This window comes from Clinocottus analis, unplaced genomic scaffold (assembly GCF_023055335.1).
Source record: "Clinocottus analis isolate CAN_PGR_092001 unplaced genomic scaffold, fCliAna1.0.p SCAF_14, whole genome shotgun sequence".
Taxonomy (NCBI): Eukaryota; Metazoa; Chordata; class Actinopteri; order Perciformes; family Cottidae; genus Clinocottus; species Clinocottus analis.
This window is the reverse complement of record NW_027175865.1, coordinates 15,521,960-15,656,959: the sequence shown is the minus strand read 5'-3', so window position 1 is coordinate 15,656,959 and position 135,000 is coordinate 15,521,960. Positions and strand designations below refer to the sequence as shown.

Sequence of the window (135,000 nt, the reverse complement as noted above, 5' to 3'; positions counted from 1 at the left end):
CCAATCTAGAAATATCTTATCTTCAGCAGAAATGAGGCACCATGCCTCCGTAATGCATTCACTTCCTCGGCAGCAGCAACTGTTAGTAATAGAGCCCTTTTCATCCTGTATGTTCCTGGTTTCAAGTCATTTAAATATTTATGACTGCACACATGTCATACAGCTTTTTTCCTGCTTTGAAACCACTTCATTTGTTTGCGCTCAGCGCTAAAAGGGAAGCCCAGACTTGTGTTTATTGCCCGCCCGATCATAAATCTGATATCTCCTCGTGGATTACGGAAATACTTGCTTGACCTTTTTAAAAGCCTGAGGATTCACACGCGATCCAGTCGCTGTTCTGAAATGAGATTCCCTCTTTTTGCGGAAGCTTATTAAAGACGGTTTCTGGAAGAGATGGAGGAGGGTGGAGGGCGGTGGGGGGGGGGCGTTGACACTCGATCCGGCCGGCAGAGCAAACACAGACACTCAGAGAGCAGAGCCCAGTGAGACGGATGAATAAATCCATTAAAAGCATGGGCGTGCCGAGGGACAGGCCCGGCTCTCCACTTGAAGTCGGCGTGTTTGTGAATCACAGCCAGTCCAACTCGTCTTGTGACGGGAACAGAGGCGGGGCGGCCGCCTCCCTCCTTGTTTGGTTTACATGCCTCTCTTGAGCTGCGACGGAGGTCAGAGTCCCAATGACCCGCTGAGACGGATAATTGTGTGCTTTTAATTTGATCCTCCGCTCTTCTGCCTCCATCAGGAGGGAGTGGAGGAAGCACTCAGCCGGGGAAGCCGACAAGATAAACATGCTGGTGGTCAGACGCGAGGAAAGGGCCAGTGTCATTTCAAAATGACAAGCGCAGGATGACAGAGGAGGTGTGAAACATACTGGTTACCATGTGAGAACCAATGAGCTCCTCCAGGATTTGGACAGGAGCACATTTATGTGTCTTGGCTTCAGACTCGTATTATTTTGGATGTGGAATGACAGCATGTGGTTAGAGGGTGGATTTTTGAATTTCTCCGCTGCGACTCTCAGAGCGTCGACAGGCGCTTTAATGTCCCCCGCAAATACCCCGAAATGGTATTAAGGAAAACACTTTGCATGAGGACTCAAGGTGGATTGATGTCGTGAAGCGGATAATGGGTCCGGGCAGAGAAACAGAAAATATGCTGCAACAATATGAAACTAAATGGAGAAGCTGTTTTACTGGATATAATGATATTCAGCAAAGTACTGTCGCCTCTATAACCTATCCAAATGTTTTTTGGCACTCTCAAATGGGCGAATATAAAACATTTTTTCTTTCTTTTACATTTCTGGTCCAATTCGGCTTCAAATCGCCTCAAAGAGAAGCTGACAATCTGTGCTCTGAACCTCACGGTCATTTTATCGCCTCACACTTCCGAATAGGAATATATGGGCTTGTTCGCGGCCGGGCCAGAGACGGATGGAGCACTAGCTCCCTATTGTTCATTTTAATGTTGGCTGTGGACGGCAGCCAACAGAGACTTTCTCATGTGACTCTGCTTTTCCTCCTCAGCCAGCCGGCTGTGTAACTAAACCAAAACGTCTGCACTGTAGCGACACTTCATCCGAGCCGGAGGCGGAGACAAACAAGCCTCGATTACTACTGCGGTCACCCACGCACGCAATAACATTGTGGTGGAAATGATTGTGATTTTGCTTCTTTTTTTTAATGGCTTTTCGAGCAGCTTTTTGCAGAGAAATCACGAGAAATCTCTTCTGTAGTCATTGGCATGCAGTTTGAATACATTATTTTTTTTAAATATCTGAGAGCCAGATGCACAGCAGCATGCTAATAAGTTTCGAGTTGAGATTCTGGCACGTTGACGCAGCTTTAGCGCGTTAGCATGCCGATGACGGCCCTGCATGAAAACTCAGGGGGATCAAGAGCGTCGGGAGTTATTTCCTCCTCTGGATGTCCATGAAGGTATGAAGCACAGTGAAGGTCATGGTGGTTACCAAGGTCAGTTGGACTCATCCTCTGGGGAGCGTGCATGTTTGCACAAAGTACAAAGTAAAGCTGCTGCAGGCTCCCCGCTCGCTGGGGACTCGATGTCCCGGTCAAATACAACTTTTTTAATGTTGTGTTTCTTATTAGATTATGTGCGTTTATGGACATTTTAGAAGTCATGGACCGCATGTCGTCATGCTTTCTCACCATACATTATTAAAGTGAGTAAAGCTAACATGGCGACACACTCACACTGTGGAGGTTTTGGTTTTTCAAAGTCCTTTTTGGAGACTTCACATTCGGTGAAGGCCGGGGGACTCGAACCAGCGACGCCTGTCAGGAGGGCGGCGCGCCGCTGGGATCAACCAGCTGTCAGTGGGAAGGCACTCCATGGTTTTACTCCTCCACCGCAGCGCCGCAGCGCCGCAGCGCCGCACACATAAATCGGTCGGCATGGATCCATACCACTTCTGATGAATCCATATGGCGGTTAATTGCCGCTGCTGCTGTGTGAAAAATTGCAGCTCCAGCTGTGCCAATCAGTGACATACATGGTCCTTAATGGGTTTAGTGGTTTTTTTTAGCTCTCTCGGGCAAAAAGAAAAAGTATATACTGAAAAAAGCACGCGGCTCCATCGGCGAGGGGACTTGTTGGAACGACATGTCAGCGACGCTGTAGACTGAGCAATAAGGGACTCGTCTCGCTTATACGTCCACGCCTGCACACCTGCACACCTGGAGGTAGACTTTACAGCCAAAGTGTGTGTGTGTGTGTGTGTGTGTGTGTGTGTGTGTGTGTGTGTGTGTCCCTGTTGGCTTCCCTAATGTCATCACAGGTTCCTCAAGATGTCTTCAGAGATATTTATCAGGATGACACGGCCTCTCAAAGAGGGAAGGAGTTGAAGAGCGTGTGTTTTTCTGTGAAGTTTCTCATGTACTAGTTAATCCACACTTAATTAACTGATGCAAATAAAGCAAAGCATATTCTTTTGTAATTAATAACACTTAATTAAATGCATGAAAAATCAAAAGCACACACTTCCCCCCCCCAGTGTCCTCCAGGGGTGACTTTGACTTAATAACCAAGTAATCTCTTATAATTATATTTTTAAAATATTTATGAATCCTATTTCAGCAGTCTTGAAAAAAAAAAAGGTAATCATTAAAAGAGGGAATATTTCAGCTGTGGTAGCTTTGAGTCGCCACGTTGACGGCGAGACGGTTCATCACTCATCTGCAGCTTCCACCTCTCCATCAGCGGGTTGGCCGCGTGCGTCAGTGGGCTTCACCGAACCAATCACAGCCTTTTGTTTCACGCTTCGCCAATCCTTCAGCGCCTCTTTTCTTCCGCGTTTAGTTCAAGCGTCACCTCCGTGTTCGTCAGGTCAGGCGCATCGGCCTCCTGAACGACAAACAGCGAGCCTTTGAAACAGATCCCTCACCGCCGACTTCACGCACCTCGTCTGAAGCGCTGTTGTTTGTCTCGCGCGCTTTCGCGACGCACCGCAACCCTTTAATTGATGTCTGTCTTTAAGCGCTTTCCTCGTTCCTCTCTCCGCAGGGCGAGTGCTCCCAGAGGTGCTACAACATCTTCGTGCTGGAGACGGTGTGCGTGGCCTGGTTCTCGCTGGAGTTCACGCTGCGCTTCATCCAGACGCAGAGCAAGTGGACCTTCCTGCGGACGCCGCTCAACGTCATCGACGTGGTGGCCATCCTCCCCTACTACATCACCCTCATCGTGGACTCCCTGTCGGTGGGGGGGAAGTCCGCCGGCTCGGGGAACAACTACCTGGAGAAGGTGGGCTTGGTCCTGCGGGTCCTGCGAGCCCTGCGCATCTTCTACGTGATGCGGCTGGCGCGGCACTCCCTGGGCCTGCAGACGCTCGGCCTGACGGTGCGGCGCTGCACGCGGGAGTTCGGCCTGCTGCTGCTGTTCCTCTGCGTGGCCATGGCGCTCTTCTCCCCGCTGGTGTTCCTCGCCGAGAGCGAGCTGGGCGCCAAGCAGGAGTTCACCAGCATCCCCGGGAGCTACTGGTGGGCCGTCATCTCCATGACCACGGTGGGCTACGGCGACATGGTGCCCCGCAGCATCCCCGGCCAGGTGGTGGCGCTCAGCAGCATCCTGAGCGGCATCCTCCTCATGGCCTTCCCCGTCACGTCCATCTTTCACACCTTCTCGCGCTCGTACCTGGAGCTGAAGGAGGAGCAGATCCGGGCGCTGAGGCAGAAGTCGGACTCGCAGGACAGCACCAAGTCGCAGAACAGCGAGGACTCGCAGGAGACGGACAGCTACCACGGCATCACGGAGGCCGCGGTCACGTCCATGCGGAGGAAGTCCATGGCCGCTCGCAGGGCCGCCGAGATTAAAGCGGCCATGAAATCTTAGCCGCTCCGCCGCGGGGACGTCCACGTCGACGAGCTGCGGGACTGCGAGCGCGGAGGAGAGGTCCTTCCTCTGGAGACTTGAGCGCTCTGCTATTAGCGTGTGAAGCGCCTCGTGCGCCAGAGCGTATCTGGGTTTCTTAACTTTTACAGAGGAAGCTGCAGAGGTCTCTTTTTTCTTCTTTTCCCTCCACCTAGAATTTAGATCCAAGCACATTAAAGAAGCAGTCGAATGAGGAAGAGGAGGAGGAGGGGTAAACGTGACAGACGCTTCAGACTCAGATGAGTCTGAGCAAACAGCAAAAGTTGTTTTTCAGACCTCAGACTGATGAATAATGTTTCCTCATGTAGCCGCATTCGAGAGGATTGTCTGAAATAAAGGTATTTGCTGAGACATGAGACAAGTATATTATTACTGACGTGCAATCTCATCTCCATATTGCCAACCAAATGACTTAGCTTTGTTATGTGAGGCGCACGCATGCACATGATGATGTCAGCACAGTTCATTTGCAATGAAGCGGGAGGTTATTAATCCACAACATGACACAAAACTAATTAATTTGTCAAAGGGCTATATGCACACACGCTCGCGTCTCCGTTTGATATCTGGCCCCCGTGCCGGCGCTTTGAAGGAATAGTTTTCAGGAAGGCTTTGCTTGTTTTGATCAACTTTTAGTTTAGTTGCCTTGTTAAAAGTGAGTTACGTGCATCTGTTCGTCCATCACTTGGGTTCAGCAGCAACTAACTGCACATTGCTGTGAAATCTGGTACGGCAATACTTCCAAATTAGTATCTCCTATTGATCGAGGTCTCCTCCTAAACGTGCAAATTGTTCGCCGACATAATTTTAAACTGTGCACAGAAGATGACGTCATGATTTTTGCTGGCTGCTTATAATTCATCGTCTCAAAAATTGTAGCTGGAGTACTTTTGTTTTGTTGCTTGATCCTCGACACTAATCTAGAAGGTTGGTACATGTTTCTTTATAGTTGAAACTCGTCAAGGGGGATTTGATCAGTGATTACTGAGCATCCTTCATACCGACAGCACGAGAGCTCCCGTGTCATTTAGAGAGACGGATGCTGCTGCCACGTTTCGGGGGAAAGTGACCAGTGGACACAATATTGATATACATTCTTAAATATATAAATATCCAGTGAGAGAAGCACACTTACGAATGTGTGTAATCCCAGTTGGATTTTGCTCAAACGGCTGACTGACGGTGCTGCATCCACCTGCAGGCGGTGAAAACTAAAGTCCCCAAAAGCTTATGTCTAAAAATATTTTATATAATGAATCATTTTAATAATAATGTTCACAGTCTTGACATGATTTCTTCATAATTGAAAATAAAGCACTTTGTTTTTTTGGACTTGAGTGCCTTGTACTTTTGAAGCGACACATTAAAAAAATCATTTCTCTAAATTATTGTCAGGTTGGAAGCTTTCAGAGCGGAGTAATGTGCTCCAGAGGGCAGATTATTGTGAGATATTTTTGTGTTACAGGTTGTGAGGATGTATCGCAATCTTATGATACTAGCAGTATGGAAATATTACTGTCTTAAAACTATTATATATATATAATATTAAGGTTTTTAAGGAATGAAAATATTGCTTTGATGGTGATAGACGGACACATCGTTTGAATAGAAAGCATCTGGATTTGTTCTTTGCTTTACGAATCCAAAGCCTCATAAACAACATATTCAATTATTTTTTATGAAGATCATATTGAATACAGTCCAACGCTTTGATTTAACTTTTTATTTTACAAAAGGATGCTCCTGAGAGTAAGGGCTTTAGTTCTTTTGAAAACTCCTAAATTGGTTTATATGCGTTTTTTATAGATAATAAATTAATTCTGTTAATTAACATTATGATTTTTTATGACATCTATACTATAACTTTTCATAAAATCTTCATGGAATACGACACAATGAGTTTTTATGAATTTTAATGATATTATATACTATTTCATTACCTGCTATACGACATAACATTTTAATGACATACATTTTAATTGTTTTATGTAAATTTTTGACATTTTATACTATGGCATTTTAAATGACATTTAAATGACTTTTCATTTAATGATTTTTTAATGTAGATTTTTGACACTATACTGACATTTAAATAACGTCATATGACATAAAATATAACCTATTATTATATATTATCTTAGCTTTTGTTTGGCAAATTAATAGAATAACATCTTGCATAAATAAAATAATAAAAAAGTCAAACCGATGCACGCTACTTGAACCAAATCTGCATTAAAAGAGACGGTCTCTGGTTAATGGCAGTCGAAGATTTAAAAAGCACACTTTATAAACCTCAATTAATGATTCCTCTTCACTCGGCAGGACGTCTGTGCGGCGTCTCGTCCACCACTGGAAGCCGCATTGCGAGGGCAATTTATGTGCTTACTGTTTGGATGGCGTCGGCCCAAAGACGGCCCTCGGCCGGCGGCTTAATCTTTCCCTGACAAGTGACGTGAGCCAGAGCTTCTTTGACGCTGGACGTCTGCAGGCAAACAAAACACGACTCGTGTCTCTCTCCACGTCCTCTTTATTGTGCGTCAATGTCACGTTGATGGATTTCAGGACAACTGGCAGTTCAAAGGGGAAAAAAAAATCCAACATAAACCAACAATGTAACAGTAAAAAAATGGCATTTAAAAACTGAACATACTGGGAATGATATTTTTTGGTACATCAACAAAACTAGTTGTGGTTTTCACAGACAAGACGATGCACAGGATGGCAGCTTATGTGAGGAAATACCTGTGATGTGAAAGTAAATGGACGAAATGATAGAAAATACAAAGTAAAAAAACATTAATCAGACACATGTAAGGAAAGAGTAAATAAAGTGAAACGGAGGTCATTTTGAACCTCATACACACATTATCTTACACTGCTTTTAATGATTCATAATTTAAAAAAGGACAAGATAATAAATAGGGTGACTAAATGTATAAGACACAAAAATGTGCACACCCTCGACTCAGAAACCCAGCGGCCGCCAGATGTTTTTTCTATATTTAAAAGCCAAGGAAGGAGATATTTTTTGGCACCTCCTGCCACGTCCTCCTGGAGTCCAGAGGACAGACTCAGGTCTGGGACACGGTTCACTGGAGGGCTGACAGGCCTGACACCTCCTCCCTCTTTTGGCATCCCTCCCGTCCCCGGGGAAAGATTACAAAAACAACAATAACACACAAATGTATCCCCACTGTGTTATTTATGTGGCTGCTTTCCTCTTTCGCGAACAGGAAATTGATTTTGACGACGGGTCCGACCTGCCCGTAGCGGCGATGCGGAGGATATCGGGGGATGTTTTTTGGGGGGATTCTCAATATGAATAATACACTTCAGACATGATGGGAAGTGAAGATACGATTGTGAACATATTCAGAAATACCACATCTGTGAAAAAGACTGTAATTTCTGTTGGCAATAATAACCGTAATTCATTTCTTTCTGAGCCGTTCTGACCTTAGAGATGTCGCTGCCTCTCCAGATCTCAGTAACTTTGTGCGTATAATGTCATTCTTACAGATCGGAGTGATGGACGCCTCCATCCTGGTATCCACTGGCCTTAAACTCGCCTTGTGTTTAGTCTAAATGAACTCCTTTGGCATTTTCTTCTTCTTCTTTTCTTTGAGATTGTGAAATGAAAATGATCAGACATACAAATGTTATCAACAGCTTCAGTATAAAAAGAAAATCTTGGCGTTGGCCTTTCAACCTTCTTGTACGCAGCCTGAAAACGAGTCGTGATGTTTCATAATGTTTGTTCCCTGAACCCTGAACACCTTCAACACCGGCTCCATGCAGAACACGACCCTCACAAAGCTTCGATTATCTCATCGCTCCGTCACCACCAAGGCCGCTTAATGTGTACCGTCTTACACAATGCATCCCTCCGAGCCTCCGGGATTCTTCATCGTTCGGATTGTAAGAAACTAGAGGCGATTTGATTCCTCTGTTAACACACAACACTGTGTGTCACAGCACATGACAACCGACCATCTGTCCAACAAGCGGTAGACTGACCAGCATTCCTCCACCGTGTCGGGAAAACAACACAAATAACAAAACACCATTTTGTACATTCAGTAACGTTGTCTGTTAAGATCAGAGCGAGTCAAACGTGTATGTTGCCGGCAACGCAGCAATCCATGTGTGACTGTGTGTGTGTGTGGGGGGGGGGGGGGTTTAAGGCAGAGGGCTCCATGCAACAATCATCCGGCGATGTGGATGACAAAAGCTGGTCCTTGAAGCACAGATTCCAGCGCATACGGATGCAGTTGTTGACTTTATGTATTCATTCATGTGCATAATATTCTCCGCATGCACAGGTTGACTCAAGGTTATAATCTTTCAGAAGTCTGCAGTCCAAAAATCACAGGCGTACACGTCGCCTTGAGAATAAGCCTGTGGGAGAAATAAACGGGGGAAAAAGTGTCCTCCGGGTTTCGCCGCAGCAGACGCCGACACCGCCGAGTGTCTGTCCGTGCCTCAAGTGTGTGTGTGCATGCCTTATTCAAGTGTGTGTGTGTGTGTGTGTGTTAATGTATACTAGGGTGGGAGCAGCCTGCATCATCTCAAGGTGCTTTCGGTCCTCACGTATGTTTTGACACATGTCCGCAACTCCTCTCCCAAACGCTTCCTCGCTGGTGTTTTTGAGCGTTGGCGTCCGCAAAGAGCCGGCGGCGGCTTTCAGAGGGCTTTGGCGCTAGTGGTGTGGGAGGCGGTGTGGGACACTGGCTTCTGTGGGTAGCGGCTGTAGTAGTAAACCTGGAACAGGATGGTGAAGTCCACTAGGACCTGCAGCAGGCCGCAGATCCAGAACTGCACGGGAGCCTGGGTGAGCAGGAAGTAGCCCGTTTTAAAGGTGTCGCCGCTGGTCCACATCAGCACCATCTTGATGCTGCGAGGAAAGAGAGGGAGAAAAGAAGTGATGATGTTCTTGTTCAGTTGATGAAAACCTATTAAAAGGCACTCAACCTCATTATTGTGACATGTTATGTTCCCAGTCCATCATGTCCCCAATGAACTTCACAATGCTTTTTTCAAAAGCCTCCTTTTCAAACATAATTCAAATTTATTGACTTTGGCATTGTTGTGGCATTTTTAATTCATGACAGATTGTCAGTTTTTCCTCGCCGGTGGAGTCATAGCTAGCTTGGACGATCACCAAAGCCTCTAGCGAGCTCAACAATGGCTGCCACATTTAGCCACCCAGCTCCTGTTAGCTTGGACTACAACAATGTCAGAGTTAAGATACGTTGTTGGCTGCAGCGACCACAGAGAAGGAGAAAGACTCTTTTGGCTCTTCACGGAGCTGCGTACTTTTCTCTCAAGAGCATTTATAGAGCTCTGATTGATCCAGCTAACGCTAGCTGCTGCCGGTAACGCGGAAACTTCTCAAGCTAAAAGCTCAGCCTTGCTAGTTAGCCGGCTCGGTAGATAGCATGCAGGGCCTTGTTGAGCTAAATAAAACAACTGGTCAGCTGCTGTGTGAACTGTATAAATAACCCTTTAGTTTGTTGAGAATGGGATTGCTGTGGCTTTAGCTAACAGGAGCTAACTGGCTACGACTTCTGTAAAGCTATATTTTCAAACTAAAGTATCTTTCAATGGATGAAAATAAATAATAAATAAATTAACTTAACAATAAAGCTCAACTAACATAATTCTGACAATAAGAATAATTCTGTATTTTTTTGGTAAGTTTCCAATAATTGTAGTTATTTCACAAATGATTGCTTAATAATCGATGTATTTCACAGACATGATTCATGCGGTTCCAAAGCATCCTGAATAGTCATAAAAGACATATTTGTGCTGTCAAAACTAAATGTGCTTACCCAGAGCACATGTTCATGAGCACAGGAAATGAGGACAGCACTGATGGTTCAGCCAAGGAGGGAATAGCTGATGTGACTCAGTAACAACCACAGGAAGAAAAACAAATAATCTTCTCAGGCAGCGAGCTTCTCATCAACTCACGTTCCTAAATACACAACGTACACAAGTACACAACGAGCCGGCGGTTCGTAGTGGGCTCGTGAATCCACGGAGTGAGTTAAATGAGGAAGATGTGATTCGAGAAGGCAGAGAGAGTTCCCTTTGAGCGTAAGTCCTCTCGCTGGCACTGAGAAACAATGTGAACTCAACTAATGAGGTTAAAGGAAGTCTAACGAGGGGGAGAAGGAACATGGGAGGAGAGCCGGGCCCCTCCAGGGTCCTAACACAACACTTTCTACATGTCATACTGCACAAAAATAGACTGAGGGGACTGAGGGGAAATGCGGGTACATCGGCTCTAAAAGTCCCGAAAGGGTTAAGGGTGTTCTTCCACAGCGGTTTATAACAGCGTCCACACACACACACACACACACACACACACTCACACACACGCACACACACGCACACACACATCTCCACTTCTGCAGAGCTCTGCGTTTTTTTTCTTTTCTTTTCGTAAACTTTTTGTTCTGCGCTTGAAGCAGTGATACGTGTAGGCAAGGCTGGCAAAGAAAAAGCACTGAGCAAGCACTGTGTCTACAACGCACCCCTGTGCACACACACACACACACACACACACACACACACACACACACAGGAGTCTTCAGATGTGCCGCCTGAAGCAACCTGCCTGCAACAATACCAACACAATACCAACACAAGCCGTCCTGTAAAAGCTTTCACCCGAGCGCGTCGGGCCGGCTGGTCAGCACTATTCTGAATAAGCTTTGTGGGAGTTTAAATGCCTGATGCCCGCAGGTGTGCATGTGAGCGTGAATGGTCGTCTGTCTCCATGTCTGCCCTGTGATGGACTGGAGACTTGTCCAGGTGAGCCCTGCCTTCACCCATTGACAGCTGGGCTCGGCTCCAGCGCCCCGCGAGCACAAAGAGGATAAGTGGTTAAAGGATTTTAAATGCTCCTTCAGTGTCTACAGCAGTGCGTGTTCATCCCCGGTGTTACTCTCCATGCAAGATAATCCAGGTAGTGAACACTTAGCGCCACGTTACTCGACTACCTCCTTCCACATAATACCTGTGATAACTGTGCGGGCGAGACTTGTTGTTAAGAGGTTTTTCACGTAGTCTTTAAAAAGCCGTGTGCTCGAAAATCAAATAAAATCAATCTGTATTGTACAAGGGGGCGGAGCTTGAACTCCGAGAATAGTGACACGGACAACCCTGTCCTCCTACTTTTGGTCTGGGGCTGTTATTATTTCTTTTTAGGAAACCATAATGCTGCAACACACAATTATGATTCTAGACAATAGGTTGCTTACAATTCTGTGGCAAACCTCACATTAACAAGCATCCGTAGCGCACGCTGTGTCTTACCCAACGCTGACGACATTTTAACTCTCGGCGACCAATGAAAGAGCCAAAGGTGCGGCGCTCAGCGCAGAACAAGACGCTGGTGTGTCTCGTCACGGCGGTTTGTAGCTCGTGGAAATATGTTGACCCTCATGCTCATGACTTGAGATATTCTATTATTATCTATTGTAATTGTTCGTTCAGTAATTTGAGTCAAAGCCTTAAAGCACGATCATTTACAGATGAATGAAAAGGTAATGAAAAGACCCATCTAGTCTGTTTAATGTGCGTTCTTCTGCACAGCCGTGTCCTTGTTCAGGACATTTTTCACATCATGATTTGTATTCATTGTATTGTTCCGCTGATGTAACAGAGATCAATCCCCAGCTCTTTCCTCATAATAGGGTCATAACGACTGCTCCACGGCGGCGTTGAGCACATCGTCCTGGAATTCATCACTGAGTTTTGCCTCTCGTCCCGACCCCTGTGGATCCTCTGCTGTAACGTACTGAAATAAAACAAGTGGCACAACAAAGCTTCGTTCCACCTGGCGGTTCGACAACAGAGGAAAACAGTCTCTGCGTTTGCAGAGTCCTCGCCTTTCTGTAAGCCTCTTAACAGATGTAAAAACAAAAGATGGATGAGGTGTAATCTAGTGTCTCTTTCTCCCCCCCAGCAGAGCCGAGCGTAACCCCAAATGTCTTTCTGTCTTTCAGCCGTCGTCGGGGCAAAAGCTTTGCAGCCAAATCTCCTCGTGCATTATTCATGCCGCCAGCTTCACCTTAGCCCTTTTTCATTTGGGAGGCCAATTTCGTGCAAACCTTGCTGTTTTCCTCGTGCTTCTTTCTTACTTTGTTTGCCCGCTCTTTCCCTGCAGCATCTCTGAATGTTCCCTCGAGCTTCCATTTTCACACTTCGCACTTCTCTCTTTCTCCTCGTCCATTCATCTTCCCACCAGCTCCTTCGCCTCTCTATACCTGTTTGCGTTTGCCTACTGTCCTCACACTCTTCTTCCTCAGTAAGGATCTTGTTAGCTCTGTGGAAAGAGACCCTTTCTCCCCCTTCCTCCTCCTCCTCCTTCTCCTCCTCCCCCTCACCTCCTCAGCAGCTGCTGTCTTGAGTTGCGACGATGTATTTCTGCAGGTAATGATGCAAGAGGCCAGGTTTGTGTTTGATCAATGCCTCCGCTAGTTCCCTAACAAGAAGTAACGCAGGGAGAGCCAGGGGGGGGAAACATGTCTGGCTACTAATTTATCACCTTTTCCAAGTCAAATATCAAAAGGGAGGAGGAGAGAAAGCGCGCCGAGCTCTGGACTGACATGAAGTGGAGCTGCGCAGGACCAGACATCTGCTCCGGGGACGAAAAAGATGCACAAACACAGAGGCGCATGGGAGGTTAAAGCACACAGAATGTTTACGTTTGGGCTAATTTGGGACAAGGTGAATGCATTGGCAAAGAACTACAGCTATGTTGGATCGGTTTCAGGGTAAAACATATAAATAAAAAAAGACAGACTTTGTAATATTGACACAGGAGATGTAGCGCTGTAGTGGGCAACACAATTCCTCCAGTACGAGTGCTGCAGAGGTCCTGTTGCTCAAGTTCCTGGTCAGTACAGACTGTGAACACTGTCCATCACATGTTACAGTCCTGCAGTTAACCGCTATGAAATTATTGTTCAACTTTTTATATCAGTTACGAGCGACTATTAATCATTTCCAAGGCTTTTCTTCTTTGTCTTTATTTACTTATTTTTTTCTTCATTTAACTCCAAAATGTAAAGTTACCTTCAATATCCCATTAGTCATCACCTTGTCATTGTTGTTTGCTGCTTTTCATAGAAAGAAAACTGCTTTCGAGGAACAATAATATTTAACTTAACCGCCAATGCTTTGTTTATAAGCGTCTGCAGGACAAATGTGTATTTTTGGAGGGGATTTAGTATCAGATTATGCTAACCTAGCTAACAGCATTTAGAAACAGCTTTGCTGCAACCGCTACACCTGGTTACTGGGTGTTAACATGTAATAACTACTTAGTAACTAAGAAGATGAACATATTTAAATACTTATGTTATATACTGTAAACCTCAGCTGTTTTGCAAGAAAAGCTAAAAGCTTTTTTAAACCAAAACTTACGTCAGATGTCATAATATATCGTTTTTTATGAAGAGTATTTTTTCACATCTTACTAAACAGACTTCAGGACGTCTGCAGTCCAGGCTTCACAAAGTCTTATCGTCTCTCTGCAGCTTTCAGTGCATCTCTTAGGACTCAGCTGTTATTCCACCAGTTTCTAAACTAGGAGGCCACAGCAGAGAGCAACGCGGTGGAGGTGCAGGTGGAGGTGGAGGTGGAGGAGAGTCCGGCACTGAATCATAAAGCACTCGCTAATATACTTAAAAACTGGGATCAATTGCCGGGAGAATTACGATGGAGTTCAGAGAGAAATTATGAGGGAAGAACAAAGCCGCATGTCCACACATGAAAGATGCCCCTGCTTTAATACAGAAGGAGTCTGTTTGCTGAGCCAATGCAGAGCAATAGAAACACAACAACAACAACAACAACATGTTGTTCTGAAAAGACAGACATGCTGGAAGTTCACCACCACATTTGTCTACCTCAGATTTCTGACACCTATTGACTTCCTCCGAGCTTCAGGAAGCAGACTGTGGACTCTTGTCCCTGATTCCTCTGAGACATTTACGTAAACGATGATCTATCTCTGTCCACGCTCCCAAGTTTGGAAACAATTCCAGCAAAATATAAGGAGCAAAACGCCACAGCACCTCCGTTATGGGGAAACGAGGAGACGGCTCATCAAGATCCAACAGTTTATGGCACCAAATCCCCAGTCAGGTGATGTCAGAGCATTGTGTCAAAATGGTGAAATTAAAAGAGTGTGAACGGACAAAAAACAATAAATAAGATCAATATTTAATGTCTGGTTTGTTTTAAGTATTAATTTGAGAAACGTTACATCTTCTTGGTTCCTCAAACGGATATTTTAGGGCGGTTCAGTCATACGCTTCACGTGTGTCATGATTTATTGTCTAAGAGTGCAAATACTTTACTGCAATTTTTTCCCACAATCGTCCACAAAATGTGCACAATTAAAATGCAAATAAAACCGATTAATGGAAAGACACTTGGTGAATATTACATGTAAAATAAACAGTGGTTATAAGGCCGGTGGAAGTAACGTGACCTTCTAAAGACAAGGTGGGGAAACTGTACGGGGAAGGTGGATGTTGTATCATCTCACCCAGCGCTGGGCTACTGAATGAAAACTATTCATCACTTGTGAAATATTTGCTGAGGTCGGCGGTTTGATGCTCGCTGAGCACTGCGGTCCGGCTGTGTGAGGATTCTCATTTTGCGGATGAAGCACTTTAGATTCACTTGCATGGAGTTTCCTGGAACGAGTACATGTATTTTAGATGGAGGTGGACGCCGCGTTAAAGATCACGGCTTTGCGGCGCTCGCCGACATCGTCTCTATCGTCTCTATCGTCTTTCGCCCTGAGTGAATTATGTCCAATTAGTTTCGTGAGACCAACGCAACCCGTAATACTTCACCCCCAGCGCCAAATTTCACAAACAAATTGATTCAGTTTCATATCCTGAGAGCAAAGGAGGCAGCCCTCTGGGTGATGCGAGCAGACGGGTGGAGGGGTGGGGGTGTGTGGAGGAGGGGATGTGGGGGTGTGAGGGCGAGGCGGGGGATCCAAAGGTTCTCCAGCTGCATTGATCTGCAGCGGAGCCGCTCTGTTCCACGGCCCTGCTGCACAAAGCAGCGCCACAGGGGTGATGGCCCAGCAGCATCGGTAGTCAATACAGATCTACCCCAGCACGTGTGTGTGTGTGTGTGTGTGTGTGTGTGTGTGTGTGTGGACAGCAGCCCGCAGGCTAAATAAGGCTCTGGCACTCTTATCTAGCATACTGGGATGCAGCTCAACACCACATGCCTTTTAAGGCTGCAGTTGGCGCTCCACATGTCCCATCGCCGTGCTTTATGTTTGTCTGCGAGTGTTTTTTTGTTGTTGTTGTTTTGATTTATGGCATGCTGTCCGGTATCAGCATCAACCTCTGGCTCTCCAATCCGGGGACGGTCTAATAATAGTTGCCGGCCTGACAGCCATTAACACAAAACCATGTCTTCCCCCCAACGCACTGCACACTGAACACCTTGAGTATGGCCTATATCTGTCTGCGAGTATTTAGGTTGCACTGGCAGAGATAGTTTCACTTGGTTCCACTTGGTAAAGTATGTCGATTTACACTGGAAACACTGGAAACTAGCACAGCCAGCTTCAGGGACACTTAATTTGGTTAACGTTTTCTGTTTTTAGATCACTTTTTGCGCTATCAATTCAATGGATCGTGACCCTTGACCTCTTTAAAGTTCCACTGGGCCTCTTCTTCCACGTCTCAAGGGTTTAAAACGAGCGGTCTGAGAGGCCAACGAGTGTTATTGAGACGTTTAAGCTTGATAACGGCACCAGAGTGCAGAGTGATAACCAGCTTGTACAGGAAGGATCGAGCCCTCCGGGCCGGTGGGCAACACTCTAACAGCTGCATCGCTTTTTAATGGCACACAGAAGCACGAGGGCGCTGCTTCTCACTGCAAATATGGGACATTTATGAAGGACAAAAAAAAAGAAAGAGTCTAAAATAGATTATTTGGAACCAAAGCGAAAACACACACACACACACACACACACACACACACACACACAGAGTGCAGTTACTAACTGCAGTATTGTAAACAAGCATTGCTTCGCTAAACTAACAGCAGCTAACCAGATTATTTTGTGGGGTTAAAGGTCATATTAGGAAAACAATAATAATTTAGGACGAACACATGCACTGGGTAATATTCTCCGCCGTGTGTGGGCAACCTCGGTTACTGTTACCTGAGATGACATTCAGTTATTAACTTGTCAGTAAGTTGTTATCCTCAAAAGTTTCTCCTGTAAAAACAAATTACAGTTCCAGCAATAAAGAACATCTCTAACTTCTGTTGCTTGTCCAAGACGATAGAAAGCTGCGTCTATAAATAGAGGTTCTGATTTATTGATACAACAGAGTCACACTGACAACACCGTCACGCAGAGTCGCTCTGGTGCCAGAAACAATGTCAAGCTGGCTGGTGGTTGGTTCGCGGTGACCGGGCCTGCTTTCGTCTCGTTGTTTTAAAGATTGCTGAGACTTCAGAGGAGTAAATCTGCCCCTGTTGTTATCGTAAACTGCAGAAGTTGAGAGGTAGTAAAAAGGACACCGCGGGTCGTAAAAAAAAGAAAGATTATAGTAAACAGAATAAAGAGTGTAACAGGATGGAGAATAACGCCGCAGTCATCACATTAACGCAAACCTCAGAGGGCCCGTTATGGTGACGGGGGCTGCGTATTTACCAACCATTCATGAGAAATGTGACGGGAAGTGGATTTAGTTTGCTCTGGCGCATGAGGCGAACACGCCCATGAGACTAACGCGCTCGCGTACGAGACGAGCGCGCTGGTTGAGTACGAGACGAGCGCGCTGGTGCATTCATTGCGGCTTTTCGGACTGTCCGACCGCAGCCTGCAAGGAAGACGATTCAAATTATTTTAAGGGGTTGAATAAAGTAATGAACTGAGCAGTCAGCAGGACGCAGACTGACTCATTTGTTGTTTTTTCATTTCTTTGCTCCACTCACTTACAGGAAAGAGACTCCTGCTTTACTTCTCCGGTGTGTGTTTTTTATTTTTACAAAATGCTCGTGTGCTGACTCGTTCTCACACACACACAATCATCAAATCCCTAATCCTCACATCTGCGTGTCTACTTCCCTCACCACGAACACAAACATGATCCTCAGCCCACTCCTATATGTTAAGAAAAACTTTTTTTCCTTTTGAAAAATTGCACTTCAGAAACAAAAACATCCACACTTTAGAAGATCTTGTTCATTCTCCTCCTGCACACACGCACACGCACACACACACACACACACACACACACACACACACACACACACACACACACAGAAACCTTGAACGGAGTGCGGAGGTAAAGTAACCTAGCAACAGCCTGCCAGACGCAACAGGTTGTGAAGAGAGGGACGAGACGACACAAACAATGAACAGAGCTGGGAATGACAGCGTCCTCCTCGGCCTCTCACTGCAGCGGCAGAACGGGTGGCAGGTTGAGGGAGAAGAACAGAAATGGTTTGACGCTCCATGTTTCCACGTCACAAGTTTGAATTAGCAAACTACGAAACAATATATTCCTTTTGTTTGGCCATAAAACCTCCCATGGAGCGAAACATGAAAACGTCTACATTATTTATTCTACAGCTGCTGTTCCTGTAATTAAGTTGTTGCATTTGGGATTTAAAGGAATGGAAATTATGTAAAATAAGAATTATTTCATTTTCCTTCTGTCACATTGAGATGTCTTGTTCTCTTTGTTATATGTATTTACATCCTGTTATTGCCTCTCCACATGACAATTTCTATTGGTTGAGGGGGAGTCGCCTTTCCCGTGCTGGATTCAGATCGCCTCGCTAAGATTCAGAGGAACTGATGCATGCGTGTCATCAAGCCCACGTTCATCTCCCTCACTTCTCTCTCACCGCTTGCTCTCTTTACATCGTATCCGTTGTGTTCGGGGAACCCGAACATCCTGCTTCATGTCAAGAGGTTTTCTACAGCCACATTTCATGAGTATACCTTCTTTTTTTTAAAAATTGAATCTCATGTTTGTTTGTTTTTTACTTCAAAAGCTTCTGTTGAGGTTTTCAAATGAGGCTGTGAATGTCTGTCATCATATTTGATGATGTCATCACCCTTTGTTGTGGTTGTGTAAATGTTATTTATGTGGCCGTTTGTTGCCTGTTTTGAGTCTCGGGGAAATTATTCCAACTATTGTTTTTTCAATTAATCCTAACTTTTGGTCTTATTGGAAATGTTTGGATTAATTTAACTAGAATTTGAACGTCAATGTTAGGAATGAATTGTGAAGCTCTACCACACTTTTTGCAAACGTAAAATATTTCCAAGAGAGTAAAAAAACGAGAAGGACCAACTTCTGCGAGTCCTGCTTCGTGTGGAAAACGACTAAATTATTATTGACGGACCGTTTGCTCTTCTGTTGTGCTTCTGAAAAAAATGGCCGCGAAAGTGTTCGCTGAGTTTCTCATTGTGAAACTTTGCTGTGAAAACTGAGTAAACAAAAAGTTTAAAAAACACCAAAATAATGCGAATGACAGAAATCCGCTATTGGCCTATTCTTCTGTATTTCTGCAGCCTTTGTAGTGCTCGGTGACTCAGTTTATCCCCATAGATTCCTGGTGAAATATAGACCACAGGATACTTCTTACTCTTGGGTTTGGCAGCTGAAAAAAAAAAATGTTGGGGCTCTTTCTAAAACATCAATAGCAATTATTAGGTTTTGTTGTCAGGACTTCAGAAATAAAAAAGCTTTTTCTCCAAGCTTGAACAATCAGATGGGAAGAAATCAATTAAAGGAAGTGGCCTTCACACTAACGTATGCTTCTGCAGCCGCTGAATAGCCCAGAATGCACTGCAACCACAACAAAAAGGTGTGTTTTGAGCATAGGGTGTACGTATTATATATCGTAAAGTTGAAATGCATTCTGGGAGCAAGGAAAACAACTGCCTGATAACCTCACACACGAAGAGTCAGATCCACTAATCACAAAATACATCGGACTTACAAGAGTGACCAAGGGTGCATTCCTCCCGTAAGCCCTGACTGGAGACGGGGTTCGGGGTGGGCAGGAAGAACAAAGAAATGGAAGATAAATAAGGCATTGGGACAGAGAGGGTAGGGGAAACACAGCGTGGGAGCTGTCATGGCCGGTTAAGTGGACAGGCAGCTCTGCTGGAGCTCCGTTATCTATCTGCTGCAGAGCGTCAACGGGCAGAGAGAGGGAGGGAGGGCACAGCCAGAGAGCTTTTCATCAGGACCGCGTGTGGAGTATCTCAAACTCACATGACATTATCAGTTTCATCTCTTCAAATACTTTTTGTACAACTTCAACATTCGTCTTCATGATATTTCTTTGACCCCGTATCTGATTTGGATTACGTGGCGCTGTCGGGTCTTTGTCAATCCATTTGTCTCTCGTTGCTTTTGCATTGAGCGCTCTACACTTACAATTGCGTACACTCTTTTTTTTTATTTAAAAAAAGCACTTTTGCAGAGCTTGCCTGCATCACAGAACAGATTTTTTAAACTGTATATGATGGAGAAAATCTATTTTACGTCATCACCTCTAATTACAGCCTGAGATTTGATGCAAATCGTCCTTAATGAGATAAAATGATACACCAGCAGCAAGATCCAGCGAGGCAGAACACCTCATTATCATTTTGATTTTCAGAAGGTTAATTGTCATGTCGGCATAATAAATGGCTGTCAGGAGCCCCGTCCTTACTTCTTGTTCGACAGGTGCCAGAAATACTTAATAAGCATGTGTCGGTGGGTAATAATCACATGAGAGACAGTATAATCTGGAGCCATTACTCACGAGCGTGTGCTCCAGTGCAACGAAGCCGCTATGGGAGTGCCCGCGAAGGTGCCAGCGATGGAAGTGGCACTCGTAAATAAAACAGTACTCTTCAGGACAAAGAGACATCGTCATTAATCACGGACGCGACACGCTTTGTTTTGATTTGAATCCTGACGTTTAAATTACACTCACAGCCCCAAACAGTTGAAGGAAAAGAAGCGTTTAGTGCGTTTAGGCTTGTGATGAGATTTTCGCGCTCCGGGGGGGGAAGAGTTGACAATCGTGGGAGAAAAAAACCAGGCGAGAAACTTCGCGAAAAAGAGGCGGTCCCGGATCACACGGTGAGACACTGACGACTTCAGAATAGGACGTGAACCTACGCCGCCCTCGACAAATTCACGTTTCACGCGCTTGTGTGCATGTTCTCAATGCACGGATGTGAGAAATATAACATTCCACCTCGCTGCCCAGTCAGTGTCGGTTCAGCTTCAGAGAGCCTCCCCCGTACTGCATCCGTACCTCATGCCCTCCGTGGACTTGTTCTGATAGTTGCAGTAGAGCTGCGGCGTGCCCAGCATTGCTTCAGTGAAGACGGCCAGGAAGCCCAGGGTCTCCACGAACAGCGCCGAGTCCAGGAAGAGGTAGGTGACGTAGGCCGCCGTCAGCGTGAAGGCCAGCACGCACTGCATGTAGTCCAGGAAGCGACTCCACAACCAGAAGTGGCTCCAGTCGAAGTCTAAAAGAAGTGCACAACATGGAAACCACAAATGAGACCAAGTCCATGGAGTGCAGCTCTCAACCAGCTGGCCAACAGCAGAACAACAGAGACAGTGATTGATGTGCACAGATCCTGTAAAAATAAAGAAGAGCCGTTATGAAAACAAAAAAAGAGACATGAAACAGTAATGTTGTTCCTGGTTGAGACGAAAATCACAGTTGAAGAGTTTCATTCCCATGGGGCTTTTGCGGAAACACAATCTAAAAGTTAAAAGTGTTTGTGGCCCCGAGAGGATGCAATATTTATTACATCCAAAAATACAAAAGTGCCGGTGTTCCAAAAAATAAGCAACACTGCAATGATGAGTAAATATAATAGGCTGTATGGAAGCAATAAACGCCGTCACGTTTGTGGATTGCTGTTTTGAAGCCTCGAGTTTGACCTTTTGTTCGTCGCCATCTTGTTTTGTTTTTTTGCCACAATGAACTTTAATAAACTTAAGACACAAAGTCAATGGGTTAAAGTTCTGGTGGCGGTGATAAATCAAGTGAGAAGCAGGGTCATCGTCTCATGAACTTAAATACAATCAAGAACTAGTTTTGCGAGTAGAGAAGTCGCCCCCTGGTGGCCATTAGAAAGAATGCTCGCTTCCCTTTGCAGACCCGGAGGTGGCCGCCTGGTGAATACGAGTTGTGTAACATAGTCTGTGGCTCTGGAAGGAGCTTTAAAATAACCCTGATGATGTAATGTGGGCTTTCTCAGTTTAGGTTTGCAAACTACACTTTTAAAATACAAAGCCAGCATTACAAACTAGCTGTGTAGAGTTTGAAAGACAACCAAGCACGGAGGGTCAATAGTATGTGTTTGGCAGCATCATGAAATGTTTTGGAGCGTGACCCTCTTTTCATTTTTATAGTATAAATCAATATTGAAAATTCCTATAAGCCATTCTGTAGAAAAAGGTTCAGTGAGTAAAAGTGAAGTAACATGTATTAATATAGTCACATGAGTCACAACATGCTTTAAAATAGCCTTTCAGTAATGAATAGTGTACCACCATATTGTGGTTTAAATGTCTGGTTGGTTTATTAACTTGCTTGACAAGTAATCACGTTTTTCTTTTCCCCAGCACCAGAAGAATTCATTATTAATCCTGTCTGTTCTTCTGTTTTTAATCTTCATTTTTGCTGTATCCACTTAACAAAAGGAAGCAAAAACTCTATTATTGTGAACATTTTTAACTAACTTCACACTTGAGTTGTGAAGTTTCACACACCTCCCACAAACCCCTTCGTGTATTCAGAAAAAAAAACTATGTCACAGCCACAAATAGGCCCTCTGAACTGCACACATTTGGACTCCATTCAGCTTCTCGCAGCAGCAGGTCTTGAAGGGTTATTATAATTAATGCGGAAATGTGAATCTGGACACTGATGAATGATTAAAAACTCTGTTTTTTGCCCCAACACCTCTCGTGTGCATTCGTTCTCCAAAAGGAAAACGAGCACAACAGCTCCGGCTAATCATACTAATAAAACCACAAGAACTTCCAGAGGCCGCAAAGCGCCGATCACCTCTAGCTACAATACGTTAACGACAGCCGATGAGGCAACAAGTACAACAAGACATCTCGACGTCTAATTTCTCCTCTGCAACAAACCCAGTCAACGTATCCTTGTGGTTTGAATCATGCGAGCGCCCAAGTAGCTGCTGGTTTAATGTGCGAGCGGAGGACTCCGAAAAGAGTTTATCGTGATGATCTAATCATGGCTGAGAGCGAAAGATGTTTCCTCACTGCTGCAACGTAAATGAGATTTCCCCCAATCCTCAAATGCAATAGAGCCGATTTGTTTAATCACGTTTAAATGAGACTCTCTTTATCTAAGAGGCTCATCTAAGCGCTCCAAGGAGATGTATACTGTATGTAGGCCTCCAGAGAAGGACCTATGCAGGCGATCAAGCCGAGAGAAATAAATAAATAAAGTATCGGAGCATCGTTTGGAATAACTTCACCACTAAATACCACGACTAAGTAAACAAACCGTTATCAAGTGAGAGTTACAATCCTGTGTGACATTTCAGTTTCTGATTTAATTACATATTGTTTCATTAGAGTGTTAACTGACCGATTCTGACATTTGGATGGTATTTCTACCCAAACACGCACGGCACTTGACAATATCGAGCAAATCCCATTCTTCCTTCTGCATCGAGTGAACCTCAAAGAGCAATTCAGATCAGGTCCTCGGTCTCCCAAACCGACACAGTCCTCACACACCAAGAGCCACAACGCTGAGCCTTAAACTGTGCGCACAACGCAGCAGCGTTGAACACAATCAAGCAAACAGCTCTCACGAGCTACAACAGAGCGTGTATTTTTGTTCGGAGCATAATCAACACGAATGTCCTCTGAGCGCTGTTGTGCGAGCTGTATAGCTGTTTATTCTGGAGGTGTTCTGGAGCCCTGCTGGCAGCAGAGGACTGTGAATCTGGGCCAACTAGCACCAGGCTGGTGCCGCATGATAACAGCCAAACACAGAGGGAAGATATCGGGGGCAATAGAGCAGCAGCGTTCAACACACACCAGGCTGCTAAAGGCACACACAGCTTAAACGTGTGAGATATTTAATGTATGGCTCCGAGTGATGATACGACGGGGCCCCGGTTTGGATGGCATAGCGGGGAAAAAAAAACAAAAAAAAACAAAAACACTGTGGTAGTAGTTGGCAGCAGCAGAGGAAACATTTACAGTGTTTTTCTTTGCTGCTGGCTAGTTAGCGAGCTAACAGTGTGCTCCAATTAAGCAGACTTTTGGAGTAGAGACCAAGGCTACACGCAAAACAGTGTCACGCATGTCTTGAATCAGCTTTAACACATTTACACAGTGTAAAAGCTAATAGAAAGCCCCCGAAAAGGGAGCTAAAAGAAGAGGAAGATTAACTTTCCTAATTTTTAAAAGACAGCACTGAATGAATGCTAACGTGTAAATAAGCTAGGTTTGTTATCACGTTAGCAAAAACAACCCCGCTGTGTTTCCGTTAGCTAGTTTCTTCTGGCTAAACTAGAATAACCGCCTCGCGGTTGTGTGCCTCCGCCAAACTGGTCAAGTTTGTCCAAAATGTATTGTGTAGTCTTTTTATACATGTGTGTACAGTTGTAGTTAGCATATGAATTCTTGATTTAAACACTTGGTTTGTGAGGTCACAGTGATCTTGGACGGGTTCATCCCTGAGGACAAGTGAAAGTTTGTACCACATTTTTTGAAAGGATGACAGACAACACATGTAACACAGTTATTGCTAAAGTTAGCAACATCCGTTATTATAGCTATACTTCGAACAATGAGGTCTTGTCACTATAAGATAAGATCAAATAAGATAATCCTTTATTAGTCTCGCTGTGGGTACTTTTACAGGATTACGAGCAGAAAAAGGGGTAAAGTGATATTTAGATATTGTTAGCTTGTTTAAAGTTTGTGTTATAGTTTTGAGTTTATATGTTATGATATAAATAAAGTACATTTTCCCTTATGGATGCAGTCAAATGTAGCCTCTCCAGTCAGCCAGTTCCTTAAAATATTACCACTAACACATTATGAAAAAACACACCACGTCCGACTCCTTAAGAACTTTTAGTTGTTCTCAAATGACTTAATGTGATGTCAATGATGCTAATGATTGGGGACGCCATTGCACGGATGCGCACCGCTTCATCTAAAAGGTTTCCTTTTCTTTTTTTAAACTTTCCTCCCCAGTCATCGCTGTCAGTGCGTGTGGAGTGGAGGATGACGAGGAGGAGGAGAGATAATGCAACTTAATTTGGTGGCCAGGGATTCTGCAATGAACAGAACACTTCTGTTTTTCTGATTAGCAAAGAGGAAAAACAAAAAAGCCAACATTGTGATTATGACATGCTTTTCAATTATTTGTGTAGTCCTCGTCTCCTGGCTCATGTTTTAGTGATTGTGCTCCTTTGTGCCACGCTGTGCCGTCACCATCTCTTAATCCTACGTGTGCACACTGTAAAGATGGTCACAAAGCTGCCTCTCACCCTGAGAAGTGGCAGAAATCTTGTCGGCAGGTCAGTGTGTTGTACTATTGCTCACACTGACCACTACCCACAGCCATACCCTGCCATACACCCTCTCTCGCTGTGCCACTTGTTTTCCCTCGGGCATCATCCTCCTCCTCCTCTTCCTTCTACTCCTCCTCGTCTTAAATCCCAGCGCTGTGTGGGAACAGGCCGGCGCTGCATACAATAGACTCCCCGTGGTGGCCAAACGTCTTGAGCACAGCTCGGTTTGAAGTCCCACAGAGCTGCGGTACGCGTGTAGGAAGACGCGAGGTCAGACTCGGAGATTTCAATCGCTTGTTTACCAACTGTTTCCTGCCAGCTTCAGTGAAGGCCCTGAAAAGCAAAAAAGAAGTCTATGGGGGTAGTTGAAATAATGGCTCGCTGTCACTCAAAAGCACCCGTCGGAGCCGCGGGAACATTATTATGAAAGACGGATTTAACAGCCCGGGAAATTGAACCTCGCATTTTGACGAGCTTCGTTTTCAGAAATTTAGACAGGGAGCTTTTTTTCCCGCCACAATGACTAATGGGCTTCCACTGCCGAGTCAAAGCACTGCAACTTCTCCGCACCGCCACCGAGACTAAACACAAGGTCTCCACTGTGAAAAGGGATGGAGGCTAAATGTTGGGCCTCCGACTGTCCTCAGGGAGGAGAGGACTGCACCTACAGGATGAAGTGATTCATTCTAAGCTGACAGATCGCCGTGGGACCAGAGTGAGCAACGAGCCAGAACCGAACCAGAGAAAGAAATGGAAATCTCTTGTATCGCCATGTTCCTCTGGAACACTGTTCGGCAAATGTCTCTGTGGCTGGAGACCAATCAATCATTGTGACATCATCATTGTGACAACATCCATTCCAATAAATCAGCTGTTATTTGCTTTGCTGGTTTGTAACTTAACTTGTTTACAACTGCACCGTCTGAAATGAAAAACTGTGACATCACGGTTTTACATGCTGAAGTTACGGCTTACAGCCCAGCAGAACAATACGACCTCGTGTTCGAATACATTTCTATGCGCCGCTTTTATGGACGTGTCTGCATTATGGTGGTTATTTATGTGTAATAAGTACATAATCTAAGTATTAAAATGCGTAATCATGCAAAAACGCATATCTTTTACTTTTCCTGCTGATAAAAACCCAAATTCCAACGCGACCCTCGCCAGGCGACCCAGATGTGCCGACGGCAATGAAATCAATAGATTTTCCACTGACAGAGAAGATGATGAATCAAAAGCCGGCTGAACGAGGAGGAGGACGTGGTGTTGACAGAAAGAGCTGCTGCCTCGTAACACAAGCAGGCGAGCTACCCGGGAGTCTGAAAACCAGACGCCCCAAAACTTTGCACCCAGGACTTTGAATCGTGGAGCAGAGCCCCGTTTGATGGCCAGCTTGCTGACACAAATTCATTCCCATGCAAATTTATTCATATGCTTCTAAACAAATTCAATCAGCTCTTCAAAATAACTAAAAAAGTCGAGTTTGACTCTGGGACACATTAGACATGAGTCTTCTTCTACGAATAGCTTACTTTTCCCCTTTCCAAGCCTTTTACCTCCACCTGAGCGATCACCAGCATTTCTGGTCCCGTCACAGACAAATGATCTGATCTTTTAATCTCCTTAAAAAGGATTCCAGCAGGCAGTCTTCCATATAAATCACTCTGAGCTGCTATTACACCGGGATTTCTCCCGTCTGACAGAAAACAACAACCGCACAACACAGACGAGGCCAGTGGTGTGGTTGAGGCACCACGGATGTTCTTTAAGAACCGCCGCACCTTACCGAACCATCAGCAGACCAAATGACTCACTATGATGGAGAACGCCTCAATGTTACATGTTCACAGACAGCCATATCTATAGGAACACAGACATATATCTATAGGAACACAGACATATATCTATAGGAACACAGACATATATCTATAGGAATACAGACATATATCTATAGGAATACAGCGATATATCTATAGGAATACAGCGATATATCTATAGGAATACAGACATATATCTATAGGAATACAGACATATCTATATATATAGGAATACAGCCATGTCTATAGGAATACAGCCATATCTATAGGAATACAGCCATATCTATAGGAATACAGCCATGTCTATAGGAATACAGCCATATCTATAGGAATACAGCCATATATATAGGAATACAGCCATATATATATATATATATATATATATATATATATATATATATATATATATATATATATATATATATATATATAATACAGCCATGTCTATAGGAATACAGCCATATATTTATAGTAATACAGCCATATTCGGGTCACACAGGAAGTTCCATTACAAGACATCTACACTGTGCGACATAGTCCAGCCGTTTGATGGAAGTAATTGGCGTGATGACGATGTCGTGCTGCTATGACGATGATGATGATGATGAAAGCTACGAGAACCTAAAAGGGAACTAATGGACCAATAAGAAAAACACACAGGTTGAGGATGCGGCCTGCTGACACAACCACCACGTTTGCTGCTCTGTGTTGTACCGTTAGCGCTCGATGATTTCCTTCCTCTGATCCTTTATCCGCCTTCAAGCACTGTGGACGAACGCAGCTGCGCCGGCCTTCTAAGTGATGCTGTGTGTCTAACTAATCCACGGCTCTATACCTCACTTCTTCATTTCTTTCTTCCTCGCTCTCTGTCGCGCTCTCTCTCTCTCTCTCTGCATTGGGGGTTTTCACGCCTCCATCAATAGTAAACCACAACATCCTCACCAGCCCCTCCCCATGATATTCCTACGAGCAGCGTGAAGATCAAACAACACAGCGTTCTGTCAATTCTAGTGACGCCTGGCAGAGTTGGCGGATCGATGGTCGTTCATGGAGGCGCTGCAGAGACGGGCTAAGCGGAGCCGGCGGCACAACTTCCGTCCGGGCAGCGAGGGATTCATCCCGCTGCTCCTCTGATGCCAGGAACAAGCAAACACACTGGAAGCCACAATGTTGGTGAGAATTAACTTAACTCTCCCCCCCCACATTTCAACAAAACAGCCAACAAAAGGGTACAAAACAGCACTTCAATAACAAACCATCTATTGTGCCCAATCAGTCCCAAGAGTTTCTTATTCATTATAACCTGCTGAGCCAAGTGTACTCTGTCATCTCCCTATCATTCACACACACTGTATTATACTGCCATCTAGTGTCCACACTATGAACAACGGCCCATCCTTCACCATTACTGTGTCATTAAAGTGCATTATATACTACTACAATAGGCACCAGATACACTGATCGTTACTGTTACAGAAATCAATCTACTTTACATGTTTGTGCAAACAGAAATACTTTCTAAAGACATTCTCACTGTTGTAATTTAGAATGCAAATGAGTATGTAAATTAAACTTTTAAAAACGTTTAATGTTTTATTATGGTTGCAGCTGTGCCTTTGACCTTTGTCGTTATTTCTTTTGGAGGGGAGGGGGGTCCGATTTTGGTCATCCATAACTATCTAGCACTCGTACAACTTCTTTAATGAGTGGCAAAATATTTCAAAATTACACAGCAGACATGTTGATAATACAGAGCAGGAAAGCAGGAAAGGTTTCATTTTCAAACTAAATGTGTTGCTGTTAAAGGTTACGTTCGCTGTGACACTTTCACATTTGATTTGTTGGCAATAAGAAAAAAGCAGAATATCACCAGTCTGATCTTTACATGAGGCACCAGTATATTGTGTGTTTGAACCTCATTATCCTCTCACAAAGCTTGATAATGCAAGACGCCTATGGGGCAAAAAAAAACAAAAACACAATCAAGCAGCTATTGGCGGAAAACACACACACACACACACACACACACACACACACACACACACACACACACACACACACACACACACACACACACACACACACACACACACACACACACACACACACACACACACGATGACTGATGTCAATGTGTGTGTGTTCAGCAGACACCAGCAGCTTTTCACCCCACCCAACCGATTCATTGACTTCTCCATAATAATAAAAAAAGGGGCCTTGTGTAGTTCAAGGAAACAAGTTTAAAAGCCTGTTAGAAGACATCACTTTGCATAAATCAGCCATTAAAAAGATGCTTTACTGTCACATTTAAGTCACAAATAAGCATGCATTGATTTTACGGGCCGTTAAACACACAACAAACACAATAGTTTTAATAGTATCAAGCAATCATTTCCAACTGCAAAAACAGAAGAGTTAGAACAACTAGAAGGAAAAGGTTCAGCAGGTTAGTCTTCTGTAAATCACTGTTAGCTAATGTGAGAGTACAGGAGCTTTAGATTTAAACCTAAATTGTTATTTCATATAAATGATTCAAGCACAAAAAAATACATGCAACAAACTAAAAAATCCCATTGACAATCACACAGGGTTTCAATGAAAGCTGATCCTTCATTCGTACCGAGGGTGAGAGGCGTCACATGCATGGAAAGCATCACAGCTCCGTGAATCAAACATGCGGGTGGAAGGGACTCAAGCTTTATCCAGACATGTGTTCATGGTGCAAGTCATCGGTTAGTGTTGGGTGAGAGAGGGAGGAGAGGGGAGGGGGGGGTCATGGGGTCATCATGCACAAGACACAGAGATGGAGAGGCGGATGAACTACAACTGATGTTTCATGGCAGACACGGTAAGTTCTGTACATACCCAGAAAGAGCCTCTTAAGGATTCTGACCTCCTCGTCCTTATTGTCTGTCGCTACAGGCGAACAAATTATAAATAAAACAGGGAAAGAAAAGGAGGGGAAGAAAAAAAAAAACAGGGACAGAAAGGGGAGGAAAAAAAGCTTGTTTTCTTAATTTTTCCCAGTAAAAACCAGAAGTGAATTATAAGGTGTCAGACATTGCAATACTGTGTGACGGTAGGTCAGACATTTCAGGTCACAGTGAGTAATTACTGATACCGCTAGCGGATTAGCTATGTTGCTGATTATAACAGTGATATAACTGATCCAGCATCTGGTGCAGAAGACCCTCCACCCCTCCACCCTGCAGTTTGTATCCGTGGCATCTCTGCACCTTAAAAGCTGCTGAAAACATTTTATTTATTGGCTTCTTACTACAAGTGTCGAGGTCCTCCACGAAGACACGGGCGTCTGCCACAGTTCTGTTTGAGAGATTTATGTATTTGTGGTTTTGTCAGAGCTTGTTTTAATAGTTTGAAGTCAAAAAAGTAAAGATCTTTGCTTTTGTTGGCAACTGTCAGCTAACCAAACCACACACACACACACACACACACACACACACACACACACGCACACAAACACACGCACACGCACACAGTGGATTAGCCTAAATTTTCTATTAAAATCTTAATTATGTTGTTGCTCATAAAGTCGTAGCTCGTCTTACAATTAGGTTATTGGCAGGAAACTAGCGATACAATATGTATCATACCACAGAGGTTACAACTGAACACTTTGGGATGTATTTCTATACGCAATATACTGCGATCTAAAACCGAAATTTAGAGCTAAGAGCATACAAATTAGCATAAAATCTGAGTCATCTAAAGATCTAAGGCGACGACTCTTTGCTGCATGTAAACTCTGGATTACAGAGAGTTTGACAATCGGTACAGAGTCCAGGAATACAATATCTCGACGCTCGAGTGGATCGATCGTGTTTTACCTTCAGAATTACTTCAAGAAGTTACTGCGGAAGAAATAGTCCCGCACATAACCACCTGTTAATGTACATGTTTTAACTTATATTTTGTCTGTAATAAACAAACAATGAATAGAACATGGTAAATAATCAACTTTGTCGGTTTCGGTTGGCAGATTTATTTTTACCGTCTCATCTAATTTACGGCAATAAAGCAGTTACTCGCAGCCTATTTTTGAAAGTGACAAAGTATTCGTGGACCTTTCACAGCTCACAATGTGTTCCATCATGACTGGTTTGCACGGCATGCACACAACACATACATAAAGAAAACAAAGAAAAAAAATCAGCAGACTGTAAAAGTCTCTCTGGACATTTCTTTCTGACTCGCGTTGGTTTCCAAGATGGCTGACCGGACAAACAGCTTTTTTTATGGAGACTAATACTGCTTTGTGTGCTTTGTGTACTGGATTCATGTCACGTTTATTTTGTCATCTGACACTGAGCCTACAGACTTTAGCGCTCAATATCCAAGTGAGTGTGTGAGTGTGTGAGTGTGTGTCCATATTGTCAGACTGCCACAGGAACAGGAACCACAGCTAAAACACCCATCACTGCACACGCCACGTGATACAGGCTTAAACCCCAAAGGGCTGCCACGTGTCCATGTGTGAGCTAAAGGAATGCCCATGATAATAGAAAAACAGGCTCCAAAGTGTCAACATGGGGTCTTGAATAACTTTATGAGTATAACAGCAGAAAGACACACTGGAGGTTTGACTTCTGGAACAGAAACGTCCCATTTTAACTTCACTTTATTGATCACGGCAGTGGGCTTTGAACTGGGGACACTTTGGTATATTTCTCTCTCTCACACCGGAACATAGTGGTCAGATAAATTTGGTCAATTATTATTTTTAACCTATTTGTATCTTTGTATTAGTATCAACAGAAAAGGTGCCCTTGTAAATCCAGATTTTCACCTACTAAACAAACAAAAAATATATAATATTATGCAATGAATAGACTTTTTTCTAATTGAAAATTGTAAATAGCAACAAAAACAAATCTATAATTTGAGATTCCGATGGATATGATCATTTTAAAAAGAGAAGTAAATGTTAATTTACAAGTATTAGGATTCAGTCTGAAGTCTGTTTATTGTCCTTGAGAGAGCTGGCTTTGAGGAATTTGTTTTCTCATCATCTCTTAAGAAATACATTCTACTTGCGGCAATGTTCCCTTGTCGTCTACAATGAGGTTGGAGCAGGTTCAACTGCATTTTTTTGAACACCATTGTAAGGAGCGGCCCTGTGGTCGCTCACAGTGGGACGCAAGCAGACCTGGAAACACCTTGCTCAAACACACAGTCATTCACACGTATTTACCGTTCTTACAAACACTTACACAACCTGCCTACGCACATTCGCTCTAGGATATGTTTATACTCTCCCACACAATTGCATTTCTATCACGCATCCTCTCCCACACACACTCTTTCACAAAGTAAACATAGATACCCGAGCTCCGTGTGCGGTGTAACGAGGCCCCGCAGAGGGTTTCTGACCTATGAAGGAGCGTCTCTTGGTGTTGAGTTCAGCGGCCATGCGGACGTTGGTGCACAGGTTCAGCATGATGAGCATGGTGGCGATCATGATGATGCTCTGCCACAGCAGCAGAGTCTCGAAGTAGCGGCCGAATCTTTTGGAGAAACAAAATCAAAAGGGAGGGAGAGAGAAATGTGTGAACTTATTAACATGCATGGAATGTAGTAAAAGCTTTTCCACGTGGGGAAAACCACAACACATGCTTGATTTTTTTTGTTTTCTCCGGTGCTGTGGCAAAGACAGACTCAATAAAAACTTGCATTGACCTCCAGGAAGATATCATACAGGAAGTTAATTTGTTTTTACCCCACGCAAAAATGATCCAGGGAGGGTTTTCTCTGTCTTAGATACACACCACGTACCTGGCACATTAGATTAGTTGGTCAGCAACAGTTTAGTTTAAAGTGCTCAGTAGTTTGATGTTTTTGTTTTGTCAGGGACAAAACAACTTATGAGCCTACCTGGTATGTACTCCAGTTTATCTAATTCAAGAAAATGCACCCATCAATTCAAGATGATTACAACCCATAATATAAATCAGCATGCACGATTTATGGTGACTTTCTGTGATCAGTTCTATCAGAATATCTATCCCTTAAACCACTTGTCATATATGATTATATGAGACATTTTGGCTTAAAGCAAGTACTAAATTCGCAGAAGTGTGTTTTTATTTTCTCTATAATGGTCTGTCATCACACAGGAGCTGGTCTCGTGTGAGTGGGACCCAGACAGGGGCCCTTGGTCTGTTTACCTGAAGAGGATCCGCAGGATGTTGGCCACCAGGAGGACCAGACACACGTAGGTGGAGAAGCCCTCTGCGTTCTGGGTCCGGCGGATGTCCCTGTACTGGGGCACGTAGGGCACCAGCCCACCAAACACCATGGCCCCGGCCGCGACCCACGCCACCAGGTGGTGAAACACGGACACAATCTGGTCAAACGCCTCATCGTCCATGTTCAGCTGCGGTTCAATGGAGGCTGTCACACGGGGTCGATGCTCCCCTTGGCTCCTTGTGTTTGAAAAAAATAAAAAAAAACGATAATCCGCTCGTTACGTCACGTTTCTCGACACTTCTGCTGATGCGAGCTGTGTTTTTTTTTTTTAAATGGGGGGAGAATTAAACTCGGAAGAAGAAGAAACTCCTAAGATTCCCGATATTGTATTAAATTCCATCGGACTAGGCAATAAACTTGTCACAAATGGTATTCATTTCCCCTGACTGGCTCTTCTGTGTGTATGTTTCTTCTTCGCTGGTGTTTATTGACGGTTGGCAATGGCAAACCAGCTTGATGGGGAATTAGCGCCATCTGCTGGACTGGGGTTTGAAGTTAAATACCTTTTTTTCAGATTTCTTCTGCTTATGTGATTTGTTAACTTGTGGATTTTAATTTGATCGACACCGTGTTGCTTATTGGATTTGGAGAAAAATGCAAAAAAAAGCAACATGCATTGTTTTTTTTCAGCAAAATTTCACATAGCAAATGAGGAGTGGTTTAACAACCCATCATTTGTAAATATATGTTTAAGGTACAGTACTGATTGATGGATTGTGGAACATAAATTAAAAGTTCTGTAATTAATATATTGATGATCTGCATTTATGGGTGAAACATTTTGCGTGCACCATGTGTGAGCCATGAGGTTTGTTCAGCCTGGCAAGATACAGCCTCACTCATAAGTATAGGTCTGTGCACTTGCCCTTCTCACTTCATAGATCACCATTTAATTTGTATAGTGCTGATATCAGAGGGCTGCCTTTGTGTGCTAACTGTCAGAACATGTATTTTTTTTTTCTTGTAGGTACTCAATTTAGTTGCTGTTAAGACATTTCAGACAACTTTTTCTCTTGTTTTCTATACTTGAAAATAGATTACCTAAAAATAAATGTTGCTCCCTAGAATTGTTGTAAAAGGTATTGTAAAAAGCTTCAAAAACAGAAAACAAAACACATATTATATATATATGTGTGTGTGTGTGTGTGTGTGTGTGTGTGTGTGTGTGTGTGTGTGTGTTTTCCATTTTTATTTAGTAGTGATATCTCTTGACAGGGCAAGTGACATCCTGTTCCACACTCGATACCAGTTGGTGGCGGTAATGCACAAAACAGTTGTTTGTCAACCGACAATCAAGCGTAAAGAAGAAGAAACAGAAGAAGACGTGGGAGCCGTGAAGGCAGCATTCTAACGGCCTCCTGCTGCCACCTGCTGGTGAACACGAGCGCATCCAACGCCGGCGCGCTATGCCTTGTGGGAGGAAGTTCCCCCCTCGCACCCCTCCCCGCCGCTTCACACAGAGCGCGCGAACGCACCCACGTCTCTACACGGTTGTGCTGCTCCGCTAGACGTTAGCTCAGTGTCGTTCACTGTGTGCCTTTTAAACAGCACCGGGGCTCCGCTGGCGCACGAGAGCGAGAAAAGAGGATCGGAGATAAGGTCTCAAAAATCATCCTCGATTCTCCGCGGACTATCGGCGAATTATGTCTGCAATGGCGGACAAGGAAGGTAATACGACGCTTTTTAAATTATTAAAACCAACGGTTATCCTGACATATCTTGTGCTAGCGTTAGCTACCTGGCTAGCTTGGGGTTAGCAGCTAACGTTAGCTTCCGTCACAACAAAAGCCGGGTGCAGTTTTTCAGCGTGTGACAAATCTCGATTTTAGCTCGCGGTTCTTGTTGTCTCAGCTGTCGGTGTTGTCTCTTCCAGGACATCAGTTATCCCTCTGACTGCGAGCGAGGCTGCGGCTCGAGCCGGTTAACCGTTATAATGTGTAACGTGCGTTAACGCGAGCCAGAGGGTCATCAAGGTTAGCTTTTAGTAAGCTAGCAGTGGTGTGTTTTCTGAAGGAAAAAAAAAACGTACACATTGAACGTTAGGCTTTGAGTCGTGTTTGACCACCGGAAACTGCTGTTAAAAAATATGGTAAACAAACAAACAGACGTCAAGACAATTATAATTTATTATAAAATAAAAGTGACAAGTGTATTTTGATTAAAAAAAAAGATGTGCAAAGGGTAATTAAGTAAATTGTTCTTGTGATGTCAGTTTTAATGGGGGTCTAATATCAATCACCCCCTCCCCCCAATGAAAGCTTTAATCTACACCAGTCAACAATTTCAGTCTTCATTTATTTCAGCCGGCATCCTCTCTTCAGTAGGGGCATTTGACGATGCGGTCGAGGAGAGGGTGATAAACGAGGAGTACAAGATCTGGAAGAAAAACACTCCCTTCCTGTACGACTTGGTTATGACCCACGCTTTGGAGTGGCCAAGCCTCACTGCTCAGTGGCTGCCCGACGTCTCCAGGTACACACTTTTTTTTTTTTACACATGCCAACTGTCAAGTGTGAATGACATTAATGATGAAGCTAATTTTTTTCTTTTTCTTCTCCTTACCAGGCCAGAGGGAAAGGACTATAGTGTGCACCGACTGGTGTTGGGCACCCACACGTCCGATGAGCAGAATCACCTGGTCATTGCTAGCGTTCAGCTGCCCAACGATGACGCCCAGTTTGAAGCCTCACACTATGACAGCGAAAAAGGAGGTGGGACTCATGTGCCGTATATATTTACAGTAAGCCCATGTGCTTTAATGAAACGGATAACATGCAGATGGACCAATTTTGCAAGCAGATTTATTTGGTAATATAATACTGAATTAAGTGATTAATTCAATTATGAAACCTTTTAGTGTAAAAGGGTTATACCGTCTTTTTTTGGGTATTACACGGCCACATCTCACCACTGGATATTACATTTCAATGCATGGGTGAATTGCGACTATGGCTCAGTGGTTAGCATTCTCAGTGGTTAGCTCCGTGAGTTCACGCCGTTGTGTCCTTGAGCAAGACACTTAAGCCCTCATTGCTCCCTCTGCTGTGTCTTCGGTGTATAGAGCAAAATGTAAGTCGCTTTGGGTAAAAGCGTCAGCTAAATGAAATCAAATGTAATCTTTAGATGTACTCTTCCGAAATAAGTTGCCCCTGGCCACTAAAGTGTGTTTTTGTCTCCTTAGTGTCTCAGTAAATATATTTCCTTGTATTTCCCGGCAGAGTTTGGAGGCTTCGGCTCAGTGAGTGGCAAGATCGAGATAGAAATCAAGATCAACCATGAAGGAGAGGTGAACCGTGCTCGCTACATGCCCCAGAACCCCTGCATCATCGCCACCAAGACCCCCACCTCAGAAGTGCTGGTGTTTGACTACACCAAGCACCCCTCAAAGCCAGGTACAGCGATCAAGAGTCCAAAACAAGACACTGCTTGATGCATGTGCTTTGGAAAGTCAAGGAAGCTAGTTGGTAGTTTTTCTTCGTTCACTGCATAACATCTTTTGGCAATATTCTCTTTCTCAGTTGACGCTTCGGGAGAGTGTCACCCTGACCTGCGTCTCAGAGGCCATCAGAAAGAAGGCTATGGTCTCTCCTGGAATCCAAATCTGTCTGGCTCTCTCCTCAGTGCGTCAGATGACCATGTAAGTGAAATGTCAGATTTCATTGCTGTATTCAAACTAACAATACCATTGTGTTGCATATAATTCAATTATGAAGTGCTCAAATATGATTTCTGAAATATATATATTTTTTAAATCGCTTATCTTTTCTAATCCGCAGACAATCTGTCTGTGGGACATAAGTGCTGTGCCAAAGGAGGGGAAGATCGTAGAGGCAAAGACGATCTTCACTGGTCACACCGCTGTGGTGGAAGACGTCTCCTGGCACCTGCTTCACGAGTCGCTCTTTGGATCCGTAGCCGATGACCAGAAGCTTATGATGTAAGAAACTCGATTATGCGATGAGTAAAATCTGATGAAATGGTTCGATGGGAAAAAAGGTTTTATCATCTTGCGTTTTCACAGTCCATGAACATTTGGTCATTCTCCCCCCCCCCCCCCCCCTCCCGCCTCAGTTGGGACACTCGTTCAAACAACACCTCCAAACCCAGCCACGCAGTCGACGCCCACACGGCAGAGGTCAACTGTTTGTCATTCAACCCGTACAGCGAGTTCATCCTTGCATCCGGCTCTGCGGACAAGGTAACAAATATTCCTCCACATCTTAAATCATCATTTTACTTTGACTAAATGAACACTGATTCTATTGTTACTGTTTTATAAGAACATCTGGCATGTATGTGTCGCTCACAGACTGTGGCTCTTTGGGACTTAAGAAACTTGAAACTGAAGCTGCATTCCTTCGAGTCGCACAAGGATGAGATCTTCCAGGTATTCTAATCATCACTCATGACATTTTATTGAAATAAGGACAGCAGGACCTCTTGTGTGCAAATCTGCGTATTCAGTTTAAAGGCAGTTTTAAAGTTAACTTCTCGGGGGGTGAGGAACGGTTTCCTGATGCTTGGAAGAAATTCTGATGCAGAAGTAAAAAAGAATTATTAATACTCACCAAGCAAACGCTACACTGAGATGCATGTTGCTGGAAAACTCTGCACGGATAGTTTCAGTGTTCAAGGTGTCCTAATCTTGCTTCTCGGTCTGTCCCAGGTTCAGTGGTCACCTCATAATGAGACCATACTGGCATCCAGTGGAACAGACCGCCGCCTCAACGTCTGGGACCTCAGGTAAACAACTTCACATCTTACTCCCAGCGTTCTCTGAATCTTACCTGTGTTGCGTTCAGGCCGCATCGTGGTCGCTAGAGATAATCCTCTCTGAATTCTAGCTGGTATCGACATGTTTATGAACATTAGTACCATGTTTGAACTCTTCTGTCTGTTTGTTTTTTTCTAGTAAAATCGGGGAGGAGCAGTCACCAGAAGATGCGGAGGACGGCCCCCCCGAGCTTCTGGTGGGTCTCATTGAATCCGCCGGAACTTTGGAAGTGGAGATTCTCTGTTATTGGCGACATCATATTATATCATAGAAATTAAGAATGGTGTCTTTTCTTCTGTCCACTAGTTTATCCACGGAGGCCACACTGCTAAGATCTCTGACTTCTCCTGGAATCCCAACGAGCCCTGGGTCATCTGCTCGGTGTCTGAAGACAACATTATGCAAGTCTGGCAGATGGTAAGACGGCCGAGGCGGCAATTAATTTGTGCATGTTAGCAACGGACGGGCAGGAAATGTGATTTCCCTTTTGGAGGAAAGTATTTTACCTCAAAGTGTTGGAGAAGATAATGAATCACAGACAGCAGGCGACTCTACTTTCAAGACTAAACGTGGATCAGAGCAGGCGTCCCTGAATTTGCAGCTAAAGACTGCAAAAAAGGAAATCTCAGTCGAGATCGATTTGATGTATCATTTGCAGCGATTCAGTCAGGGCAGAGTGAGGAAGACAGACAGGGTGAATGGTAAGTGTACTAACTCAGTTGTGTGCTTTCACCACTTTGTAATACTTTTTTAAAATGCTACTAAAACATCTGTAACATTTTACTGTGATAGATGTCAGACAACCTCATAGTTGAGCACACAGTAGTCTTATTTTTGTAATATTTAGCTCTTTAAAATCTCTTTCTTGTTGTCCTGGAATCCAAAAACACCTGACTTATAATTACATTTAAACCTGATGGTGTGTGGCTTAATGACTGATGCCGTTTCTTCTCTTTTTTAAATTATTTTTTTAGGCTGAGAACATCTACAACGATGAAGACCCCGAGGGTTCGACAGACCCAGAGGCCACGGCGTAACACTCTCCCGCTGTGCGTCTTAACCGACGACCTCATCACAACCTCCTGTACATCCATGCAGCTACTTCTCCCCATCTTCCTTTCTCTACTTCACCATGGGACACTGTATGCTGTAAATCACTGTAAATACAAGACAGAGAAAAATCATGGACGCCGTTTTTGAATACTCACAGTGAAGAGCTTTCTTTTGACTGAGTAACTTATTTCCCTGAAGAATCTCACTCATGTTTTTTTCGCACTGCGTATAAAATATATATTTTTGTAATCAAATTGGCTCTCCCTTGTACACGGACATATTTTAGCGAATGCCTTTTTTTTTTCAATAATAAATTAATTGTTTTTTTTTAAATTTTAATTTAACCTAAGATGGTGATAAGTACACAACAAGTAGGAGCTCACAATGACGTGCTTTTAAAGAGTGTAAACTGCCGCCTTTGCACATGTTGGAAATGTTGCAGGGAAGGGAAAACAACAATCATGTTTTAAGTAAAATGCAGTCCAGCTTTTTGACGAGATGCACAGCATAGTGACGATTACTCTGACTTTGTTTGCAGGCCAGTTTATGGTCCTAAAAACGTCTAATTATTTCCCTTCTTCAGTCGGGTTGTCGCCTAATTGTTCGGATTCTCACACCACCTGCTCCTGAATGACATTTAAATAAATAATTGAAGAAGGAAAAAATGTTTTAAATGTCCATTCGTGGTCCCGCCGTCCCTCATCTTAGTGCTACATTAATCATTTGTTGTGATATAGAGTAGTGGTTGAACTTTTTTAATGTTCAATATTTTGTAATTGTACAGTGAGTGCATTCTTAATAAAAATGTGTTTCATTGGGCTTCGCTTGTTAAACCCTTTACTCAATATGAATGCGTTACTTGCATATTTCACTAATAGGCTCAGTGCCTTTACTTGGCGTTGGAGTATTTTTAAACTGCCCTAAAAAAATAATCCTCTTACTGAAAGAGTCTGTTGTACCTCGTGACACTTTGCTCGGACTGTTTTCATGTGTCTGGTGTGTGATGACTTCTCGCCTCAAACTTACTCTCACTCTATTACTCTGTGTCCCACTGCTGAGCCCGTCCGCCGCGTTGCCCCTATAAGTACACGGACTCCTGCGGGCCCTTCATGCGGAGTCATTAACTCGTCAGTCGCACTCGGATGTCGGGGCATACACACAAAGCCCTTTATTCATAACAAAAACCTTTCTGTGAGCTGCAGCCACCGCTCTTAAAAAAAAGAGAACAGCATGTCTCAATGTGTGTAAAGTGCATTAACTCAAAGGTGGAGTTCACTATATTGCAGATTAAAAAAAAAAAAAAGATCACATGGTTTTTCAAAATCAAAGGCTTTTTGTTGTTTTTAAATCAAGAACATTCAATCATGTGTTCTCCTCGTCATCAGGCTTGTTATGCTCCTCAATGGCAGCCCTGTGAGGAAAAAACGTTTGAATTAGAGTTTTTTCCTTGAAGGATTTCTTTAGTGTGAAACAGAATAGGTGAACACATGTTACCTGTAAAGGAGCAGTTGTTTGTTCAGGCTGTCTCTCAGCTCCTCTATCTCTTTGGTTTGTCTCTTCTGGATCCTTAACTCTGTCTTCAGCTCTCTGCTTCTGTCCTCCAGTAAGGACACGGTCTCCTGCAAGGACGGCACAGCTTTAGTGCTTTGTGTGTCATGCAGCCCCCTCACCCTCTGTCTGTTACTGATGCACAGATGAAGAACCCCACCTCCTCGCTCCGCATCATTCTACATCTTTCTTGTCCATTTTACGCCATCGGCCTTGCTCACCTTATACTGCCCCATATCTTCTCTCCGTTGATAGTGAATTAGTTGGAGTTTCTCCTCCAGACAAGCCCTCTGGAGAGTCAGCCTTTGGATCTCCTCCTTCAGGGGTCTCAGCTGGGCCCTCAGCTCTCGGGCGTGCTCTTTGGCTTTCAGCAGTGCTGCGGCTGTTGCCTCCCTTCTCTTCAGCAATGTGAGCAAGATGGGTTCATACCTGGTCAAGACAAACATTTACAGTTTAATGAGAAACATTCATTTAATCAGATTAAAATGTTCCTTTTCTTTTTTTATTTGCAAAAAAAAAATGGTCTAACTTATCAAACGTGTAGATCATGGTACAATTCCCCGGGATAATGAAGTGATTGGTCCCTCGTTTTTGACTATCATGCTTTTTTTTTGTTTCTTCTTCTAAATAAGGTCCTGCTTTGAAAAGGGGAGGGACTTTGCCGATCTAAACCTCAGCTTACAGAAGTTGAAGACACCGTGATTTTAAAGTGTATACTAAACAAAAAGGGATGAGATTAATTATCAGGACCACATAAAATATTTTTACAACAACTTTAAAAAGGTGACAGCACCTGTCCTCCAGCGCCTTCAGCCCACCCTGCAGATACTGCTGGATGTCTCCACAGGACTGCCTCCTGCACTCGGTCAGCTCGTCCTGGGTGTTGGAGGTCAGACTGGTGGTTTGGGCTTGAAGAGCCGCTTGGAGTTCTAAGATCTGCTGCTGTTGAGCCGCTCGCAGCTGGGCGCCCTCCTCCGTCAGCTGGAGCACCAGCGACTGCAGCTTCTCCTGGAGGAAACAGATATCCGTGATCGAGGTTCCCCTCTGAAATGTGACGAGCGACCTAAAGGTTTTTCCTAAAGGCGTGTCTTACCTCTTCCCTCCTCAGCAGCTCTACCTCGCGGTGCTGGGTGTTCAGGGCGGCCTGGTTGTGAGCGCAGTCCCGAGCCACGACGAACAGCCTCCTCTTCAGCCTTCTTAGCTCCTCGTGCAGCCCCTGTCTCTCCAGGTTCACCTTCCACAGCATCTTCTCCTCCTCCGCTCTCTCCTCCCTTAAGCTCTGAATCTCTTTCTTCCTCTCCGCTCTTCTCTCCTCTTCCTCCCTCTTAAATGCATTGATCAGCTCGAACACTTTGCCGTCAATAGATTCCTCTGTCTCCTCTTCTTCATTGCTCCCCATAGCCTCCCCTCTGTCTTTAGCCCCTCTTAACTCCAGCACCTCCGTCAGCAGCTCCTTCCTCCTCCTCTCTAACCGCTGTACCTCTTCTATGCACTCCTCCATCTGACGCCCCAGCGCTCCTAGATCATTCATGCCCGCTTCCAGATCAATGATGTCCATCTTGAGCTCTTCAGCGTTGTCTACTTCAATCCCAGATACGTCTCCCGTCATGTACGCGCCTTCGCCAGGGGACATATGTCCCGTCTTTGTCGCCTCGCAGCACATTGGATCGTTTTCTGTGCTATCTACTGGCATCGATGTTCCTGAAAACTGGAACTGAGGATTAAGAACCCCATGGTCTTGCCAATCCGGTGTTTTCATTGAGAAGCCACCCATGCTCTCACAGCTAAACACATGACTCTGCTGGCCCCCATTTGCCGCTGAACCCATTGCTGCCTCATTGCTGCTCTCCCCGGATGCGTCATCTCCCGCTGCATGTTGACCAGCCCAGGACTCCAAGTGCATTGCCTGGGTCTCCAACGTCATCGAGCTCCTTTGCTCAACGGATGCCAGCGTTGTACCCGTGTGAAGACGAGGATTCTCGCCGATGTGTACGTATTCCTGGCTTGCATCCGGAGCGCAGCCTTGGGGCTCAAAGTCCATCCCGGACTCTTCCATGGAGCTCTCCAGCATGGCCAGCATTCCCAGGAGCTGGCCCTCGTACTCCACCATGGTTTCACTCAGTTTGTTTCCCGCCGAAGTAAGAGGCATCTCCCTTCGGCGAGAAGCTACCGAGGTTACCCCACACCTGTTCCCGACGGCGGCCAAGATTTGCTCCGTCTGTTGCGCCGGCTGGTCGTCTAGTCCCGCCCCGTCCATGTGCGTGTCCATGTAGCTTGTGGAAAGATACGCTTGGCGAGAACCGCTCGTTTCTCCATAGCTCTCCGACGTGTCTTCATCTGTGCTGTGCCGATGAGTTGATTCAGTCAATCGCGTTTCGCTGTGACTTGCTGAGAAGTGAGAGCCAAACGGGACCCCAATGAGCTCCTCGCAGCTTTTCAGTAACTCATCCATCTCCTGTAAGTACGGCTTGATTAAAGCCGGTTGTTTCAGCTGCGTTCCCTTGAAGGCGAGTCCAGATTGTGCGTACTCTCTTTGTTCCAAGAGGGTTCTGTCCGCACCAGCATCCTCTTCTTTGATGAAGAGAGGCTTGAACCCAGATGAAATGGTTTCGTCCTCCATTGGTTTGTCCTAACTCTTGCAGCCCACCGTTGTAGAAGTCTCCTTTCACAGGCGTCTCATCTCTAAACCAAAGCACATGAATATGTTAGATAGACTATTCAACATAATAGCAGTTAGCGTTGGCCGTTTGTGTTGCACAGAAAAACTAACCCTGGTCTGCACTGATGACACGTTGACAGAGGATCTGGGTTAATATTTTGGTCCAGACGCCTGTGTAAGGTATGCAGAGGCCATTAGCACATGGAGAGGGGGCAGAGGGTACGCTCCAAGCAGCTGTCCCGCAAAGGCTGGATGCCACAGTGACCAAAAGATCGGACCACACCTCGAACAAGCCCACTCATGTGTATTGACGTACAAAAGGCTTTCGTCTGGAGCGCCAACAAGTGGCATTACACAGATTAGAGCAGCTTATCCTAACATGTCATTGTGCGGATGGATGGCCATTGGCACTCTCTCCATGCTGAATAATGTAGCTGTAATTTCACCCCTTGAGGTGTTTGCCAAGACTGTCCAGAGCGTCGCAGAGAGTAAATTGATCAAATTGACCCTGATACTGTCGTCGGAAGAGTATTGGTAATGTAGAAAGGGCATTGGAGGAGTGTGACATTCATTCCATAGCGGGCCGTTTCCTCGCCCAGCTCCAAGCTCAAGCTCCGCCGTTTGCGTTGAAATAGGTCAGATCATGAAAAAGTAATGTTGAGTGCTAGAAGCTAGTGTGGTACGATATGCATGGCTGAGTAAAGCTCTGTGCAAGACATGAGGCTCATCAGCTGTCTTGCTGGAGGCCCGACTCGGGCACTAGTCACATTCCTTTGGACATCCACCACACAAAGACAGTCCTAAAAACGACTTTCTTTTCAGCTTCCTAATTCGTCTTTATGTATTTATTTAAATTGCCAAGTTAGTTAGCAAGTCAGTTATTTGGAAGTTGACTCTCGGAAGCGGCATGAACGGTTGGCTTTTGGATTTTCTTCACCGGTTTCTGTTCCAATTGAATCGACTCCACAAACCATGCCAACGTGAAATATTAATTTGCACTTACTTATACGTGAATGCGCTCGTTTCCGTCCGCCCCCTTATGCGTTATCCTCAGGATGAAGCCGCCAGAAATGACTCAAGGTTCCAGCAACAAAGCAAAGACTGAGCGGGAGAAGTGTGTGCAGATGAACTTAAGACAGTTGAGCCAGCCTTCTCTCTCTCTCTCTCTCTCTCTCTCTCTCTCTCTCTCTCTCTCTCTCTCTCTCTCTCTCTCTCTCTCTCTCAGTGTGCTGATATGTGTGACCATGACTACCTCAATTCTGTTTAGGTGTATTAATAAACACTGGGCTGGCAGAAAGATTAGCCACCGCCGGCTGTTTCAACCCGAGAGATATAAAGGATTTGCCAAAATGATCCTCTAAGAATTATACTGAACACCTGGTTGCCATTTGTAGTTTATGATCCGTTTGTCTAAGTTTATTTTTGTTAAAAGAAACAAAAGGACTTCCCAACAACTTTGCTGGAAATTGTTTTTATTGTCAGAGAACTTTGATTTTCCTTAATCACTTGGTTTCTCTCTTTACAATGCCAGATCCAGTGTTTATTGTGGCTGTTGACAGGTGTGTGTAAAAGGCTTTATGGTGTGCGTCTGTATGTATGCGTGTGTGTGTGTATGATGTAAGAGAACATGGCTCCAGATTCCACCCGTGCCTCCTCATTATCGGGGCGTCTTTAAATAGCACCCCTCACTTTTATGGCCTCTTCCCACGGGAGGATTGGCTTTCTCCTAAACTTGTGACCTCGACAATGGAGCACAGGTGGTTCTTCTTCTGTGGTGTGAGGAGAAGGACATGGGAAGATTTGGGAGATGCAGAAGTGTCGAGAAAAACAGAGCAGTGAAAGTTTTATCATGCAACCTGTCAGTTGAGCTGCAAATACGCACGTTTTTCAGCCTTTTTACTCCCAAAACAGATTTTGTGGGAGTAAAAAAGTCCTATAAAGTTCCTACCTTTTTGTTACACAGTGTTTTTGAATATCTTTCAAGTTATAAGAACACATGTAACCGTTAGACACCACTAGATGGCCTCACAGTGTAATTTTGACTCGTCTTGGGTTAACATAAAAAGGAAATGTTGCATTTGAACAAGCAGTGAAGAAACATTTTCCACCTCTCAATCAAGTCTTTCTACAGTCTTTACATTACAGACATTACACATTGTTACTTGACCTTTCACACGCTTTCTTTCTCCGTTTGTTATTGGAGGCTAATCTCTGCTTTCCAAAAGGGATTTGGAGCCAGAAAGAGAATGATGGACCCCTGTCTGTACTGTAATGAACGAAAAGGTCACAGATTAATTCACCACAAATCCCAATTCAGAGCATTTACAAGACCCTTTTGACTAAATATACTTTTATTTGCAGTCAACACCTTGTAAAATAAGGACGATTCCTCTGAGATTCGGTGCTTGCGCGACAAGATCACGTCACTCGTGCTCCAGAAAAGATGTAATGTTGATCTAATGCGCTCTTTGCTGGCCGGCTGTGAGTCTGTGTTTTGGCAAGTCTCGGCTTTGGGAGAGAGAGAGATGGTGATTCACATCAAGTTATGTCCAGAGAATTACTCTTTCAACACGCTGTTCAACCCTGTTGTGCTGATGCACATTATACCGCTGATACCACTGTGGCTCACTTGCCTGCCGCCAAGAGTTATCCTCTTTTCAGTCTCTTTTCTCTTATTTCCCTTTGCAGAGGATGGAGGGATCATCAGTGTGTGTGTGTGTGTGGAGAGGGGAGGAGTGGGGCGGGGGGGTGTAGAGTCAGACAAGGGGGAAAACAAATATGTAAGGGGGCGTCGTGGTTGAGGACTAACTGTCCCGCTGAGATACGCCATATGCTGGACCTTCATTTGGACCGCTCTGTTTCTGTCTGCTCCAATCTGCAGTTCTGTCCAAACTCACCACAACATCCTGTCCTCTTCCCCCTCTTCTTCTTCTCTTTCCATCATTTAATCAGCCTCACGAAACAGCTTAAGAAAAAAACAACTGTGGCCCTAGTTTTCTTTGGTATATTGTGCATATTGTTTTTAAAAACATTATGCATAAAGAAAGAAACCCTCGAGTCTGAACATCTGAAAGCGCCCTCATGGGCGGGTCCTTTCTGGTTACACTCATGGTTTTTTATTCAGTTTTAGTGGTCTCACCACATCGGGTGCTTAACGATTTGAGATTGTTTCCTTGTGTGATTATGAAAAAGAGACAGTGCTGCAAAATAAAAAAAATACACAGATATAAAACTGAAACAATCCACTGCAGCTTCCCTTGTACATTATCTCAGCATGTGTTTTAATTAGAACATGATTTATTGTAATGAAGCAATTCAGTGGTCACAGTTTCTCAGTGTATTTTGGCTAGACAATAAAATTCTACATGACCTAAAGTATGACCTGCCAGCCTGTGTGTGCAGCCAAATATAGCTGTGGGCAGCATGTTTCTCATAGATGCATTTAAAGCAGCACTAATGCAACATCTGAAATGTTCAAAAGCACCAAAAGAAAACGTATTGTGACTTAAACAATCCATTGAGGGCTGAGCATCACTGGGGATACAGACATCTGTAGGTTTAGAAAACCGCCACCAAACATTCTGTGATTAGGAGTTTTAAGTCCCATCAGCATTTATTCATGAGAGTAGTTGTTTTCCGCACTTACATGTTCAAAAGTTCACAATTCTGGCGATGCTTTACAGTAAAAACAATGAAGTGAGTTGGCATACTAAATCAGTTGTGAACCTTTTCTTCAGAGGAGAGTGAAGGCCATATTCTGGCATGATGTTTCACCCCATAATCTCACTTTCCCTTCTCTGTCTTCCACTGCTAAGATAAGAGAGATAAACGCCTTGCTCAAGGGCACCATAACAACGATGTATTGTGGTAGGAGAGAACATTGCTACTTCAATTTCCCCAGGGCACACTTTTCTCACTTGGTCCGGGGTTTTGAACTGACAACAAACTCTTAACTTCTGCTCTCTCACTTCGTCCGCGGCCGCTTGTCATCATCAAGCATCGCCGCGCTCCGGCTAAGTGTGTTTTAATGGCAGCGACCTTAACGGGTGTTTATTTTAAAGAGAGTGCCTCCGCTACATGATTGTCAGCCGCCATCTTCTCGCTGTCATCAGCCACCCATTGTTTGTACCAGTTGGCTTTTTGTGGTCTTAAGGGATCACGTAATACAAGAGGGGCCCCTTGTCCTTCTACAGTGTGTTTTTCCACTGTTCTGGATTCACGATGTCCTCTATTTAAAGATGAAAGCCATGCCTACCCTTAGAGAAGACACAGAGCAGCCTCTGCTCGTTCCCACAATGCTTTTAGTCGCTTTTTTACCTCACTGCAGAAGTCTTTTAAAACCACGTAACTTCTCTTTGAAATCAAAATCTCGTCTTGCTCGGGAAGTTTCACAGTGTTGGGACAACCAGCGCTGATGACGGGACACTGCAGATGATAAACAGCTGACGTGGAGAGATGAGATGCGCTGACAGAAAAGAGATCACATGCTCAGTCAGTGATGATCACACCGTGAGTTCAGTCATCGGTGACACACTTCATCGACAGCCTGAACAGCGTCACCAGTTAAATAAGTAACATTCGATCTTGATCTGTAAGTCTTGACCGTGGAGACTCTTTTTTTTTTGACATTCGTGTGTTTGTGTTTGTTCATGTGTGTCATGCATGCTCCTAGTTCAAGAAATGGAATTGATTTCACATCAGCAGTGGCGGGAGGATTCATCGACTGCAGAGTCGCAGGAGCCAGGTGTATTGTTCAAATGTTGGAGGAAATGTTTTTGCAAGTGGCGTTGCGCTAATCCAGTGGTTACGAACCCGGGGTCCGATTGCAGGAGGTGCGCTGGGATTTATCTGCTCTGAGGGAGCCTGGTATTGTGCATGCTGGCTCACTGGAATGTCGCACACTGAACATAACGGGACCATAATTCATTTGATGGATAACACCTGTGTTCACCCTGCTGTGACGTGTCAGAACGGCTGCTTCAGGACGGATTGTCGTACGCAGTGGTTCAGACATTCACTTTCCCCCTTTATGGTGAATCGTATTCAATCCATTACACCATCATCAAAACAAATATATAACTGCTGTTGGAGCCATACATTCCGCTAGTCTTTGACCTCACGTTACAACTCAAGTTAGACTTATGATTTTGACAAAATGATGGAACTAGAATGGCGTCTCTTGAGTTATTATTTGACCCTTTTAACGTGCGACTCAAGAATCCCATCAAGAGTCTCATAATGGGGCACAGAACAGGACGAGAACAAGGAACAGGCCAAACTCATTGACTCTCCCATCAGCCTCAGCTGTAACTCACATTTCAGTGCTGAAACGTTATCATGTTAACACACTCATGTTCAATGCTCACGGTGAGCGCAGCCTCACGGAGCCGCTAGCATGGCTGTCAACTCGTAGTCTTGCTTCAACGTTAGTATACGTGGAGCTCACTTGGTTCCAGTAAGTACACCAACGTATTTTCCATCACACCGGCCCGTATGAAATGCAGCATTCCTCCAGTCTTACTCATCTCCCTCCAGTAGACGCTCACCCTGCTCTCGTTGGTGCCACTTTGAGCGACAAAACCATCTCTCACAAAGGCTCCGAGGCGACTTTCTGTTCACCTGAAGCTCCAAACCCAAACATGTAACGCTAATGATGTTACTGCTACGTGTCATTGGCTGGCGCGCGTGGGTGTGTATAGTATGTGTAGATGTGTACATTTAAGACGGTTAATGGGATGTGTATGTTAGTTTGAGGTACTTCAGTAAATATTAACATTGCTTCCTGTGATAGAATACGTTTCAGGGCTGGTTCCCTGCACACTCCCAAAGGCCGTGGAGTTGGACGGCCTGAATGTGTTCTTTAATCCCTGTTGTTTTCAGAAACGCTTGCAGCAGAGACTCTGTTTCCAGCTCTCTTAATTAGATGTTGTGCGAGTGCCAATCCTGTTATTTTAATACAGATTCGACAGAGGTCACCCCAGGTTTCCTTGCTGTGACGTCAGGGCCTCATTTAAACCCCCCCCTCCCTTCCTTCCCCCCTACCCCGAAGAGATTGAAAACAGGCTGATAGCTCCTCTACAAATGTAGTGAGGGAGAGACACAGAAAGACAAAAAGAACGAGAGATGGTTGGATGGAAACTTGTGGCCTGTTTTTGTCCAGTCCCAAACAACCCAGCAGCAACCACACCCTCTCAGGAATTCCTGCTGCAAAAAAAAAAGTTCATGTCATGTTTTTAAAGGAGCAGTTCACTCTTTACCAAAACATGTTCAGTGCTTTCTCACTTAAAGCCGCCATTTTGCATCATAGCAACTTAATGCAAACACATGTGCAAATTGGGCTTTTGCAGTATGAAAGCCTGGTTGTGTTCTCTTATGTTATGTGTAGTTACATAAATAGTGTTAACTAGTTATGTGAGTAACCAACCTTTACTAACCTTAAACAACATTGGCTGGAGTTAAGGCTGCAAAACAAGCAAAGGGTTAAATAATTGCATAAGAAAAAGCAAAACAGATTGTTCCTAATCAAACGTTTTTTTGCATCTCGGCCTGTAAGTATATCTGCATGTTTTTTATCCGAGTAAATTGTGTGTATTAGTCTGAGTGTGTGTCTTCATGTGTGTATGAATTGCCAGCCAGATGGCTCCCTACACGGCCAGTGTGTTTTGGCTCTGCGCGCTCCTGAACCCTGGGAAATACTTCACTGTGCAGACGCTTTCGCTCTGAACATCGGACACGCAGGGCTTTATATGTTTGCTCTGACTCGGTTTTTGATACTAAATCTTTTTTAGTAAAAACACAAGATCCAGTGAAGCTGGTCATGGACCGTTTACGGCATTTATTCTTCCTTTTGTTTTTCCTTGTGCATGCGTGTCCAGAAAGGGTCAACTTAAAGAGAGAACCATCAACGGGCCAGCTTCAACATGTCCGGGCTGACGCAAACACTGATTGGCTAATAAAATATGATGGACGACTTAAGGGTCAGCAAACTGATCTATGACCGGGTCACTCACACGCACACACACACACACGCACACACACAGAGAGCCCACCCATCTCCTCCCTACACACTGATCTGGAGTTGATATTTCGGTTCAATTTCTGAACGTACGTTTAGAGGCAGCTTCGAAGCAGCTGTTGTCCAAAAAGGATACGACAATGCACCCTGCATTGTTTTTGGATTATAGGTGTGTTAAGTCAATTGTCTGCCTGACATGGAAATGTATTTAAACACGTGTGTGGCCACTTTAAGATTCTCCAACTGCAGGATTTCAGAATCAGAATCAGAAACCGTTTATTGCCGTGAAGGTTTTACAAACAAGGCATTTACCTTGGCGGACGGTGCAACATTAGACATGAGATGTTTCAAGGCTTTGTTTTCGGGTCGAGCTAACAGCTAGGAAGAAAATGACCTCCCTTTTGGTCGTATTGTTTCTGCCGACTGGCACTCGCACAATATTGTTCCCTCGAGGCGCCATAAAACCGCCAACACGTAACGCTTACTGCTTCATTTTCATCAAGTTCAACCCGTGTTTTCTTTTTTTTCTGTCCTCCTCAGCTCACACTCACCAGAGACACATGACTCATCGATAGTTACTCTACTTTCTCCCTTTTCTCGTGGAGGAAATGAAGACGGGGAGGCCACCCTACCGTTTATACAACCTTATACCCTGGTCTTCTTCTGCCGCCATTGAAGGCAGGTCAGAGGAATGTGGCGGGCATGGCGAGTGGCGGACTCCGCCACCAAGGGCAGCAGCATGTCTGTTCAGGGAGAATCAGTGTACAAGGGGGTCGGAGAATTTGTTTTAACCTTCACCTTTCTTTACGATTTCTTTTCACTCTTGAACTACTTTGGTTTATACTTTTGTATACCCCCCTTTAACCAGAACTCACTGCCAACAGAGACTCGAACATCTATTCTCGTCGCAGGCTGGTGAGACAAAGCTGTCTCTGTTGCACAGAGGAGTCCCCTCAGTGCGCTTCACAGCTGAGTATCAACCTGGAACCACTCCCTCTTCTCTCTAAAACTATTATTACATGCCTCGATTGTCTCTCCGTCCTCATTTCTCTTCCTATCGCCTCTCTTTCCAGCCCTCCCGTCCTCCACGTTATAAATAGTGGACTGTGGAATGCAACTTTGGAGAGTTTTTTCTTCTTTTATTTTTGGTGCTTCCATTGCGCTTTGCTCCTTAGAAATGCATTTTAGGATGCACTAGATGGATAAACATGCACACATTAGTTATGCAGGTGATTTTTTAATGAAATTGTTGTATGTAGTTTCTGCAACGTATGCTGTTATTGAAGGAATGGACAGAGAGAAGCAGTCGGTGCAGAAAGAATGTGTCTGTGGCCGGACAAAGGCAGGTCGGGAATGATAATGCGGGTCCGAGAGAGCTGGGCTTATCCCAACCGGCAGTATGGATTTCCTGCCTGCAGCCTCCTTTCAGTCACATCCAACACAATCACACACATACATACACAAGGTTCACGCAGCTGTTATGACAGCGTCCGTACTATCTGTGTACCGTGTGATTGGTCGGACGCGAGGCCTCAAATGTCCTTGAGCAAAGTGCCGTACTCCTCCAGAAGATTGTTTGAGACAGAGTGAAGCTCTTTCCAGAGTATGTACAGTATGTACAGTCGTCACCGCAAGAGAAAAATATTATCTTGATCCCTTTTGAATTGGGTCATTAATTCATTTTACACGTCAAGAAAGACTTTAAAGTCGGAGTATGATTATGTTTTGTGTGAGATCGCATCTCTCGTCTCATCTTGGCATGTCATCAAAGGGGCGGGACTTAGCCTCTCTTTATCAGCTGTATTTGTACACACTATTATATCAATGCAGATAATATATTACATAAAAAAACAATATTTATTGTTATTTATAATTACAAGATGGGAACAAGTCAGTGTCTAGTGCATGTTACATTATTTTTCAAATGTTCATTACTACTATTGCACTATAATTTACAGTTTGGTCATAAGTAGGGTGAAGTAAAAATGTTTCAGTGTGTTTATCCTTCTGGTTGTTATTCCTGTTTGTCAGGTTGTGTTAGTCAGACCTTGTGAACCATGAATTCCATGAACACAAATCAGAGGCAATGACTGCTTAGACGGTGGAGTTTCCATGAATGTTGTGATCTATGTGGAATTTTAGTCACGCTGATGACGTGACTGTATTTATGGCGATGGCAGTTAGTCCTTTCAATACTTCGGTCTGGAATACAATTTGACATCACAATTTATACAGAAATTCATCTTGTATGATGCCGATTGACTTCTTCTTTAGCGCCACATTGAAGTATTTCACAGGTTTTAAATGAAGAGTTTTGGCCACTTTTATGTAAATTATATTGACATTCGTTGCCAACATTCATTTTCCCTTCTGCATTAATTGTAACATCTTTTCATCTAGCAACATCATCAGGTCAGGTCAGCTGTGCTTTGTGGTAATTGCTAGTTAGCGGATGTTAGCTTGTTAAACTAAGATGATACGCATGGTAATTCATCTAAACACCAGCCTTGACGTTGCGAGCATGCAGATGTTAGCATTCGGCCTAAAGCCCCACTGTCTATAAACGTATACTACACTAGACTAAAGAACATTTAGTATATCGTGATACATTTATATAATGTCATATAAAATGTCATTATTTGATAAAAATTGTTTCTATATTGCCCTCTCTGCTTGTGAGGCACCAAAGGACTTGCTTTCAGACTGTGTCAACTGGTTTTCTGCATCATCATTATAATTATCATACACACATTTATCCTACATACATAAAAAAGATCCTGTATGGTCCATAAAATTACATTTATTTAGCTTTTTTTAACCGAGGCAACTTACATGTCTCTGTAATCTTCCATGAGATATTATTATTACCTTTGTTGCAGCTACACAGAAAAATGCAGGATCCAAAATGTGTGCATTTGTCCTTTTGCCTTAAAACTTATTCCACAACATTCCTAAACTGTTTGCATGACCGATGTGCTTTCCAGACAAAAAGTATTATAACTGTCACGATAGATAGATTCAGTTGAATCTTTTTCGAGCAGGAGTGTGAGGCCTGGAAAGTGAGTGTGCACGTTAACGTAGCCAGCAAACAAACAAACAAACAAACAAACAAACAAACAAACAAACAGTTGAGCTATGGAAGTACAGGCGGAAGAAAAAAACAGAGGAGGGGAGGATCGGTGATAAATTCCCCAGCAGACTCACAGTGTTCATGGCAGCTAAAGATTTTTGTACTTTTCACTTCAAATGTACAGACGCTCTGCAGCTCCCTCGCAGACATACAGAGGGCTGCTGTTGTCGATTGTATTGCCATGGAAACGTTGAAACATTTCAATCTGTTAGGCATGAGCGAGCTAAGCTATGACTCATTTTGAACCCCTCCCAACACACCAGTACACGCACACAGTATGGATTCACCCGACGCACACACACAGAAAAAAACCTCATCACACACAGAAAAAAACTATGAATCATCACTTACTGAAACCGTGCAAAGGTCAGAGTTTCTTTGGAAGGAAAAGAAACGAATGAACCTTTAGTTATTTTTAACAAGGGGAATCTGCAGCAGGATCCATGAATCTTGGCTGACGGAGAGACCCTCCACTTCTCCATCATGTTTGCTCGCGTGATATAGCGAGAGGCTGCCGACCCGCACCGAGAGCATGTGATCCACTTGAGGAATGAAGGCCATTAAAGTTGCAGCGTATGCCGACCGCACTGACAGCGATATCCTTAGATCGTGTGCCAGAATTAGCCCGGCAATCTCAACGGACAGGTAATTTAGCTGCCTCATCACAGGAACTAAAAGAAGACAGTGACCCGTGAGCTGCGCTAATAATGGATGGAGCAGAACTTGGGACTCTGTTTGGTAATATTTATCACGCCTAGAATAAGAAAGAAAGGCACCTTTCGTTACGATGATGTCAACTGAGTCTCTACGAAAGCACGATGACAAAGCTGTATTATTATATTTGTATGTTGCATGAAAATGTGTTACGTGTTGAGTAAAATCTCTGCTGGATCTTTTTAAGAGTCTCTAGTGAAGTTCACTTACTGGGATGTGTTGTGTTGGTTACAAGGATGTGAGAGGTCGGGGTGGGGATTATCGTCTAGTGATGTATCAATGCAAGTGAACATTTATCAATTTATTTTGAGGCATATTACAGATTCAGTGGAAGATACAAGGTTAAAGTAATCCCTACAGGAGTACTAGACATCATCTGATTGACATTTATATATGCATTTAATAAATATGAAGTTATGAAACAGACTAGCTTCGTCGTACACTAAATTCTATTGAATATTTCAAATGACTGTACAAATTAATTTTGTATTCTGTGTGTGAATACAATACACTAAGACAATATCACACTCTACATAAACTATAGCTGACTGAGGTTTCAAACAGCATTCTCTCTCCGAGGCTCTTTTGGATTGTTGTTCACCGCAACCTTCATCACTACATGCGGTTTTCACTGTATTACTAACAGTTCAATATCACACTCAGATACTGGGCTCCTCCGTTGACAGTGATAGATTACACCCTCAGTTTGTAGCTCGTCCTGTCGACTGAAGTCACAGGCCAGTTTCAGTTTGTTCTCCTGAGGCTGTTACACCACCTCCTCAACTCCTGCTATGTCTCCATTACCCCGGTGGTTCTCCTCCACATTCAAACCAGATGAGCCAGTCCTGCGACACCCACCCACCCACAGACACACACACACACACACACACACACACAGTGATGTCAGCTTGTCTCGTCCCCACCACAGAGCAATTTGAAACTCCCTTCAGAGTTCAGTGGTGGAACTTGTTATGTTGAGGTTGAGTACAACTTGACAGGATTTAAAAGGCCTCTTGAGACTCAGCCTCACCTGTCTGTCTGATCGTGTGTGTGTGTGTCTGTGTTTGTGTGTGTCATGTTTAACAAGGGGTATCGTGTGTCCACTTGGCTGCACAGTGACAGGAAAGAGCCACTTCCTCTTATTTGCAGAAACCAAAAAAAAGTCTGCTGAACCTTCTTCACCTTTGCCGGGCCCCCTTCCAACACTGGCCCGCTGAGTGGGGATTTTTGTCATCGGATGTCCTTTTTAAGATCTCTCCTTTGAACTTCAAGACAACAAAAGCATCACCTCTTCTCCGTGGAAGAGGAGAGTTACTCCAGGCGTTACGTCTGGTATCTTGGCTCATACACTGATCTATCTTTCTATGGATACACGGGCCCACGGTGTGTGTTTTTCTTTCCTTAGCTGCTGCGATGCTTGTTGACCTTGGGGTTTCCCCCTCGTGAGGGAGACTGGGATGACTCCACCCGATCCCCGGGGTAGGAAGCTGGGAGAAAAGCTCAAGTGAAGGTAAAATGTAAAAAAAAAATCTGCTTTTTGGAACGCGAGGAGAAGGAACCGGCGGTGGAATGGTGTGGCTAACTCCTAACAACCCTGTGAGAGGTGGGAGGAGAGGCTGGCTCTCATACAGAGGGAGGGACTCAGAGAGCATGGAGCTTCATTCACTCTGCTGAACACACACACACACACGCACACACATACACACACACACACATGCTCGGCAAGGCTGTTCTCAGGCTGAGAGAAAAGAGGGGAGCGGAGGAGAGGACTACACGCTCGCTGAGTAAGTTGTATACGGTTATGTCCTTTTTAGGACTATTTTACGGCAAATAGTTTGCATTGTTTGCGTGTGTGACGCAGTGGAAGCAGAAGAAGTGCATGTTTCATCTGCTTTTGTTCAAATGTGTTTCTGTGTCTTGATGATGTGAAAACGTCTGCTAGTATTTTTCCACTGCCAGTTTCATTGAATTGAACTTCTTTCTCTTCTTCGACTCGCCTATTAAAGTACACCTTTCTGCTGATGTGAACCACATGCCACACATGCATGCGCACACACAGACACACACACACACACACACATAAACTCTGCAGAGGTCCAACTCGCCTCCCTGGTGCTTTTTCCACCAAAATGAGAGAATAGAAAAAGAGGGAGTGGGGGGCGGACTAGGAGGACAAACTTTATAGGACAGTTTGTGAACGCTCTGTGTTAACAGTTCGGCCGATATATATATATATAAATATATATATGTTCACGATTCATTCGCTGTTTAATTTTTTTTCTTTTCATTTTGTAATAACCCAATGCATCTGCTCTTTTTTCCATCTTGTTCTTACTTTCTTGCGTCACTCTGTCCTCCTATTTTTCTCTCTCTGTCCCTCATCCTGCTGATCTCAGTGTTGTCCCAGGTGGTGACAGACGTGGAAAACAGACACTGAGTAGAAGGCCAAAGAGGGTCAGAGGGGTTCATCAAACCCCGGAGAGCACCGAGCTTTCAGATCCTGTGACTTGTTCCCGAACGAAGACACGCTGGTTCGGGTGGAGGCACAGGGCCGCAGCTCCCAGGACCTACCTCCAGGATGTCCCGGAGGAGGTCGACAGGCGACCTGGTGCCCAGGGACATCACTGAGATCTTAGCCCGGGAGGCGAGGGCTCAGCGTGGGCAGAAGAAGCCGGGTAGCTCCCTGGGACAGGCCTTCAGCTGGTTAAAGGGGAGCAGGAGGAAGAAGAACCTTAACAATGGGCTGAACCGAACAACTGTTGGTGTGAGTGATGCCAAACTGGGACTTCAGAACCATGACTCTGCAAAAGGTGAGTGTCAAGACGTGACCTTTTTTTGTAAGTGTTTGGTGTTCAGCTGATGCCTTTAGACAGAGTGACAAAAAACAAGACAGGAACCAAAGACATTACATGTAAGAAAAAAGCTTCCTTTCTTTTACAAAATGATCCACAAAATTGCATTTCTTCTTGTTGTTCAGTTGATATTTATAAAGACAAAAAAACAACTTATCCAATAGCATCACTAATCAGTATTTATACTTTAACAACAAATCAAAAGACTGTGAAAGCTGTTGCTCGTACTGATGAACCCACAGAGAACTATCACTGCTCTACATCAATCTTCCTTCAGCTCATTGTTTTGGCTTAATGGTGCGCTATTTGTGGTTTTGGTTCAAAACTCACAGAAAACTCTCACGGACCTAATATTCAACCGTTTGAATCAGGTTAAACCCTCTATTCCCCACATGAGTTGGTGGAGATAGAGCAAAAAAGAACTCAAATGTCCTGGTGGTCAGAAAAACAAATGCAACAAATTTCCCCTTGGGGATGAATAAAGTATATATATTTATATATATATATATATATATATATATATATATATATATATATATATATATATATATATATATATATACATATATATATATATATATATATATATATGGTGACCCGTGAGGCTGCGGCAGAAGCCTATAGCGTTGATGCTCCTCCTGTTGTCACTGACATCCTGACGTACGTTGTTGAATCAGAAAAGGAGGGAAAAAATAGAAAAGAGCGGACAAAAAAATCTATGTGTAAATCTATGTGTAAAGACCATAGACTTTATACAGTATAAAGAATAACGTACCTGTTGTGTTGATGCTGGGCAGTGATCGAGCCGACCTCCATATTTCGAAAACTAGCATTTAAAAAGTTGCTCGCTTGTTGTTTTGCGGTCAAATTTGCATCATTATGTTGTTATTTCAACACCCTTTTTTAAATCAGTTTAGTTTATCAGTGTATTTTGGTTTCATGCTGCTGTAGTAAACCAGCTGACATGTGGCTCCCTACTGTAGATACAGCGAATATCTACCCTCCGGATGACGTTGTGAACTCATCTTTTGGGGGTTCATTGACTTATGCTCGAAGAGAAAAACACTTCATATGTGGTCATTAAACTGCAAGAAATGTTCAAAACAGGAGAAAAACACATTACGATGGTTATTGTTTCTCTGTCACGCACAAGATTCATAAAGGATCGGTTACAGAAAGTCATCCCCATGTCAATGACAAACATTTCTGTCTCTTGTAAGAGCTACATTTAAGTCTCTGTCTGTTCAAGGTTCAGTTGAGGTGAGGATCAGAGTGTCTTGTTTTGTCTGCCATCATCACAAACTGTACGGTCATGATGTTTCAGGGAAATGTGTTGACTCAGATTAAGATGGAAAAGGTAAAAGGGATTTTGTTATTGGCAGAAGTGACACACGCACACACAACCACACCCACACCCACCCACACACACACACACACACACACACACACAGACATACACACAGACAGACAGACTGACACTGGGGTCAAATCCCCCTTTCTGTTTACTGATGCGTTTGCTTGGTCGGCAGCACAGAGATTACCCACAGTCCCCATTTCCTGTTTTTGTTCCACCTCTAAAGCCATCCCTCTCTCTTCTGTCAATTTGTGTGTGTGTGTGTGTGTGTGTGTGTGTTACTGTAGTAACTATCCAACAACTCTTGGAAGTCCAGATTCACAGTCTGTCAGACCTTGTTTTGTCTTTGGTGGTTTTTTTGCTCATTCCACCTAAAAAAAGCCCTTCCCTGATCCCTTATTATGCCTTAGATTGTGGTTTTGTTCGGGTCTGTGGAGATCTATGTGTACTGGATGGGTAACAGGCAGAGACTCCATTCGAAACCAAAGATTAACTAGTAGTACGGCTAATAATTCCCCAGCAGAGGACGTGGTCAGTGGCTGATGGTGAGAATGTGTGGGTGTATTCCGTCTCAGTAATCTTCTGTTTCACTAAAGATGGCCGCTATCAAGCATGTCACAGATAAACATGAATGCCCAACCAGCCAGAAGTTGCATATTAAATAGTGCAACTGAGGTTTTTGCTCTTTCACCATATTCTCTTATTTTTTTACGGTATTTTAGGTTCTGGTATTTGCATGATCTGTAACAAAATATCCTTGTTTAGTGTTTGATAGCTGGCATTTTGTTTTGTTCTGTCTGTTGACTGATGGTGCTTGACCACCTGTGGGAGCTGACGACATGTTTACTGTGGCTTCACAAAAGCAGAAAGTGGAAGGTGCTTTGTATTAATTCTTTCTCACAATATCGGCTGTGATTCGTTGACTGGATCTTGCCAAAGTGCACAATCGGTCTTAGGCTGTTTGACAGAAAGATCTGTTCCCTATTTCACTAGTGTGAACAGTTTGTTCTTTCTCTGTTCGGACAAACTGATTTGGATTGTCTTGATCTCTTTGTCTCTTTGTCTCCCCCATAGAGAGTAAGGCAAGCCTGTTTTTTCCCACTGGTATATAATTGGTGGATTGGTGCTTTATTTTTCTTGTCACTAAAAGACCGTGACACACAAACACACACACACACACACACACACACACACACACACACACACACACACACACTCTTCTGTTTATTCTCCCTGAACCCGCTGGGCGACTTTACCAACCTGACAAGACAAAGCACGAATCAGTTCAAAGACATCTTTCACACAGATTTACAGTAAATGTGCTCACACACACCATGGATACTGGTTCAGTTCACAGACACACACAATATTTAATAGGTACACTATGTTGTACAACGAGACGGAGGCTCCCTAATCCGATATGTACATAAGAAGTGGACGTGGTCGTCCCGTTTTAAAGCCTCAAGTTCGACCTTTTGACCGTCGCCATCTTGGATTTTAGCCGTAGCGGCTAACGGCTCACAGCAAGAAGCGTCTGGGTTCGATCCCGGCAGTCCTTCTGTGTGAAGTTTGCACATTCCCCCCTCCCCCCTGGCAGTGTGGGTTCTTTAACCTGTTGGTGGTACATCCCAGCACTTGCCGTTTGCTCGCAGACAAATGTGACAAGGAGGAACCTTCAGGCAATACAAAGTCAATGAAGGGCGATGAATTGTTGTCCCCTTCGGTGTGGACGGGACTCAGTCGCTCTCTGTCTCTTTTGCCTTGCCCAAACTCAACACTAGTGATACAAATTTATGATGAATCGCAAATGAATCCTACAGGAAATATTCAATGTGGAAAGGAAACCGTATCAGACACAACAAATCAAATGTTAATGAGATCTGAACTTAAGAATGTGTATTTCTTTCTAGTGAACCGACATTTGACACGATGCTTCAAATGATGACACAGTAGTTAAAAAGAGAAACACAGACTCTATCCCCCTCACTGCTCACCGCGCCTTCATGTTTCTGTTGCAATGGCATGTAGCTCCTACTATAATATGTCTTTGTTGGTGGGTTTACTTCGCATGTGTCATCTCTGCGAGGCGGGAGATCCAGAGCTCTGCAGTCCAGCGCTGACTCCCGGCTATATTTTACAGAGATGCCTCTCTTATAAAAAAGAAAAGAAGAAATAGCGCTCTTTGATGTGCTGAATTCCTAAGAGTCGTGCTCCAGAGCACCGTGCATGTGTCTGTGTGTGTGTGTGTGTGTGTGTGTGTGTGTGTGTGTGTCAAGGTCTTTTAGCGTGCACACTCACGTGCATGCTAAAACGTGCGTGGCAGCCTGGATGCCAGATTGGACCTGGAGTTATGCGATAGAGAGGAGAGATTACAACGAATCACAAAGGCCCATTCAGCCTTGAGAAGACTCTTAGGGAACACTCTCTCAATGCTTTTTTAATTAGAGCGACTTCACACACACGCACACGCACACACACACACACACACACACAGACATGTATATTTCTCTTTCTCTCAGATTGTTCAGTCTCTTTGCCTATTCATTACTGCATATTACTGTTTTTGATACCCTCCATTCTGCAAGTGTGTGGGTCTTCACTGCTTATTATTGTGTAATCAGCGTGTGTTTAAACGCCCTTGTGTGTGTATGTGTGTGAGTGTGTGTGTGTGTGTGTGTGTGTATGGAAATCTCCAGCGCCCGAGCTCGGGTGTGTGACCGAGTGCTACCCTGTATCTGAGGGTATCTCTGTGTTTGTGTGTCAGCAGCATATTGCTTGGCTTAGGGCGGCGCCAACCCAGCGCCGGCGCTCATTACATCACCTCCACACTCACGCTCACACACACACGCACACACACACAAACACACAAGGGCGTACAGAGCCCCCGCAACTACCTGCTTTGTCCAGCACTGCCCATCTTGGCTGCTGGCTGTGTTAGCGGTGAGGTCATTCTTCACAATCTCTGGGATTCCTCATCCGAGTGGAGTGTGTAGTCATTGTTTTCTACTCGTGTGTGAAACCGTTTGTGTGTGTGTGAGAATACTTTTTACTTAATAGTTCCCATTCGTTGCTTGACGTGTGTGTGTGTGTGTGTGTGTGTGTGTGTGCGGCTGCCACATCACAAAACACATTCAGGGTGTGTAGATTCACAAACTATAATGCAGATTACAGACGTGGCGGAGTAATTGAAGAGCAAACATCTCATTACGCAGAGAACATTGTATACAGGCTCAGCTCTATTACAGGCCACAACTCAGGGACACTTTAAAGCGGCTCCACAGCATGAAAGGCGGGCCGAGGGCAGACGAAAAGGCAGAGAGGGAAGAGTGTGAAAGTTTAATGCCGCCACACAATGTTCCCCCAGCGAACGGCGTTCCCGCTCACACACACACACACACACACACACTTGGATGAGCGAGGTAATTTTACCTGAGTAAGCAGATACCCATCAGGCCCCATCCATCACCGTGGACCGGGCGAGGTAAACGTCTCCCAGGCAACGGCGCTGTGAGGCGGCAACCAAAGTTCGGGGGCGACATTATTCGTCTTTTAAGCGTCACGTTTTATTGTGAGGCTGTGCAGTAAACTCGGGTGTTGCAGAAGAGGCTGAAGGGCGGATGGAGAAAATGAGAAAGCGCGATAAGAAATGAGGTCGCACAATCTGATGGAATTTAAACCCTTTCACGCACCGCAAGCAGAGAAGAAGAAAAACATGTACATTTTACCATATCTCTTTAGAAAATCATGCACATACACTTTTGGAAAACCCACGCAGAAACACGTGAGAGACCCCCCACTTGTAGAGGAAGGGGCTCACCGAAAGAAGTATTGTTTATGTAATAAGAGCTAATGGGTTGCTTCATAGGACATGGAGTGTGTTTGATGTGGCGGAGGAGCAGCTGGAAAACATCAGCGTGGGACGGAGGGAGTCTGTATACACAGGGATATACAACTGATGTACCCTTAAGACCGTAGTGTGCGTGTGTGTGCGTGTGTGTGCGTGCGTGTTACGTAACGTATTGTAAGAGATACACCTATTGAACACTGTGTACAAAGGCCAGTGAACTTAAGGCCCATATATGTTCTGATGGGCCGGGTACATCATCATCACCATCATGCAACACTGACCCCTGACTTCATCTCATCACTTATATTGTTTTGCTTCTGTTTTAAGTTGCAATGCCACACTGTGAAGTATCACTTGACTGGCCTCGCGCGGCCTTAAAGAGTTTAGCTCACATGTTCATATTTAGTAAGATGCAGATTTTCCACAAGTTCTGACGCCTCCTACTCCACTAAAAGGAAAGTAACAGCAGCAATTTAGTCCGGCAGATGTTATCTAGACAGACTAAGAGAGTCGCAACAGCTGCAATTGTAACATTTGCTCCACCCAAAGGCAATGAGTATTATAGAGGCTTTACATTCAACACCTGTATCACCTGTTATGTGAAACAGAAGGGGTAAGAGCTTCTACTGAAGGATATTTGCAAATTACCTTTGAGAAATAAGGTTGAGATGATATATTTCGTAATATATTTGGGTTCAAGTTATCTTTGGCTAAAGGGTTAACAAGTATAATACCGCGGGTGAGTAAAGCCAGCAACAAATTGCTGGAGCAAGTCACCGAGGAGTGAGCCATCTCGCTTCCTCCCCGTCTCTGGTTAGAGTTGCACGTGCACAATATACGGGTAAAGACAAAGTTTATGGGTTATGGTTAGGGTTAGAGCATTTAAAATTACCCTGGAAACTGGGTGGTTTAGCTGGGTGGCGTTAGAGGATGTGGGTGACATGTATGCAGTTTTCTGCTTTCATGCAGGCGGACAAAACATGACAGTTAACTTGAGACGTTGTTGTCATTTGATACCCACGAATAAATAAAACAATATGGAGAGTAACAGTAAAAGTTGACTGTGAAGAATAACATTTACAATCTCTCTCTCTCTCTCTCTCTCTCTCTCTCTCTCTCTCTCTCTCTCTCTCTCTCTCTCTCTCTCTCTTTCTCTCTCTCTCTCTCTCTCTGAACACACATTTAAAACACAAACAGGAGCAACAACAATGTAATAAACTGTCTCACATCAGCACCTCTCCACCTGCGTTTGCTTTGTCGTGGCTGAAACGCCTCACACTGAACTGTTGCTGTTGCAGCTCTGCAGCGGGACATGAGCTTTGAGTGCTTGCTAAGCATCAATGTTTCTTTGTGCCCTGAGGGTTTTATTTAGTTTAATTGCGATATCAGTGCCGTGCCACAAGATGGGAGTGCAGGGCTAATGCCGGCAGACGTGTTTGATGTGAAAAAAAGATGTCGTCAAAGCCGTACAGGTCAATCTTTATTATAGTGAGTATAATTTTGTCCACTGAAACATCTCAACAGGTACATCCTCTCATCCTGCCCCGAGGCCCCGCTGGTCACCCTGACAACCGCTTTCCCCTGACGACCATTCCCTGACGACGGCATTCCTCTACACAAAACGTGCTTTAACACACGCGCTCCCCTCCGAGCTCCCTGCAGCCGTCACAACCCTCAAATGGCTCCTGACAATGACACACGCTTTGATCACACCCTCTATTTAAATGCATCTGGGGCATGTTTGGCAGGTTGTGCTGCAGCTGGAGGGGGGGAATACACACACACACACACACACACACACACACACACACACACACTTATCCGAGTGCACTCTCATCGCTCTCTGACTGTGGAGCCAGTGGGTGTGGCTGCATTAAGAGGCAGCATCTCTCTGCTTTTATTGCTGATCATTTTACACTCTAGAGCGATATTCCTATACGATCTTGTCTTTCCTCCCTCTCTCTCTCTCTCTCTCTCTCTCTCTCTCTCTCTCCCTCTCTCTCTCTCTCTCTCTCTCTCTCTCTCTCTCTCTCTCTCTCTCTCTCTCTCTCTCTCTCTCTCTCTCTCCCTCCACACAGCGTTCGTATTCACGTTCTGAAATTCCCAGGAGCTCCTCCTGCTCTTCAGACACCAGTTTCGGAGCGACAACCAGAGCTCAGTTCCTCCTCTCTCCTCTTCCTCGTAACTCCCCCCCAGTCACTAAATCTTCTTCTTATTAAAGTCTCCCCTCTCCACCCACCCCCACTTTATCTTCCAGTAGTGGTCTACACACCAGAGGCGTGGGGGATGGAGGGTAGAAACGTGATCTCTCTTTCCCTTTATCTCTATCTCTCTCATCCCATCTCTCCCTCTACCTCTCCATCCCTCTCTCTCCTTCCCTATGCGCCTCTCTGTCTCATCCTCTCTCTCTCTCTCTCATCCCCTCTCTCCTTCACTCTTTCTCATCGTCTCTCTCCTTCCCTATGCTTCTCTCTCTCCCTCTGTCTTTCTTATCCTCTCTCCCCTTCCCTATGCTTCTCTCTCTCCCTCTCTCTCATCCTCTCTCTCTTGCTCTTTCATCCCCTGCTCCCTCTCTCTCATCCTCTCTCTCTTTCATCCCCTCTCTCCCTCTCTTTTTCTCCTTCCCTATGTATCTCTCTCTCTCTCTCTCTCTCTCTCTCTCTCTCTCTCTCTCTCTCTCTCTCTCTCTCTCTCTCTCTCTCTCTCTCTCACTGACCTTGTTTTGGACTATTGATCCACGATCTCTGGGAGCGGTGGTCATTTTGTGACGCCTCATGTCATGACATCGTCATCGTGGGACACAAGTCATCTTGTTTTTTTTGGAACACTGTTAGAAGTTCCTCTTTTAGAGCCAGAAGGAAACAGAACATTATAGGAATGAGGAAGATGACGACTTACCTTAAACATTGAGGGGTTTTTGTGCGATGTTGCCACAGTCTATTTTTAAATCATCATGTTTCCAGAGTTATATATCGGTGCTTGTTAAAATTTAAAGTAACACTGCTTCTCTGGAATCCCCCATCATTCCCTCTGGTTTCTGTTTCTCGGCATTTTTATTTTTCCTCCACACATAGCGGGAATGTTCTCATCTCAGAAGAAGCTTTGATCTGTCTGACCGGTTGGCTGCCGCATATCTTGCTCTTTTTACTTATTTTTTTTGATCTATGTGTGTGTTGTGAGAAATTTTAAAAAGGTGTCAGACAGGAGAGCTGCACCTGTGAAGATCACTTGATCTACTGAGAACACCTCGGCTGTTTTTTTAGTTTCCACTCTTGCCTTTTGATATATTTATACTCTGATTCTGTCACTCATACATAAACGTCCCCGATACGCAGCTTTATGTCTGTGTGTGTGTGTGTGTGTGTGTGTGTGTGTGTGTGTGTGTGTGTGTGTGTGTGCTGTCATAGAGTAATCTGTGTTTTCTCTCCAGTACCACATTGTGTTGACAGGATCTGTCAGCTGTCTGCTTATAATGGTTTGAAATAAAGACAACTGTGAGCTAAAAGAGGACCTTAGAGGAGACGGGGGAGACACACAACTTGAGTGTAGCATTAACCATGAGAGATCATTTGATGATCTATATTGTTGAGGAGATAAGTGTGTGTTTTCACCCCTCGGGAGCTGAGCGTTCACAGAGGCAGAGAGTGGGAGGGGCCCACTCTCTCTCTCTCTTTCACACACACACATACTCACACACGCACACACACTTGGTAGTGAGCTTGTCAGTATTGGATGCCGCCGTTGCTTCAGCAGCTGGATGTTCGGGACTGGAAGTGTGTCAGCACGGAGAATAGGACTGATTTGATTGTTTGTGTTGTGTTTTTGCCCGCTGGATCTGTGTGTGTGTGTGTGTGTGTGTGCGCGCGCGTGCGTGTGTGCTGTTTGTTTTATAGGAATGGTGTCAGTGGGTCTTTAGCACAGTCACTACACTGTGTGTGTGTGTGTGTGTGATCCAGGGTGTGTTTTCATGCTCGAGTGCAAGGAGCAGCGTTCTCTCAGGAGAAGGAATACAGATGTAGTGTAACAGGACAACGAGATGATCCACCCCCATTAGGGGCTGAGGGACTGCCCCCCAACCCCACACACACACCCCCACACACCCCCAAAATAATGGGGAACAGCGTCCAGAAGAAGAAGAAGAAGGTTCAGGAGGGGAAATGCTCGAGCCCCATCAAGGAGAAGCCGAAGGGCTTCTGGCTGTTTGGACATGCAGACAAAGTGAAAACCGGTAAGTCTGGGCTGGACTGAGTGTTTTGGATGTGAGCACTCTGAGGAGCAGTAGTTGTCTGCGTGTGCACGTGGGTGTGCACGTGGGTGTGCGGTCATGTGCTCGTTCCCACAGTAAGCTCTTTGGGAGTGACAATACTCCCTCATGCTGACTTTACCTTCGTCAGCTTCAAGGCTTCCTGCTTATTGCACAAGTGTGCATGAAGAGGGTTGTGTGGGGCAAGAAGAAGTGTGTGTGTGTGTGTGTGTGTGTGTGTGTGTGTGTGTGTGTGTGTGTGTGTGTGTGTGTGTGTGTTTTTGTTCTGATGATTTTGTTTCTCTTAAACAGACCAGAGGATTTTAAATGGAAACAGATTGTGTTGTTTTTTTTGGTGGGGAGCTATTTTCACCCAAACTTCCCCAATCCACCTGAATCCTATACTGTGTGTGTGTCTGTGTCTGTGTGTGTGTGTGTGTGTGTGTGTGTATGTGTGTGTGAAGCAGAAATGCTCACGTTGAATAATTTATGTTTTTGTGTACAAACACGTCTTGAATTCGTTGTCTGTTAGGGTGGTTGTCTGCATGTGATTGTTTTCTTGTGTGTGAGTGTGTGTGTGTGTCTGTGCGTGGGTGTGTGTGTGTGTGTGTGCGTGTTACCTTGTGATTCTGTGAGTTGTCATTAGCAGACCGGTCCACCTTTAGTGGAGCAGAGAGCTTAGCTCGTCCCAGGCTGATCATTGTCTCTGTTAACAGACCCTGAAGCAACAAAAAAAAAATCAACAACAGACAAACAGGTTTAACACAACCTCGCACAGATTGTCAGATAACTCTCTGCCACAAAGATTTTTGTCTCTCGCAAAGCTGCTGTTGACGTCTTCTGTTTCTTTCTGTTGAATGATTTTTTTTTTCTTTCCGCACCCAGGACTATTTTTGGTCCACCTGCGTTTCTCACATCACTCCACGCCCGTCTCTCTTCTGTCTCGTGGATTATTGTTGACAACATAGTGAAGCTGCAATAATAAATATGTTTATATCAACAATTACTATACGTGTAATATGACAGGCTGCTCGTTGGTTACTAAACTCCTCAGTTCGACACCGTTTTATAGCATCTTTCTGCTCATTGTTTTGAAATGAGTGCTTTAAAAAATCAATCTGTACGCTACATGCTCGGCACCAAACTACACATTTCAGATATTCTCCTCAGGAGTTATTAAAGCAAACCAAAAGCAAAGCTCAAAGTTGAGTGAATATTGGAGTTACATCCACCAAGAAACGATCAACTTGATGAGGTAATAAGACGTCAGTGTTGCGTTTGCAGCTTGTTCTGCAGCGTCAAGTGGTGAAAGAAATGTATCATTGCTGCTTTAGTGACGGACACCATGGAGCCACGCAGCCCTACTGTTGTTTTAGACGTAAACAAACCATAACAAGTATGTTATTGTTTCTCTCTTTCATTTTTTGTGTTTCTTTTTGGCACCTTCATTGGCAAAGACTGTCACCCTCTCTAAAGCACAACATGACCTGATTTAATCCTGCCACACTGTTTCATTTTCCCTTTGAACCGCTCTACTGGTTTCTCAGTAAACCAGTAGAGCGGTTCAAAGTAAACAACAATGTAGCGGACCCAAAAGCCGACATCTGTGCGGCAGCGTCGGGATGAAATATTTCCACTTGAAATTCACTTATTTTTGAAGTGATTTTTGATGAGCAGATGCTGATGGAGCAGTTCGTCCACCACAAAGCCTCCACAGAGCGGCGTTGCCTCTTTCGTCAGTCGGCGGTCAGGGTCGTGAGGCCATTAGGTGCGTTAGAATATTACCAAATGTGTCTTGTGTGCTTGTGTCATTAGACAGCGTGAAATATTACCAACATGAGCCGGAAACCAAACCGCAATAATAATAATAAACCGGGTGTTTTTTTTAATTTTTAATTTGCAAATGAAAAGAGGAAAGCATTCAAATTTAGGCTGCTTTTTGTGTTTCACCAAAATGGCTGAAATTGTTTCCTGATGTCACTGGTTTCCATGGTAACACCTGGCGCTATACTGAACCATGTGTGTTTGAAGGTACGGAGATGCATCAGCTGTCAGAAAAACAAGACTTTTAGTCAAACAATAAGACGCTGTTTGTGTTAACGTGTGTGTTTGTTTGTGTGCGTGTGTGTGTGTGTGTGTGTGTGTGTGTGTGTGTGTGTGTGTGTGTGTGTGTGTGTGTGTGTGTGAAAGATGGACCACTCGCTCTGGATAATGAAAGTTTTTGTGTACAAACACGTCTTGAGTTCGTCGTCTGGCCGGGTGGTCGAGGTCTGCGGGTTATTGTCGTCTTCCGTTCTCCTGAAATCATCGCCTCATTCAGGGGAGTTTATTCAGAAAGTTGGGGTGTGAATGCATTCCTGCCAAATTTCCTCGTGCATGAGCACCCATGAGGCACGCACACACACACACACACACACACACACACACACACACACACACACACACACACACACACACACAACCTCTTGAAATGAGGCTCAATTCCTGTTTTAGTTTTAGTTTTTGGTGACTTCAGCTGCTTTTTGTTACACAACAGCCCCAGAAACGAAGACCGATTGAGCAAGAGGAGGAGAAGACAGGAGTGCATTGTAATACTATAGTGTTTCTGCAGCTGTGTTGATGCAATGCTCCTCAAAGTTGTTGATTTAATACCAGCAAACCGCAGCTAATGGATTAAGAGCAGCCACACGGTCCCTCGGTCTCTCTCTGTGCCGCAGTAACGCAGCTTCAGCAGGCCAGTGAAACATGCAGGGGATGAACTCTGTGACTGGATCCTCTCCATGTGCTCCCGAAATATGTGTCAGGCGTGGGGCCTTTGGTAAAGTTCCAAAGCAGACACCCTGCCCGGCGTCCTTCACAACACCTGAGAGGTTGTTCATGCTGGAGGATACGACACTTAACAGACTGGGAGACGACTGGATGTAACTTAGTCCTCAAACCTCAAATAGCGTGAGATCAGCATCCTGAAAAGCAGCCATGATAGAAGCGGCGTGTCTCCGCAGTGAAGAGAAGCAATTGAGTTACTGTGTTACTCATTAACTGTGTAATTTCTGTCATATGGATCGACTATGTTGTAATCGTATCATGTATTCTGGACACATCTATGGCATTTCTGGCCGGCCGGCCGGCCTTCTTGCCTTCCTTCCTTCCTTCCTTCCTTCCTTCCTTCTTTGCCTCCATTTAATGTTTTGAACCCATTTAAAACAGATCTATTTTTTATTCAACTGGGTAAAGTTGCATACCTAAACTGTTGTAAAGAAGATGGCACATGGCACAAATTTAAAGTTAAATAATATTAAAACGTGGACCCTCAAGGTTTGTTTTTTTGACTAATAGATTATTCCACCACATTAACTCTTTCTCAAAACAGGGAGAAATGTTCTAAGTGTGGACCACAAACATGAGAACTAGACGCTGCAGAACATTTTAATATGAGGTCTCGGGCTGTTAGAAGACACGGCATGGTGTGCAGAGCTGAGACGATGCCGACGGAGCTGCAGAGCCACAAAGATGTCTTTTCATCCGGTGACGTGAGCGCGAGGACAGTAGCTGCCGTGGATAAGATTAGCTCACTGTGAGCTCACTTTACTGCATCCACAGGTGGTCCGAGGCAGCCAAACACACACAACACACAACACGCACACAACACAAGCACATCTTTTCATTCTTGGGCCCTTCTGAGCTCTCATGAACTCGTGTGATGTAACTGGCGGGCCTCCAGATGTTTCATATTAACTTCTCATAACCTCAGCTGGCTTTCATCACAGACAGTTTGTCTCCGCTCTGAGACGAGAAGAACGATCCATCTGATGAACGGCTTATACCTGTAAACCGAAATATCTGGGACGTGTTTTGAAACTTCTACCTTCACGCTGCTCCCTGCTGCCTCTCCTTTCGGCTGTTATCTCCTTGACCTTGGATTGATGGTTATTCATCTTCCAGCCTTCCAAACTGGCAGACATTGTTGCATACAAGACTTACACTGACTGTGAAAAACCAGAGCAATGAATTTGTGACTTCAGGGACAATGTAGGGGATTGAGAGGTGCAGTGACAGAATTGGGGAGGGAGAGGGAGGTGACTCCCGTCTGGAGGATACAAAGGAGGAAGAAGAAGAGAGGAACACGCTGCACGGGGCTGTGTATAATTCCAGAACAAGGCTGCCCGCAGATATCCCCGCCATTTTCATTACGACTGTCTTGTGGCGGCTTGTGATATCCCATATTCCATTATCCTGCTTGGTAAGGCTCGCATAAGCCTTTTGATTCCTGTAAGCCGGGCTAAGACGTCTCTTTTCTCGGTCCTCCTTTGAAGATCTCATTCATAGCGTGCTTCTGTCATGGCCGTGGACTCCCCGCAGAGAAGCTGAGGCAACGCAGTCGGATAAAGAAAAGATGACTTTTTCATCTCCGCTATCTTTTCCTGCCTCCGCCTCGCCCCGTGCCGTCTTCCAGCCCGGGCGTTTTATGTTTTGTTGCCGTTCCTCCTCCGTGAATCTCACCGCTGTCTGTTGTTTTCATGCTGCGCAGCAATACCTGCACATACCTAACCTCCGTTCCTCTTCTTTAACTTTCTTTTCGTGCTCTCTCGGAAGCCGTATTTGCCTCTGACTGAGTTACCAACTTCTGCCTCCTTACTTTCCAGGTTCGGAGCTTCTCACCTTCTGTTTTACGTCCGTTTTGTCCGCCTGTAACGTTTTGTTCTGGCCTGTCGCGCCAACCTCTGTTTGGAGATGAATAGAGGTCGTTGACTTCTTCCTCCATCATGTCCTCTCATGCCCTTTAGCTGTTGGAACTTTTGTTTGTTTCCTCTAAATGAAAGGACTTTTTTTTGGGCAGCATGTAATTATGGTTTGTCTGTGTACTCTGGTTCTATATGTAGTATGGGAATTCTTTACCCATTGGATGGTATATCCAGAGCCTTTTTAAGAAATAATCAATCCCTAAAGGATACACAAACCCATTAGCAAGTCTCATGCATGCAAAAAATGAAAGAGTACGTAGAGTATTCCTTAGTTGCTTTGTGACAATTTGACCCAGATTTATTTTAAGCTTCCAACGGGAAAGAAATCCTGTAATTTCAAGAGAAGTGTTTTGCTCATTACTCATTCAAAAAACTTATGTGAGTGCTTCCTGCAGGCAGTGATACATTGCACCACATAATACATTCATTTCCCATTCCAATCATTGGCTTAATTAAAGCATTTTCTGTAAAAAAATAAATAAAAAAAAAGAAAGAAAATGAAGTTCTGAAAACAAGCTCAGCCCCAAACAAAAGATTCATGAAGGCAGAAACACAAATAGCGGGAGCCTATTGACCCAGATCAGTCGGTCTGGGGTAACTTGTTCTTCCGTTTTAAACTACTGAAAGCTATTTCAGTTTCCTTGTAGCAAGATGCTTTGAGTGAAATGGAGTTCCCTCTGGTTAAAGGCTAGATTGTGTATATGTCGAGGGCTTTTATTGTGGAAGGAGTGGATCTGGTCTGCCTCTGTCAAGATGGAAATGAGGTATAAAGTTTGCAGACTCTGCTCTTGACTGTGGAGCCTCTGTGTTGTTGTACATTGCTGTGTACGCTTTGAAAATGTCCATTCTGCACAATTTGATTGGTTGATGGCTTCATTTGCAGTGCGAAAGCTACGTATACATAGATCAGGTACATTTCTGTAGCTTCGTTTAAGTTGTGTCATTGGACTTTTTGTTTGAGTAACATGTAAGTTAGCTTCAGTGGATCATAGATCTCTCTGTGTGCAGAATAAAAGGACTCTTTCTCTCAGTCCAGTGGCTTCCTGCATCACCACCTAAATTGAATTAAAGTATCAGACCATACCATTATACACACACACACACACACACACACACACACACACACGCACACACACACACACACACACAGAAATGTGTGTGACCTCACCACTCAAAAGTCATTACTTCAACTCTGAACATGGCTCGGGTTTCATGTTTATTATTTTATAACGAGAACAAAATAATCTTTTATTGCTCTCGTCCGGCTTTGTTTTCCATCGTCGCCGTGTCCAATCTATTATCTGAAACTTGTGACAATCTTCGGCGAGCATGTCCCGCCCCGCTGCTGGAGAACAAAGCCACATCAAACCCAACATTAACACTCACTGAAATTAAGTTAACCATCAATCAAAACTTTTACTGGTCTTCTGACACCGATAAGAATAAATCTGATTCGCTACGCTGCGATGATTAGAGATGTTCTGTCTCTGGTTAGAACAACGAAGACCGAAGCAGACATTTTTAGATTGATTTACCTAAAAATCAAGAAACTTTAACAGCTGTTCAGATTCCTTTTATGTTTTAAAGTTACTTTTATCAGCATGAAAAGGCCTCAGAATAATTTTAGACCATTATTATATTATATCATAGGACACATGACTGACACTGATGAATGTAGGTTAATCTCGTCACACATTTATAAAGACAAAACTAGCTACTAACTACCATTGAAAATATTTGAGAAACATGTTGTTGCATACAGCCATTCATTAACCTGTGAACAAATATTCATGTGACCTAATTAATGATGAACGAGGGTGCTTGAAGACAGAAAAAAAAAGCACAATAAAACAAAACACAGGGAGAGTGGACGGGCCAAACTGTTCATTCATCACTGTTCGTTTGTCACGTAACTGCGGTACTTAAGTGACGCCACTTCTCTAGTTATTTGAACCCAAACCACAACATTTTCCTAAACTAAGTGGTTCCCTGTGACGATTAAGGATCATTTGGCATGAAACGAGCGTAAATGGACACGTTGCAGGACTTTCGTAAAGGAAAACTCTGAAAAAAATGAGTAACTTTTTCAAAAAGATATCACACATACAGTTGCATGAAAATACTTTCCCCAAAGTCATGAGCTATAAATAGTATACATGCATTATATTCTGTACATATAATGTCAATCAATGCACGATTAACCTCAACAACTAAGGTTTTGTGATCTCATTGGCGTCAGGAGACCTTGAACCCAGAACCGAGCAGCTGATTATGTTCCAAGCAGATGGGGCCAGCGCTGGCGACGGACGCCTTTTTGTTCAACATTTGGCAGCAGCTTCCCTCAAACACGCTGTCGTCTTTTCACACGGATTTACACGTGTTTCAGGACCGAATCGGTCCAAATGGTTTTGACTTGTTTACGAATGCGAAAGCTTAGTTCACTGGCCGTGCATAACGGGATTTCACTGAGAAAGAGTGATGCGGAGGAGTGTGTTTTCTGAGACTTAAGTGAAGGCTCACAACTGGCAGAATGAGATGTTGTTGTTGTCTGTGGCCACGAGACAGACGCACACAACTCTCAGTGTCGGCATTCTCGCACACACACACATTGTGCTAATGAAGGAACTTGTCAGACGCTGGTGTGCCACACGGGTTGTGCAGTGACAACAGGCTGCGTCCGTTCAAGCCTGACGTGTTCAGTGTGATCCGGGTCGACAGTGTTGTGTCACTCGAGCCTCACAGCTCTGCACTCCATCTGAACTCAGATCAGCACACTCCATACTGACGAAAGACATCGACGTGTTTTACGTTTGACGTTGTTGAACGGCTTCTACATCCAGCAATTTGTGGCTGAATCACGTGAGATTAACCCATTTTTTATAGTAAATGAGATTTACTCGTGTGGAAAGCTACACGATTCCAACTTCAAGAGGAAGATTTGGACATTAGATTATGTAAATTAGAGTTCAATTAATAGGAAAGTAAAACGCAGACATACATTCTGATTCTCTAATGAGATAAACCGCACCGTGGCATTTGGATAGTGTATCATTAGTGGGGCGTTTGAGCAGCTGCTCAATGTGGAACAATTTAGTTTCCCTGTAAAATACGACGTCTTTATTTCAGGGGAAGTTTTAAAGGTGTTGATCCAGGTCTCACGCGTCTGTCTCACTCACCATCCGTCTGAGTCGCATGACAGTCCAAGATATATTTATTTATATTTTTTTATATATTTCCATTAGACCACTGACTTCTAAGCGAAGTGCATTGAATGACAGATGTTACCGCCTGGCTCAAACGGCCAAAAGAAGTCACATAAAGTAAAATTGGAGTACAAGTCAAGTTTTAGTTGACTGACATTTTATATTACACCAACGGTCTGCCATTTCAAATTATTTACAACATAAATATGGACTTAAATGGAAGTGTTACGAGAGGTTTGACCCCACTGCGGCAAATATCTGCCTCCAGCAAGAACCCTGTTAGCTTAGCATAAACATAGGAAGCAAAGGACGACATAACCACAACTCATCGTTTTTTCTCATCACTTTTTATCGGAATGAAACAAACTGCACATCGTGTGTTTATTGATGAGCTTTACACGTTGTGGTTGGTGGATATTGTTACCGTTCCTAAAGTTAACAAACACCAGACTAGCTCCTTCCTTCTGGTCCCTGTCTTTGGGCTTAACAAAGCTAATCCAGCTGCCGGCTTTCGCTTTATATTTATTGACAGATACGAGAGTGGTAGCAATCTTCTCATTCAACATCCCAAAATGTTAAATTTAAATATCAGATTAAGACATCTTTTATATGTTCTTTTTGAAGTTTTGCCCTGAGTCCTCAGATGTTTTTGAGGAGAGACTTTGTCCTGTCCTGCTCGAGTCTGTGAGGAAGCTGTCGGTCTCTCATGAACTCATCAATCATCCTCGATGAGGATGAACTGCGAATAACCTGCGGCTTTTTGTTCTCTTAAGCGGTTCTCTGGGTGGTTTTAATTTACTGACCACTAATGCAACCTAATGTACAGGGTGGAGTTCTTGCACTGCCTCGGAAAAGTACAACATAAATTAAGCCTCTTCTGTCAGGCTAGTTTGGTCTGGAGGCCTTTGTGTCCCTCCAAACCCTCTAACTCTCCAGAAGCACCCCGAGGTGCTCAACAAATGGATTCATTATCTCGCGTGAAGACCGAAGCGAACAGTGGATCAACATGTGTCTCCGCTGTGAGGCAAAACGTATCTGTATCTGTGTTTGCAGAGCTCTCAGTTTGGCTTTAAGTTGCAACGACAGGAAGCAAAAAAAACAAACAGCTCGTCCTCCTCGAGGAAAAATACCCACAATCCCCTTATCAGGTAAAGAAAGAAAGAACAGGTGGGAGAGCAAGAGAGGGACGATTGCAGGAGAGAGACGGTTGCTATTTTTAAAGCCCAGCGAGTGCTGCAGCGTCTTAGTTTAGCTCCGTGTTTGTGTGTTTCCTGAAGGGGAATCAGTCACCTCCGCTCAGGTGTGCATCCGGCTTCAGGTCAGGATTAAGAACTGAAAGCAGAGCTGGTCTGTGCTGAAGAAATGAGACACCAGAGTGAAGTTATGGACATGCAGTAGACACACAGTACAATGTGAACCACGCTCTCTTTTCCCCTCTTCGACCTCCTGAACCCTTTCTGCTCAACCCTTTCTCTTTCTTTCTTGTTCCCCTCTTTGCCTCACTCCCTCTGGGACCCACCCAGAGGAAATAAAAAATGCGGGTGTTGTTCACGAGTAGTGACTGTTACTCTACTTTGATTTATGTCCTTCCTCTCTCCTGTACTCTTGCGACCTTCTCCTCTTTTCGATCAACCTTCCCCGCCGTCTCCTTCCTTGTGTCTCCACCTCTCCGGGGATGCCCGTCGTGCAGGTATTTTACAGTTTGTGTGTTTCGTGTAGTTACGCTCCCTCTACGACTGTTAGCTCTCATCAGATAGGTACAGTAACAAATGAATCTCATCCCACCGTTCATATTTCATGCTTGTGCAGGTCACCCGTCGGTGCCAATTGTGATCTAAAGACGCATGAAACGTGCAATGTCCCTCTAGTTGTGTGCACAGAGGAGAGGATGGGGGGTTAGCCGGCCTCTCTCTCTGGTTTATACAACACTGATCATTGGAGGGGAGCTCATAACTCAAGTCCACCACCACAGCCATAGAATACTAATCAGGTGAGCAGCAACCAGCTGAATAATGACACCTGCGTGTGTGTGTGTGTGTGCATGTGTGTGTGTGTGTGTGTGTGTGTGCGTGTGTGTGTGAGTGTGTGCGTGTGTTGGTGCGAGGTTTATTGCTGGTCACATTTTAACCCTTTTCTTTCTCTGGCGGTTCTTTATTACCTCTATCTAAAGCAGCTGGAGGCACTCTTGATAGCTTCACCGGTGGCACTGTCGCAATGTGTGTGTGTGTGTGTGTGTGTGTGTGTGTGTGTGTAGGCCTAGTTGGCATTCTGCATACGGTAGAGAGTGTCAGGTGAGCCGATTGTCACAACTGGTGCTCGTTGTCTAATCATACTCTCTCTTTAAGTACAGTAGCGTGCTGGCCTTTGGATGACACACACACACACACACACACACTAACACACACGCACGAGCGCACACACACACACACACACACACACACCTTTTTTAAAAATGACACCAGTTCACAGTAGGCCCAATGTGGAGCAAATTTGTGCATAAATGAATGTTTTACTGCCATTTCTGCACATTATCTTGAATAAAGCAGCTATTTAGAAGCAGGTTTGTTTTATGCTTGAGTTAATGAAAACATAAACACGTTAAATACTTTATAAATCAGACCAAATAAATGCGTTCAAGCAGAATGAACTCATTGTTAATGTTATAAGTGGGCTACAATGATCACAACAGTATGAACATGAAGGCTCCCTCGTGTGGCTAAAAGGTGTACGGCAGATATAAATGTTGACTAAAGGACGACCCAATGAAATCTCCCGCGAGACATTCTCTGGGAAAGACTGGATCAGAGGATCGATTTGCTGAACTGTGAGTTTGAACGCGACCGCCTCCAAGAGTTGCATCTGTGATTTAAAAGAGTGTCGTCGGTCGGTAGCGGTCTGTGTTTGTGGTTAGAGTCTCGCTCTGGGTTTTCTAGGAAATGTTGAAGTGTCCTCTCACCTTTCAAGGTCATCGAAATATCAGCTGATCCGAGGCCTCCGACTCAAACAAACGCCTTCTGTGTCCCGCACCTGTGACCTTGTGTGAAAGCATCCAGGTGTTCCTGACACCTGCACTAGGACCACTATTTTCATTTTTACCTGTATTGATGTATCTTTAAAGCCCCCTCACACAGAGTCTAATGAACCCAACATGTAGTCACTGAACCACATGTCCATTGATACACACACAGTGGCTGTTTTCAAGCCCAGTCGGGCATGAAGTGGAAACCCTGCTCCTCTCACGGCCCAGCGGCCCGAACGCTAACCTGATACCGATGATGAGGTAACAACAAAAGGCAGAACAGCTCTCACTTTTTATTCTCTCTCTCTGAGCAGCCAATGACTGAGCTGAGGACATGAGATGATCTAATGCTCAACCCACGGTTTTACATTTTCCAATGAGTGTGTGTTTGCGTGCGTGTGTGTTAGCGTCAGAGCTTGGGTTTGGTCAGTCCACTGGGAGTCATATTTCACATTTAGCTGCTTTTTCATCCGCCATCAGTGCAAACTGGCTCTGTTTATCTACAGGAAATGTTCTCATCCAATGACCTGCTGTTTTTGCAGTCTCATACATGCAGTCGGAGTCGCTGCGCTGCCTTCTAGAGGGAGAGACGTTACGTGTGTGCTAGAAAAGACTAGATTATCTACACAGAGGAGGTTTGTGTCTGCTCTGGTGAAACTGATTCATTGGGTCAAGATTGTCTGGTCATTCTGTAAATGATTTAGTTATGTCAAAGTATTAAATCCCAGATGTCTTAATAATGGTTTCATTGTCATCATTCATTTAATAAGCTGCAGTCAGTGAATGTTCTGCTGAATACATGATTTAATAAATGAATCTAATCAAAATCAGTCAGATTACGGCAGCTATAAATGAGAAAAAGACAACGTTAAATCATTGTTATTTTAAATGGGGCTCTCGCTAACAAGAAGTTCATCTTCTGCCCTTTGACATTTGAACAAGCTTCTTCTGTTGTCTGCCTGAACTCTGATTGTCCTCCAACAGACTGTTTGACCTGCTAACCGTCGGCTCCGTTGATTTATAATATTATCTTTAGTGCTTCACAGGGACGAGGTGTTTCTGAGTAGCCTCTTAACAAGACACGGACACTTGTATTGGTTGTAGTTTTGCTACACACAGTCCTCTCCGTAGCTACATCGTGTAGTTTAGGGAATCCACATTAGCTTGAAATCAGCATATGTTACTTTCACATTGGTATTTAGCTTCTGCAGTGGAATGGTGAGTCAAAGGCATCTGAAGCCCCCTCACTGTCCTCTTCCCCAAGACCAGATGGTGTCTCTTTGGGCTCTCTAATGAATATTGATATGAGGGGTCTTGGTGAACAACAGGGGGTACAAAGGCTGGGCCAGATACCCCCAAAATTGGCACTTAGTAAAGGTCTGCATCGGGGGGATTGGCTGTAGAAGGAAAAGGGACCGTTTGGGACTTAAAGGGTCATATTGCCGCAAAACAAAGTGCTTTTGTTTTTCTTCTTCTTGTGCTCACAAGCTCCCTACCACATGTCCCATATTGGTAAACCGTCTTGCACAAATTAATATGGATTAGAAGCTAATAAGCATCACTAAGTCGCCTGAGTGATATCATCCAAACAAGTTTTGGTGGAAAAATGTTTTTAAAGGGAGTAAAAATGAGACGTTTTTTCAGCAGGAGACTGCGATGAGAAGTGCTTATGGAGGGAAATAAAACGTCTGGGTGTGAGGTGAAGAGATGGACAGGTTAAGCCACGGGCAGAGCTAATCCTCTGGCACGGCTCCCGTGTCTAAAGCTGCTCTCCCGAAGGCCTCGGCTTATTCAAGCCCCCCGCTCGAACCCGGAGGCCGGCAGCAACCTCCGGCTGGGCGGTCCGACCCTGGACACCCGGGAGTAGACATCTCTCCACTCGGCTTCCCCACCTGTTCCTCCAGCGCCAGCAGGGCCGGGCGCGTGTACGGATGAAGGTAATTGCGTTAGCACCCTCCAGCTGGTGCTCCAGTGGCTGTGTGGGGCCAGCTGGAGCACCCCTGCTGTGCCTCTTCATCAGGAAACAAACATCCATTCAGAGAGGCCAGAGGATCAAGTGCTGCTCCCATCAGAGGGGGAGATAACCTGTGGAACTCGGCACCGGCTGTATATATTTGGCACAGAATCGTACTTGGTTTTTTTTCCACAGCCGTGTTGTATTTCGTACCCTCTGCAGTTTGTCAGGAAACATCAGTAGGCGCGCACACAGCGCCGTGAGAGCCGCGATGATGAACCAAGGCTGCGTCAGCTATTTTTAACTGGAGCTAGACCTCTGTGGCTACGAGGCAAAGGGGCAGACAGGAAGAGAGACGGAGAGAGATGTGAAAGAGGAGAGATCGGCAGAGACGGGGGCAAAGAAGACAGTGATGCAGTGAAGAAAGTGCATTGAAATAGTTGTTGTTTAGCTTTGTCACTGTGAGGACACAACCTCTACTGTCAAATGTCGCCCCAGCAGCCTTTAGATAATGAGACAGAGCGTCAGACGCATGCGATGCTGCTGAAGGCTTTCATTAGGGAAAGGACGAGGACAAATACAACAACACAACCCTGAAATATATCAGTGATTACAGTGTAGTTTGAGCTTTAATTATAGTCACAATTTGAACTGCCTCTTAGTAAACACAAGGGGGAAAGCCCTTCAGGTGCCGCACTCGCGCCAATAAAAACATCATTATAGCAGAAGCTGGAGAGCGTCATTTAAAGCCTCTCGACTGGGTCGCGGCCTGGAGATTCTGTTTATAGATAAGGTTGTGAATTTATTTAGAAATCGGTCCCCAGAAAAAAAAAAATAGTTTGGGAAACACTTTTCCTTTTTGTCTAAATTATTACATTCCTGTTTTTTCTAACTGCAAAGGAAGATGTTTATTGTTCTCAGATTCTACTGATGCAATTTAATTTAAGTTGTATTCATTATAATATGTTTAATGTGTAAGCCAGCAATTTCCCACCAATATATATTCTGTGACATTTTCACTGTCCAACCTTCATGTACACCCTTAACAGAGTGGTTTCGGCCTGTGGGTCAGAATCCCTCAAGATGAAGCTGAAAGGTCAGATTTTGTTCAAATTGTTAATTTATTTATTCATAGTTTTCTCTTTCCAGGCTCTCTGCATTCACAATCCCACGTGTCTGTACGGAGGGCAGTAAGAGGCGGATGCCTCCTGAAAGCTGAACTTTGACAGCCGTTTTGCTCGCGGGGGGGGTTTCGTCATTTGACAATGGAGAGAGGATGGCAATGGAGAGAGCCAGTGAGCGACAGAGCAACATAGAGAGAGAGCAGAGGGGGAAGGGAGGAGGGTATCAGACTCGGGGATAAGGCAGCTGGGACAGGCTGCTCGGCTGGAAGCAGATCTTATTGTGCGCTTGTCCTTACACAGTCCCTCTGAAAGAAGGAGGAGAGGGGCTTCTATACGGTCCCTCTCGGACCAAACGCCTCTCAAGATTTTCATCATTTTTCAACCCTTAGAGTTCAGAGCGTCTGGATCTTTTCCTGTAAAACAAGAGTTGACGGGGGAAAAGGGACTTGTTGGACTTTGCTTCACCGCAATGTTTTGATTTGATGGCTCTCGCGTCGGCATGGTGGTCTACTTGAGGAAGAGCATCCGCGCTCTGCTGTCGGTCTTCAAGAAGAAGGGTGAGTGCTGACTCACGTGGAGGAGTCCGCCGGGCTGCGGCTTCGGGCTGCTGACAGAAGTGAACGTTCACACGACAGTAATACTCTTTAACTTTGCTTTGACTGAGGTTTCTGGAGTTCAGACGACCTTTTTTTCCCCGACACTTGATACTTCCTATAACCTTTGTGTTGAGGTTGTGAGGTGGTGGTTTATAGCATGTTTTGCTTTTCGTGATGATGATTACAGATTTAGCTCCGTGTCTCTGTGTCTGACACTAACAGAAACACTGGCATGCCAGAATTAGAGTTGAAGGCAATCTTTGCTCGGGGGGAGATAAGGGGCTTAACTGACTCTTTTTTTTTGCCGATCGTCTAAATCGACTAAAAAGCCCTAAACCTCCCGCAGGGGTCTGGCAGAATCTCCTGAAGTGCTCCTTCTCTAATTAATCACAACTGGCAGTGAGAGCAAATAAAAGACCCACCTGAGACGAAGGGACATGAGCACCGTGCAGGGGTTTCGTATTGAACGTGGTCTCCGTTTCTTGGATCGCATCAGACCGTCCAAGGCTCACAATGAGCTGAGATTTCCCACAGCCGCACACAGGGGAGGGCATTGTGTCTACAAACATGTACAGTGTGCACTTCCACTCCCACACGGTGTTACCTTACCAGGTGAGACTGAGAGCCGCAGTGTTGAGAGCGACAAAGGAGCGAAAGCTGACACCTCGCGTTGGCCTTCAATTAGCTAACGGACAATATACAACTTATATAACTTACACAGCGAAAAGCAAACAAACACAATATCATAATATTTTAAACTAATGCTGATGTCTTTTAATATCTTTAATATACACAATTAAACCTCATCCTTTAGCTTCGCCTGCCTATTTGACATGAAGTCCTCTGGAATAAGAGAGCTCCTCACAGGCAAGCCACTAAAGTCCAACTGTCTTTGGCGGTCACATCAAAAAATGAATGAAAAGATGGAAGACCAGAGGGCTTCCATCTTTGTTTGTGTGCACACGCTCATGGCCATCTCCATCTCTTGAACACTGAAGTTTAGTAGAACTGAACTGAGCCGATTGCACCGATTGGCCCTGCTATACTTTGCGTTTATTTAATTTTTCAAATCGTAATGTTCTGTTCTCGGCTGTCTTTTGGCATTGAGTAAATCCCTCCGGGAGTTCCCACGCAGGAGGTATCCCAGTAGGGGGTCCAGTGGCATCTTTACATGCGGACAATCCAGATTATCTAATCCCCCTTTGGCTATAAAGGGAGATACTGCGGGAGATTAGCCGCATAGTTTACAGCCGAGAGCCTGGACCGAGCCCAGACGTCTGCCCAGCAAACTGCTGCGCTGAGGAGATCTGGAGAGCGTGCGAAGGTGCACAGGTCAACACTCGCTCGCGACAGGTGGAGGTGCAGAGGATCTACTGTAAAGCTGATGAATGTTTTGACAAGCGGGGGCACACCCGCTGAGTGAGATTGTTTGTGTGTTGATGTTTGTCTCCTAAGCGGACTAGGAAGTGCCTGAGGAAAGACGGTTTAAAGACGGGTAGAGAGCTGGTGTAAAGTCAGCTGGTTTTGCTCCACAGAGCGAAAAAGAAATGGTCAAAATGGCAGGCGCAGAATAATTAGGAAGAAGTGTAATGAAGCAGCTGTTGAATGACATTTAGGACCAGTGTTAATGTGGTACCAATTCAAGCCTATTAACAGTGAAATTACCAGAATTTAACTCAAAGCACACGCTCTGGGAACAACAACAACAGGAAATTTTTTATTCTCAGAAGAGCCAATTACGTTTGTCTTGGTCTCCGTTTAACTTTACTTTTCCCCACTATCCCAACAGCTGGCCCGAAAGGGAACGAAGAGCAGAAGAGGTTGACCGTCCACTACAGGAACTCGCAGCACTACCAGGAGAATGTTTTCATTGAGGGCAGCAGGCCGCAGTACCTGGAGGACCTGCACACGGAGGCCCAGGAAGGGCTCAAGATACTGCAGCAGGAAGGTCAGACAACAAGGAAACACACAAGTTCATACTCACTGGCACATGTTCATGTTTTGTACCAATGAAAACTCATCTAAATATAGTTTACCCAGTCATTGCATGGGATCATGGTTGGAGGTGCAGCGTATTCAGATTCGGTGTCTTATCCTCGTCTGTTTCGTTCACACAGAACACACCAACGGAGTGAACTTACCTGACGATGAGAGCGTTGCTGTGAGTGACCCGAAAAGCTCTGCGAGTCATTCATGTCCTACACGCTAAGAATGTGCCCCCAAACTAAAAAATATACTCTGTGTGTGTGTGTGTGTGTGTGTGTTGCAGTCAACAGACACTCTGCGTCCGGAGCAGGATATCAGCTCCATGGACGGCGGTGGCTCTCCGGCATCGAGATCCACCGCCGGGAGCACCGATACCACGGTGACCTCTGCTGCGTCGACCAGGCCTGCGCTCACCCGCCAAGGTAAACCACGGCCGTTTATCTCAGTAAACTAAGAGCTAATCGCAGAGCTAGTGCGCTAAGCAGTTTGCGCTTTGTTCCCCGGGTTTGCTGCTTCATGGCAAATCTTGAGCGCGTACTTATTTAGCATGCACGTCTCGCGCTCAGCTTCTTGGTGCCTCTGCAGTTGATGGTGTGAAATCAAAGGAAAAGCAACACACGAGCACACAGCTGAGGCTTATTTTACGTTTCTCAAAAGTTGTAAGTGAAGTGAGCAGCACTCAGACTGCCTTTGCATATCACAGCTGTAAGGCAGAGTGTGCGTGTGTGCGCGTGTGTGTCTGTGTGCATGCAAAGGAAGTGTGATTGGTATTCTGGTCCATATATCAAACATCTTTTCTAAAATCCTCTGAAGAAGCCACTTGCTCAAAATACTATCATATATTATGCGACTGAGTTTCAGTGTGTTGTCATGCATTATTTCAACAATTTCTTCTCCTTTGCCAAATAAGGCTTTTTCATAGAAAAAGAATTACCCTTCCTCATTCAGTAACAGTTTCTCTGTTGTTCAGGTTCAACATTCAAGCCTCTGAATCCAGTTAAAAGACTCGATAAGAGCAGGAAGAGAAGCCGGAGGACCACCATCATGGGGATTCCCAACCAGGTCCAGAAGGAGCTTGGTACGTCCACGTCGTGGAGCTGAACCAGTAGTCGTAACGTGAACTTGTTGCTGACAGTGATCTCCTCCTTTTCCGCAGCATTGCACAGAGGCTCAACCTTCCAGAAGCTTGTTTCTCCCCCCGATCACGAGGGAAAGCCGAGTGACGGCCAATCAGGTGTAGTCATCGTTCCAACGGTTGATGGAGGGACTCCAGTAGCGAATAACGAGGGAGCGAGGGTCCATCTTTCAGAGCTGGAGGTAAAGGGTTTGCCACAATAGTTGTGTCAAATACATTACTTTTTTTTGTATCACTCAAGAATGGTCTTCTCTCTTCCCCTAAAGGCATCCAGAGAGGAACAGCTGCTGAGGAAGCACCTCCAGGCGATGTACCAAGACGAGCAGCCCTTCAACCACCAGGGCTTCGGCTCCTACCTCGGCCCCGCCACAACCATGAGGCCCAAGTCGCTCGCAGTACCTGGCATGATCTCTTCCTCCTCCGTCTGTCCTTCAACAATGTTTAGACTCCTCCAGGAGCCCCAGGTAAGAATCACATCAATTAGGATATGGCTTCAAGATGTAATCGTCTGTGAAAATTAGCTGTGGAATTGACATTTTCTGTTGTTTTTTCTAGGGTCCCGTGATGTCCATATCTCCTCAGGCCACCTACTTGTCTACAATCATCCCGAATGCGGTCTTGCCAGCCTCCATTGAAGTCATAGAAATCGACCGCAGCAGCAGCCGGACGCGTGGCGGCAGTGTAAATCAAGGCCGCACCGTGAGCAGAAGCAGCCTCGCATCCGGGGACTTATCGGTCAGCCCGTTGTTGTCCAGGAGATCAGATGGCGATGGCGATGGCGATGGCTACCAAACTGACAATTCCCACGACGGCTGCCCACTGATGCCCTCGTCGGCTTCGGGGTTGAACTGGAGCGAGACGCAGTCTTCAAAGACCGTCATTTCAAACTCCTCCCCAGCATCCTCCAAGGGTAGCACGCGGAGCGGTAACTCCCGGAAAGTGAGTCTGAATGAGCGGGAAGTCCACACGGAGAAGTCCAGCGGAGACCAAGACCTCATCAGTCTCCGGAGCTCAGTGAGCAGCTTCAGCAGGGAAACCGTTGTTACAGTTCAAGGATCGAAGACTGTTTCAGGGTCAGTGGCTGCTGGGGAAGATGACAAGGCCAAACTGAATTTCACCCGCAACATGTCGGTTTTGAAGACCAAGCAACCCCCTCCGCCCCCACGGAGAACAAACTCTCTGCATAGCAATAAGATCAGGAGCAACCCCATGGTTCTGGTGGATCTCAATGACTCTGGGTCCGAAAGTATTGCAGCAAAGGATGAGGTGAAATCAGTTATTGCAGACACCCTTAAGCTCTCCGCCCTCGTGTCAAACTCCACTGGGTCCGGCTGTCCGAATGCTTCCTCCACTCCCTTGAGTGCCACACGAGCCTCCTCCACTGAGGCAGGAGGAGCAACAGAGCCAGAATACGGTAGCTCCTCCCCTCAGAAAACTCCCTCGGAAGAAGGGAAATTTGAGCGGACCATGTCCCCTTCCAGCGGCTACTCCAGTCAGAGTGGCACTCCGACACTCTCCCCAAAAGGGATCTCCGCCACCTCCCCCGACAAGCAGAAGAAGAAACCCGTCAAACCCGAGCGAGCAGTGTCTCGGGCCTCGTCCTCAGCGGCTTCTCCCTCCTCCTCGCTTACCTCTCTGTCGTCCGGCACATCTGAGCCGGTCCATCCAGATGCGTCCCAGTGTAGCGCCGCTCTGCCTCCACAGGGATCTCCCACCACAGCTGCTGCAACAGACTTCCCTCCGGAAAACCATCGTACGACTTTGGGAGCGGAAGTCAGAGAGCTGTTGAACATCCCGCCACCTCCCAAAGTCAAAGCGCCGTGTCCACCTCCTCCGGAGACGTGGGCTCACAACAAACGCAGCTTTCAGCTCCTGTGTGGACCGTGCCCGAACGTCAGCAACGCACGGACACAAGACGGCACGGTTAAACAGGCGGGAACGCAGACCGAAGCCGTCAGGGAGATGCCGGTTTCAGAGGAAAAACCATCAAGCGTAGACAAATCTGTCGTAGAATTGTCAGAGAAACCGATAGAAACAGGTCCTGAAGGTGTTCACAGGGAGGTGGAGAATAGGGAATGTTCAAGTACCGAAGAAGAAAGGATGGAAGCAAGTGCAGATGTTCAGAAACAAGAGCGGGAAGGAAGCCCTGCATGGAAGGACCCCAAGAGTCCAAAGAAAGATCCTCCTCCTGTCATGAAGAAACCCGTGACGGCCCTGAACAAAGAGGCGTCCCTGGACCGCCAGCGAGAGAAAACCAGCACCAGCGACACGGCAGATGTTCAGGACCATGCAACCTCCTCACAGCACGGGGTGACAATTTTAGTCGTTGAAAGTGACGACGTGACGGAGAAAAGCGAGGTCACGTCCATGCAGACACTTTCTGTGGAGGTCCCCAAAATCAGCAAGGCCTCGCCACCGCCTACCCCTCCCCCAGCGTACCACCCTACACCTCCTCCGGCGAGAAAGACGCCACCTTCATCGGTGTCCACGCCACCAGATGAGTTACAGAGGGTACAGGAGGAGAGCCCCGCTGTCGAGTGCTGCTGGCCACCTCCTCCGCCTCCTATGGAGGGGGACTCTGTCTTTGACGGAGGAGATGAGGTGGACTTTCCTCCACCTCCTCCACCCTTGCTGACAGACAGTGTGACAAATGTGATGGACAGTTGTGTCACAGAGCTCGACGCCTCAAAAAGACCCACGGAGGCAGTCGGGGGGTCAACTGAGCACCTTGTACTTGGTTTAAGTCCAGATTTGCCTCCTGCTGTTGCTCAAACAGTAACAGACACCCAACCACAGGTTGTCGTGCAAATTTCAAAAGCTAAAACCGCCGATGAGGTTTTGCGCAGACCAATTTCAAACTGTGTATCCGTGTCAGACAGTGTCCCATCGCCCCCAGTGGTGGCGTCCCCTTTGCCACCCATTGCAAGAGCAGAGAGCCCGGTATCGGCCCCTGCTGTGGTTCCTTCCTGCAGTTTCCTGCTCCCTCCCGTCAGCGGCCAACCTCCCATTGCTGTCCCAGAAGCACCAACTTTACCAGCAGACAACTTCACCCACGGGATCAATTTCAGAAGGCAGCCCAGCGTACCGAACCGAGACGCCAGGAGCAAGGAGCTGCTGTCCCGCCACAAAAGTGCACCCATCCCCAAAGAGGACGCTAACATACCTCTGGTCACGCCCTCCCTGCTTCAGATGGTCCGTCTCCGAGCGGTCACCATGACTGAGGATCAGGGGAAAGCTCCATCGGAGGACAAGTCCACGAACCAGGGCCAGGAGACCTGCTCGGTCTCAATCCCAGGACCTCAAAACACTCCACAGAAGCCCATCCGCAAGTCTCTGTCACTGAAATCTCCCCCTCAGGCGGTAAAGACATCCCCTGTGGGGCCCAACACCCCTTCCATGCGCTTACAGGAAGCCATACGGATGAAAACTGCCGCCATGTCTTCTCGAGATGGTCTTCCATCCCGACTGGGCGTGAGACCCTCGGCTTACAGCTCCGTCCCCGAGGGGTGTGACGTGCACAAGTCGCCGGCCTCCACCGCCAGCTTCATCTTCTCCAGGAGCACAAAGAGGGTCGTCTTCGAGACCGCCGCGGCGGCCTCCTCGCCCGACACTCAGCAGAGCCTGAAGCAAAGCTTGGCGGCCGAGCTCGCGCAGGCGGCCGACCAATCCAATTGCGGCGCTTTCTCCAACGGCGGCGTGAAGTCGGACAAGGTTCCTCCGCCGGTAGCAAAGAAACCAGCCGGCGGTACTTCACAGAATCTAACCGCTTGTTCAGCAAAGACGGACTTCGGCGTCGGCGGAAACGGGGCGGGAGGAGGAGTGCAGCGCACCGGTGGAAACCCACTTCCAGAGACCACGAGTAAGAGCAGCCGCATCGCTTCTGACCGTGAAAGACTGCCGTCATCAGCTTCAGTGTGCGGCTGCCGAGTGTGTGAACTCACTGAGGCTGATCATGAGCACGAATCAATAGCTACAAACACACAGTGCAAATTCCAGCATGACCATGATATTGAACAGCTAAGCAATTTTCACATAGAGTTCAAAACAGCGTATTTTTTGTTTCTCCAATAAAACAATAGCAAACAAAACGGCGTTACTCGCCTTCAGCTCTCTGCAGTCAAATGTGCTTCTATCAGTCTCCACCTGAAGCCTGTGATGACGTCTGCCCCGCTGAATTAGATTAGGACAGAATACTCCTGGAGTGTGTTACTGTCACTGTGTTACGTTGACGCCGTCATCGTCTAACCTCCTCTTGTCTTCTCTTCTTCAGCTACGCGAGTGACGGAGGACACGATCGAAACACTGTTTTGAGAGCTGACGCCAAACAAAGCAAAGAGTGAAAGGACAACTCTCAGCAGGGACCGACATCACTGAGACGTTTAACTCCACGATCACAGTGTTGTGTGTTGAGTCTTCTCCAAAAGCCTTAGCCTGTAATGGCCTTCCTACATATTTATGCAAAAAAAAAGTTAAAGAAAAAAAAGTGTTGCTCCCTATTTCGTATGATAGCTTTATTCCGGAGTATTTTTCTAAGCTATAGTTTATCTCTCTACGGCCCTCAGGATGACACTGTGTACGTTGGCTGAACTGAACTATTTGGCTTGTGTGAGAGCGCCTCCCAGAGGTGGAAATAGGTCGTGGTCACTGCAGCTCAGAGACGAAGCATTTCTGTACAGAGGTTTACTGTCTGTCAAGTCTGTTTTTTCTTTTCTTCTTCTCCTTGTTGTAATATAATACACATTTAAGAAGTCGTCAAAAAAAAAAAGGCATCCGCTACTGGACAAAACAGCATTTTATCACCTTCTTGGCTTAAAGATCGAGAGTAAAAACATTTGTTTTTCACTGTGTGGATAGATATATCTGGAATAGTATGCGAGTAGAAAAGGGATGCCGCACTCACAAGAATGAGAGGAAGGACAACAAACTATAGAGCTAACGCAGGAAAGCTAACGTGGGAAAGCATCCGATCACAGCGACTGCTGAGCGCTTTGACACGATCCCCTCTTGGGTTCAACACGGTCGAGACGTTCTGAGAAATCTCTCAAGCACAACAGCGACACAAGCATCCTATTTATTTATGTGTGGTTGTTTTCCACGTGTAGCACTGTCGGTCACCTTTTCCTACCAAATATGAAATATTTAAGAATCTGTTTCAACCTGACAAACCACTCTGAAGGGCGGCGATGCCATCGGCCCTGGATGGTGGATACACTGGAGTAGATTTATTATGACGTCAGCCTTTTTTTATTAAATGTTTTACGTCTAAAACTTTTAGCCCAAACCTTTTTTTCGATGGCAAATCCAGCTCGTCACTATTTGCACAAAATGCTTTCCCCCGGCAAAAAAAATCATCGGTGAGTGAATTATACTGACTCTTCCTAACGGGTCAAAAATGTACGTCTTGATGATTATAAAGAATTATGTACAGTTACTTCTATAAATAAAATGTAAGTGTATTAAAAATGTGTTTCCCCTCCTTTCTCTCGTCTGACTCAAACCCCATTATATATATTATATATATATTATATATATTCCTGCAGACACAGAGTCCAGCCAGCGTTTATTTCATAATAGAGCTGATGCATCATTTGATTTTAAGACAGTTAATGTCTAGATATTGATTTCAGTACACACAAGCGTCCTTTGTCTTACAGGCACATGGAATATTGATTTTCTAGATATATGTATCTGCTGTCTGAAACCCATAAAACACGTTTTATTCATCAGGTTGTCGCTTGACCCTGACCTTCACCACATCAACACACAAGAAGTACTGAATCATGAAGTCCCTCTTCAAACACCTGGGATTCCTCATCAGCTATTTCCAGGAGCAAAGTGCGATGAAGTAACCCCAAACCCTTCATTATCTTCAGTGACAGTATGTCTCGTCAGCAGAAACGCTCGTATTATATTTGTATATTTAAGTGTGAACACCAACGAAAACCAGGTTTAAAAAAAAAGAAACAGTAATGAATCACAGCGTTGTACACTTTCAAGAATAAAATGTAAGGTAACAGATAACAGATTTTTGTCCCAGCCTGTCCAAAGCATCCGAGACTTTCGTCCCATAATTCTCCAGGAAAGAACTCCAGCTGAAGCGCGGCTGCTGCGTTCAGCTCCGGTGGCGGGACGAGGACGCGTCTAGCTGACGTTGCCTCCTTTGAGTGTCTTACATGTGATCTGTCCTAGTTTGGTCATCAGCTGCTTGTCTTTCCACTGAGCCACGCACTCGTCCGATATCTTCAGGTCGGCCTGGAGAGACGGAGACGAGACACAATCGTTACGGACGTGCGGTCAAGTTTTATTCCAATGAGACTTTCAGTGATGATCGAGTTGCTTTTGTAGCACCCTGAAATGTTGTTTCATACGTCTTCCTGATTTAATACGACCGGGTCTATTTCTGAAGGGAGGAAAGCGTTGTATTGACCCTTTTAGAAGAGCTTCTCTTTAAGAGAGAAGCTAGGAAGACGTGCGGTATGCAGGCTGAAGACAAAACCATGTGTTTGATTTGTTATTTTAAAAGTTGCAAACTGAAGGAGGACGTGTTCGTGGGCCGTTTGTTTTAAAGGTGCAACACTCTGACGAGAGATGGAGAGCGTAGCGGTACAATCTGACTCAAACATACCTGCACTTTCTCCCACACCTTCTTCTTTGGGTTGAGTCTGTCGTCCGGTTTGGCCGTCTCGTGTCCCTCAACGAAGACCCGGTCTCCTGGCGACGACCCCTCTGGGGGGTCCAGAGGCTCCACCCTCCTGGGCTCCCCTTCACTAGAAGAATACAACCAATCGGAGTGAGTGAACGAATTTACCACAAAGAAAAACAATGAACCCGAGCGCGTGGTTGTGTAGGAATAACACTCACATGGAGGCGCACAGCAGCATGGCTTGAGACTCGATCCCTCGCATCTTCTGGGGTTTCAGATTGCACAGCACGAGCACCAATCTGTCCTGCAAGTCCTCCTGGGAAACGAAAGCCACCAGGCCGCTGACGACCGTCCTCGGCTCCGGCTCCCCCACATCGATCTTCTCCAGGTACAGCGAGTCGGCGTCCGGATGCTGGAAGACACGCAGAGAGAGAGATGAAGAGTCATTTCTCTACACACACACGCACGCACACACACGTCAGGAGGAAACGGCGTGCTGGTCATGTGATCAGGCGTCCTACCTTCTCCACACTGATGATCCTGCCCACCCTGATGTCCACTCTGGAGGGAGCGAGCTCATCATCATCTCCTCCTCCTCCTCCTGCTGCTGCTTTGGCACCCTTTCCTGCTCCTTCTGATCACACACACACACACACACACACACACATAATTGATACACCTCCCCTCATGTTTGCCTTTGGATTAACAGGATGGCGAGAGGTAGACAGAGGGGCTGCTGGGTAAAATACTCACTCGTCTTCGAGGGGTCGGGGTAGGCATTGTTGCTGAGTTTGCGGAGCTCAGGCGACTCAAACTTCTTTCTGATTGGCTCCAGCAGTTGGTTTAGCGTGACCTCCACGGAGGCCTTCAGGTCTCCTGGGTGCACCGACTGTCAGTCAGAGGGGAGAAGATGACGACGTTTAGCAGGAATAAACTTTAAGAACCTCTATCAGACTTGAAATAAACCAAACTTCAGGTGCGCTGTTAAATAATCAGTTTCTCTCTTGCACTTGTTGCTTCTCACGGCTGTTGAGAAGCATGTTGGGAGCCGGGGGGGAAAACATTCACTCACATTTTACTTACAATAATAGTTAAACATTTTTTGTTGCCTTTAAAAAGTGCCGTCTGTTTTAGTGCACGTGTGATGAAGTAAATCACTGAAAAGCATCATGAAAGCTGCTAATAATCATAAAAAAGTATTGAACACGGTGATTCTTGTCCTCCATCACTTGGTCTCAGACCCAATCTGTACTTCACCTCCTCAGCGAAATCCTTCTCCAGCTCTTCAAACGCCGTGTAGATTTTGTCTCCGCCCCACTTGGCGTCTCTCTTGACGCAGAACTCTGAAACACAATAATCCCAATTATCAACTCGCACGAGCGGAAGGGGAAAAGTCTGAAGCGGGGACACCAGACGGAGAGCTTTTCTACCTCCGCGGAGAGGGAAGAGGACCGATTTGACGAAGGAGAGGACTCCGTTGTTCAGGATGTTGCCTGGCTCACAGAAAGCCTTCTTCAGCTTCTTCTTCACATCTCCAGGAGAGTCCAGCAGATCGATCTTTGACTCCTGCAGACAAAAGAGACGATGGTATGCCCACCAGCATCAGAACACGTTCATACACATCTTGACTTTATATTTATATACATGAATATATATGTTTTTTTTAACTGTGTCGTACTTCCTCCGAGGAGCTCATCTTGACCCCCGTCAGTCCGGGTACCATCGGGTTCATCAGATGTGAGCGCTTAGCATAACCGAGAGAAGGCAAGTACTGCAGGCAGAGGAGAGGCTTCGGTCAGGATCGATAGTTTACAGAGATTTTAGTCGTGAAAACTGCTCCATGTGTTCATCCTGCTGACCGTGTCATTTCTATAAATTATCTATTTATAAGCTTCGATATGCGGTACGAAGATGGCGGTACCTTCTCTGCCAGAGTGAAAATCTTCCTCTGGTCAACTCCTCCAAACTGGGCGTCCACCTTCAGGTACTCCTCGTCCAGAGCCTGAGCGCAAAGATGAATCACATTTAATACGCAAATCAATCATCAACAGCATATAACAACTTTATCAAATAAAATAAAGTTTATTTGGAATATTTATATCACAATATGTGGATATTGCACTGCAATAAAGTAGTTCATGTCATCACTATGGGTACAGACGGTGGCTTTACCTGCAGACCCGGGTACAGCAGACCACTCAGCAGAGGATGCTCCACCTGTTTCACCACCTCAGCTCCGGCCTTCTTCGCATCGTGCTCCGTCATCATGGAGGACAGGCGGTACACGTCCAGAGTGTACTCTCTGACGAACGTGAAAAAAAGAAAAAAAACGACCTCAAATATCAGTTCCCGGCTGCGAGTTGCAGAGTATGTTTCTGAGAATGTTTCATGTACAGATGCCGGCCATGCTGTCTGCCACGGTTTGAATTCTGCTTGCACAGATAAATGCACAACGTTTCTTGCTTTGCCCCGATTTTTTCTGATGTAGAAAATGGGCAACAACTGCATTTTGTGCATTGTTGACGAATAAAAAATACAATAAATAAACCCCTCAATCCTGGAGTCATGTGAGGAAACCGACCTGCTGAGCTGGTAGTCGGTTCCTTTGACAAACTTCAGCTTGTCCAGCGGCACGCCGATGCTCTCCAGCATGGCCTTGATGACCTGCTCGTAGTACTTCACCCTGAGCTCCAGCAGCTCCCAGGGGGCCTTCATGTTGTCGAGGAAGGCGTGCAGGTCTGCAAACAGAATAGTGACCTGGGGGAGAGAAGAAGAAGAAGAAGCGCAAACAGGAAGCGCTGATTTAGCCAGGAAGTGCAGATGAAATCAAATTATCTGACGACAGACGGGACGCTGGATGAGATCCCCCACCTCACACCCGGCCTTGAGGAAGTCCGCTATCTTGGACATGGGGACAAAGTAAGCAATGTGGGGTTTCCCGGTGGTCGCTGTGCCCCAGTACACCTTCAGCTCCCTCTCCTGCAGAACCTGCTTCAGCTTCTCCTCTCCGAGGACCTCCTGCAACACACGCGTTGAGGAGATCAGTGAGACCGAGGTACTGTGTGTGTGTGTGTGTGTGTGTGTGTGTGTGTGTGTGTGTGTGTGTGTGTGTGTGTGTGTCCCACCTGGAGGTTCCTCGTTATGAGCTGGAACTTCTCATCCGGACTCAGCTGATCGGCCATGACGCAAAGTCTTCTAAAGAAGGAAGAAGATGGGGGTTGAAAAGCACAGTGCGAGTCCATGGCAGCAGCTTGGTGGCATGTTTTAGTTCACACTATGTTAAATCACTGCTCGTGTCGTGTTGCTCTCAGCCACAGACCAGGAAATGACGCAACAATTTCTCAGACGTTTCTCTCCTCTCCAAAAACTGCGCTTTTGTTGCGAGCAGCGAGAATTCATCCTATACTTTGTGACATTTTATGAAAAAATAAACTGCTGCTTGACTTTTCTACAAGCCGAATTCACCAGAAGACCCTGACAGTTTGTCAAATATATTCGGCATTTACATCCGAGTAAGTTAGCCACCGAAAAAAGTCACGTAGACGTTCAAATGACTCGGATCTTGAGGTAATACGTTTTTATACGGCACAGAAAGGTCCTCTATGTTTCACTATCAGATCCCCAGTTCATTATGCGTGTCAGAATGGGCCAGTCTGTCAACTTTAAGACATTATCTCAAAATTAGCTCCCTTAACGTCACGCTGTTGTTGAATGAACGAGCTAACCTAGCTAGCAGCAAACCCATGTTCAGCTAACGTTACCGAGCTTTAGCGACGTTTCGGGTTATGAACTACAACCGTTTTGGTTTCTCCGTCTTCTCCGTCTTCAGGTTGTCTAAAAGCAGCACCAGGTCCCCGTGAAGACAACAACAAATACCGGCTGACTGACTCACCTACGAACCGGTCTTCTTACAACGAGACGTGGCTGAGAAGGAGCTGTCAGTGTGTTGCATCAGCGTCGGCGTCAACTCTGCGATCGACTGCTCGTGAAGTCCAGAGAGAAGCAATCGAGCGCAGAGCGACCGCGAGGCAGCGCGTCGTTAATGAGCGGTTACGACGGGGAAATGCGTGTGATCACACAATTACTACATTTTTCCAGAAAATACGATCATTTTTGCATTGAAGTTCATAATTTTATTTAAAAAACACGTTTTAATTGTCACATTTAATTCACTTGGGAGTAATAATAATAATAATTTCAACTTTTATAGCGTTTTTAAAAAAAATAAGAAACACGTGTATTTGTAAAGCACACAAAAATGAAAAAGGCCGTTCATGGTTCATTTGCAAGTTATTATGCATTTCCTTTTTTTTTTTTTTTTTTTTTTTTTTTAAAGATTAAAAAAAAAAACATATTTCATGTCTCAATCTGTTTAAAAGACTTTCACATAACATAGAAGTCCCTGATGTGGGAAACCCGATGAGGGAGGACAATACAGCTGGACCGGTCCGACGTGGCGGTGATGTACAGTTGTACATTTAAGGATTTATTAATTTATTATTAATAGTAATAGAAAAGTAATAACTAGTAGTTTGCCAGACTTTTTACGTTACGTTATAAAATTGGAACTAAACTCGGCCACTAGATGACAGTAATTGACCACAAATAATGTCCAATGTGTATAAAATAAATAAAAACACACGCTCCGCATTCTCTGAGAGTGTGTTGTTGCCTCACTGCACTCTTCACCTGTCTCCCTCAACTAATAATGAATAAATTCATGCATTTAGATGCATATGCTGCTCTAACACGGTGGCCGAGTGGTTCGTCCACTCACCTGTAACGATGAATTACGAGTAATATGAATAACCTACAGACGAGAACTCCACATGTTCATCCTCACAGTGTGTGGAAGACAAGACACTAAATTACAAATTATCTGAAGAACGCCATTGACGGGGATTCGTAATGTGTTAGACATTTTATCCTCAGTTGAGGAGGAAAAAAAACTTGTTTTTTTGCTTCAAGTGAAATAAATGTAAATTTGTTCACATTACATTTATCAATTAGTATTTATTAACAATGTTTTGTTTTCATTCTGAACATCGTTCTTAAATAACTACAGTACAGTGTCCATAGGTCCATTTCACAGCCACAAATAGTATTTACATGTTTACATACATATTTACATATGCACAGGAGGCATGTACACGAGGCTTCTGCGTGTCCGTTACATTAAAGCTCACACATTTTGGCCACAGCCTCAAGAGACACGAGGGATCCATAGCAGGCACACAAAAACATGATTTACAGGATGTACAATTATTACAGACATAATGAGTGAAACAGCACCGTGTTGGCATTTAGAGCGTCAGCGAGGAGAGACGTCAGGAATCTCTGATGGAAGAAAAAGTGACTCGGCAACCCGGTTGTCAGAAACAACGTGTCGAATATGTGAATACGTACAAGATATGCCACAGCATGAACACGTCTCTATTTTAATAGATATGAACCGTGTCAATCCACACGTCAATGACAGGGACTGGAGATCACAAAGCATCCTGGTTGTTCCTTCATTAAACACACGCACGCAAATACAAACAAAGAAAACCAAACAAACATTCACAAAACACACGTTCACTCCCCGATCTTCCAATTTTCTTTTCTTCCCACAATGCCGTGCGTTCCCTTTTTGAGTGCACATGGAGCAGAGAGAGAGAGAAGAGTCGGCGACATGCATTGAAAGGCGCGGAAATGTCTTACAACTCGACTACAAACCCTCACTTTGAACCTTTCAATTCAGTTGGAACCTCAGAGGCCTTAAATATAGATATTTAAATACTGCGAGAAGCACGACTTTCCAGGAAACATGATTCCAAGAAAAAACAACAACTAATAAATATTTAAATAATGATATCACTTTTGCCACGGTTTTTAGCTCATTATGAAGGAAATGAAAGCGTTAAAAAGAAGAAGAAAAAGCTTTTCCCCCATGTTCAGTAGCCGTCCTATAAATAAGACAATGACAGTAATGTCTATTGTAATGTAGTTGCAAGCTAACTGCTTTTGCTATTGTAGTGGTTTCAGTACTATGACACAAGTTATGAGGCCGTTACTGTGCAGCCACGAGTTCAAACATCACATTATGACGGCTTCTCATGAAGAAGAAGCAATAAATGTGAATGAGATTAAAACCAACTGGATGAGTGGTTTCACTTAATTAGGAGGATTAATGGAAAAAGAAAAGAAAAAAACTTTTAAAATGACACACCGAGGCAATGGAGAGCAAGTGATTGACACTCGGTCAGTCGTGAACATTAAGGCGTCGTCACTGTTTCAAGCTTCTCACCTCTCTGGATGTATGAAGACGTCTTCAGCGCCATGCGGCGTGTGGCGTGTGGCGTGTGCGCGGACAGAAACCGTAGCACCGACACACAAAAAACACGCTCCCATCACATTTCATGGTTTTGTGCAATTTTCAACCCCCCCGCCGCCCCAGAAATAAAAGAAATAAAAAGATTTCCACAGCGCTCAAAAGTAGTATGTTAGACACAAAAAGTAAGGCTTTTGAGATGGTGGCACAAGAGGAGGAGGAAGTTCATGCTGGAAAAACGTCAAATGTCGGGGAGTTGTTTTTTTAGAAAAGGTCTCCGCGTGGCCGAGCCGAGGGCGACGCTTTTGAGTCAGTCAAAGTTATTTCTTTTTCGTAAACTGTGAGCGGCAGCGGCGCGATCGAACGAGGCAGTATCTGTACGATACGACAGAAGCAGCTTCGTCGGTCCCGCCCAGTGCAAAAGGCCAGTCCACCAGCGCCATTGGTCCGCGGGTCTGGTCAAAGTGTCCTAGATGATGTTGACCATTTCTGTTGAGTCCGTTTCTGAATCTGCTTCGTCCCTGAAAAAAATACAAATAACAAAATGTCTTCAGTTGGAGATTCTGCGTCGCCGACAAAAACACAAACTCAAACAAAAAAGGCATTTTCAAGTCCTACCTTTGTTCCTGGAGCAGTTTGCGGTTGCCTTGCCTCCTCTCCTCGGTGATCGGGTACGAGTACAGGATGCTGAGGCCGATGAGGATGAGCAATATGGGCGCGGCGGAGACCAGCACTTTCAGGGTGATGGCCACTTCCTCCGGTTGAGAGCAGCCTCGACTGATGTAGCCGGCAAAACTAAAGAAGAAGAAGAAGAAGAAGAAGAAGAAGAAGAAGAAGAAGAAGAAGAAGAAGAAGAAGAAGAAGAAGAAGAATGTTAAAAAATACAAACTTCACATTTTCATGAACTGGAAAGCTTTGATATTGGTGATCCGTTTAAAAAAAGTAAAGCGGAAATCTGTAGAGTCATGTGACACACACACACACACACACACACACGTAGTTAATCTGATAAAAGCAAACAGGAATTCCTTTCTTTGATGTAGGATTAGAGAGATAGAGAGATTTGGCTTCGCCTCCTTGAGACTTTCTTTCTTCCTTCCTTATTGGGTGCGTTAGGTTTTGTAGGAGAGTCAGTTTTTATCTGTTTTTAATGATTTACAGTATAGGTTGAGGTGCGTGTGTGTGTGTGTGTGTGTGTGTGTGTGTGTGTGTGTGTGTGTGTGTTTAAGCGACGACTTACTCTAAACTGAGAGTGGAGATGCCGAGGGAGACTCCAGACGCGAACTTGGTGAAGAAGACGTAGAAGGAATAGAAGAGAGCCTCGTGGCCGGTGGAGTCCGGGTTCTGCACTTGGAAGTCGTCGACGACGTCGGGCAGCATTGACCTGACGAACACGGAAAAGTTAGCCTCACAAAAGTACCCATGATGACTGCGCATGTTAACAATATTTTTTTTTAAAAAAGGAGCCAGCAATGGAGCTCACCAGGGCAGCAGGAAGGCCGCGGCCACTCCGACGCCGGCAGCAAAGGAGACGATGTAGGTGACGATCAGGTTGCTCTTCATACACACCACCAGCACCATGAAGGGAATCACCGACTGGAAGGACAGGAACGGTGGAAGCGTTACACCACGAACAAGAGCAGCTGCCACTCAGAGAGGAACTGCCTGAAAACGAGGCTCTTAAACGGCTCACTGGAGCCGCTTTTCCTCCAACTCCTAGGACATCATGTCATCCCTGTCTTCACAGGCTTCATACGTGACTGTGGGCCTTACCAAGCTTCCGGCGCAGACCGCCGTCTTTTTCCCAAAGCGAGTCAGGAACCACTGCCAGAAGGGGATGGCCAGTGTAGCGGACAGCTGAGAGAGAGAGAGAGGAAAGAAAAACATTCAAGGTCAACCAGCTGTTTTGAGTTTTCAACCCTCCAGACGAAACTCACAGAAGGTGGCATTCAATTCCACACCAGGCTTTCTCTTGCAGGTGAGACCAGTTTCAGACCCTCAGGGGCCACACGACCTCACAGTAGAGGGACATGACAGTGGATGCATTCTCAAAAGGCTGCAGCTTTCATTTTTTGGGGGGGGGGATTCGACCCCTCACACTCAAACGCAACAGCGCCGAGGGACAAAAAAAAAACCAAACCTTTTTCCCCCCCCGTCTCTTCCCAAAACAAATTTGAGCTCAATGTGATGCACAATCCCACAGGGGGTCACCCTACGACTCTCCAGGGGTTAGCGTGGATCAGTTTGACCTCTGACCCCTCCGTGTTTGACCAGGGTAAAGATAACAGCGGTGCTTTTTCCACTTTGGCTGTCGCGCAGCGCTGCAGTCTGGCTGTGCAGTCATGTGTGTAATCGTGACTTTGCTCTGCGGCTTCCCACCATGACACCATGAGTAAATGTTTTGCAGCAGGTTTCTTTTTGTTTCCAACGTATTTTTTGTGTCGCATCAGCAGAACATGAGTCTGAACTTCATCATCAAAGCCACACCACATCCTCGCCCGGACGTCAACCTCTCCTCTATGAGCCTTATCAGCAGTTCCTTTCAGAGAAATCAAAACCTTATTAGCAGTGAACACGTTTTTATCTTCTGAACCTTCCTCGTTGGGCATGTTTTTACACACCACACCTGCGTGTTCCTGCCAAATGAAAAATAAATACTTTGTGGTGCAGCAGGGGAACTAGTGTACCATGCAGCTTTAAGCAATGGACCTCATATTCTGGGGGAAAAAAAGTACATACAAAGGGCTTTTTGTTTGTTGCAATTATCTGCCGCACAACGTTTCATTACATTTGACCGTTACAATGTCATCCAGTTTGAGTTACACGTCCTTACATAATACCGGTGAGTTAGATTCGCTCAGTTTGAATCCATCTTTGCGTTAATACGATCAGCGCTGAGCTTCCAGGGTTAGTCTGACATCTCATCAGTTACTGAAGGCGAGGATTAGGATCACTTACTGACGACCACGGAGCGGTTCCTAGAAAACATCACACCGCTGGAGCCTCTAAAAAGTAATTTCACTAAATAAATGTGCTTTTGAAAAAAAGCTAACTGGCTTTGCCTCTGTAATCCTTCCCGTAAAGTAAAGGATCAAAGCGTGTAATCTGCTCAACCTCGCTTCTGCTCCGATGCGCAGAAAGCACATCTATGGATTAATTGGGGTTTAATACCTGCCGGGATCTGAAGCGACTCTGATATCAAGAACCGTTTCTTCAGAAGAGGTCAAGAGAGATAATGTGGCTCCGCTAGCGTCCGTGGGAATGGGATGGCATTCAGGCCGAGCAGTCACAGAGGACAATGAGCCGCCAGGAGACACAGCTTTCTGACCAAGTGCAGACTCGCCTTGTGATTGAAGAACAATTTATGTGATGTCCCCGGGAGGGAAGCTTTTGTCTGCTCTCTGAAGCTAATGGCCTAACTTATCCCTACACAACTGGAGCTGCTCGAGGTTTCATGTGCTGGGAGGGAAAGGCAGCCATCGCTCTGGCAACAGTGCGTCCATCTGAAGGAGTGTCTGAACGTGCCACCTGTGTGTGTGCGTGTGTGTGTGTGTGTGTGTGTGCTCACCATGATGACCAGCAGTATATTCTGGAAGTCGTTTCTGAAGCCCAGTGTCGAGCTGCAGAACAGGGCGAAGTTTCCCTCCAGGAGCTGCAGGACAAAGCAGATTTACTCAATAAAAAAATCCTACTGCCTAAAACACACAAATAGACACACACACCCACATCTTGGACAACTTTGCAGGCGCCACTTTAAACTCCAATTGTCTCTTTGAGTGAGAAAGAGACAATTGGACTCCGTAACCGCAAAAAGTGTAGCGACACACAGCACACACACACACAGCACACAGCACACACACACACACACACACACACACAGCAAAGTAAAATGGAGCATGTGTCTCTGTACGCACCATGAAACCCAGCGAGGTGAAGAGGAAGACCATGACCAGCTTGGCGTACGGCCCGTGTCCCATCACCAGCTTAATCCCCTGGAAGAAGCCCATGGGCTCGGACCTGGGACGACCAGACTCTGGAGAGACGAGGAAAAGAAGAAGGAAAGGATGAGCGAAGATGCAACCTCACGGTGGGATTGCTAATCTGGATAACATTTTCAATTCACTGTGCGTTCCTATTTTGAGCAATGAACTCAGGCTGGCTTAACTGAACATGATTCAACAGTTGAAAATAGAAATGAAACTTAAAAAAGGCTTCGATCATCAATTTAAAGCAAACTAATCTGTGATTCACCACTTATTTTTGTTTTTCCTCCCCAGTTTTCACTGTAAATGCAAGTCAAGATCACGGCGTCTAAACTGAAGGACGCAGCCGGTTCGACAGACAGATCGACGTCTCACCCTTTCGCTCTCTCACGCCGAAGAAAAGAACGACGGCACACAGAACGTAGATGATGCAGATGACACCCGAGGCGATCATGTAGGCCTTTTTCTGTAAAGGAGGAAGAAGAGAAGCGACCGTTAGCAAAACAAGCATTTCTGTTTTTCTCCCCAGCTGTCGTCAGCATCGACTGTCAAACCTTTGTGTTTCACTGCTCCGTTTGTTTACCGTGTCGTCCAGAGAAATGACGCGGCCCGTTGCGTTGACTTCGACGGACAGCGAGGAGTTCAGGTCCGCCGCGAGGAGTTCGGCGGGTCCGGGGAGGCAGGGAGCGTTCGCCATCCCCACGATCTGCCCCTGGATGGCAGTGCCGAGAACCGTGCCCAGAACCTCCACCGTCATCCCTGATGAAGAGGGGGGGGGGACACGGGTTAGTCATTGAGGAGGAGGCGCCCTTTTAACAAATTAAGCAAAACAAACAGTTTCCAAAAAGCCTCCGCTGACTGATACTCACTGTACGCGGTGGCCGAGTCTCGTTCCTTCTGCTCCGAGCTGATGAACATGGTGAGGGCCGAGTACGGCACATGGAAGCACTGGTTTTGCAAAGAAAAAGAGAGCGGCAAGGTGAGAAAAGAGTCAGCAGAGTCCCTTTTTGATCGTGCACCAGAAGTAAAGTAGTGGTGCAACATTTCTGGGAAGATTGATAAAACTCTCGATTGCCAAACTATTCCTGTCCAGATTATTGCGGAATAAGAGGATTTGCAAAAAAAGAAGAAAAAAAAACGCAACGGAAAGACTGCAACACTTTGCGATGATCAAATCCCTTTTGGAAAGAAAACATGGTTCATAATTCATACGCACAACAACCTCTCTGTTTAATTCCATAATGAAGAGTCACAGAGGAGATGTGTAGATGGTAAGAAATCAAACGTTGCCGGGATTGTCGAGTGTGGTACTCACAGTTTGAAGGGTCTGGAAGATGCAGTAGAAGAAAAGGTACCAGATGACTTTGCCTTCCTCAAAGGGAGGAACGAACCATATGAGGAAATAGGAAATCACCGCCAGAGGGGTTGAGAGCACGATCCTTCACGTAGACAAAGGAGAGAGGAGACAAGAACAACACCAGTGGATGAAAACGTGATCCGACGAGAGCGTGAAACACCTCGTAATGAACGGGGACACTCGTTTCATACACGGCCATTTAAGTGCCTCTTTTATTCAATTTGTGCTTCATTTCTTTTTCCCCTATCGGCTCGGCAGCGTTTAGCGTTTTGTTGGCGATCATCATTAATAGAGACGGTGTTGTAGGGAACAGGTGGAGCTTGCGAAGGCTAATTGGAGGCTTATGAGAGTACCTGACACTTGTTGTGTTTCTCTGTTGCATGAAATAGTTCAACGGGGGCATAAAAAAAAGAAAAAGAGTCGTAGGAAACAGAGCATTTCATCTGCAAAGTGACTCACATGTCTAACATCCCGTAAATCTGCACCATGAAGTCATTCAAAGAGGGGGAAAGGAGTAAGAGTAGGATTGCTCTGGTCACTTCCTTCCCCCTCGCTGCTCCTTCCTATGGTCAGATCTGAGCTCTCCAATCAGATACGAGATAGCAAAGAGCAGCCACACCTCTGGAAAATAAAGAGTCATGCCATCCTGCTTGTCCCTCTATTCCTCATCACTTCAGGCCATTCCTCTTTATCGGACAGGAAATGAAGTCACACACGCGTCACTGCCGGCCCATGAGAAACACGCCATTGTTGGACATGTATATATATAAATAAACAAATGACGCAACTTCTCGCTAGCAGACCGGCCACTAATCAACTGTAGCCCTTCAGAGCCACAGGGCGTGCTTCGGCGAGCGCGATGTCAGCGGGAGCATTCAGCCGACTCTGTTGCTCGTGTAATGTGATTAACTGTACACCTCGTGAAGGCACTGTGGGCAGCGTGCAGCAGTGGTCTGAGCTCAAGCACATATTTTATCTGGATATGACGATCCGTTTAGTGTCAATTGGCAAAGCTTATTTCCGCTTTGCCAATTGACACCAGCACATGCGCCATAAAAGGAGCGATGGCACTGGATTTAACCGAACAGGAGGCGTGTCTATCAGTAAAATCTCCTTCACGCAGCTTCATTTAGACACGTTAAAACAAGCTGTGGTGTGAAATACATACAGACTTGTATAGACTTTCATGTCTCATCTTTTTCAGTGAATGCTTTTCTTAAAACAGTTTGCAAGACTAAAGCCAGGACGTGTCTGCAGAAGGTCAGCTGACACCGTGTGCCATACAAGTGGTGCCCTGATGCACGTCCTGGTATTCAAATGTTCTCTGAAATAGCCGCGATGACTCGAGAAGGTGATTTCCTCCCGGCAAAGTTAATTCAACTGGTGGCAGCTTCTTAGTCTGCTGCGTATCAACTGTGAGAAGGTATTTGTAGAAACGGGCTGGCAGCAATACATAAATAAAATGACTTGGGCAGCAATCATGTCTTGTCTGGGTGTGTGATTAGCTGTAATAGAAGTTGAAAACCAAGCTGAAGTTACGTTTTTTTACGCTCTAAAAACAACTTCAAAAATCTGAGAAAGTAAAAAAAAGAAAATTCATGCTTTATGTGGAATTATTGTGGGGGAAACAACTGAAAACGCCGGTGACCACGACCCGATCGCTGGCACACTTGAATACATTAATTCTAGGGAAGACAGTTAATGCATATACCTTACTTAATGCATAAATAGTACTTGTATAATTTATAAACACAAAGGGAACCTGCAGTCCGACCCTTGTAATCGCTCCTCAGCTTGAACTTTAGTGAACTCCTAAATTCCTGAATTCCTCGTAAGGCTTTAAAAATCCTGCCGGGCCACTCGCAGCAGAGACACCCGATTGGCTCAGGCGTGTGGTGTGTTGTGGGCTGGACCAATGAGAGACGAGCCTGACTCGTCTCCCCTCCCCCCTTACTTCCTTCAACACAGCGCTCATAAGACACTGCTGCTCCGGAAGGTTTTTTTTCTCTTCTTCCTCCTCCTCCTCTTCCTCCTCCTCCTGCGGCTTCAACCGTGCTCTCAGGCACCGCACCCCATCTCCTCTTTTACGACAGAGTGCACTGTGATGAAACCGAAAGTGCCAATCATTCCTCTATCCTTTCTTCCCTCCTATAAAAATCCAACCCACCCATCCATCCATCCATCCATCCATGACAACTAAAAGCATCTCACGCTGCACTAGCAGCACCGAGCGTGACCCACGTTTTAGATTCAAACATCAGCGTCTTGATGTAAAGATGACAATAATTAAACTGTCCTCTGCCCTCTCGTACATTTCAAGCTAAAGTCTTCAACAATTAAACGTATGCATGTAATTATTACACATTGCGTGAGGAAGTCTAAATGCAATGTTCACAGCGGCTACATGTGGACATTCACAGCTAACAAATAACTCTTGCAAAAGCTCTCATTTCTCATAATTGTGAGTTCATCGCGTTGTTGCCCATCTGAAACTGCCAAAGCTTCACCTCATTCTGAGAAAGAAAAGAAAAAGAGGAACATGCGACTCTTCAAAGGGAAACCGCGACCAAACACAACAGCGATTCCTTTGTGAACTAAATTAATCATGCAGGTGATCTTGCACACACACACACAAACACACACACACACACAGGGGAACATTAGCAGAGGAAACTGAGGACTGAGGGGACCAATTGAGACCTTCGTGATCTGGATTCATCTCCCAAATGGGCCCCTTCATTAGGACAAGGTATACAAATGTCATTCACCAACTGGGGAAATAGCGTCTTTAATTAAGCAGGCAGGGGAGGAAATGGGCGGAGTCGCGCGGTGCTCATTATAGAGCCGGCTAGACCCTCGGCCATATCGGCATCTTTTTCGCCTGGTCACACTATGTTCTGACCTGTCGTCTGTGTGAATTGCACCCTTCACGAACAGACGGATAACTTGTGCGTAGGCTGCTCAAAGACGCGGGGGGTAGAGGGGATGGATAGGGCGCCTGAAAAGAGAAAAAGGTCAGGAACCTTTCTGCGAAAGTCAACCACAGGCTCCCCCCCCCCCGGACTGGTTGCAACACACCGCGCACATTCGCAGCGTGACATTTTGAACAGCATTTCTCTTCACGAGGGGCATTTCACCGAAAAAAGTCAGAGTCGCTTTCTGCAAATGACACCGTCATCCAAACATCAAATAAAAGTTTTGAATAATAAATATTTGAACAGAGACGAGTCACAGTCCTCGAGGAGGATTCTCGCCGGTAAAAAGGGTTTGTGTGTCCGCTGTGAAAAGCAAACTCAGGAGCAGGCAGGAGTAATGTTTGTCATCGCCATGCCAGAGGCCACGCTGCGGGTAACGTCCAAGACCAGCGGCTGCAGGGAATATTTGTTTTGAAGGTCTTTAGTAGCTTGGCATTTTGCCCGTCAGTGACCCAGCCTGAACCATTTCAACTAAATACACGATTTAGCTGTTTTTTTGTATAGTCTGTGTGTATGTAAGACACAGACAGAGAGAGACGGAGAGAGTGAGAGAGACAGAGTGAAGACGAGGGAGGGAGGAGCGGGCGAGTGAATGAACACGTGTAAAAAACGACAACGGGGAAGCTGCAGCAGTAATTGCGTCAGCATAACCCACAGTAACCTCCTGGGGATGACGCTGGCGACTCGAAACACCAGTTTCTCTCACAAAGCCCCGCCCCCAAACATTGACACATGTACAGTGTATGACTTGGAAAAGTTCCACTCGCCGCTGTGACTCGCCGAGTTCGACAGCAGGCCACCCACCCCATTAGGCATTTTTTCGACAGCAACTGTGTGAGAAGTGCATCAGTGACACATAACTGGGCTTTATATAAACAAGGTAATGGAAAGATACTCAGAGAGGCTCAAATATTACAGCTGGAGGAGGAATTATCTGGCAAAAGAAAACCTGGCAGTATCAGACTGTCGGTCTTGGGGGTTGTTGCAGCTGCTGGGAGTTCAACTTACCAGGGCAGCATGCGTCCGAAACGCGTCCACGGGCTTCTGGAGACCAGGAAGCCCACCGTCGGGTCCGTTATGGCGTCCCACGCTCGGCCCACGAACAAAATAATGGAGGCATAGAAGGGATCCAGCTGGGGAAAAAAAGGGAGAGAGGATGCAAACATTAGCGCAACTGTAACATTCAAAAGCACACAAATCAGGGGAATTTCTTGACGCTCAAAAAGCCCATTCAAAGATCACTTCGGGCGCCGTACAATAAAGCGACAAAAGGGCCAACCTACACATAGCATGCACTTGTTAAACCGCTAAGCTGTTTGATGGCGCAGTCAGCAGTTGTAGCTTGACATCACAGTGAGTAGTGTACTTGTGCCTTTTCTTTCTTTAAAAACAGTCATTAGTCAGAAGGGCCCTACTTAGCACATCCAACATTGAAGGTGCCACTTGGCAGCTGCGCTCAGTCTGCAGTTCCTTCAGCGTCGAGGAGACGGGTCTGACTGGGGGCCCGGGCGGGATGAATGCTCGACTCCTGACTGTACAATCAGCGCCACGCTGTGCCACCCAAAAGACTCTTAATCTACGATCCCGGTAGCCAGACAAACCGAAACCCTGGGAAGAAGTTGACTTACACGCTATTTGGGCCTTACCCATGAGATTAGTGTCAGAGCCCATTAAAGCGAGCCCCTCGCCATCGCACCACCACCACTGCTGCTGTTGCCTCTGCTCCCTCCCTGACATTTTTTCAGAACAAGCCCCCTGTAAGCCTTTTTGATACAGTGGAGCCACATCACAAAGTCAATAATGGAAACAGAGAAACTTTTTCCACCTCTTCATTTTCCCTGGATAATCGGTCCTTTGTTGCGGGAGCTTTGCCGGGTCACAATGTCCTGCATGTGCCCTTGTGAGAGAGGTGGTTTGAGGGCAGGAGGGTTCACGCAAAACTCATTGCTCTCAGGTCCATAAATGCCACCGCACATACTGTGGCTGGACGGCACATAAGGTACAGGCAGGACTGTGTTGCATGCACAGTATGTTCCCTATACCAGTGTGGTTCCTTCAAGGGCCAAAGGGCCAAATGGAAAGGGCGACGGGGGATATATTTAGGTCCGCCTTGTGAATGTGGCACTAAATGTCTTGACAGGTGGGCTCATGGAGATTCGAAATAGTCCAAACCAACTCACCTGAGCTACGTCCAGCAGATAGATCTGCAGAAAGAATCCCAGGGCACATCCTGTGATCTGGTACGGGGCTCCGCCGACGGCATAGCAGAGCTTGTTGCAGATCGACAATTTGTTCCTGTGTTCATGCTGGGGGAAAAGAAACAAGGAAAGAACAGAAAAAAACTGTTAAATCAGAGTAATATAAGCAGCTCTATGAGTCCTAGAAGTGGAACCACAATCGGGACATTTTAAAAGTAGACAATATAGCAATCTGCAATGTGACCATCTACTAAAAAGACAGTGGCAAATGAATGACTCTTGGCATATTACTCATTCAACAAGAACCTACTTTTGGAGAAAGTGTCGTAAAGGGTAAGTATTTGCAGCTGCCTGACAAACCTTTTCAGGCCTTCGCAGGGCCAAGCCCTCGTGATTATAGGAGGGGTTGTTTCTGCAGAGTGGATGTACAGCAGCTCAGATCCTAACAGGGTGACTGCAATACAGCAGCACACGGTCTCAGGCTCTGGTAAACTTTTCTTAGTTTCAGTCTGAACAGTTTAATCTCAGATTATTCCAAAGTGCCTCATGAAGGAATGTGGACGCGAATTCTTGAATTGCTAGAGTCTTAAAGCTAAAAAAAAATGAAGCTAATCATCGTGTAGCAAATTTGGCAAAAGGTCAGAGACGGCCACTGGAGGGACAAGAAACCCTTGGTTTTCTCAACAAGTGCTCATTCTTCTCCATTTTCTCCAGTGTGGATGCAATAATTTCCCCAAGAGACAGACAGTAAAACAACTCCTCTTGCAGAAACACAGCTCTCTGCAGACTAGTGCCAGGGCATGACAACACCATGGTGTCACACACACACACACACACACCATGAAAGCCAGGGGCGACAGCACCTTGGCAGCGACTTGAACTGGTTTAATACGGCAACGGATTGCCTGCCAGTTTGACCAGGGGGCTCTGACCACTTTGTACCACACAAACACAACAGAGGGACGCAAACACTCCCTCCCCGCTGACCAATCAAAAGGTAGCGTTTGCTGCTCTTTTCAGCTAGTAAAAATATATATTTGTATTGCTGGTGTTGAGCGGGGAAGAGGGAAAGTTATAAACCCGCCTCAAGAGACATTACCTTGAACGGCAGGCCTATTTATTTACCGACGTGTATGAGAAAGACCTCCTCTGGGATCACACCCCTGTGGCTGCAACTACTGAATGGACCGGCCTCTGTCTTGTTGATACACCCAGCCTCGCCTTTGTTTAGATCACAATAAAAAGCCTCTGCTGTGATGTTGTGACGGAGCTTGGGCAATTCTTCAAACTTAAGTGACTTAACACAATGGCAGGCATTACACAAGTTTGACTACCTGTTGATTTAGGTTTGAAATGACACTGCAGTGAGTGTACCTACTGTGTCATGTCACTCTTCGCAGTGCACAGAAGCACTTAAATAATTCCTCTTTTATAATCACTCCCCTACAGTAGAGCGGATGTGTACATTGGTGTCTTCTGCACACACAAAAAGCCTGACCCAATCTAACTAATGAGGTTAAGCCAGACATAAAAAAGAAGTCTTTTTTACTGCTCTAAAGGCTACTACTTGTGTTATCAGTGATACCAGTAATATCGTTATCACTGAAGTAATTATGTTATCACTGCAGACTGTAAATATACTCAAACACGTGACTCAAATAGTTATATTAAATACATGTTGAAACGTATGTATAAATAAAACGTCCTGCTCCCCTCTGTGCGTATGACACGTTGCCTTGTTGAGGTGATCCCTGCTGCGTTCAAAGCTATCGGAGATATGGTTATCAACCGCCCCTCCAAACACGACATTAAGCCGAGGTGGTCTTCAACAAACGCGGATTCTATGGGAACACCTGGGAAACTCGTCAAACGGTGAAAAGCAATAGCTTTCAATGTCAGTTTCATGACATGCTGAAGCAAAAACGTCTCCTCCTCATTTTGCTCCTAAAATGTTAAAGCCGTTGTGTCACAAATCACACCTGAACGGAGACACGGACCATTCCATTGAAATTGTTCCGATTTCCTCTTTCATTCAAACACTCGTTCGAACTGGAGCCCCTGAACGCAACACTACATCAAACCCACTTTCGCGACTGGATCCTCCACACGCGAACCAATATGGAGGGTGTGTCGCTTATTCGGATCCCTTCTACAGACAACAGAGACATTTCCAGATCGACTTCAATTTTTTTCAAGTGGTTCAGTACAATTGATTAAAGAGACCATTATGCAAATGAGAAAGTCCAGCGTATACATGGCGAATGTGACGTTAGCCAACGTGCGCCGAGGAGAAACTGATACCAAAAAAAAGCAGCCATTGGGATAGAAGAGTAACGCTATTGTTAATATTAGGTGAATTTAAATTTAGCCATGGCTCCGTGTGGCCGGGATTTAAACTAGTTTACACGTGCAGCTAAAACACCTCATTACAGAAACTAAATTAATATTGTGACTAATTAGCCGTGCAGCTGACGCTGAGCGGTTAAAAACGGCTTGGAGGCGGTCTTGATATTCAGCGGGGGGCGAACTGCTTTCACCGTCGGTTGGAAGTTGAAGTTGCTGGTTCGCTGACTGAAAATCAATTATATTCTTTCTAGCTCTTAAATCGCCATCAATCATTTTTAATTCACTAAATTACTGGACTCACATAAGATACGTCGATAGATATAAATCAGAAGTATCGTTAACGTGACACAGTCGCTCGCGAGGTCACTCCGCGGGTGCGCTGCATTCATTCATACATTCTTTTTTTTTTTTAAACCGTCTCGTGCGTGGCGTACAGCCGCCCGCCGAGGCGCGTCACGTAACGTGTGTCGACGGTCTCGGACCCGATGAATGAAACGTACCTTCCTGGCGAGCGTGATTCCGTCCGATTGGACCGGTTTGTTCAATAAACTGGCGTTGGAGTATTGTTCGCCTCCTTCTCCTTTCGCCATAGCAGAAGAGCTGGTTTCTTCAATGAACTTTGACGGAGGGCGAACCACAAAAACGAAAAGCGCACAAATATCAAACAGGTTGTTCCCGGGAGGAGTTGAGGAATGCCGCTCAGTAGTATCGACGTGGTTCTACAATCGGTGTAAACTAAGAAGATTCGCAGGCAGAAAGGGTGGATGTAGTAAAAGGTTGTTTTTTTTTTTTTTTGAGCGCCCCGCCTCTTTCAACGTACCACTTCATCCTTAACCCCGCCCCCCTGGAGGCGGGTTTCCGCTCAGACGATAAGAATTCAAACTCACCCTCAAACATTTCTTCTGAAATTATCGGTCGAAAGTGAGCCTTATGAACATTTAATTTCGTTTGAAATACGAAGGAACTACATCTCCAGTGAAAATGTCCCATATTGCACATCTATAAACAAACAGTGTTCCCCCCAAACAAACAAACAGTATATCAATATAACTTGTTACTCAACCGAGTCGTGTCCTTAACATACAGAATGATGAGTTGAACCAGCATTGTGACGTCATGTTTTCAAAATCATAATTTAATGGTTAACTGAACAAATAACTGCAAAGTTAAAGACACTCCAAACCATTTTTTTGTGGCGTTGCAGTGAAGTTTAAACATATTCTCAAATGTGGCTTTAGCATATTACTAGTAAACTACTCTGTACGCATTAAATACAATATGTCTATACTATATATAAATGTAGCGCTTGTCTTGTCTTGAAACTAATATTTTACCATTTCTGCCTTTTCTGATTGTGACATCTTAACATTAGACCAACACATGTACATGTTTTTATTTGCATTGTAAATCTTCAAGTTGATAGAAAACATGTCCACCTTGTTTATTTGGATTTTGTGCTTGTATTCCAGCAGGTGAGTACCATTTACTGCCACCTTGAAGCTGTAATTCAACCTCTTCTTAAGAAGCTCACTCTCGATTTAGAGGTGTCGGCGAACTACAGACCTATCTCTAATCTTCCCTTCCTCTCTAAGATATTGGAGAAGGTAGTCGCGAACCAGTCGTGTGAGTTTTTACTCAACAATAGTTTATTTGAGGAGTTTCAGTCAGGATTTAAAAAAGCACCATAGCACAGAAACAGCACGAGTGATAAATACTAATGACCTTCTCGTTGCATCAGATAGGGGACTCTCTGTACTTGTCCTGTTAGGCCTTAGTGCTGCATTCGACACCATTGACCATGACATCTTATTACAGAGACTAGACCAGTCGTTTGGTATTAAAGGTACCGCACTACGCTGGTTTAAGTCCTTTTTATCAGCTCGATCTCCATTTGTATATGTAAACGATGAAGCCTCGATGACCACCGCCGTTCGTCATGGAGTTCCACAAGGTTCAGTCCTTGGACCAATTTTATACACCTATACATGGAGTTTTCTTGTTGTGTTACTGTGAAAACTGTACAAGTTTACTATGATTTATTTGCATAAAATCCACATTCAAAAAAAGTTTGGCTGGAAACAATTGAAGGAGTCAATGTAATTAAACTTTTGCATATTGCATATTTTGGAAGTATGTTTCCAATGAAGTCACTGTGTGTGTGTGTGTGTGTGTGTGTGTGTGTGTGTGTGTGTGTGTGTGTGTGTGTGTGTGTGTGACTGCTATCTCTGATCAGTCCTGCATGCTGCTGTCGAGTCAAAGTGACCGCCGTCCTCCGTACCGACCATCAATGAAGACGGTTCAAAGTGACCGTTTTAGCATCTTTTAATATGGATGCTCGTATAACGCGGCTGCTTCATGGAGGCACACACACGGCTCCTCATGTGTGTGTGGCAGAACAAACAAACAACTTTACTCATGCGGCTAACTGGAGGGTGTATAGCTGTTCGTGGCATCGGGTTGAAGAGGGGGAGGAGGGAGGAGGGAGGGTCTCAAACCCTTACTCTCAATCTCAGGTCTTTATTTGCAAAGCGACCGTGCATGTATATGTTCCCCTTATAGCTGAGCACACATACCGACAGTACACACATGCAGTAAACACACACCGCCGCTAGTTTGAATGCTCATCTTTGTGTGTGCAGCACTGGAGAAGCATGGAGACGTAAAGATAGTTGCCATGTTTACCTGTGGCTACACAGTCTTTCCACCATCACACACACACACACACACACACACACACACACACACACACACCTCGACAGGCCTCACCCAGGTGACACACTTGCCTCCTCCCGAAGACCAAACATACTTTAACAATACAGCTATAATCTGCAATGTCAGCACCATGTTTATTCACAATAGAGACACGCACCTCAAGAGGAACTTTCTCTTCGCTGCACCGCTCACGTTCACCTCGACCTCGCCAACTGTACAGTCAAATTCGGACCGCACGCACACGGCCGTGTGTGTCCGTACAGGCAAATCAATGTGTGTCAACACGCTGATGTTTGTTCTGAGGTTGGGGGGGGGCTGGACTGTATTTACAAAATGTCTCTTTTCACTGTTTAAATTTCACCGCACTGTCAAAGTATGTCTGGTCACATTTTGAGATCATTTCAATATAATTCAAGAGTTTGTCGTAATGCCTACGGGGCGAAGAGTTCCCGCTCCGTTGCAAAACTGGCTTGTTGAAATGTTAATATATTTGCCAATGACAATGTGGTCTGTTTGGCTAATTTCCCACAGGAAGACAGAAAGTTTGACACATTTTGATGGTGACATTGACGGAGATTTACAGGAAGAAGTTGATGTCAACCTGCAGGAGGAAAAAAAGGAAATGAAATCATTGCAATCTATTTTCTCTCTATTATTTAGAGGGAAACAAACTTTTTTTAAATTAAATAACTGTGCTGGTGCTCCTTCTCTTACAAGCGATAAGTGGAATTCATGACCCGACAGCAGCTCCAGCCTCACGTCGGATCTGACCAGCAGCTTCTTCAGGTTAATTTTAGATATCTTAAGATAGATATTGCTGAAGAACTGACTTTACTTGGGCTACTGTCAAACTCGCATTGTTATTACTAGCACAGTTAAGCCTTAATCACTTGATTCTTCATGAATGACGAGCCCCTGAACGCAACGCCAAACACTGACCGCGTCTCGCATCATGCAGGATGTTAACCTATAAGAAGTCACAGCCAAAACAATATGACATGCATTGTTTTCAACCAGTTACATTGCAAGAAAATTCATGAACAAGAAAAACTTTGAGTCATTGAAGAAAATTATAATAACTTCGCATAATTAATTTGAATTCACTACTAAACAGATGAACATCTGACGTCACATGTTTTAATAGCAGTGTGCCCAGAACTTGCAAAAATGTTTCTGTATCTGCTGCTCTTACATTAATACAATCTAAAGTGCGTGGTGTTATGTTCAATGTGAAGAAGTAATGTAAACAAGTTTCCAATTAACTGTAGTAGGAACAAACAGGGCGTCTCCTCCAACGCTGTATCAGCTCTCTTTGTAACACCATTGAGCGTTGCTTCGTATCAGACGCGATTGTTTGAGAATCTTAACCAAGGATCAGTTTCTTCCTGCTTGTAAGTGGATACACACGGAGGGCCACTGGCTACCGCAGGTGTTTCTCCTCCAGAAGCTCATCCGAACCAAAGGGGGCTCGTCCTCACTGGGAACTCAAACGCCCTGACATTTTCATCTCGGCAGCACAAAGGCTGCACTCGGCACTCTGCATCCACAGAGACCGAAACCCTCGTCCAGCAGGACACTTTCCCATGGATCACCTTACCTGTGCCATTTTCCTTCAGCTCGCCTGCTGAATAGGCAACATAAATGCTTTTCTGTGTGTGTGCGTCACCCGAAGGAGCTGTGGTGACCCTCGGAGTAACTCGTGGGAGTCGTTTAAACTGCTGAAATAATGTTTGGGGTCTTGCCCGCTGTGAGGGCAAAAATAAGGTGCAAGCAGGGACACAGACACACTGAGAAAAGTTAACCTGTAGGCCCGGGGCGAAACAATTGTAAATGGTTTGACATAAGATTTATTATGCTGGTGGTTGCTTGAGTTTGTGTGCGCGTGCGTGTGCGTGTGCGCGTGCGTGTGCGTGTGCGCTTTGTGCTGTTCAAACATCACAGCCACTTGTTGATAGACATCACATTGGCACATGTGACGACTGTACTGTGTACAAGGGGATACGTTTATCATGAGTAGAGCCTCATGACTGTGTGTATTTGTTGCCAAACCCAGTGTGTGTGTGCATGTGTGTGTGTGTGTGTGTGTGTGTGTGTGTGCCGGTGAGAAAGTATCAGAAAGCAATGTGGCGAATGCAGAGGCCGCATTTTAGGTCGAGCTCTGTGTGCGTCACGTCAGCCAGGCTGCAGGGTTTACAGCTACAGGTGGGACGGAAACTCAGGAGGGAGGGCAGTGAACACACACACACACACACGCACACACACAAAGACACACACAGAGGGAAGTTGGGGCGAAGGGGGAAATTGTCATGTGCTTTGTGTCCAGGCGTTCAGGTATTTTCCCATGAGGTGGGTTCCAGAGGAGACGTGAGCAGCTGTCTGCGTGGTTGTGTGTTCAATATGTCTGAACCAGCTGACAGGAAGTGTTACCTCTATGTGAGAAAATCCTTTTTCAAACTTCATAAAAAGCTTGAAACTAGTAAAAGTGAGCTGCTTGGTTTCCATATAGAAATCAATGTGAATGTGTTTCACGTAAGTATCATAAAGGTGTGTTTGCCACAGAGATTATTCTTCTGCAATAATCCAGAATGTAATGGAATCACACTTCCTTATTGTCGAGGCAGTGGGATGCTAACCTGCTGGGTAAAAATGTGCCGACCTTGCAGTCCTCCTTTGCTGTCATCACAGTGAACCCTCCCGGGCATGAAATAGAGAAAAAACACAGACAAGATTCTTCTTTAATTCAACTCCATGCTCTGACTTGCATTTACAAGCTGCACCCTTTCACTTTGGCACACCCAAATATTCCTATCGGTGTGAGTTTGTGTTGACGCAGCGCCACTTGCAGATGCATTAACACTGCTCGTCGGGGTAATCTGATGCATGGGGTTAAGATGAGAAGCTTTTCTTAACTCAGACGAGGCCAACAGTCCTTCCTTCACACCGAAGTACAGGTAACGGGCGAAGTGAAGGAAACACTTTGACACTAAGTTCACTGGTGGTGGGTGGAGTTCAATAATCCTCATCCCATGCAGAAAGCCTCGTCATATAATCCACAGTACGCACCTCGGCCCTGCAGCTACACACTTAACCAGCTCCAATGGATTCGTAGATCTTTTCATATATGTATAAATATGTGAAAAGCTGGTTGTCATTGAGTTCAGAGCATAGTTGTGATACCAGAAGCCGCTGCATGTCCGACTGATCTCATCAGTTTGGATGCTTCGAGCATGACGGCATCCGAGACCACGGCTTTAGTTTAAACACAAAAGCCTCGCTCTAAATCCACAGCAGGATGTTGTCCGTCCTGCCATGTAGTGAGCTCACCGTTTAAATGTATCGCCAGTTGATATAATCCATCGTTCACAGAGTCGAGACTCTGAAGGACTCTTCATTCTTGTCAAATTATTATAGTACAACATTTACAACAACAGTCTATTCCAATGCAGCACACTTTCACTCGGGTACAGGCCTTGCTGGCAACTCAATTATTAATATTTGCTCTGTTATCTACTTGAGTCATGTGGCTTTTTTTTCCCCTCCTCCCTCAGTAATTTGTTGTCAAGATAATACAACAATAGATAAGGAAACGTCCTTTTAAAAGCCAAGTAGCACCCCACCATACTCTGTTGCACTAATCCCAGGTGGCCGGTGGTGCACCTGCTCTCAAAGCGTGAAAGAACTTCCCAGCATGCTTCGTTCTCTTTTTCCCCGTCTTATTTTGACATTTTCACATCGTCACTCGTATGTTTCCAAAAGAGCCGCTCTGAACCTGTGAAGAAAGTCGGTGGTTTTATATTCGTAGGAAAAGTGACAAATTGATTTGGCAAATATCTAAAAAGAAATGTTCTTAAAGGAAACGGTGTCCTGAGAAGGTTTTCAGAAAGCGACGACACGCTGCATATTGCCAAGTTAACTTTCCAAGTAAACCGCCATGCGTCATCTACTTAATCCACAGTGGATGGATGCCATGGTGGTTAAAAACAAGACTTTCATTTGCTTTTGAACAAAGTGCGTGAACAAAAGAAAGCTAAGTCAAGGTCTTTATTTCGGCTTCTGGAGTAAGCCTCGAGTGGCCTTTAGATGAACTGCAGGTTCTGACACTTCCACGTTGGCTTCATTGGCTGAGCGCTGTGATTTACAACAAAACCAGCGCTCTGCAGACACGAAGCCCGCTGTGTTAGTTTAGCAAAGGACTCCTTCTCTTGAATGAAAAACTTGATGTGGTCACAATGCTCTCATGTTGCGAAAAAAAATCCTCAGAGAGGAAAGGCGCAAAAATGCAAGTCCGTGCCAGTGTTTACAGTGAAATGAGGTGAGCGTTTCAAAGTTCTTGTTTCATGACCGCGTGGCTCAGAGGGACAGAACATTGAACCTGGCTGTTATCAGGGTGCACAGACAGGTGCTTCACCCAGAGCCGGTGATGTCACTGTGTTTTTCTTGACAGTCTGCCTGCCCCTGCGTCTCCAGGTCATGGAGACCTCAGCTGCTGGCTTGCGCCTGAAAAGACTTGCAAAAAGCCGCATAGAGGCTCAAACTGCCTTCTTCTTCAGTTCCCAGGAGTAAAATGATGTCATACCAACAAACATACTATGTGAGATACTTTGTAGTCCTGCAGTGTATCTGCCACTTCATATACACTGCAGGTACTTTGCATTGTTGCACTTTCTTTATTGTTTAATTTCCAGAATGAATACACTCTGCTAATCTGTTGTACAAACTGAGTATTTTCATTCTGATATTGGTCCTATGTAACTTTGCTTGCAGTACTTACTTTGTATGTATGTACTGTGACAAACACATTTCCCTTAGGGGACGAATAAAGTATCTATCTATCTATCTATCTATCTATCTATCTATCTATCTATCTATCTATCTATCTATCTATCTATCTATCTATCTATCTATCTATCTATCTATCTATCTATCTATCTATCTATTTATCTATCTATCTATCTATCTATCTATCTATCTATCTATCTATCTATCTATCTATCTATCTATCTATCTATGTATGTATGAATGGATGTATGGATGTATGGATGTATGTATGTATGGATGTATGTATGTATGTATGTATGTATGGATGTATGTATGTATGTATGTATGTATGGATGGATGTATGGATGTATGTATATGTATGTATGGATGGATGGATGGATGGATGGATGGATGGATGGATGGATGTATGTATGTATGTATGTATGTATGTATGTATGTATGGATGTATGTATGTATGGATGTATGTATGTATGTATGTATGGATGTATGTATGTATGTATGTATGTATGTATGTATGTATGTATGTATGTATGTATGTATGGATGTATGTATGGATGGATGGATGTATGGATGGATGGATGCAGCGATCTAAATAGGAAGGATCTTAAGAGCTGGGAAAGAGGCACTTTTCACTCGGGGCCTCACATATTGACACATAAAATATTGCAGTTTTAAACGCAAACATGCCCAAGCGTCATAAAGGTTCAACGTCTCAGGGTTATCAAAGGTAGAGGCTCATCCCATCACAGCCGGCCGCTGCAATCAAGGAGTTCATATATTGTCAAGTGGGCTCTCTGCCCAGCAAGACACGAGAAGTTGGAGGGAAAAGAGGATCGGGATGCTGTAGAAAGACAATGGAGCAATGATGATGAACCTCTCACACTGAGAGATATCCTTCCAGTGTCAACAGCGCTGTGCGTCTGCAGAGGAGACGATGCAGGTACTGTATCGGAGAAGCTCCAGGGACTTGAATGAGAACAGGAGCCGTGTGGGAAAAGAAAAAGAAGACAAGTTGACATGCACAGACTAAACAATGAGACATATCATAAAATGTGCTGTCATTGAGACACAAATGTGCTGTTTCTGAAGTTTTTAAAAATGTATTTGAAATCTAACTGAGATAAGATGAGAGACACATAGTAAAATAAATTAAACATATATAAATAAACTGTAAGACAGTAATAAAACAGTAAATAATTCAGAATAGCAGTATTATATATACAGACAGCATACAAATATATTTCTAATGTATTTATATTGCACGAGTTGAAGTAATTAAAGTGACCAAAGTGATTTAATATTATGAAGATATTATGTCTAACCCTACATTTCCTCTTTAGAAACCTAATTTAAACGATAGTTTTCTTGAATTATATCAATGATATCCCTCATAAAGCCGTGTAAGGTCATGAGGCTGCGTTGCAGACTCTTGACTTTTCTGTTTTGTGATATTTCGACTTTTCTTTGTACAACCTCAGTTTCCTTTCTCACACCACTCCTGGAGTGCGATCTTTGAATACCTAAAGAGTGAGGCAGCGATGCTCCTGCTTTTGATGGAGGACACTCGTCTCCGTGACTGAACACACCGAGTGGAGCTGTGTGAAGAAGACGACCATGTTGAAACGTTGGTGAATTATGAATGACTTGTGTATGTTCCCGCTCTCTCTCTCTCTCTCTCTCTCTCTCTCTCTCTCTCTCTCTCTCTCTCGTGCGGCATCGCCCTGCCCTTCCTGATCTCACTTGAACTCGTTGTAGACGTGAACAACTTCAAGTTTGTCTTGTTGAGGACAGAATCTGACAGTTGGTAACTGGCTTGAACAGGTTTGATGAATTTCACAACAAAGACACGTGCACAACGGTGCCAGCTTACGAATGATCAGGAAACAACCAAAAGGTTTAAAGGACTGGTTTCACATTTAGCAAAATACGGTTATCCGTGAGAGGAAAGGCCTTCACACACTGTGGGCGCTCCTGCCACAATATCTCAATATTTCTTTTCAAACGTTTTTTTACCACCCAGAACACGAATATTATCCAACAAGAAAATATATATTCTGACCCAGAATAAAAGCATCAACCAATCACGTAGCGCCTATTATACTGTAGAACAATACAATAGCTAATTTATGTGAACTTTATAACTTTATTATTCCTTTCAACCTCGATAAAAGCAGCACAGACCAGATCCCCTCTTTACTTTCTTACCTTTCACAATAAAAGCCCTAAAAAAAAAAGTACAGTACACCGTTTACCAGCGGGGACTCAAATCAATAATCTTTTATAGTATTTTACTAACAGGAACATCAATAAAGTAGCTTAAAGCTATTGAACAATAATCTCAGTCAGACTAGTGCTGCTTTGCGTCAAGTTGATCCTCTTTGGTCCTTTTCCAGTCTGAATCTTTCTAACCTTTTATTTAAATAAGTTTTGCAAGTGTAGGCCCAAAAATACTACAACTCACACCTACAGCTGCAGCTTTGTTTGTTGTGTGTTGCGCTCCATCATTTAAATGCGACGAGGTGACAATGACGTGCATCTAAATATAGTTTGAGGCTGTACCCTACAGAGGGTGCTCTCTTACTATCTCCAGAGCGGTGATGTTACTGTAGCCTGCTACATGTCACACTAAACGCCCATCAGTGAGCTTCAGAAGTGCTGATAGATAGATTGTATTACTTTCGGACAGTGCGAGGCCAACTCTTTTTAGTCTTTGCAGGTGTCAATCTCCTCATCTAACTCTCTGCAAGATCTCTATTTCCCAAATATCAACCTCTCCCTCTGAAGAAGCAGTCTGGCATTTGGGTTATCCGCCTTATCAGCCGACGACACGCCAACCGTTTCAGCTCCGAACAGATGAGTGAAGGGAAACTGTCGTTGAGGCTGAAAGCATGAACCCTGAGGAGGATAAATGTAATATCTCGGGTCAGCTGCGAATTCGCTGCCGACTGTACGCATAGATAAAACAGATGGACCCGCAGCGGATCAATAATGTGCTGTACGGTATGTTCTTATGTGCGGACCACGTCGACAGCAGCAGGTAATGTGGAAACACAAAGTAGAGGAAAGGGCAACGACGATACACTCCCAAAGGTCTGAGGCGGACATGCCAGAGGGCTGGCGCACACACACACACACACACACACACACACACACACAGTGTTGTACTTTTGTGAGTGTACATTATCTTTTTTTTTCAAACAAGCAGGAGAACCCGTTGGAACTCAGTTGGACTCATGATAAAAGCACAAGCCAAAGTCCAGGTGTGGGATGGAGAACACTGCAGCCTGCTCCTAAAATCCAGTGGTTACAGTAAAGTAAAGCTCATAATCACTTTACCTTTTTATCAGTCAGCACAGGTCATACAAATAAAGCTTTACGACATCTATAAACACCAGCAGAGCATGCACCACAGCATCTTAATCACATTTCAGAGTCAGCTCTTTATCATGTTTTGATGGCCCCGTTTTTAGAAGTGGATCAGCTGTTCAGCGTCCGAGTTTGAGGTCACTGTGCCGTCACTGTGGTGTGACCGCGTGAGGTCAGGTCAGGCCGCCAAAGGTCATTTTGACCAAAATAGACACCTGAGTTTCATCGGCCGGTATCCCGCTACTGGGAATGAGTAGCGCGGCCTGTTTCCAGTCATCCATCAGATGTTGTGTTGATAGCAAACTCATACAACATGGAGCCGAAACAGACCCCGCTGACTGTGTACGGAGACGCTCTCAGGAAGAGTATTTATGATCAGAGTGGAAATTGTGAGCATGAGTATGCAGGACGCTTTCTGTGTGTGTGTGTGCGTGTGTGTGTGTGTGTGTGTGTGCACATCAGTCCCCTGGCATGTCTGCCTTGATCCTTTGGGAAAAAATAGACAAGGACAGTTGAAGGGAAGTTTGCAAGTTCAATGCCAGCCTGTTGACTTGTGAAAGCTTTGTGATCATGGTGTGTGTGTGTGTGTGTGTGTGTGTGTGTGTGTGTGTTCCTGCCGTGTCTCTATTATTCATGTCACTGTGTATATTTTTTTCTTATTTAGAACAACGTCAATTAAATTCGGCCACACTAATGACTGACGGGCTCTTTAGTGAACCATCATCCAACATCATTATCTATCATCTTTTATTGCCTCTCTAGAGGTTCTCGGTAATGTTTCCTGCTCTCTCTGACCTTTTGAATAGCGTCTCTGAGGTGAGCATCTTTGCAGAGCGGCATATCAGAGGTGGGATGCTGTGAAGTCGCCATGTGTACAGGATTGTGACGTAAACTGTCAACGCTGGTCACCTTCTCTTGAGCTGTTTGATTTGCAACTTTTGTGTTTCCTGGAAGACTGGAATGACTCCAAGGACAACATGGTGGCAGCGAGGGCAATTTTATATTTAGCATTTTTACAGCTTCCCCATTCAAATAGGACTCAACTGAATGTTATGGCTCGTAGCACTTCCCTCAAGCTGTTTGAAATCGTTGAGTTCAGTACAATCGTTATTGCCCAACAAGAGGAGATTCTTTTCACAGCAGTGAAAACATTAAAAACATTAAACCTCTGCAGAAAATACAACTTTTGTTGCCTTGTCCTTATCTTATACATAAGTACGAAGATGTAGCTCTCTGACAGTTTATTCTTCTCCTCCTTTAACAATGCTCTGGGAGGCTGAATTCAACAACTACACAACCACATTAACAAGATAACCACCAATTATACAACTATAGGTTCACTAGCCCTTTTGTCTCAGACGGTTTATTTGTGTCAATTTGCTGCCACCTTGTGGAATACCTGAGGAATTACTGCGTCTGTGTTGCTGAGACGAGCAAACGTTGTCTTTGCATCTAGACCTATTTGTAAATGGATGTAGAGATATATCACTACAACTGTTGCTATCCTTGTTTTGTTTCACATCACTGTAATTTGACTGTAGTGAATAAAGCATTGAAGCATTTTGCAGCATTTCTGATTGATTTCTATGATGTATTTGTCATTAAGGAAGCTCAACTTATATGCTTCTAAGAAGTTATTATATGAAATATCCAACAGAAGTTTATTATTTTTACAAAATGTTGCAAGATTTATGACACAAGAGTTGATCCTGAGAGGTGTAGGGAGTGTTTTGGTCGCATAAATGTGACATTAAAGGTGCAAAATGCGAGATTAGGAGCTCTAGCTGTGTGATTAATCCCTCTCAACGCATCTGAAAAAAGGTTAGCAGCTAACCCTGACTTTGTCTGTACAGCGCTAACAATACAACTATGACAAACACGCTAACTTATCTTTTAGTGTTTCCCTGATGAGAGCAGTGCAGTGCCACGGGCTAACCAGTGGGACCACGCTCACGTGCACTAACATGCACTAACATGCACTAACATGCAGTTAAAGCGTGGTCGGCCTGTATGTCAACACATCGAGGAGAAGCTCACAAGCTCCTGATCCTCTGCTCAGGTAGACGTGACTCCTCTTTGTCTTTACAAAGCAAATAGTAGTTGGCTGCTGCATTATTCATGTGTCCGTGTCTAGTTTAGCATCTTTAATCGTGTTGCTGAGCTGCATGTTGGGAAAGAGGAGTGTGTAAAAAAAATATCGGCACAAAAAAACACAAAGCTACTTAAAGGGGACATATTAAGCTCATGTTCATGTTTATAAATGTGTTTTTGGGTTTTCTTCTCAAACATGTTTGCATGCTTTAATGTAAAAAACATCCTTTTTCCCACACTGTGAATATACTTGTCTCTTTAAGCCCCGCTCCTGAAAAGGGCCGTTACAAAGGTAATTTTCTCAAGCCGTGGGTGGAGGTACTCAGATGGAAGGTGCTATATTATAATGAGCTTGTATGTGACAGAGGAAGTGGAGCCGTATCTGAACGGCTCCTGTTTGAATCTCATGCTCTCTGATGGCAGGACATGAATACCTGACTGGCTGGTCTTACTTCACAGTTGGAGGCCTTGCTCATCACCCCAGATAAACCTGAATGTATGTGCACGGGTACTTAAAAGAGGAGGTTTTTTCAAGATGCGCCTACTTAATCCAGACGTTTAGGCCGAGGAGATAGGAATAATTGATGTTGTGTGCAGGGGAACAGCGTGCCCAGCAGGGAGCAGTAAAAGTCAATGGTCCCGCTGATGGTGGGCGGGATCGTTCATGTGTGCTGCAGATATTCTGGGAAATGTTCCTTCTTCAGATTACACAAGCTGTCAATGTTTTTGTATTGATATTTCCCCCTCATGTGGAATGACATGATCCTGAGTCCCAGAGCTGTACTGAAGAGAGACATGTTCGACACATAAAGTCATTTAAAGACATTTAAGAGCAGTGGCTACAAGATAGTGAAGAAGAAGAAGAAGAAGAAGAAGAAGAAGAAGAAGAAGAAGAAGAAGAAGAAGAAGAAGAAGAAGAAGAAGAAGAAGAAGAAGAAGAAGAAGAAGAAAAGGAAAGAGGCTCACCCACCTCCTCTTTTCAAAGGACCTTGGGACGTGTACTCAGTGTTCAGGGTCACATTTTTTCCTGCTCCTTGAACTGAATCTGTGCTTTCTGATGTTGACAAAGAGCTGCACGGTGACAATACAAAGAATGTGTGTTGTGCAAAATGAATTAGCTCATCTTTTGTTCCACGAGCGATGGAGACCTTCTTCGTTCATCACAAAGGCAATGTAAATAAATATGATTATTTCGGAGACGGCTGCTCTTTCTTCTTCGTTCCTGCTGTCATCGCTTCGCTATAAGCGCCATAGTGGGCCTCTTAAAAAGCGACGTGTTGGATGACGATGATGTCACACCTACCTGCCTGCCTGACTGAGTGATTAATCACCAGCGGGGCCCTTCGGAGTGGGAGGAGAGGCCGAGGTGGGAATGGGATTGGAATGGGCAGGGGAGGGGCCGAAAGACTGATCAATCACACTGATTTACAGGCCAGATCTGAGGATGAGCGTCCCCGGAGGATACTACATCACCACAGTCAGACACCGGTGCAAACACATGCACAGAGACACACAAACACACAGACACACACACACACATGCAGCATATTCCCAAACATGTGCATGCACCAAAGAATACACCATAGACGTACCCCATGCCAGACACCGGTGGGATAAAAACAGCCTTAGCACAGATGGATTTACTGTCGTGGTTGGGACACACACACACACAGAGACACACACACGGGACAGATTGTAATCGTCAGCGTGTATTCATGCCAGCGACACGTTCTCATCACGGTCACTGTCTCTTGGAAGGAGGAGAGAGGAGTGAATATATACAGTGCAATGTTGCGTTTAATGATGCCACGAGCCAACATGCACACAGACACCGAGGAGGGAGCAGAGGAAATAAAGAGGAAATGTGATGAGTCCATCACGAATCTTCAGGGAAAGTCAATTCACAAACTCCACAACACCCATCTGCCCCTTCTCCTTCTCCTCCTTCTTCTTCTCCTTCTCCTCCTGTTACAGTATCATCTGCTGATTAGTGGTGAATTGTTGCTGTTTCTTCTTCTTCTCCTTTTCCTTCTTTTCCTTCTCCTTCTTCTCCTTCTCCTTCTCCTTCTTTTCCTTCTCCTTCTCCTTCTCCTTCTTCTCCTTCTCCTTCTCCTTCTTCTCCTTCTCCTTCTCCTCCTGTTACAGTATCATCTGCTGATTAGTGGTGAATTGTTGCTGTTTCTTCTTCTTCTTCTTCTTCTTCTTCTTCTTCTTCTTCTGAGAGAGAAAGAGACATCTGTCACTAGCTAGAACCGACACATGGAGGGCCCCGGAGGCAAGAGGCCTCCACCTGAGACACCACGGGCCCCCATCCGAGGCTTTCCCTTGGGTCTGATCACTTCTCCACCCTCTCCACCCTCCCCCCCCCCCCCCCCCCTCTCCTCCCTGCACCATCTCTTTTAACCCCCATTTGGGTCCAAATGTCTGCTCGTTCCTTTGATCTTCTTTATCTCCTTTGTCATCTCTTCGACTGCTGCTTTTTGTTTTCTCAGATATTCAATGGGCCGAGATTTTTTTGGGTGGAAACATTTGCATTTCACTGTCTTCATCCCGCCCCCACCCTCGAGCCCCTCGTCCCTTCCCCCAAGGCAGGAGCATGACAATAGGGGTAGTGTGCCCCCCCCACAGTTAAGATGTAACAAGATGCTCCTCATTGATCTCTGCCCCTGATTACAACCGGCCAGTGTGTGTGTGTGTGTGTGTGTGTGTGTGTGTGTGTGTGTGTGTGTGTGTAGGGGTGTAGTGCTATGCAAAATCCAGAGTTTAAGACATACCACAATACATGGTTCTGTTTGGGGTTCTTTGATGTTTCTCTCCATTTATTTTGGAATAATTGTGCTCAAACATTTGCATACGGTCCATAAAAAGACACGAGAACCGAAGGCAACAAAACCGAAACGTCGTAAAAAAAACAACTATGAGAATGTCAGGAAAGTTGTCCTCTTTTGTTTAAATGGGAAACACAACGCTCCTCTTCAGAGATGGACATTATATGGTGGTGTCCTTAAGCTTTTTATTTGCCTTTCCATCGCGTTAAGAGGTAACCGAGGTATTTGTATCTCTTATTTACTAGTAAAATACCACAATGTAAAATAAATAATGAATTGTTTTCCCTGTAATCCCAATGTAGTCATGTAAGAGTGAGAAAGTATCATCAGCAATGTTTACTTAAATAGAAAAGTAAAAAAATACAACTACATTTACTTATTATCAAAGACATTATTATCACAGTTTGATCCACTCATAAGGAACATTTTAGTATTTATAACTTATTCCATAAAAAGCCTCATGTTTTATAAAAAAGCACAAGTTCTGTGATGTATAAAAGTGAAAGGAAAGACAAATAAATGTCGTAGGAGACAATATTTCAGCTCCACACTGTTCAAGCGCATGTGTAGATATTGTGTATGATGTGTGCAATCAGGCTAAGAGGACGATTATCAGATTCACAGAGTGCAACCACCCAAAATAGCTCATGAATCTAATTTAATGAAAAACCTGCATCAAATGCATTATAGCCAATATGTACCATTTTAGAAAGTGTGTGTGTGTGTGTGTGTGTGTGTTCCTGCACTTTCAAGCATGAGTGCTTTGTAAGTAAGTTTGTCAAAGAAGAACGGCGGCAGAAGAATTCCCAGAGTGACTTGAATTCCTTCAGACTGCGACCTTCTGCCTGCCATGTCAGAAGGCCATATGCTCCACAGAACACACACACACACACACACACACACACACACACACACACACGGTGGCTACATTCGAGGAGGAGCTGCAGGAGTTATTGTCGGAGTTAACCATTGTATCTTCCTCAGCAGAGACGGTGGGAGACAATCCCCGGGTGTTTTTTTTTTTTTGTGGTTGTGGTCGGCGGGGAGGGGGAGGAGTTTGTGAGGGTCGACGGGAAAGAAGCGAGGCCTTTTGTGGCGAGGTGAAGGACCCAAACACACCCTATGAATATATGGTCCTCTGCAGCGGATTGTGTGTGTGCACTGAACGCTCACAATGTGCCATTCGCAAGACACCTCGCGGCGAACGCTGGACAATGATGAGGGAACTCCCACAATCCTCCTGGGTCCTCCCCTTTCGGTTGTTTCAGTCGAGAGTGTGTGCGACGCACACGGCTCATGCGACCGCACAATGTTCTCTCCCTCGCCACATGACCGTGGGAGCATCACCGCAGCGCTGCTATTTAGTCTGAGAGGCCGAGGAGATAAGTGTTCTCTCCTCTGGACGAGGGACAAACGGGATGAAAGTACACCTGAGGAGTCAAGCTCAAACTGTAGCATGTTTGTGACACCAATGAAGGAGGAGGAAGAAGAGGAGAATGAGGAGGAGTGGGAGGAGGAGGAGAAAGAGGAGGAGGAGAAGAAGAAGATCTTAGTTGTGGTAGCAACCTGTCAATCACCTTATAGCCCCGCCTGAAAGCATACCTTTATTGTCTGTAAAAGGACCATAATTTACTAAATGAACATCATGCTGTCTGGAAGAAGACTTGAGACATAAACTTATGTTTACAATGTTCATTAATAACTCATTTTTACTTTTAAAACACTGAACAAACACCCCTTTCCCAAAAGGTAACAATAAGCTATGAAAGATTCTCCAGTGTTATGAAACCGAAATGAATATGAAACAATACAATTGCCCCAAATTGCCAAAAACCACAACGACTGACTGAAGAGTTGTGGTGATAATTCTCTGCAGGTGGAAAACAAGATGGCGGCGGTGTATCTAACGCAGGTCACGCACACAACAGTCGGCACTGTACGATGAGACAATGCAACAACTGATGCGATCCGTGCCGACAGCCCTGTTTTGTGTTGAGTCCTCTCTGTGTGGGAAATCACCCCCACAGGGCCAATAGGAATTACCCTCGCTCTTCAAAAGGCAATTAATGTTAATTAGGAATAATTATGAGCGGAGGTGTTCTCTCCCGGTTCCTTTCATCTCCACTTATCCTCCTCGGTCGTGTGTGTGTGTGTGTGTGTGTGTGTGTGTGTGTGTGTGTGTACGTTTCCAACGAGCGCCGACGGAGAATGAAAACAAATGCGTTTTTCCCTCTTCCGCTCTGCAATGGCGGGGTTATTGCTTCATTTGAATAACAAATACTGGAGAAATTAAAGTTCAGTCCAACCAGATGAGCAGGTTCCAACTTTATAGGGAAGCGAGATATTGTTTTGCATTTAGTGAACGTGGTGTTAATGTGAAATATAGATATTGGTATAGCTCTCTTCTTGTACTATTATCCGGATAAAGTGACAGTTTTGGTAGCACTTTATAATAACTACACGCTATTTATCATGAGCATGAGTAACACTTCATTCATAAATTATTGTTACAACATGAACTCTCATTAGTAACTCGTTATACATGTTTTATTATTGATGAATAAGCTTGACCATTATGCGTTTCATGACTTTATAAATGATGGATTCTCCATTTGTAGATGAAGTATTCAGGGCGTATTAATGAGTTATGAATGAGTGTTCATGTTGTAACAATGATTTATAAATGATGAATTAAGTGTTTACTCATGCTTAAGTAATGATAAATAGTGTGTAGTTATTTTAAAGTGCTACCAATGTATCCTTTTTTTAAAGAAAATGACCAACTGCAGATTTACGATGTTGCTAAAAACGACTAACAACAGTATTTGTTGTTCATCACGGTGAACAAATAATCTGCAATCCAACAAAACATGTTTTCCTCTCTATTGTTTACATAATCATTTGGCAGCATTTTTCAGTACAAAGTCACAGGTTTGACAATCTGTCTGAAAATAGCAGCAAAACTAAAAAGTAAATGAGTTTTACTTCTCGTGCAGGTCAGAGGAACTCGTCCGGTTCTCCCTCAGTAACGGTCCTCTCTCTTTGTTTCTGCAGCTTTGTAGTTCAGCTTGTTGAAAGTGTGGATGTTTATTGATATCTTCTGAGTAATGTGAAAGCCTGGAGTTGTCAAGATAGGAGTACTGCTTATTTAACGTAAATCAGATCTTTAACATGTCAGCACTAATGTTTTATCGTCAACCTAATTCAAGATTGTCACTTTACTCAAATGTACTGCTGTGACAGAAGTCGCCTAAACTGTTTTATTCACAGAACACAAACTATTTCAGGCCCTTTGCTTGAAAATTGCATCCCTAAACTAAAAAAGGTGAATCTGTGCAGCCACTAGGGCTGTTTGAATAGTGATGGTGTTATAATAAAAGGTACACATGTGACATTTAGTTCAGATGTGTAAATATCAGTCTACATGTAACTGTTAAGAGTAAATGAAGATGACACACAGAAAGAAATGAAAAGGTTTCTGGTCCGCCTGCAAAAAAAAGACTTTCAGGATGATTATTAGTTTGAAATGAAGCAGCTGTAAAGTCCAACTCTAACAAACCGTAACACAACATGTGAACATTTCCTCCGCAAAGGTTGACTTTGACAAAGTGAAGCAGAACAAAGTTACAGACGGTTTACAGAGAACATTCAGACGAGGACTCTTAAATTTGCATTGAAGCACATTTACGCTCATCTGTGACGTTTACATTTTCTCATGGACCAAAACATAGACTTCACTTGTATGTTACTCGTGGTGTTCAATACATCCAGATACAGCCGTTTTGGGGCTTTTCTTCTTCATAAAACACTCAAATTACAGTGCAGAGCTCCTCTTCCTCTCTCCTCTTCCTCCTTTCTCCGACCAACACAGATGCCGCTGTCTATCAGTCTTCACTGCTGACAAGCCAAAGCCACACTCTTTTGATCTTCTTGCAAGGGCCTTTTGTGTGCGTGTGTGTGCGTGTGTGTGCGTGTGTGTGTGTGTGTGTGTGTGTGTGTGTGTGTGTGTGCCCATCTGTGTCTGGGTGCCCATCTGTAGGTTACCACACATCTCAGTCTCTTTAGCCTCAAGGCTACAAGACCAGTCCAGCAGCCGCTGTAGACGTTGAGCATCTCCACCAAGAGTTGAGCTTTACTACAAAAATAAAATTAATATATTTATGTATTTACCCGAATGAGAAAGTAGAACGTAGACTTAGAATAGATGAGTCATAATTAGCCCAAAGACTATTATTTGTTGTTTACTGAAATGTGGGAATTCCTGCATGGTGTCTAACCAACAAACCATCAGTTTGGAGAGTCACAATTTTCAGGTAAATATAATTTAAGATAACGTTTCACACAAGAAGACAATACCAGGTGTTATTTTGTTTCATTGTGGAGCAACTTCAGTGTAATTTGATGGTCGTTGCATGTTGGACTTCATCAATCGAGATGAAAGTACATAGTGGGTTAAAAGTATGAACTCGAATTGTTTATATTATTCTTGTTTTAATAAAACATGTCTGACAATATGCTTAATAATGTGGGATTGCAAACATATTATATCTTTTATCTTTAAAAAAGAAAAAAAAGGTTAAATTTAATTTTAGAATTTTCAATTTCATCAAAGGTTTTAAGGTTTTTACAATGACAGGATGAAAGGAAAAGCTATTTTACAGTAAAACAGTTCATTCAGATTCAGAATCAGACAACATTTCTGATAATAACACATTTTTGCTCTATCGTAGTAACAATACCTTGAGAGATGAAAGAAACATCTGTTACGTCCGTCCCTAGAATGACTTCTGACTCTGGCTTTTATACTGAAAAACGGTCAAACTTCAGATTACAGGACTAAAGAAAGTGTCAATGATCATTGAAACACATGAAACAATAAACACAGCTTGTCATAAAAAATACAAAATGATTCTCGTTTCTGCAGAGTTGCTGCACGTTCTGTCTGATGGGCTCAAAGAAAATAGCTTACATCACTTTCCTGCTGTGATGCTTCGGCTCTTCCCCGACCCGAGAGTTGAGCTGTAAGTGGGCCACTTTGGGGAAATGCCGAAAGCGGTCAAACAACATTGAGTTAAAGTTAAACTGTAAGCGCATTAGCTAACAGCTACGTATTTACACACCCAGCAGACACAGAGGAACATTATTCACTTTGTATGCTCCTGAGGGAAATATCTCTTTTTCTGTGGCGTCTAAACGCTCCTCTCTCGGCTATAGCGGGCTAACTTTGTCTGTCTGTTGTTGTGGTGCTAAGCAAATATGTATGCAAACAATGGCTTCATTGGAGCATTGTCTCTGCACAAAGATGCCTGCTGCAACTGAAGAAGCAAGTAAAGCAATGAGAAAAAACAAAACAGGGAATCTCTGGGCTGCAAAACCCCAAACAATGTGCATGAAGATGCTAATACGCTACATAGAGGTTGACCCCCATTCATGTACAGGAGAATATTGGAAAAAAATCATAATTATGAGGTAGTATATTATTATAAAATGTATACTTTCTTATCTTCTATTTCAACATTTTACCTCTATTATGACTTACTATCTCATAAATATGACTTGCTATCTCATAATTTCGACTTTCTGCGAGTAAAAGAAACCATTACGAGATAAAAAGTCATAATAATTACATTTGTTTCTCATAATTATGCCTTTTTATCTCATAATTGTTTCTTTTACTCGCGTCATGGGCTTCCATAGCTTTAAACGTTTTCACCTGCACAACTTTGGGTCCATGCATGCGGATCAGTGGCGACACCGGCTTCGATTGGGGCATTTTATGACGCTCGTTTGCTTTTTAGAGGGGCTTCTCTTGGTGCAAACTGTTGTTTTGACATCTGCTCTCCATCAGTGCCAAGACACACACACACACACACACACACACACACACAGACACACACAGACCACTCCGTATCAGCTCGTCAAGGTTGCATCTTCTTTGTGTTCAAAAGCCAAGTGAAGTCCTCTGTTCTCGTCACGTGGCTACATTTTTGTCCTTATCTCGCTGTAAATTCTTGTGTAAATTAGCAACGTACGTGGCAAAATGTCACATTTCATATTCCGCTACCTTGACAACCACATGTTCCCTTTTGTGAACATTATGTTGTGAAACACTGGGATTTGAATGCGTGACTGAAATGAAAAGAACGAAATAGCCTCTGGGCATTTTCAGCTTCAAGTGCCAGGTTTACTCTCCAGCTCGTCGAGCGTTGGTTCTCACCGCTAGATGTCTCACTGCTGAACAGGATGTTCTGGTCTGCTGCACGAGGAACAACAGGGTGATGAGGCTGCACAGAGACACAGAGACGTTGTGTTTATGCATCAGTTATGATGGATGTAGTGGTGGGTAATTATCACCTGCAGCACTTCACCATTTGAAAATAACACGACGTCTGCGAGAAGTTTTAAGTGTGCAATTTCTTTTTTTCATTAATTCTTTATTTAATCAGGCGGTCTCATCGAGATTAAAAGAAACCTGAGAACATTCCCAAGAACGCAATCAGCAAAACAGAAACAACACGACGGCTCGAAAGGAAGAAATTAAAAACAGTTACAAGAATCCGGAAAAACTCATTTTTCTTTTATCATTGTGAAACTTCCCAGTTGATTACTTACATTAAGACAAATATGTATGGCTGTAAATTATATTTTAACAAACCTCTCTGTGAAAAGAGTTTGGTGTGTTTTGTGAAACAACATTTTGGTCGAATATGGGAAACAAACAGATATCACTGTGAAATTTCCCCAGTTGATGACATACAATAACATTAGCATTATGTAATGCTAACTGTTGGTGAATTTAGGAGAATTCAGCAGACACAAAATAAACACCTGCCTGAATATTAAACGTTTCTTTCCACTAGTCTGAAACACGACAAATTATGGAAGCGAAATAGCTCAAAAGCTCTAAAACTTGACCAGAGCATGAAAAGCAATGTTTCTGCCTGTAGCGTCTCGCCTCGTAATCTGCGAGGAGGAATGTTGGACCGAGGACGGCTTGCAGCGCTCTGCAGCATTAGTGCGTTCACGAGGGTCTGAGCTTGAGTTTAGTCACGGCTGTGATGTGAAGCAGTTTAGAGCTTTGCAAATGAGTAACAAGAGGGGGCTCTTTCTTCTTGACTGTCAGGCGCTCCATCCGACCGTGTGACCCAGAGAACACTGATGAGTGTGAAGTGTGTCATTTGTGATGAAGCGTCATGATACACAGGGTGAGTGTCAATGGGGCTCAATAAGTAACGTCTTCATAGCTGAGGACAGACATGAAGGTTCGCTGCACAATACCGTAAAAGTCTGGTTATAAGCCGCTACTACTTTCGGCGGTTGTATCCGCTAGCTCCCCTCTGTAGCCAGCTAGCGGTGCTGCTAGCGCTGCTACGAGCTCGCCGTTGCTGCTATAGCTCGACACTGCTGCTATAGCTCAACGCTGCTACTATCTTGACGCTGCTGCTAGCCCGACGCTGCTGCTATAGCTCGACGCTGCTGTAGCTAGCTCGACGCTGCTGCTATAGCTCGACGCTGCTGCTATAGCTCGACGCTGCTGCTATAGCTCGACGCTGCTGTAGCTAGCTTGACGCTGCTGCTATAGCTCGACGCTGCTGTAGCTAGCTCGACGCTGCTGCTATAGCTCGACGCTGCTGCTATAGCTCGACGCTGCTGCTATAGCTCGACGCTGCTGCAGCTAGCTCGACGCTGCTGCAGCTAGCTCGACGCTGCTGCAGCTAGCTCGACGCTGCTGCAGCTAGCTCGACGCTACTACGGCCCACGTCCCCGGCTGAGCCCGAGGCTGCTGTCGAGCCGGGGTTAGTCCGCTACCTTCGGTGGTTGTCGGGGAGCTAGCGGAGAGCTAGCAGCAGCACTAGCTGGCTACAGCGGGGAGCTAGTGAAGGCAACCACAAAGGTGGTAGCAGCTTATAACCAGATTTTTACGGTCATTGTACAGTTAAAAGTAGACGGACAGCCTTTCGTTTTGTACATGCCTGGTTTGATTTTTTGTTTGTAGGTCGAATGTCAAGTATGCACTTGAAGGTTCTATCGTTGAGCCAAATTCGTAAATACTTGCAAGACTCAGCAAGTCTTTTCAAGTTTTAATGGCAGGAAGGTGTCACTGGTGTCTTAAAATGGCACCACATGGTCCAGGGCACTCAAACAATAAATCAATCAATCAATCCGTAGCAACTTTATGAGGGCACAATGTGTCAATGTTGTGTTTACGGCCAGTTTTTACTGCTCCCAGTTGGTCAAAACACAAGTTCACGCAGCTTGAAATGTTTTTTCTTCACCGTATAATCAGGCCACTGGTGCAAGCAGACGGGAGGGCAGTCCATTTCAATCGCACACACTTCAAGGAACGCTTTTGACCGCGACCAGCTGGAGGCCTGAAGACTGGATGATCAAAAGGGGAAAAAAAACCTCTTCTCCCTGTTGTACATAACATCTTCAGAAAATGAGGTAATGAGTAAAAACAGAGGACTTCAAATGTAGTCGGAGAATTGACCAATAAATGTTCTACCTGGTCCTCCTCAAAACAGCTGTCCTGCCCGCTGGACTGAAGCAGAAGAGCATCGCTCTCTCTGGAGACGCATTCAAAACCCTCAGCTATGTTGGTTATGATACACACACACACACACACACACGCACACGCACACATACACACGGATGACTTCCCAGACTATTTGCATTTACGTTATGTAACCAAAATGCGAAATGCAAATTAGCTGGCGGGTTCATCAGACAAAATGTTAGCGGACTATTTGCTTGTATTTATTTATGACGGTTTGTATGCATATATGTGGGATTATCTGACTGAGTGTGTGTATGTGTTTTGTGTGTACATCTGTCATTGTGTGTCAGAGTGTGCAATGCTTCAAGAATGCTCAATAACGCCGCCCTGCCAAATATCCGTTATGTAATTGCACTGTTTTCTTCAAGTCTGTTCCTGTGAGCTGCTATCTCTTCACCTCCCTCCATCTCCATCATGCTGTTTCTTTTGTCTCTCCCCCTTCTGTCTCTCTCCCTCTTTCCCCATCCCCACTTCCAAAACAATACCTTCTCCCTCCCTTCCTCGGTTGTCTCAACATTCTTCACACACACCCCCCTCCTCTTTCTTATTCATTATTTGGCACAGCATCTTTCCCCTCTATTTCCCCCTCCTCTTCTCTCTTTCTCCCGCAGACACTTGTTATTCCCTTGCTTTTTGACACACACACACATATCCCCCTCTCTTTTTCACACTCACACCCTCTCTCTCTCTCTCTCTCTCTCTCTCTCTCTCTCTCTCTCTCTCTCTCTCTCTCTCTCTCTCTCTCTCTCTCTCTCTCCAGGGTACAGTCTGTGCTGACAGCCTGTTCCTCCCGAATTGATTCCTACCCAGAATGCAA

The 135,000-nt window shown here is 44.8% G+C and overlaps 7 protein-coding genes and 1 long non-coding RNA gene across 17 annotated transcripts in view; 4 read left to right on the top strand and 4 right to left on the bottom strand.

The window, feature by feature from the left end:
* The window catches only part of kcng2 (potassium voltage-gated channel, subfamily G, member 2), a 19,325-nt gene extending 13,721 nt beyond the window's left edge, over positions 1 to 5,604 (top strand). Inside the window, exon 3 of the mRNA XM_068575723.1 lies at positions 3,523 to 5,604. Within this exon, the coding sequence (XP_068431824.1) occupies positions 3,523 to 4,347 (825 nt within the window). The 3' untranslated portion in view covers positions 4,348 to 5,604. The remainder of the gene's footprint in view (positions 1 to 3,522) is intronic.
* A 3,459-nt stretch (positions 5,605 to 9,063) lies between these two features.
* Positions 9,064 to 33,485, bottom strand: LOC137785228 (solute carrier family 66 member 2). 2 transcript variants are annotated; one of them, XM_068576354.1, is made up of 5 exons: positions 33,006 to 33,485; positions 32,212 to 32,345; positions 29,686 to 29,736; positions 20,728 to 20,944; positions 9,064 to 9,280 (listed from the first exon to the last, which is right to left on the bottom strand). In XM_068576354.1, exons 1-5 carry the CDS (start codon positions 33,206 to 33,208, stop codon positions 9,070 to 9,072), a joined length of 816 nt encoding a protein of 271 aa, XP_068432455.1. In that variant the 5' UTR covers positions 33,209 to 33,485; the 3' UTR covers positions 9,064 to 9,069. The 2 variants fall into 2 exon arrangements, with proteins under 2 accessions (XP_068432455.1, XP_068432456.1); XM_068576355.1 differs by lacking the exon at positions 29,686 to 29,736.
* Positions 33,486 to 34,543: 1,058 nt separating this feature from the next.
* On the top strand, positions 34,544 to 39,733 carry rbbp4 (retinoblastoma binding protein 4). Of its 6 annotated transcripts, none has more exons than XR_011077406.1 (13): positions 34,544 to 34,755; positions 35,391 to 35,559; positions 35,653 to 35,798; positions 36,306 to 36,479; positions 36,606 to 36,724; positions 36,864 to 37,024; positions 37,159 to 37,285; positions 37,397 to 37,474; positions 37,754 to 37,830; positions 38,000 to 38,057; positions 38,168 to 38,278; positions 38,407 to 38,562; positions 38,836 to 39,733. XR_011077406.1 is itself a non-coding variant. In XM_068575008.1 (13 exons), exons 1-13 carry the CDS (start codon positions 34,731 to 34,733, stop codon positions 38,838 to 38,840), a joined length of 1,371 nt encoding a protein of 456 aa, XP_068431109.1. In that variant the 5' UTR covers positions 34,544 to 34,730; the 3' UTR covers positions 38,841 to 39,733. The 6 variants fall into 6 exon arrangements, 5 of the variants coding, with proteins under 5 accessions (XP_068431109.1, XP_068431111.1, XP_068431108.1 ...); XM_068575008.1 differs by having other exon boundaries at positions 35,409 to 35,559; positions 38,424 to 38,562; XM_068575010.1 differs by having other exon boundaries at positions 38,520 to 38,562.
* Positions 39,734 to 40,052: 319 nt separating this feature from the next.
* On the bottom strand, positions 40,053 to 44,253 carry sync (syncoilin, intermediate filament protein). The gene is made up of 6 exons (XM_068575693.1): positions 44,125 to 44,253; positions 41,556 to 43,144; positions 41,256 to 41,470; positions 40,684 to 40,891; positions 40,409 to 40,533; positions 40,053 to 40,325 (listed from the first exon to the last, which is right to left on the bottom strand). The coding sequence occupies exons 2-6, from the start codon at positions 43,080 to 43,082 to the stop codon at positions 40,277 to 40,279; spliced, it is 2,124 nt and encodes a 707-aa protein (XP_068431794.1). The 5' UTR covers positions 43,083 to 43,144; positions 44,125 to 44,253; the 3' UTR covers positions 40,053 to 40,276.
* Positions 44,254 to 55,459: 11,206 nt separating this feature from the next.
* On the top strand, positions 55,460 to 89,503 carry nhsl3 (NHS like 3). Of its 2 annotated transcripts, XM_068575005.1 has the most exons (10): positions 55,460 to 55,764; positions 56,377 to 56,790; positions 82,704 to 82,862; positions 83,032 to 83,075; positions 83,184 to 83,322; positions 83,871 to 83,978; positions 84,057 to 84,217; positions 84,302 to 84,499; positions 84,591 to 87,894; positions 88,306 to 89,503. In XM_068575005.1, the coding sequence occupies exons 2-10, from the start codon at positions 56,559 to 56,561 to the stop codon at positions 88,344 to 88,346; spliced, it is 4,386 nt and encodes a 1,461-aa protein (XP_068431106.1). In that variant the 5' UTR covers positions 55,460 to 55,764; positions 56,377 to 56,558; the 3' UTR covers positions 88,347 to 89,503. The 2 variants fall into 2 exon arrangements, with proteins under 2 accessions (XP_068431106.1, XP_068431107.1); XM_068575006.1 differs by lacking the exons at positions 55,460 to 55,764; positions 56,377 to 56,790 and adding an exon at positions 65,757 to 66,261.
* Positions 89,504 to 89,578: 75 nt separating this feature from the next.
* On the bottom strand, positions 89,579 to 94,650 carry yars1 (tyrosyl-tRNA synthetase 1). Of its 2 annotated transcripts, none has more exons than XM_068575601.1 (14): positions 94,571 to 94,650; positions 93,804 to 93,873; positions 93,550 to 93,696; positions 93,260 to 93,435; positions 92,851 to 92,980; positions 92,600 to 92,680; positions 92,357 to 92,449; positions 92,109 to 92,244; positions 91,936 to 92,021; positions 91,432 to 91,567; positions 91,200 to 91,312; positions 90,897 to 91,090; positions 90,661 to 90,802; positions 89,579 to 90,287 (listed from the first exon to the last, which is right to left on the bottom strand). In XM_068575601.1, the coding sequence occupies exons 2-14, from the start codon at positions 93,858 to 93,860 to the stop codon at positions 90,177 to 90,179; spliced, it is 1,602 nt and encodes a 533-aa protein (XP_068431702.1). In that variant the 5' UTR covers positions 93,861 to 93,873; positions 94,571 to 94,650; the 3' UTR covers positions 89,579 to 90,176. The 2 variants fall into 2 exon arrangements, with proteins under 2 accessions (XP_068431702.1, XP_068431703.1); XM_068575602.1 differs by having other exon boundaries at positions 93,804 to 93,870; positions 94,571 to 94,640.
* Positions 94,651 to 95,661: 1,011 nt separating this feature from the next.
* mfsd2ab (MFSD2 lysolipid transporter A, lysophospholipid b) lies at positions 95,662 to 110,585 on the bottom strand. Its single transcript, XM_068576162.1, has 14 exons — positions 110,351 to 110,585; positions 107,487 to 107,612; positions 106,315 to 106,439; positions 102,290 to 102,413; positions 101,844 to 101,922; positions 101,558 to 101,733; positions 101,350 to 101,440; positions 100,906 to 101,024; positions 100,560 to 100,643; positions 98,765 to 98,848; positions 98,475 to 98,587; positions 98,232 to 98,375; positions 97,610 to 97,786; positions 95,662 to 97,512 (listed from the first exon to the last, which is right to left on the bottom strand). The coding sequence occupies exons 1-14, from the start codon at positions 110,438 to 110,440 to the stop codon at positions 97,461 to 97,463; spliced, it is 1,584 nt and encodes a 527-aa protein (XP_068432263.1). The 5' UTR covers positions 110,441 to 110,585; the 3' UTR covers positions 95,662 to 97,460.
* A 22,019-nt stretch (positions 110,586 to 132,604) lies between these two features.
* The window catches only part of LOC137785253 (uncharacterized), a 2,417-nt gene continuing 21 nt past the window's right edge, over positions 132,605 to 135,000 (top strand). Inside the window, exons 1-3 of one of the 2 annotated variants that reach the window (XR_011077467.1) lie at positions 132,605 to 132,831; positions 133,914 to 134,071; positions 134,944 to 135,000. The exon at positions 134,944 to 135,000 is cut by the window's right edge and continues 21 nt beyond it. This is a non-coding gene — a long non-coding RNA (uncharacterized lncRNA). The other variant, XR_011077468.1, reaches the window with a different exon arrangement.

What these genes read in the sequence shown, in the direction of transcription:
- mfsd2ab (XM_068576162.1), bottom strand. Translation starts at nt 110,440, where the DNA reads ATGGCGAAAGGAGAAGGAGGCGAACAATACTCCAACGCCAGTTTATTG. An exon ending in TCATTTCTCTGGACGACACG is followed by an intron (nt 101,441 to 101,557) that starts GTAAACAAACGG and finishes CCTCCTTTACAG; the next exon opens with AAAAAGGCCTACATGATCGC. An exon ending in AAACTGCTCCAGGAACAAAG is followed by an intron (nt 97,513 to 97,609) that starts GTAGGACTTGAA and finishes TATTTTTTTCAG; the next exon opens with GGACGAAGCAGATTCAGAAA.
- sync (XM_068575693.1), bottom strand. Translation starts at nt 43,082, where the DNA reads ATGGAGGACGAAACCATTTCATCTGGGTTCAAGCCTCTCTTCATCAAA. An exon ending in CTGAAGGCGCTGGAGGACAG is followed by an intron (nt 40,892 to 41,255) that starts GTGCTGTCACCT and finishes TGTCTTGACCAG; the next exon opens with GTATGAACCCATCTTGCTCA. An exon ending in AAGATATGGGGCAGTATAAG is followed by an intron (nt 40,534 to 40,683) that starts GTGAGCAAGGCC and finishes CCGTCCTTGCAG; the next exon opens with GAGACCGTGTCCTTACTGGA.
- LOC137785228 (XM_068576354.1), bottom strand. Translation starts at nt 33,208, where the DNA reads ATGGACGATGAGGCGTTTGACCAGATTGTGTCCGTGTTTCACCACCTG. An exon ending in ATCCTGCGGATCCTCTTCAG is followed by an intron (nt 32,346 to 33,005) that starts GTAAACAGACCA and finishes TTTCTCCAAAAG; the next exon opens with ATTCGGCCGCTACTTCGAGA. An exon ending in CCTTAAGAGGCTCTTTCTGG is followed by an intron (nt 20,945 to 29,685) that starts GTATGTACAGAA and finishes CACTTCTTTTAG; the next exon opens with ACTTCGACTGGAGCCACTTC.
- yars1 (XM_068575601.1), bottom strand. Translation starts at nt 93,860, where the DNA reads ATGGCCGATCAGCTGAGTCCGGATGAGAAGTTCCAGCTCATAACGAGG. An exon ending in AGAAGGATTTCGCTGAGGAG is followed by an intron (nt 91,568 to 91,935) that starts GTGAAGTACAGA and finishes TCTGACTGACAG; the next exon opens with TCGGTGCACCCAGGAGACCT. An exon ending in CCCCGACCCCTCGAAGACGA is followed by an intron (nt 91,313 to 91,431) that starts GTGAGTATTTTA and finishes GTGTGTGATCAG; the next exon opens with AAGGAGCAGGAAAGGGTGCC.
- nhsl3 (XM_068575005.1), top strand. Translation starts at nt 56,559, where the DNA reads ATGTCCCGGAGGAGGTCGACAGGCGACCTGGTGCCCAGGGACATCACT. An exon ending in CAAGATACTGCAGCAGGAAG is followed by an intron (nt 82,863 to 83,031) that starts GTCAGACAACAA and finishes TCGTTCACACAG; the next exon opens with AACACACCAACGGAGTGAAC. An exon ending in GACTCCTCCAGGAGCCCCAG is followed by an intron (nt 84,500 to 84,590) that starts GTAAGAATCACA and finishes TGTTTTTTCTAG; the next exon opens with GGTCCCGTGATGTCCATATC.
- rbbp4 (XM_068575007.1), top strand. Translation starts at nt 34,731, where the DNA reads ATGTCTGCAATGGCGGACAAGGAAG. An exon ending in CAAGCACCCCTCAAAGCCAG is followed by an intron (nt 36,480 to 36,605) that starts GTACAGCGATCA and finishes TCTCTTTCTCAG; the next exon opens with TTGACGCTTCGGGAGAGTGT. An exon ending in GATGACCAGAAGCTTATGAT is followed by an intron (nt 37,025 to 37,158) that starts GTAAGAAACTCG and finishes CTCCCGCCTCAG; the next exon opens with TTGGGACACTCGTTCAAACA.